At 42.2% G+C, this 144,179-nt stretch overlaps 2 protein-coding genes across 2 annotated transcripts; one reads left to right on the forward strand and one right to left on the reverse strand.

Moving 5' to 3' along the window:
* Positions 1-4,003: 4,003 nt before the first annotated feature.
* LOC126182179 (deoxyhypusine hydroxylase) lies at positions 4,004-44,245 on the reverse strand. Its single transcript, XM_049924829.1, has 3 exons — positions 43,861-44,245; positions 4,643-4,963; positions 4,004-4,549 (listed from the first exon to the last, which is right to left on the reverse strand). Exons 1-3 carry the CDS (start codon positions 44,144-44,146, stop codon positions 4,242-4,244), a joined length of 915 nt encoding a protein of 304 aa, XP_049780786.1. The 5' UTR covers positions 44,147-44,245; the 3' UTR covers positions 4,004-4,241.
* Positions 44,246-44,400: 155 nt separating this feature from the next.
* Positions 44,401-61,323, forward strand: LOC126182196 (probable 28S ribosomal protein S23, mitochondrial). Its single transcript, XM_049924830.1, has 3 exons — positions 44,401-44,715; positions 44,822-44,983; positions 60,838-61,323. The coding sequence occupies exons 1-3, from the start codon at positions 44,672-44,674 to the stop codon at positions 61,157-61,159; spliced, it is 528 nt and encodes a 175-aa protein (XP_049780787.1). The 5' UTR covers positions 44,401-44,671; the 3' UTR covers positions 61,160-61,323.
* The last annotated feature ends 82,856 nt before the right edge of the window (positions 61,324-144,179 follow it).

The following is a 144,179-nucleotide window of genomic DNA, read 5'->3' on the forward strand; positions in this document are numbered from 1 at the left end:
ATCCTACAAAAATGTCTTCATATGAATATTTAATAATATTTATTAATAATACTGTCATTTTTTATTTATTTCTTTTATTAATGCAACACAACAGGACTCCTTACTGTAGATGTGGTACTATTGATGGCTATGGCAAAGAGTGAAACACTTAAAACACTGCCCTGAGGAACACTAGTCTCCTGCTCAAATCAATCAGACAGCATGTTACCAACTCAGGTCCAAAAAAACAGCTGAGACAGGAAAGACCGTATGAAGATGGGACGGTGGCCACGAAAGCCCCATCGATGCAGTTGGGCGAGAGTACAGTGTCTCCAAGTAGTGTCATATGCCATACTTATATCGCAGAATATGCCAATACAATTATGCTTACGGAGGAAAGCCTGCTGAATAGCCGCCTCTAGGTGTGTATAGGGGCGGGGGGTCAGACTGTCGACAGTGGACCGAAATCATCGGAATCCACACTGAGATCAGCTAAGGAGTTGCCTGGTCTCTTAACAAACAGGCCAGATGATGGTTAACCATTTGCTCCAGGGTCTTTCCTACACAACTCGTTAAGACAATACTCTGATAACTACTAGGACATGTGCAGTCCTTTCCTGGTTTGAGGAGAGGGATTAGAATTACCTCCCTCCACGAGTTGGGGAAGTTGCCTGAATGCCATACTAGATTAAAACATTAGAGGAGGATTTCTTTTGGTGTCGCTGGCAAATATCTAAGCATTCCGTACCAGATTTGGTCATAACCAGGTTCAGTGTCACAAATCTGTCAGTGCTGAAAGTGGAGTTGTAGGCCTCAGAACTAATGGACCTGAAGTCCAACTTTTCCCTCTCTAGAGTCACACGATAGCAATGAAATTCTGGATCCTGGATTGCATTGGCAGTAGTTTGTGCAAAATGTTCTGCCAGTGTCTGAGCAATGTCTCTGGGTGTTGTTTGGAGGCAGCCCTGTTTCAGCACTGCTGCTGTCGGTAAATGGCTGTGTTTACCAGAAATTCTCCGGATGGCTTCCCATACTTTTATAGAAGAAGTGGAACGATTGATGGAGTCCAGGAACACTTGCCATGACGTCCTCTTAACTTCCCTAATGACACGTCGTGCCTTGGCCCTCATGACTTGAAAGGCCTGAGATGGTCTGCTGTCGGTCGGCATTTAAAATATCGAAGAGCCACATGCCTTTCCCGTATCGTGGAATGGCACTCATCTGCCCACCAAGGTACTGGTTGCCTCCTAAGATGACCTGAGGCCTGTGGGATGGAGAAGTCAGTGGCGCGAATGATCACTCATGTGATGCGGTCCACCTATCCTTGGATGCTATCCCACTGATCGAACACAGCCAGCTGGCTCAAACATGCCCAATTAGCCCTGCTGATCATCCACTTTCAGGGCTTAACTTCAGGTGGTGAGCTATTTAGTAGGTGAAGGCGAATTGGGAAGTGGTCACTGGAATGAATGTCGTCAATGACCTCCCACTGAAGAGAGTCAGCAAGGACGGGAGAACAGAGGACGATGGCTGAGAATGACACAGTAGCAGTAGAGAAATGTGTGTGAGTACCCATGTTGAGGATGCACAGCTCATGAGACATCATGAGGCCCTTCAAAACCCGACCCTGAGGGCAAGTACTGGTCAAGCCCCACAGGACATGATGGGCACTGAAGTCTCCCAGGAGGAGGAATGGTTGCAGGAGTTACGTGATAAGATCTGTGAGTGCCTCAGAGTCTAGTGCATCTTGCAGAGGTAAATACAGTGAACAAACAGTGATCCTTCGACACGAATTTGAGCTGCAACTGCTTGCAGGTCAGTAGCCAAGGGGAGAGCAGAGAAGTGGTGGGCATTGGTGACAAACACTGCAACACTTCCCTTGGCCCTTTCCCCTGATTCGTCATCCTTGCGGTATACTGTATATCCTTGTAGCACAGGGACATCTACGTCTTTAAAATTCATTTCTTGTAAACAAAAGCACAAGGGACATTCCTGTGCTAGGAGTTTCCAGGTCCTCCAAATGAGTCTTGAACCCATTGATGTTCCACTGTAGTATGGAAGCCATGTCATCGACGCAGATTTAATTTACCCCTATCTTTGCACCGGGGAGGTGAGGTATTTTAAGAGCAAGGGGGAGTGGAGGGGCTGCCTGGATCCAATGCATCTTACTCTATGATATGTTCCTCATCAGTTAGACAGGGAAGAATGATGTCTGATGGCACTCGGGACAGCTTTTGACCTGAACGTCGTGACCCTTTCCCTGCACCCTGTCCCTCTGAGAGGGGGGGAGGGTTGGGTGGGGGTGATGTGTGTTGAGTGGCACTTTGCTTTTCTTGTACCTTTTGGATACTCGCTGTGGAACTGTCCTGGAGGAATATTAGGTGTCAAAGACAGGGGGCTTCATCACCTTATATTCTTTTTTGGCTTCGGCACATGGCATCTGCTTGGTCACTTATCTCCTGTATTTTGCATTCTTCAGCAAAAACAGGGCAGTCACGACTCCAGCCTGGGTGGTTCCAGAGCTGTTGATGCACATCGCCGGAGATGGGCAGTCAGTCCCAGCGTCATAGCGGGTTTTCCATAGTTCGCGAAAATCACTTCACCTCCACAACTCCTGGTTGTATGACTGAAATGCTCGCATTTATAGCACCACATAGGGTTTGGAATGTAAGGCTGAACATTAAGTTGAAGGAACCCCATCATAAGATGTTCAGGCAGTGTCGGAGAATTGAATGTGACAATGAAAGTGGCAGTCTTTCAGTTGCTTCATTATTCTTCTGAGTTTGTTGCTCCACACTAACTACTCCCTGGGATGCCCATGCTTGCTTCAGTTCTGCTATGTCCACGTCCATGACATCTCAGCATGTGACAATGACCTTACTGGAGCTGAGAGAGGTGTGAACCTCAACAATGATATCATAGTCACCCAGTTTCTACCATTTCTTAAGAAGGTCTACCGGCTTTGACCTGTAAGTTTCGACCAACAATGTGCCACTACACAATCATGTTATAGATTTTGATGCTCCAGGAATGCCTTCCAAACCCTTATGGATATAAAAGGGGGACACTTTCTCTAACGTCCCCTGCTTCCTCTTCATCACCACAAACACATTGTTATTCATGACTCCATCATCCCTGTTACTGCAGTCCAAAGTATTCTTATCATCTGGAGGACTAGCCTCTCATTCTTTTGGATGGATGGGTGTAAATACTCCCAGGCAGTACACCCTACCCGCTGGGAGGAGAGAATATTCAAGGATTCCATTTCAGTCCCATGAGCAGCTAGGGAAACAAGGGTCTCCTCAGACAAAGTCCCGCATGCCTGAGTAACCCTTATACAATGGAGGTGCAGCAGGATCCCCACACGTTGCCCAATAACGACTGTTCCACCTCAACAGCCATGCATACCATCAGCGCACAGCAGAAAAAACCAAAAAGATACACTTTGGTAGCGCATACGCCTCTGCTTTTCTAAGGGTCTCATTTGAGGTGCTACAGGTCCTGGCTCAACAGCAAGGTGATAAACAACAGAAAAGCTTGTGTGACTGATTTCTTCTGCCCGGGAATGCTTTTTGATGCAGCATAATGTTCATTACAGTTAAAGAGGCTATGGGAAAAAATCCTGTACATCAGCTCATGTTACGACTATTGTGACGTGGTGGAAAGATATACTTATCAAGTAACTTATCACATCTACATGCATTGAAAAGTCCTTGACACACTAGTCTCAAATGTAAATGAAATCAGATATCAAAGTATGTCCACACCAAGAAACTCATCAAAATTACATTGAGTGCATTAGCAGACTGACTTATCGATATTATCACTTGATTATCTAACAAAACGAGTCTTAACAACAGGTTGAAAGCTATTAATATTGTAAAAAGACACAATGATTATTAATCACATTCTATATTATCAATCCTTTAGGATAGAATAAGGTTCGTGTACCTCTGCTAAAATTACATTCTTCAGGCATAAGAAGTCTCCAAGTTCACTGACTCAGTTCTATTGAAAATGCCAGTTTTTTGCATTGCAAGTGATCATTTATTTTTTGTGACCAGTGAGAGAGGTTTGTCACACAAATTTACTTGGTAATGGCAAAATTTTACAGAAATTTTCACACTATTCAAGCTCTTTCACATTTACATATGTTACAATAGTTCCATCACATTACCTTTATCAATATATAGGTAATTTGGTACATATATAGAGAGTTACATAGATGGATCTGTAATACATTGCTGATGACAATCATATATTCAATGGACTTTCAGCAATGTATCAGCATATTGGAACTCAGTACTTGTTTCATATTCACACATATCAAGGGCGATCTCACAGCTCTCCTTCACAACACGTTTTGGGTCCTGCAGGTAATCCTTAAGTATTTCAAAGCATTCTGGAGATGCAATAGCACCCAGAGCTTCTGCACATTCATGGCGCACCATTTCATTTTCAGAAGCATCTTTCAAGGATGCCTCCAGAAACGGAACAGATACCGCACTTTGTATTTGTCCTAATACAAAAGCAATCTCGTGACGAAATAGGGCACCTCCGACTTTTAGCCCTACAAATCAAGAAATGTTTGAAGATTAGGTATTTTGTCAGAAAATTCAGTCTCAAGACAGTTTGACAATTACAGAATTTAAAAAACACTCACCTTCACATAATGCCAATATGCTTTCCTCTGTGTTAATATTTCTTAAGGAAAACATAGCCCTGTATCTATCAAACAGACTGCTATTCTCATCCAACAAGATGTTCTTCAGATGGGGTACATCATTTTCAGATGATGGTGGAGCTGGGTCCACTGAAGCATATGGACTCTTCTGCTGATCATCTGGTTCCCTGGATTTATGAAACCACTCAATCCTTGCTAAAGCTAACTGGCATGTTTCAGCTACTTCAACAGCTGGATCTTCAACATATTTCCTTAGAATGTCAGATACTTCCATTGATCCTATTGCTCCAAGCGCTTCAGCTAAAATATGAAAAAACCTTTATCTTAAGTGAATACTTTTTATCTTTTTAGAATCTAACAACAACACAACAATGGTAATCATTTCAATGTGTCAGGAATTTTTATTATATGCACACTGAATTGCAAGGTCAAAATATTTTATAATATGTGTGGTTATCCAATGGAAATAAATTTGTAGTAACCCCACGATATTCACTACCATGAATGTTGCTGCGAGTAGAAATGAGACACTCAATGGTGGTCAAGTACAAAAATCTTTTACATATTTGGGTCTACCTAACCATTGGCCAAATTTGATGCCTTGTTTGTTGTTTTATGTTCTACGAGATAATGTCAAAGTCTTTTTAACCACTAAAAATCTTTTCTTTCTGGTGATCAGTCTTCTGAATTGTTAGATGGGGCCCCACCATGTCATCCAATCCTCTGTCAATGTCTTCACCATCACAGAATAGCACATAACAGCCAGTGTCTTCAATTATTTGTTAGCTATATTCCAACATTTCTCCCCTACAGTTTTATCATCTAAATCAATCACTAAATCATGGAAATTATTCCTTGATGTCTTAACACATTATCCAACCATTCTGTCTCTTCTTGTCAATATTTTAAGCAGTCTTTTCCTCACTCATTCTGTGGAGATCCACTTCATTTCTTATTTGATCTGTTCATCTAATTTACCGATAATACTGTATAAGTCTCACTTTCAAGAAAGTCATACTTTGTAATGCATACCTGAAAATGTTGTTGTCAGGGATACACACAAAAAAATATCATAATATATTTTTGGAGATGCTTCCAAAACCTCTACATAAATTACCATGCTTTTTCACAAAGAAGATAATGCAAAGAAATGACATCCCATTGAATGGCTGGGCTTTTAAACTCCAATTTTGAAAACTGAGGACCACTTTAACATACTTCAAAAGATAACCCTGATACTAAATTTTATAGTTCCCCAACATTCTCTGTGTCCAGTAGGTTACATGGAACAGAACAAAACTACCCATTTAATATGCTTGATGGAGCTACACACTATTGTATCAAAAGTGTTTATTCTGCAGAATTAAGTGATAAGAATACTATGTAAAGCTGACAAGAAAAGGTTATGCAGCAGCCTCTTTCAGAGTTGTGGAATCACAAACAACTGCATCAGTCATGTTATCTATGTTTACTAACAAAAATTAAGTTTCAGACAAACCAAAATAATTACAACATAAAGTAAAAAAGGCTTAAAATTGGAATTTACTTGTTTGGCTTGGTGCCAAACTGAAATTCTCTGTTCTTGTCCAAAAGCTTTTTTTGCTAGTTCTCGACGTAGTAGTAACCCGTATTTACCCAAAAATTCAACAACTACTTCCACTAATTATCTATATCCTGATGCTGCAACTGTCTCGACACCACCACCAGGCACAGGCTTCCTAGTGTAATATATTCATAATTATTTTCCTCTGATAATGTACACTTGACACCAAAAGAGGTTGTAGTGGAAAGTCACAGCCAGATTCAAAGTCCAGTGCAGCACCGACACGGATGACATGCGAGGTGCCATTTATCCGAATTACATTGAGAACATGTGTAAAGGCAGTATTACTTGAAATATTATGCAAAAATATTCCTGTGTGTATTCTAGACCTATTCCAAGGACTGATACTCATTAGCTGTAGATACATTACAGAGACCCTTAACAGGGAATTTTTTGGTCAGTGTGATGTTTTCATGGCCTATCGGAGTAAACAACAGAGTTTACTACAGCCAGAGGTCTTACTCCTTTTGATTATGAGTAATGTTAATGACAACATGCAAACAGACCAATGAAATCCATTATTAGAGTTGAATTACTATACAGGTAAGGGCATCCGTACAGCAATACCATTGACAGCAGATTAGCATAAACAATCAGTCTCTAAGAACAGAAATTGTGTGGCTTACTGTGCAGCTTCCAACACATCTTTCTGGCCAGTGTCACACAATGGGAACTCCATGTTGGAATATCAACAATCTTAAGAAAAGTATAGATGACACGTTAAGCTGCAGACACGCACAACGAAAAGACTGTTCGACATTTAGCTTTCAACCAAAGCCTTCCTCAGACAACACACACACACACACACACACACACACACACACACACACACACACACACACACACACACACAATTCACGCAAGCAAGCACATCTCATGCACACACGACCAACACATGTGCTTGAGTAGTTGGCCGCTTTGATGGCAGCGTTGATTTTCCTTTTTTCATGGGAGATATCTGCAAAAGAACTGAAGTCTACAGCAGTAAACATACATTTTAATATATAAAATGGTATGCAAGCAGAAATGAAGAATCATATTTCCTGTTACTTGAACATAAATGCTTGCAAGGTTCTGACAGTATACAAGCCTGTGCAGCATGCAAAGCTTTGGACCACTATGCACAAAATGCCCTGTTACTGCTGGAGCTCTTAGCCCTTATGAAAAATTAATGTTCAAAGGCAGAATTCTCCTACACAGCCTATTTGATTAATGACTGGTCACTGCCAGAGGATGCTGATGAGTACTATTTGGGTAGATAGGCTACTCGACATCATGGTCTTCAGTACTCTGACGAAAAGTCAGCCCACAAATCTCACATGTGGGGACAAAGACTGTCCGCACATGTGAAGCAGTTTATAATATATTAAAGACTGCCACCCTTTCCCACCAATTTAGGGATGAGGTCTGACAGTTCACAAAATTTCACCACCCTTGTAACACTGTAATCGGCATCTACAAGGATGGTGGGCAGACCTCCAGTATCAGAATATAGGACACACGTAGCCACAATATGCCAAACTGAAAGTGGCATGCAACAAACTTTACAGAGTGGTGGTTCCTCCGCCGGAGGAGGAAGTCATGTGTTAATGTGCAGTCTCGTAAGCAGAATCTCCTTCCAGTGGCGAGACTGACTAGAAATTCACCATGCCTTTGTGGTCGATTTGCGTGACCGCAGTTTGTTGTCTGTCACTTGCAACCATTCAGTCTCCCGCCGACACATGAGACATCTGTCAGAAAATGAGATGATGACATGCAATAGTATGGGACATTGATGGACAGCACTATCCCAACATGCTTCCTTGGTAGCTTTGTTGGCCATGTCATTGCCCTGTATTCCAATGTGGCCAGGTACCCAGCAAAAGATCACCTCCTTGCCAAGGTGTTGGTGCCGCTATAAGGAGTCATGGATGAACTGAATCAGCTGGTCCACTGAATACATTAGATGAAGCGCTTGCGGTGTACCAAGAGAGTCGGAACAGACAAGAAACCTTTCACAGCGATGACTGTGAACCCTCTCCTCTGCCATAAGAGTGCCATATAATTCCTCATCATAATCTGTAAATTGTTGTGGAAGACACACTTTAAAAACCCCATCAGGGAAAACATCAGAAAAACCGAGAGCATTCTCTTGCTGGGCTCCACCTGTACAAACAAAGATAAAACAGTGGTATGAACTTAAATGGACAGAAACAAAGTTGTAAGAACAAAATATGGAGTACAAGTTTTCTTGTACTGTGAAAATCACTTTGTGCCTCTGAAGATGCCTAAGCGGCAATGCGTTCCATCCCTGGCTGTGTATTTTGATGCCTGAGAGATCCAGATTCTTTAGACAACTGTAGAACGTATACCAAATGGCTTGGTTGCATGGGGCCAATTCCTGAATAGTTGTTCAAAGGTGGGTTGGACCACTGAACTGAATGTCAATGGTTGAGGTGACACTGAATTTTCAGCCCCTGTCGAGCCAAAAGGATACATTGCCGAATCCAGTGTGGTGGTTCACCAGCCTCTGCACACAGACTCTGAACCGGGCTGGTCCAAAAGGCTTCAGTCGATATCTGAATGTCCTCGTGGTGGATAGCATCTAACATCCTGAGGTACGAAGGACAGCCTGATCCGTAGATCATGATGCCATAATCTAAAAATGATTGAACAAATGCCCTATAAAACTGCAGGAGGTGGGAACTGTCAGCTACCCATGTTTTCCCACTAAGCATTTCATTTCAAAATATTCAATGACTGGAACCCCTTTGTTCATAGGTCTTTCATGTGTGGGAGCCAAGTTAATTTCGAGTCAAATAAAAAACCCAAAAAGTGAACAGTGCCTTGAAAACATAAAATATTGTCCTCCAGTGTGAGCACTGGTTGGCTAAAATGCCGACGAGCATGGTTAAAATTGACACACTTAGTCTTCTCGGGTGAGGATTGAAAACCAGTTGTCTGGGTCCAGATTGTGAGAGTCTGGATATGATGGGTGCCCAATAGTGAGGTCAGCACTGTCCTTACACTAATGAAAACAAACAAATGTGGAGATGATCTAAAAGTGTTGGACACGTATGTACTCTAAATGACCGCACAGTTACTCTGTACCACATGTACTCTCATATGCACTAAAACTAATTAGGAGGGAAGAGAACTAAAAACACCCATAGGGAAAAATGTGACTGGCTGACCACTTACAAAAATCTAGGATTAGCCAGCCACCCTTTGACACATTAAGAACATCTTCCTAAAATCTTGTTAAAAATGTTGCACAATTAACAAAACTTTAAAACCCTATCAACATTAGTTTGATCATTACATAAAATAGATTGCAGATCTGCCGGCAAATCTGCCACAGTCCACTGCTCGACAAATAAAATGCAGTCCTATAAAATGTAGCGCACTGTGATCTGCACACCACACATAGGAGGGTCCTTTCGCTAGAGTAAGAAAGCATGTGTCATAGAGCTGTGGCGTCCGCCCCCGGTAGCTGAGTGGTCAGTGCGACAGACTGTCAATCCTATGGGCCCGGATTCGATTCCCGCCTGGGTAGGAGATTTTCTCTGCTCAGGGAATGGGTGTTGTGTTGTCCTAATCATAATTTCATCCTCATCGACGCGCAAATCGCCGAAATGGTGTCAAATCAAAAGACTTGCACCAGGCGAACAGTCTACCCAACGGGAGGCCCTAGTCACATGCCACATACATACACATAGAGCTGTGGCCTATGCGAAGATGGGTCAGAAGGACCTCATCCTGCTAACTTGGCTGGAAGGAAGTACTCCACAGCCGAGTTGTAGGCTTGATGACATGGAGCTTGTTATCGGTTACTGCCAGCCATTTGTCTTCCCATCAATTCATGACTTTTTTCCTCAACAGTGAAGTGTGTGGGTGAAGTTGGGGCTGCAAGGAACTTACACACCTGACTAACCGCGCTGCCACCGTGTGGTAAGTGGCAGTTCCCCTGCCTCAGCACAGATGCTAGGTATGGGACTGGTCTGATAAGCACCTGTGCCCAGCCGAATCCCCTCATAATGGACAGCATCAATGACCCGCAAGTAAGAGGGCCTCGCTGACCCATGCACCATGTAACTATAGTCCAGCCACGAACGCACAAAAGCCCAATAAAACTGAAGGAGATGTGCTCTGTCCGCTCCTCAAGACCTGTGGCTAAGACACTTGACGATGATCAATGCCTTCAGGGTTCTGGCTTTCAGGTCTCGCAGGTGTGGTAACCACGACAATTGGCAGTCAAACATGAGGGCCAGAAATGGCACTGTGTCTCTAAAATGTAGGATGATGTAGCCCATATTCAAGGCAGGCAAAATAAGATGGTGACGAGAATGATTAAAAAGAACTTACACACACTTATCTGCAGTAAACTGTAAACCAATTTTTGCAGCCTACTCCTCTAACCTACACATTGTAAGTTGCAACAGATGGCTCATTGTTGTAACACTGGAGGACGAACAGAAAACAGCAAAATCGTCTACAAATAAGGAGCACTGTATAGGAGTCCTTATCATAGATGTGATACTGTTGATGGCTATGGAAAAGAGGGTAACACTTAAAACACAGCCCTGAGGAACATCATTATCCTGTTCAAATTTATCAGACAGTGTGTTACCAACATGGGTCCAAGAAGCAGCCTCTGCAACAAGATCAAAGATTGTACTAGAATGCCACAAAGTCCTTGTGGAGCTAGTGGAAAGTGATAGGGTAAACCTATTGTGGGTCTCTGCTCACTCAGGAATTAGTGGTAATGAGCAAGCTGATAGGTTGGCCAGGATAGGAGGCAATGACACCATTTATTGGACCAGAACCCGTCCTGACAATCACCAAGCAATGATCAAAATAAAACTTCAAGACTGGACGAGGAGTCAGCATGCAGAATATTGGGCTAAGGTCAAAAATCAAAAACATGGCAAGGTATTGATGCCGAAGCTATGTTCTAAAAGACGTGTCTCAATCCTGGGCTTGAACAGGGGAGAAATGATACTCATGGTTGGACTATTGAAACGCCATGGGAACTTCAAAAAACACCTACATACAATGGGGATAATAGAAGAAGACCCCCAAATGTAGGATGAGTGGTGTGGGTGAGGAAATTGCATCACACTTGATCTTCAAATGCGAGGCATTGGAGATTAAGAGAGACAGAACATTCGGATCAACCAGACCTGAAGAAACTATGTCTAGCAAAGCACTGGTAAAGGATCTCCTTGCACAATTCAAGGGCATTGGTTGGCTTTACTAGACACAAAGGGAATGATACCACACAATAAACTCTGTTTTGGTGTGGGCACCAGCGGGCTTGACCAATGCTGTATTCGCTACCCTGATAAAATCAAATAAAATCAGGTGTCGTCTGTGTTGATGGTCCACCTTGGGAATAGGTTTCTACACCATGGAAGAATATAAGGTGGCAAAGACAGGCAGTTTTGTTGCCTTACATTCTGTTTTCAGCATAGGCATAGGAGACCCGCTTGGTCACTTTTGTTTCCTGTACTTTGCGTTCTTCAGCAAAAAAAGGGCAGTCTCGGCTCCAGACTGGGTGGTTTCCAGAGCAGTTGATGCAAATAGCCGGAGATGAGCAGTCAGTCCCAGCGTCATAGTGGCTTTTCCTCAGTTTGCGTTATCTCCACAACTCATGGTTGTATGGCTGAAACGCTGGCATTTATAGCACCGTTTAGGGTTTGGAATGTAAGGCTGAACATAAAGTCGAAGGAACCCCGCCATAAGATGTTCAGGCAGTGTCGGAGAATTGAATGTGACAATGAAAGTGGCAGTCTTTCAGTTGCTCCATTATTCTTCTGAGTTTGTTGCTCCACATTGACTATTCCCTGGGATGCCCATTCTTGCTTCAGTTCTGCTATGTCCACGTCCATGATATCTCAGCATGTGACAACACCCTTACTGGAGTTGAGAGAGGTGTGCATCTCAACAATGATATCATATCAATCAGTTTCTGTGATATCTTAAGAAGGTCTATCTGCTATGACCTGTTAGTTTCGACCAATGATGAGCCATTACGCAACTGCGTCATAGATTTTAATGTTCTGCAAGGCCTTCCATACCCTTATGGATATAAAAGCGGGACACTTTCTCAAATGTCCACTCCTTCCTCTTTATCACCAGAAACACATTGTTATTCTTGACTCCATGAGCCTTGTTACTGCAGTCCAAAGTATTCTTATTATCAGGACTAGCCACTCTCATTCTTTTGGATGAATGTGTGTAGATACTCCCAGGCGGTACACCCTTCCTGCTGGAAAGAGAAGAAGATGATTTCGAGAGGTCCATCTCAGTCCCACGAGCAGCAAGAGAAATAAGGATCCACTCAGACAGAGCCCTGTGTGCCTGAGTAAGCCTTATAAAACTGATGTGCGTCAGGTTCCCCAGAGGCTGCCAGCTAACAACTGTTCCATCTCAACAGCAATGCATCCCTTTTCTTCCCTTTTAATTCCGTCCTTGCATTCCAGGAAGTCAAGTCCAGATCCCCATTCCCTAAGCCACAACGTTCCACCGCCGTGCCACATGTTGGTCGCAGAAGCATACCCATAGCTTATGGAGACAGGGGATTGGCAGTGCTTACCAGTCCCCAGCTAAGGAACCCCAGGGTCGCCAAGCCCATACTCAGCAAATCAATGCTGAGCCCTTGAGAGCCCACAAAATGGTGGCCCAAGGTGTTGGAGATAGCAACAGAGTCCACGATTACTTTGTCTGCTACTGTCAGGCTGGAAATTGGCAAATGGATCTCGGTCCTAGAGAGCCATCGGAGATTGGCCCACATGACAGAGCAAGGGGTAGAACTGTTAAAAGTACTAGTGAATGAAACCAAGCTAGCTTTTTTGCTATCCTGAAGAATGCAATGACACTTTTCATGCATCTGTTTATAATGAATTCAGTTTTCCATTGTAGGATGACTGTTAAAAACACAGAGCATGTCTCCGCACACGAATTGCATCACAGCATGTCTCAGTCCACCAAGGGACCAGAACACAGCATGATAAAGAGCAAGTGCAAAAATGGACTGTTCTGCTGCAGTAAGGATAATGTTTGTAAGGTAGTCCACCTGGTCATCACAACTGTGGAAATCTCGTTTGTTGAAGGTCGTCAGGGAGGAGTAAAGCCGCCAGTCGGCCTTAGTAAGCCACCATTTGGATGTGCACACAGGTGGGGTAGGAGTCAGCAAATGGGTAGCACACAGGAAGTGGTCGCTCGAATAGGTGTCAGAAGGAATGGACTACTCAAGGCTATGGGCAAGCCGGGAAGTACAGGATAGGTCCAAATGGGAATACGTGTGTGAGGGATCGGAAAGGAATGTGGGTGCTCCTGTGTTAAGGCCAAAGAGGTTAAGTTGATTAAGAGGTTCAGTCAAAAGGGCACCTCTCCAACAGGACCTGGGAGAACCCCAAAGGGGATGGTGCATATTAAAGTAACTGAACAGCAGAAATAGGTGAGGAAGCTGCCCAATAAGTTGGAGGTAGTCTGCCCTCCTGACACCAAATGACGGAGGGATGTGAATGGTACAAAGGGAAAAGGTCAAGTGAGGAAAGAAACGGTGAACTGCAACAGCTTGAAGCAGCCGGGTAGTCAGGGACATCGTGCGACTATGAATGTCATCCCGGATGAGCACCGTGACTCCCACACATCAGGGAATTCAGTTCTCGGTGGGAGGAGGTGGGGGAAGGTCAAAACAAACCAGAGAGAAATGCAAGAGGTCACAGTGGTTGTGAGGATGCAGTTTTGGTTCCAGGAGACAGAGAACAAGCGGATGCTGTGAGTCTAAGAGCAGCCTCAGTTCTCTTTCTTGGATTGAAGGCCAAGAAGGAAGGAGAGTAAGGAAAAAATGAAGGGTTCTCACCTCAGTGGCTGCCGAGTGCCAGCCTTCAAAGACTCACTACTACAGGGTTGGTTGGTTGGTTTAAAAGGAGGGGGGGGGGGGGGGGGGGGGACCAAACTGCAAGGTCATCGGTCCCTTGTTTCCAGTAGAACCTTCACCCAAGGGAAAGAAGAAAACAAAGAAGATGTACGGCACAATAACAGGAGAAATTAAGAACCAGAAGAATGACAGAAGGACAACAAACACTACAATGGGCAAAACAGGACAAGAAAACCACAGAAAGATGCAAGAAACAGGGAGAAGTGATTAAAAACAAGTAAGCAGATTACCATGGCTAGCTGACCATGAGAATAAATAAGGAGAAGTCAGCCACTCTCCAACATATTAAAACCTCCACCCTAAAAGCCCTAGTGTGGAGGACACAGAGGGACAAAGGACACGCACTAAAACTCAGATCAAATGATAAAACTCACCATCACCAATAAAATGTAAAACTAAAGCTGCTGTTGAGGCACTGTCGCCCAACACCGAAGGTACAGTGCTGGGGAAAAAAGTCTGCTGCAGAGAGAATAAAAGTGGGCAGTCCAGCAAGAGGTGGATGACTGTCATTTGGGAGCCACAGCGACACTGAGGTGGGTCCTCACGACGATGGAGGTGACCATGTGTGAGCCACATATGGCCAATGCGGAGCCGACAAAGGACAACTGATTCCCTGCGAGAAGCCTGCAGGGAAGACTTCTCCTTAATGACATGCAGTTTGTTGTACATACTATTATGCCACTCTGTCTCCCAAAGCTGAAAAACCTTGCGGTGTAAGACAGAATGCAAGTCAGTTTCAGAGATGCCCATTTCCATGAGCAGTTTCTGCGTAGCCGGTTTGGCCAGCCTGTCAGCAAGTTCACTGCCTGGGACTCCGATCTGTCTTGGGGTCCACACAAACACCACTGAACGACTGGACTGTTCCTGGGCAGAGATGGACTCCTGTATGTTCACTACCAAAGGATGGCGAGGGTAGCACTGGTTGATAGCTTGCAGGCTGCTCAGGGAGTCAGAACAGAGAAGAAACGACTCACCAGAACAGGAACAGATGTACTGAAGTGCACAAGATATAGCCACAAGTTCTGCAGTGAATACGCTGCAGCCAGCGGGCATGGATTGCTGTTCAGTATAGCCTCTGCAGACATAGGCAAAGCCAACGTTACTATCAGTCATCAAGCCGTTGGTGTAAATAACTTCAGAGCCTCGGAACAAGTCAAGAATCGAGAGGAAGTGACAGTGGAGAGTGGCGGGGTTAACGGAGTCCTTAGGGCTGTGCGAAAGGTCCAGACGAAGATTCAGCCGAGGTGTACACCATGACACCATGAAGGTATACATGAATGGACTTCAAGTAGAGATGGTAAAGGGAAGGACTCCTGTACGGAGAGAAGGGATCGCAAGTGAACTGCAATCGTGACCCATGACCTGGGCCACCAATGAGGGAGATTAACTGCCACGGGTGGGAAAAGGAGATGGTAATTCGGATGCACAGGAGAACTACAAATGTGTGCAACATAACTGGTGAGCAGTTGTGCACATTGGATCCTTAATGGAGGATTCTGGCCTCCACTAGGACATTGGTCACCCAACTCGTTCTGAAAACTCTCGTCCCTAGGCAAACGCCGCAGTGGTGCACTGAGTCGAGTAAACGCAATGCTGAGGGCACTGCCACACCATAAACCAGACTCCCACAGTCAAGGCGTGATTGAACAAGGGCTCTGTAGAGCTGCAGCAGTGTAGAGCAATCTGCACCCCAGTTGGTGTTGCTCAGGCAGCAACGAGCATTGAGGTGATGTCAGCACTCCTGCTTAAGCTGACGAAGGTGAGGTAGCCAAGTCAATCAGCATCAAAAAACACTTAAGAATCAATATGTCTCCACTACAGTGAGTGGATTGTCATTAAGATAAATTTCAGGTTCCGGATGAGTGCTACGATGCTGACAGAAGTGCATGACACACGACTTTGCAGCTGAAAACTGGAAGCAGTGGACTAGAGCCCATGACTGCACCTTTTGAATGGCTCCCTGTAGGCACCGCTCAGCAACACCAGTACTGGAGGAGCAATATGAAATGCAGAAGTCATCTGCGTACAGAGAATGGGAGACTGATGGCCCTACAGCTGCTGCTAGACCATTAATGGCCACTAAAAATAGAGACACACTCAATTTGGAGCCCTGCAGAATGCCATTCTCCTGAATATGGGGGAACTATAGGAGACATCAACTTGGACACGGAAAGTACAGAGTGGCAGGAAGTTTTGGATAAAAATCAAGGGCGGGCACGGGAGACCCCACTCACACAATGTGGCAAGGATACGATGTTGCCAGGTCGTGTTGTATGCTTTACCTAAGTCAAAATAGGTGGCAACCAGGTGTTGGCATCTGGAAAAGGCTGTTCAGATTGCAGACTCAAGGGATACAAGATTATCAGTGGTAGAGCAACCCTGGTGGAAGCCGCCCTGACATGTAGCCAGTAGGCCACGAGACTCCAGGACCCGACCCGACCCGACCCAACCCAACCGCCGACACACAGTACGTCCCAGCAGCTTACAGAGAACGTTGGTGAGGCTAATGGGCCAATTGGCTATCCACATCAAGTGGATTTTTACCAGGTTTTAGCACCAGAATGATGGTGCTCTCCCGCCATTGCGATGGAAAGACACCATCGCACCAGATCCGGTTGAAGATGACAAGGAGCTATTATTGCTTGTAGTCAGACAAGAGATGTTTGATCATCTGACTGTGGATCCGATCTGGCCCAGGAGCTGTGTTGGGGCAATGTGCAAGGTTGCTGAGGAGCTCCCACTCTGTAAATGGGGTGTTACAGGGTTCACTGTGGCGTGTAGTGAACAAGAGGACTTTCCATTTGCCATTTGAGGGTGTGAAAGGCGTGGGGGGTAGGTCTCCAATGCAGAGGCTCGAGCATAGTGCTCGGCAATCGCGGTTGCATCAGCAGACAGCACATCATTGATGTTAACACCAGGGACACCTGTTGGGGTCTGGTACCCAGAAGACGTCTGATCTTCGTCCAGACTTGAGAAGGTGACGTATGGCACCCAATGGTCGACACGTACCTCTCCCAACACTCCTGTTTCCGTCATTTTATAAGCAGGCAAACACGCGCACGGAGTGGCTTGAAGGCTATTAGGTGCTCTAGAGAAGGGCGTCACTTATGTCACTGTAGAGCTCGCTGATGCTCTTTAATTGCCTCAGCAACTTCTGACGACCATCAAGGGACTGTCTTTTTGCCTGGGGCACCCTAGAGAACAAGGGATCGCGTTTTCTGCCGCAGAAATTATCATTATAGTGACCTGCTCAATCATAACATTGATGGCACCACATGGGGGAGATTCATTGGTGACAGCAGAAGCTGCCTTGTTTAAAGACCATCTTGGTAGGTGTCCGTGGGCTTGACGTTGGGTGAGTGACAGGAAAATGGCGAAGTGGTCACTACCACACAGTTCGTCATGTGTTCTTCAGTGGATAGATGGGAGAAGTCCTGGGCTGCAAATTGATAAATCAATGGCCGATTAACTACCATAAGCCACACTGAAATGTGTGGCACCTCCAGTATTTCAGAGGCAGAGGTCGAGTTGGGATAGTAAATTCTGGACATCTCCGCCATGGCCAGTAAGCACGGTGCCACACCACAAGGCGTTAAAACCTCCCAAACGTCAGAAAGGTTTAGGGAGTTGATCAATCAATGCAGCCACGACATTCAGGGGTACCAAACCATCTGGAAGGATATATATGTTGCAGACACTTATTTCCTGCGTTGTCTGTATCCTGACACCCACAGCTTCAAGTGGAGTTTGAAGGGGCACAGGTTCACTAAATACCGAGTTCAGGACAAACGCATACTCCACCTGACACACTATTATATTCGCTATGGTTCTTGTACTATCCCCTGTAGACGCAAAGGGCAGGGGGCCGCATTGCTGGGAACCGGTTTCCTGGAGGGCAATGCAGAAATCCGGTGTAAAGTTTAAGAGTTGCAGTAGCTCAGCCAGCAATTCCACTAGAGGATGACGCGATTGTGAGACTGGGAAGGCACGAAACACTCACTCAATGAGGCAGTCTATGCCTCAGGGTCACCTGCTACCACTGACTTATTTCCTGAACAGCCTATATCCATTGTGTCTGAGGGTCTGGCGAGATCTAGGTCCAGCGCAGACATCAGAGTTTTCACCTCATCCTCAGATGCAGAGCTTGTAGGCAGCAGCGGTGCAGATGCACTGCAATTCCCTTAGGCTTGGGGGTTTTCTTTCTGGATTTCTCTTGTTGATCCTTGGGTTTCTCTGGCTGGGAGGGCTTCACTTATCCAGTCTCCGGGACTAAGGACGATCATGAAGCCTTTACACTTCTCCGGTTGAGAAGTGGGGACTGGTGTCCCTGATGGTTGGGGGGACAGTGCTCCCGATGTGGGAGCATCAGGGAGGGAAGTGCCCCCCACCATCTAGGAGGCAGGTGCAGTCTTCCAGCTCCGAGAGCTGACTGGAACTCGCCGTAGTGATGGGACTACAACTGTTCTTGTAGCGGCACCATAAGAGGAGGCCATAGCCACAGGATGTATGTGCTCAAATTTCCTCTTGGCCTCAGTGTAGGTCAGTCAGTCCAGGGTCTTGTATTCTACGATTTTCCTTTCTCGCTGTAAAATCCAGCAGTCTGCTGAGCAAGGGAATGATGTTCTCCACAGTTGACACAGATGGGAGCGGGTCACATGGAGAATTGGGATGGGATGGACATCCACAATCTCGACATGTTATGCTGAAAGTACAGCAGGAAGACATATGGCCGAACTTCCAGCACTTAAAGCACCGCATTGGGTGAAGGATATATGGCTTGACATCACAGCGGTAGACCATCACCTTGACCCTCTCGGGTAATGTGTCACTCTTGAAGGCCAAGATGAAGGCACCGGTGGCAACCTGATTATACCTCAGGCCCTGATGGATGCGCTGGACAAAATGAACTCCTCGTCACTCTAAGTTGGCGCGCAGCTCGTTGTCAGACTGCAAAAGAAGGTCCCTGTGGAATATAATACCCTGGACCATATTTAAGCTCTTATGAGGCGTGATGGTAATGGAAACATCACCCAACTTGTCACAAGCGAGTAATGCCCGTTACTGGGCAGAGGATGCTGTTTTTATCAAGACTGACCCCGACTGCATTTTGGACAAGCTCTCCACCTCCCCAAACTTGTCCACTAAATGCTCTACAAAAAACTGAGGCTTCATTGAGACAAAGGAGTCCCCATCAGCTCTTGTACATATGAGGTACTGGGGTGAACAAGGTTCACTGCCATCCTTAGCCTGCCATTCCTCCCATGGTGTGACCAGGGAGGGGAACGATTTAGGATCGTACTTCCTTCCATTGTACTGAGACTTGGAATTTTTAGAGACTGCTGGCGTTTGATCACCAGCAAGTGATCAAGGCGTGTCATCTGCCCTGATGCCACCCACTCCGACCAGAGGCCATCCCCGGGGGCATCACCCAGCCTCAGTAAAGACCACCTGGCAGGATGGCCATTGACGCGAGTCCTGATGCGCCAAAGAGATGGGCATCTACTCCATGGCATACATGGGGAGTTAACTGTGCAGGCATCAGCAGAATGATCCTTGTCTAGTCAGGGGTTACAATCAACAGGGTACATGGCAGCCTCATCACAATGGACTGGCTACCGTGCTGGATGTGAGGTGCAGAGAATTCCATGGTCATCGTTGGCGCAGAAAATTATATTGTATAATGGGTGGAGGAAAACGCACCCAGGAAGGTGTCCTCGCTCAAGAGATGGAGGGTGAGCAGGACTGCAATGCCACGACGAGAAAGTGGGTTAAAGATCTACATGCATGATGGACACAGTGCACCATGTAAGATGGGAGATGATGCATCATGTAAGGTGCCCTTCCCCAATCGGCTCTCTCTTCAGCAAAATTTTGAAAAATGGAGGTCAAACCCTACGTGGGACCATCACATGAAGGACGAAATGTGTGAGACTCCTTTTAGTCACTTCTTACGACAGGCAGGAATACCTCGGGCCTATTCTAACCCCCAGGCCCACAGGGGGACTACTACAGGGCACAGTGGCTGGGAGACCCTGCTCTGCGAGATCTACAGAGGCACTGCCATTCTCCTTTTGTCAGGCTGCGGAGTCCAGGGCAGAAAAACTGTTGGTGGTATGCACCAGCAACATGGACAACAGCTGGGTGAGGGTACCACATGGCGACACTACTGAAGAGGAACTTCAAGTCGGCGAAGGATATGACTGTTTGCCTTTGCTTGACGCCTTGGAGCCTTTCCGGTTGGCAAAGGGGGGCTCAGATGTTGGTTGGCTGGAGGGACATATTAAGTCTTCATGGGAGTATTCCTTCCATTCTTTCCAGACTGCTGGTTGTGTAGCAGGTGACTTCACCCAAAGTTTCGTGGCTTGCTGCACAGCTGGAGGAGGAGACTGGGCTGCTACCATAACACTGAGCGATTTTACAACTGCAATGCTGTATTTGAGGTCATTTGTCTGCAGAACCATGACGTTCATGGAGTGAGAAGCAGCAAGAACAATACTTTAAGTGCTGGGTGGTAGAATGCAGGGTTTCCGACTAGCCAACAACTTGTGAGCGAGCAGAGAAGGCACTTTTTCCTTCACCCAGATCTCCTGGTCAGCCCACTCGTCGAGATACATGGAACAATCTCTGGAGACTGCGGCATGGTAGCCAGTGCAGTCGATACACCGGGAAGGAGGAGGTGGACAATTGCTCTTGTGAGCATCCCTACCACAGATGACACATTGGCCAGTTGTCGACCGGAGACTCTAGAGTGGTGGTAACAATGACACAGGTAGCAGCGCATTGGGTTCAGAACGTACAGACTGAGAGTGATAACTTCATAACCTGGTTTGATATTTGATGGAAACACCAGAGAAAAGTCAGAAAATGAGTGCTTTTGTCATTAAAGAAGCATTCCCCTTTATCATCGCCTGACGGACTGCAATGACACCCTGAGCAGAGAGGTATATTTGGATTTCTGTCTCGGTGAGACCATCGAGCAGCCTAATGTAAATAACATTACAGTAAGAATTCATCATTCAATGGGCCTCGACACAAACAGGATAGCCGTGGAGGAGCAGAGCTGCGACCAGTTGTTATGCTTGAGAATCACAAGTAGTCTTCAAAAACAAAGTGCCATTGCGTAAACAAGAACAGGATTTCACAGGGCCAGCAATTGCATCAACAACTTTCTGAATAATAAAAGGATTTACCAATGCAAAGGACTGCATCTTCAGTACATGAAACCTTGAGGTACCGTGGTGCCACTGGAAGGGTCTTTGAATTGTTTAACTACGTCCATTTACATTTTGTAGACTTTGACTGTAAAGAAGATAATTGGCTCATTGCAAGAAAATCCACCATGATTGCCAGTGTGTCTGGTGGTGTGATCCTTCCAACTAGGGGGCCCCCTTCAGAAGGGGGCACACCCACCTTAGGTGATTGTTCACACCTCATGCCACACCTCCCGGGAAGGTAGTAGCTCAGGCAATCACCCTTCCCTGGGCCTGGCCTGTACCAGGCGGTATGTGGAAACCCTACCTGTCAACCCAGGGATGGGAATTACGTGTTACCTACACCTGTTACATATCAGATGTGTGAGCTGGCCTTCAGGAGTGCACAGGGAGGAAGAAGAAAAAGAGGAACCTCAAATGCTGAAGTGGCGGAAGTATAGGAGAAAGTGAATGAAGAAAGAAGAAAAAGGAATGAAAAAACAGTGGTGAGACTGTTCTGATGTCAGTCACTGAAAATGCAGAGTACATTACGAAAAATACCCCAGGCATGTTCCCAAGGGAGGGGAAAAAGAACAGCAAGAGGACAGACTTGCAGCACGGAAGGGAAAAGATGTTGCAAAGGCTGGGGACACATTGTAGTCAAGCACAAACCTGCCAAAGATCGGTGAGCCCCCGAGGGGGGGTTTCAGGGTATGCCCATACCAGCCATTTCCACTTGTGGAATCACAGTACTCTTTCCCAAAATGAATACCACAACCATAAATGCACTGCAGCTGATTATACTAATAAAGTCTGAGTTTAAATTTCTGGTGTGCACTATTAATAACAAACTGTAATATTTTTGTTGTGTGTCCTAGGGTCATACCAACATGGTCCTCGAGTGCTGATCAATGCTTAGCCCATTATAGTGACCTACTTTATAACACCTGGTTAGCTCCTGCATTACAGTTTTAGACCTAGAAACAGTATAACTGAATACATTATGGTTATTATTGGACACACTGTTTGCTCTTGGTATTCTCATCTGTGACATCTTGTGTTACGGTCACATCCTAAAGATTACAAATAAATTAAATGCTCATGAAACCAACATCTTTTAGAGAAGTATACCTACAAGAATGCCCTTTATTTCGAAATTTATTTGTACTCATCACAGAACCCCTGCTAATATATCTTTACCATACTACTGATTATCAATCCACATGGCCTCAAAACAGTTGTTCAAACCCTCAATACTCCATGGTGGCAAGGCATCCAGCTCACTCGACTTTCTAAGAATCTACTAAAAGTACAGTGGTTTATTCCTGGATATATGCCAATCTTCAGTCTCCACATAGGCTGGAATCCACGTGAACTGTGACATCCTTGGTTGCCACAGACAGACATCCAGAAAAATCTGAAGACATTCTGCAATGTTTGCTCAAATGAAATTATATTCAAATGATATAATCAAATGATGCATTAAGACGCAAAACAACAAAGCCACCCTATGTAGAAGATGTCTGTGGTAATCTATTGCCTCAAATATGTCTGCAATCAATAAAGTTTTACTTGACTGCAGAATATAATGGCAGTGCTGTCCTTGTCAGCTGCAAAGAATGTGGTGGCCCCAAAAACTTGGCCTCTCTGTTCACACAATCTATTCCGAGCCTTTTTAAAAGCACTGATACACTCAACATTTTTTGCAAACTTTGACTTCAAAACCAAGGAACCAACTGCACGGCAATTCTCCTCAAAAGAGAGTACAAATCCTCAATGATATTAATGACAGTAACTAAACAACTCTATTAATCCCTCCACCAGGAGCTCATTCCAATACTATCTCAAGACATCGCTGCTAATGTTGTACTGGAATATGCTGACCTCTATTCCCGAGCCCTGAACCAATCAGGGGATAGAGTACTTTTCTGCTACACATCATTCATATGCAATACATTGCATCATCCTGTTCCATTGCACACTCTATCAACTAAGTTCCTGTAGCTCAATTGGCCCACGATGTTAATTGAATGAAACCCAATGCTGTGCAAGTTATGCGATATGAAGTGATCAAAATGTGTGTACGGATGAGAAGGTGAACAAAGTCAAACTTGTACAAAGCCCACTCTGCACTATTGTTGAATTCCTGATACCAATTAACATTGATTCTTGTATGTACAAAACACTATTCTGTAGAACAATGAGTGTTATTTGTAATGGCAAAATACGATAAAACTGGGGCCAATGTTTGCTGCTAGCTCATGTGTATGGGATGGCTCTGAAAACTATGCAAAAAACTATAATACTAATAATACATTAATTCTGTAAGTCTACCATCAGCAGCTGAGTATTCTGTCTACACAACAGCAGCATATTATCTTACAATTATATTACGGAATTCTGTCACACACAACTAACCAAGGATTCTGATGCGCTTTGACACATTGATAGTGGACCATTCAAACGTAACTCTTGTTAAACAATTTAGGTGACTAGGTCTTAGCTATATAGGTAAAAATATAGGTAACTGTAATGTTTATTGTTTCATATTACTGTTCAGGCAGCCTCTTGCTGAACTTTGTCTTTATGTGTCTAATGATAAATGTCAAAGGCACTCAAAACACAAAAATTTTCTGCACCACACTTACTAGCAAGATAGTTCTTTTTTCCAGATGACACTAGTATTATAATCAATCCAAGCAAACATACAGCAACCATAGAAATGGTAAATGAGGTTCCTAAAAGCATCATTGACAGATTTTCTGCAAATGGTCTCACCTTCAATTTTAAAAAGACAACATATTCAGTTCTGTGCACCTAGGGGTATTACAGCAATGATACATGTAACAAATGGTGAGGAAATAATAAATAGAGCCAAAACTTCAAAATACATAGGTTTCCATATTGATTAGAGTTTTTTGGAACTCCTAACACAACTTAGTCCATCAACATTTGCACCTAGAATCACTGCAAATCTTGAGGACACACAAAGCAGTAGGTTCACATATTTTGCATGTTTTCATTCAATAATGTCACACAGAATAATGTTCTGGGATAACTCATATTTAGGAAAGGTAATCTTCTTCACTAAAAATCATGCTGTAAGAACAATATATGGTTCTCACCCACGATCATCTTTTAGATGCATGTTTAAGGAGTTGGGAGTTTTGACTATTGCTTCAGCCATTTAGCCTCTCATGAAATTTGTTGTAAATAATCAAATGTACTTTAAAAGGAACAATGATGTATATAATTATGATGGCAGAAGGAAAAATAATATTCACTACTCCACATTATGCTATTCTTTAGACTCCACATTATGCTATTCTTTAGCACAAAAAGGGGTGCACATGACAACTAAAATTATCTATAACTTGCCCAGTGATATAAAATGTCTGACACAGCAAAGTAAAATTTGAAAATGAATTGAGGAGAAACCCTTTGGCAACTCCTATTCCATAGAGGAATTTCTCTTATTGTAGTGTGTAAAAGGCTGTGGGCAGGAATTGCTAACTCATGCCTGTATATTTAATAATAATAAACACAACAAAAATGTTCAGCACATCTACAAATTAATTTGTGATGTGAATGTAAAATGATTCATTTCACATCATTACCATTCATCATGCAAATGATCCATGGAACATGGAACTAACTGTAGCTGTACATTGTATTATTTTTACCTGCATTATTAGATTTTCCCGTAATTATCACACAAAGTACAGTTTTACTAAACACTTCTAATTATTCATGTGACAAACAAAAACTGTTAAGTTTAGGGATTTGAACCCACAATGTCCAGGTGAGCAAGTAATCCACCTAATGCCCCATCAACTCTCCAGTCCTAACTAGTCATCAAAAGTGATGACTGTAGACCATGTTTCTTTCATTAACCAAGGCTTAGTGATCTAAACTGTGTACAGGGCTAAACATTTTAGCAGCATCATACCTGAAGGGGAACATCATTCTGGTGTAATATATAGCATTGGATATTACCCCTGCTTGTGGTGGCATAATCTACTACATTGACCGACATTTTAACATGGCAAGTTATATTGGTCACCACATATTAGGTTGCTAACTATTTCAATTGCACAATATGGCAGAAAAAAACACTATAACTGATCAACATGTAGGCACATTTACAAAGTACTTTACGATGTGAATATAAAATGATTCATTCCAAATCATTGCGATTTATTGTGGACATCATCAATGGAACACTGACTGACTGACTGACTGACTGACTGACTGACTAACCAGCCACATGTCTGTGGCAATTTGGACGTGGATGTCTTCATGTGGAGTTGGGATGTTTCACAGGACATATGACTGGCTTGATGCTGCCCAGCATACTCTCACCAAGAATTTACACCAGACCTCAGCCCCAATGACAACATATTGACAGAGATAAAATGGACCACGTGAAACGCTGTGTAAGTTTTAAGGCTAAAAATATCTTAATAAGGAATGTTAACTGTTTGTTACATTAATTTTGTGTTCTATGGATTAAACAAGTTAAATTAAAACAGAAAAAATTGCCAGAGGTGGGGTATGATTCAAATCCTGCGATCATATAATTACTTGGAAGTCTGCTGACTATGCTACTGAACTGTGAAGTCACTATACCCTAATCATGTAAGAGTAAATGGAGTCAATTCCATGCCAAGTGGTCTACAGGTTCCCACATGACCATAATGGAGTTTGATAAAATTTTGTATGAACAACCATACATGTCCGCAATGACACTGGTAAATTCTCATAATTATTAATTCAATACTTCCGGTTGTATAGTAATTTGTTTGACACCACAACTCAGCTTTTGGAAATCAGTAGGAGAATGAAATTTTATTTTCTAAGGCATTGTATTGGTCAGCTACAGGCACAAAGTTTCAGGTTTATCCCGCAGTTAGCTTTGGAGATATAAAAGCCTAAATTTAAAATTTTTTCTTTCAAGTGTAGGTTTTCAGGTGACTTTCCTTCAAATTACACATATACAAATCATTTCAGTAACATTTTTTAATTATTTCACTCAGGAGAATGCAAGAAGTTGTACAAGGTGGCCTATTTCTGTTTCTTTCAAGAAAATATTTCCGGAGATACTATGTCGCGGTTTTGCCGAAAACTCACTGCTGCACTACAGGATCAAACAAATGACTACGGGTATATCTCTGCAAGTATTAAACTACTGGAAGTAAAAACTCCCAATGTTCACTGGGAACATGTGCAACTGTTCACACAAAATTTCAGAAAAACCTGTGAAGGTCATGCTGGAATTTATTCTGAAGTTTTTTTCTGAAATTAGACCACTTGACATGGAATGGCCCTATTACATGATCTGGGACTATACTAAATTCTGTGATATTCAGATATTTCTTAGTGCCATTCCACCCCGACTCCACCTCAAGACTTCACATGAGTTTTTCATGTGTGGAATCCTAGGAATGACACTGAGGATATTTTCTTGTGTGTTTTTAGAGAGAGTGTGCTTTGTGCCAAGAGCCAACAGGACATAATTAGTCACAGTTACAAGTAACCTTTACTTTTATGAGTAGTAAGCCAACTGCACATCTGATGTGAGGGTCATTTCATGTCAAATCAACACACTGATTCAGACTTGATGTCTCAGATTTCCATGATTTTTGGTATGCGGCGATATATCATAGACTTAAGGAAAAATACCAAATTTCAGTTATGAAGCACAATTATTTTTGAAGTTATTAATTTTCAAAGATTTAAATTTTTATGAAGAAATTTCAAGATGGCCGCCGAGTGAGATCACAGGTATTTTCTTTGTCCGCTAAAAGAACTTATTTAAGAGGAAATAGAGTCAACTTTAAATTTTCTTTGCTTTGTATACTTGCTGTAGTGTCCGTTCTTGTCACACAACTGAATATTAGCATCCCAGCTGCGCTTGTTCTTGAACAAACTTGTACTTTAGCTGAAGTCAGGATAATTGCGACATACCCTGAAATTTTGTGTGACAAACAAAAAATTCTATGCAAGTTTTCTTGACAGTGCAAAATTTGTTTACAAAAGGCTGCTACTAGTTTCATCAGTGTCTATTGTTACAATAAAAGTGTAATGTTTCTAAATCGTACTTAACTGACACACTTCGTATTGCTTACCAGTTAGATAGACGCGATCTTGGCCTAAATTTTCCGAGTTATAAACTTTAAAAAAACTGGCCAAACAAACTTGATAATGTATATTCTCTAAAAGCAAATTAATTACAAATTCAGTCTTCTGTCATTTTATCTCTAGATCAGTACAAAAAAAACAACCACTGCACATAAGACCTTTGTGTCTTTTTTGTTTACACACAACCAATCTCACGTCCTTGGCAAATTTAAAACATTCTATAAACTCAATTATTCTTTCGAAACTGACTGACAGTGAGAAATGTGGGAGCTGTTATAGGGTAGCGAGTACAGGGATTTGTTGCCAATCTTGTAGGAAATATTTTTACTGGGGGGGGGGGGGGGGGCGATGCAGTGGGGAGAATGTTGGGAGAACAGAGAGGCTCTCCCCTGGAACTGCAGAGTATGCAGTAGGAACATTTTGATTGGGGAACAGGAAAGGAAAATCTGTGCCCTTCAGACACAGTTGGAGGAAGCAAGGAAGGAACTCATAGGGATCAAGGGAGATAGGAGGGGAGGAGGGTGGCTGGGAACTGGCAGCTGGTAGGAGGATAGGAAGAAAGAACGCGATCCGACAGTTTTATCAACATCAAAAATGGGTATCTACCACTGCCAGAGTTTAGTGGAAAAGAGCCTCAGGTAGAACGAGGAGCAGGAAATCTGCAGCACACTTCAACCAAGGCCAAGAAGCCTAGGAATGTACAAAGTGTTAGGAAGAAGAAAGTGCTGCTGCTAGGTAGTAGCCATGGGCAAGGTGTAGGCCCTCAGCTACAGGACAGTTTAAGGGCAGCGTACCAGGCCACCAGTATCTTCAAGCCAAATGCAGGGTTGTCATGTGATGGAGGAAGTAGGGTCTTTATGTAAGAACTTTACAAAAGACGACCATGTAGTGATAATGGGTGGGGCGGGAAACAGTTTGGACAGGGATGGGGTACATGACATAGTTGGTGATCTGGACAAGAAAGCTTCCCTGACTCATGGCATCAACGCACACTTTGTTGAGCTGTTCCGGCATCATGATCGACCACACCTTGATGGAGCTGTGAGGCGAATCAATGTGGGGTTAGGGATGGCTCTGAGGACAGCCAACTTTGCTCATGTTTCTCTGGTGCCCGTCGGAACTATCAACAGATGGGGTTTCACTAGGCATGGCCTACACCTAAACATGACTGGGAAGGGAAGATTGGTACAGCTGATTCATGAAAGTATAGGGTGTGGATCTCTGGCCACAAATGGTCAAATACCTGTTGTCATAGGTAGGAAAAGTAGGTCTTTTTTAGGATAAATCCAGACAACTGGTTCCCCTGCCTAAAGAGTATCTCCAGCATTTAAAAAAATACTGAAACAATCACTCACAAGACAGATTTTAACAGCTAAAATATCACATATACCAGATTTCACAAAGAAAAACAAACCATTGGAAAGAGTAACATGGGGCATTTCACAGACTTAACAATCATCCATCAAAACATGCAATCAATAAAAAATAAAATACAACTATTAGAAGTTGAGCTCCAGTCTTTGAACTGGTGTAGACACATAGAAATCCAACATGTAGTATTATCTTTGTATGGAAGGGCAATTCAAGGAGTGGAGGATCATGCATTTATATCAGAAAAGGAACACAGTTCAAATCAAGACATGACCTCAGTACTGTATGTGAAGACAAACACTTTGAAATATCAGCTATTGAATTAACAGGGCTTGATATCACCAACAAATTAATCATTTTGTTTATGTATAGATCTCCCAGTGGTAGTATGAACACTTTTTTCAGTAACCTAACAGAAGTTCTAGATAAAGTCTCAAGTAAAAAAGGTCAACATAATTCTGTGTGGGGACATTAACATCAACACTAACAACATAAATGAATCCTTCATAAACATCCTTCAAAGTTTTAGCATGTCCCTATTGGTCAATAGTGCAACAACGGTTACCACAACAACTTCATCAGTAATTGACCATGTAGCCACAAATATGGACAGGGAAAAATGTGATGTAGCTGTAAAAGAACTCTATCAGCCCATCTCTGTCAAAAAACAACAGTAAAATCGGGCATCGAATCATTCCCTAAACTACAAGCCTACAAACGACATCTATCAGAAATCAAAATAAAAGATTTTTCAAAAGAACTAGAAAAACAAAGCGGGGATGAAGTGTATAAGGAAACCAATTTGAATATGAAATTCTCTAAGTTCTCCACAGCATTTAAATTGAACTTTGAAAAGGCATTTCCAAAAGTATGCATGACTGTATCAACATCCCACAAAAACAGATGGATAACAGCAGGTATTAAGAAGTCCTCCCAAACAAACACCTCAGTTCCATGAAAAAGATTTGCAATTATCCAGAATTCTTAAATTTCTATCATAGATACAAAAAGATCTATAGGAAGGTGCTGATTGCTGCAAAAAAGTCATTTAATGACAAAATAATATATAATGCAGAGAATAAAAGCAAAGCAGTTTCGGATGTTATAAAAAAGGAAACAGGGAGGGGCAAACAAACAGAATAACATACTGCTAAGGGAGGGGGATAAAGTAATAAATGATCCACAGCACTTGGCAAACTATGTAAATGAGCATTTTTCAAGTATTGCAGAGAAGGTACAGAATAAATTCACCCAAACAAATGTAACACCTGTAAATAATGTTGCCCTAAATACAATGATGTTATTTCCAACCACAGAGAATGAATTCAGTAAAACAATTCAAAAACTAAAAAATAAAAAGTCAGTAGGCTTAGATGAAGTACCAATCTGTGTACAGAAACAATGCATAGGGATTATACAAGACCCCTTAACAAATGTAATAAATGAATCCTTCACATCACGGACATTTCCAGAGCAGTTAAAACAGGCAAGAGTTGTACCTTTGCTTAAGAAAGGTAATGCAGAAGACATAGAAAATTACCGGCCCATTTCCCTGCTGTCAGCATTCTCAAAAATAATAGAAGCAATTATGAAAGACAGATAAATGAATTACCTGAATAAATACAATCTTTTAAGTGAATCACAGTTCGGTTTCCGAAGTGGCAAAAATATGGAGTCAGCCATAGTAGAATTCACAAAAATTTTACTTGATGCTCCTGGCAAAGATGAGTGTGCCACAGGCATATTTTTGGATCTTTCTAAGGTGTTTGATACAGTTGACCACAAGATACTATTAAATAAATTAGAAGCATTAGGAATAAGAGGAGTAACTAATGACTCGTTTCAATCATACCTAATACATAGGGTACAAAGAGTAGAGGTAACACATACTTCAAATAGATCTAAACATTTACTAAAACACTTATCAGAACCAAAATACAGGGTGATTCAAAAAGAATACCACAACTTTAAAAATGTGTATTTAATGAAAGAAACATAATATAACCTTCTGTTATACATCATTACAAAGAGTATTTAAAAAGGTTTTTTTTCACTCAAAAACAAGTTCAGGGATGTTCAATATGGCCCCCTCCAGACACTCGAGCAATATCAACCCGATACTCCAACTCGTTCCACACTCTCTGTAGCATTATCAGGCGTAACAGTTTGGATAGCTGCTGTTATTTCTCGTTTCAAATCATCAATGGTGGCTGGGAGAGGTGGCCGAAACACCATATCCTTAACATACCCCCATAAGAAAAAATCACAGGGGGTAAGATCAGGGCTTCTTGGAGGCCAGTGATGAAGTGCTCTGTCACGGGCTGCCTGGCGGCCGATCCATCGCCTCGGGTAGTTGACGTTAAGGTTTCATAACTAACCTTTTTCGTAGGACTCAACTAACCTTTTTCGTAGGACTCTCCATACAGTTGATCGTGGAATTTGCAGCTCTCTGCTAGCTCTGCGAGTCGATTTTCCTGGGCTGCGAACAAACGCTTGCTGGATGCGTGCTACATTTTCATCACTCATTCTCGGCCGTCCAGAACTTTTCCCTTTGCATAAACACCCATTCTCTGTAAACTGTTTATACCAACGTTTAATACACCACCTATCAGGAGGTTTAACACCATACTTCGTTCGAAATGCACGCTGAACAACTGTCGTCGATTCACTTCTGCCGTACTCAATAACACAAAAAGCTTTCTGTTGAGCGGTCGCCATCTTAGCATCAACTGACGCTGACGCCTAGTCAACAGTGCCTCAAGCGAACAAATGTACAACTAAATGAAACTTTACAGCTCCCTTAATTCGCCGACAGATAGTGCTTAGCTCTGCCTTTTGTCGTTGCAGAGTTTTAAATTCCTAAAGTTGTGGTATTCTTTTTGAATCACCCTGTATATTAATATAGGGGTTTACAAGGTAGCATATTAGGACCAATACTGTTACTGACTTTCTCAGTAGTGTTACTCATGGCGAAAAAATCCTCTTTGCTGATGACAGCAATATTATAGTCACTGAGAAAACAAGAGAACTCCTTGCTGTGAAAGCAAATGAAACTCTCAAGGAAGTTTATGATTGGTCAATAAGTAATGAAGTGACATTGAACCTAAAGAAAACTACGGTAATGCCATGAATTTCAGTTTGAAGAGGAAAAATGACAATGTTAAATTAGATGTAGCTGGCACCTCTACAGACTGTAATAAATGGAAAATTTCTAGGATGAATTTCAGTTGAAGTGGTGTGAACACACAAAGGTACTTGCAAACAGAAGTCATCAGCATGTTATGCCCTTAGAATCCTATCATCAGTGTGTAACATGCAGTGTCTTTTAGTTACATACTATTCATATGTACGCTCAGTTATTAGCTATGGCATTCTTTTTTGGGGAAAAAATGCACAAAATATGAACACAATTTTCAAACTCCAGAAAAGAGCCGTAAAAATAATAACCAAAAATACAAGTCGAGCTCATTGTAAAGATCTGTTCAGAACACTGGGGACTGCTCCATGTGAATACATTTACCAGTCAGTTGTACACATCAAAAATAACATTGGTAATTACTGCACAAACAGCTCTGTCCATGACCATGCAATGAGAGAGAGACTCAACTTCCATTTACCAAGAAAAATACACATGAAACTCAAAACAGCATTTTCTACCAAGGAATAAAACTACAATAAAATACCACACAAAAGATTAAAGAAATTGCAAAAACACACTTATTTAAAAAGACAGCTAAAAAGTAGCAGTTATGCAACACATTTTATACATTGAAGGATTACTTAGCTAACACAGTAGGGTTTGGATAAAAATGTTATACAAATAATAATAATAATAATAATAATAATAATAATAATAATAATAATGATTATAAAATATCCAACATTCTACATAACACTTTCCACTTTATATGTTTTTCCCCTTATTTTTTTTCCTTTCTAGAAATACTTAACCCCAAGCTATGCATGGCACAATACTAAAACCTCTTCATCTTTCTGAGCTCAACATCTCACTCATTATGGAGGGATGCTGACTCAGTTTTTCAGGATAGCAAATGGGAAGTTGCAGTGCAGAAAATGGCCCAGAGATCACCAGATTTAATATGTTATTTGTAAAAAAAGTATTGTATACCAGGAGTAAATGTAATGATTGTCTCTTAACTAGAAGTCAGTAAATATATGTGTATACAAATTAGCATATTTTAAATTGATCTAAATTTGTAAATAATGATATGAATATTATAGAGGGAAACATTCCACGTGGGAAAAATATATTTAACAAGAAAGATGATGAGACTTACCATACAAAAGCGCTGGCACGTCGATAGACACACAAACAAACACAAACATACACACAAAATTCTATCTTTCGCAACCAACGGCTGCCTCGTCAGGAAAGAGGGAAGGAGAGGGAAAGACAAAAGGATATGGGTCTGCATGTTTCTGTGTATATGCGGATGGATTTGTGTGTGTGTGCGAGTGTATACCTGTCCTTTTTTCCCCCCTAAGGTAAGTCTTTCCGCTCCCGGGATTGGAATGACTCCTTACCCTCTCCCTTAAAACCCATATCCTTTTGTCTTTCCCTCTCCTTCCCTCTTTCCTGACGAGGCAGCCGTTGGTTGTGAAAGCTAGAATTTTGTGTGTATGTGTGTTTGTGTGTCTATCGACCTGCCAGCGCTTTTGTTTGGTAAGTCTCATCATCTTTCTTGTTAAATATAAATTTGTAAATACTTTGACATGTCCTATATCCTAGTAAAAAGATATCTACAATAAATAAAGCTGCTGCTGCTGCTGCTACTACTACTAGTACATGTTTTGGCACCTTTGGATGCCTATAGGCTGGCAACCAGTGATAATGTAATCCTGGGAGTGGTCTCATTTTAAAGCTGTTGAATGGTGCTTTAATATGATATGCCAAAAGATAGTGATTACAATTTTTAAAAAAAATTGTAAATTTTAAAATCTAAATTTCTCAAAAGTAGCAATTTCAAAAATTATTAAATACAGTTTGTAAGGCCTTAATACATATAGCAAAATTCTATCATGGGTTCAGAAGATATAGGACTTCAGAAAGACATGTTTTGTGAAAAATACCAGAATTAGTATCACTTCAGAAAATTTTGAATAGTTCATTGAATGAAACAAGCAACACATTACAATGAAACAAGCAGTAGCAATTACTTTTACATTTTTTAATGGAAAAAGGTCACATATACGCATAAGTGTAACATCAAACATCCAATATTATGAGTAAAGTTAAGGGTTAACAAATTAATTCATTGAGACTTCAATCAGTGGAAGATACCCACACATTTGTTCACTTCACTGTCTGGTAAACTGTATTTCAGACAGTCTGTGTGACGGGGCTCACTCTGCACATCACATCTGCAAAAGGGATCCACGATGTATCATGTGGTATGGGATATATAAATGTGGGTGATGGACCTGAGGGATGGAGGAATGTAACTTGCACTTTACTGCAATCTTCATCTTTATCCAGAACATAACTCAACCACCAAATGTCACCACAGATTAATGTTACATACCCACTAATATCTGCTGTATGTCCTTTACAACAGGAAATATGTTTGAAACAACTGCAGAAGAAAATAATTTCACATTTACTTTGGTTCCACATTTCAAAGGTATGAAGGCATGAAATTTCTCGGTGTGTGATATAGTTCCAGCTGTATTGTACCAGTTGGCCAGTTCTTCAGTTTTAATGTATTCTTCAAGGGTCACAAATACAAAGTCTATGTTAGATATGTTCTGATGTGACCATTCATACAGTTGCCTTGCATCCATAATTTGGTCCTTATACGGTCTTTGTAGGCTTGCTCTGGCTGCTAGTCTTTTTACTGTGGCCCCCAACCTATCACATGGTCCTTTGCCATGTGCCGTTGCTGAAAAATGCCATTCAGCCTCAGCTCCAAAATCTTGCTTGTGATTACACAAGTTAATAAAGTTTTATTTTTGTATAGATAGACGGCTGTATTGTTGTGGTTGAGGCAATCTGATATTATTACAAAATTTAAATGTCTGGCTTCTTTCTCTTTAAAATACACCACAACAGGGTGAATGGTTGCCTGACTATTTGACCAATGATAGGATTGTGCCTCATCTTGAAAAATGATCGAATAATTCTAAGGAAAGTCACAAATGACAGCCACTTCACATTCCAGAAGATTTTCCTCGGTATGTCTCAAAAATGCACTTTGTTCCTTTGCTGTGAAGTTGTGACGAAGTAGGACAGGAAGTTTTTCACAAAATACATCAACAAATTCACTTACTGGTTTTTTAATTATTTCCAAGTTACATCACTCCACTGTCTGTATGCGACAGTCTCAATTGCATTGTCTTTATATGCTTTTTCCAAAATTTCTCTAATCCTTTTGGTACCTGGACATGAAACAATTTGAAAAGAAGCAGTCAGTTGATGGTGGGCTGCAAATCATCATTTGCAGGCAGTCCTTGTATGTTTTAATTCTGCCATCCATCATTGAACTCATTCTTGCATTTTCAAACATAAGCTTCACATTCCGTTGAGTGGTGCACACACAGACTGAGTGTGTTCCACTCTGGCCCGCTAGCACACAATTTTTAGGCCTAAGTTCTGCAAACTTAGAAAATCTCACTTTTACAGGTAGGAATTTTTCTTTGAAAACTATGTATATAGTGTATGCTTCTTTTAAATTAAATTATTAAGCATCAATCTTTTTGAAACATATTCTTTACCACCTGTGCTGTTGTCTTCTTTCACTGATATAAAGTCCTTCATCCCTGGTATCACTCTACTCATTTCATAACTTGTAAAAAATCCTTTAACAATATGAATGGTATGATTTGATAGACCTTTTCCTGATTTCAGATCAGGACCAGACAAGGCGCCCTTTTCTTCTACGTCTTGATTTATTGAACTAAGTAGTTAGAGGCCGAAAATTCCTTCATTACTTTTCTTCACACTCCAGCTGTCAGGCATAAGAGTCAGCAGTTGAAGCTTCTTCTTCCTACTAGTGAAGCTGTTGTACACCTACTTTACATGTGTTAAGAACTCATCTTGTGAACCATCATTCTCATGATTGCTAGATGCATTCACTAGCAGCTTTCTCTTGCCAGGCACATTGATTCTATTGCCCTTCTCAGTAGAGTATATTTTGGATTGCATCCTCTTTGTCTACAGGCGATGATGATGATGATGATGATGATGTGTGGTTTGTGGGGCGCTCAACTGCGTGGTTATCAGCGCCCGTACAATTTTCCAACCTTTGCTCAGTCCAATTTCGCCACTTTCCTGGATGATGATGAAATGATGAGGACAACACAAACACCCAGTCATCTCGAGGCAGGCGAAAATCCCTGACCCCGCCGGGAATCGAACCCGGGACCCCGTGCTCGGGAAGCGAGAACGCTACCGCGAGACCACGAGCGGCGGACAGTCTGTCTACAGGCGACTCTCCCATCTCTAAAAGAGAGCTGTTAGAGCTTCACATTCATTTGAAAATGGCATATCAATAGCTTCTTCAATTTCAGTATCAGACTGACTTTCTTCATGTATGTTGCTAGTTCCAGTGGAAATTTCTCTATGTTTTTCATTTTTCAACTTCATCAGCTGCTTCCTACAATGGTCACAGACCTTGGATGACTCAGGTGTTCCTGGAATCAAGTCAAACATCCATGAAGTAACACGTCTGAAACCTTTTCTTGCATGGGAGTGATTAGGCTTATTAAAAGGGTTAAAACAATCTATTCTCACTATCTTGTCAGTGGTATTCATCCTGCAAGGGAAAAACAGTGAGAAATTAACAAGGAAAAGTATAGTTGCCAAGAAATGGGTTGTGTTCTAAATATACAATAACACAGGAAACATCAAATGAACTTCATACAAGCAACTCTGATGCTACACTGGCTATAAATGTGGTCTTATCTGCTTGACCAATCAGCTTCCACCTTGTGAAAGGGGATTTCCCACAAGGGAAATCCCCTTTTTATCCGAGTAAAAGGGGATTTCCCTCTATTCGTAGGGCAATCAGCTCCAGTTTTCTTTTAAAGAGAAGTTTCCAAATATGGTACACTATAAAGTAATCAGTGTGTTTTATTAATTTAATAGTGTCCTGCACACTGCATAGCAAAATTAGTAATTCAAAAGTAAAATTTTACTAATTTGGTACTTTTTTTTACAAAACGTGTGTGTATCTGAAGCCCTGCATATCCTGATCCCATTGAGATCCCATGATAGAATTTTGCTATATGTATTAAGACATTACAAACTATATTTGATATTTTTTGAAATTTTTAAAATCACCACTTTTAGAGAAATTTAAATTTTATAATTTTCAATTTTTTTAAAAATTGTAACGCCTATCTTGTGGCACATCATATTAAAGCCCCATTCAACAGCTTTAAAATGACACCACTTCCAGGTTTATACCCTCACTGGTTGCCAGCCTATGGGCATCTAAAGGTGCCAAAATACGAATTTTTTTTTTATTTGTAATCTTTAAAAATTAATAACTTAAAAAATAATTGTGCAGTATAACTGAAATTTGGTATTTTTTCATATGTCTATGATATATTGCTGCATACCAAAAATCATGAAAATCTGAGACATCAATTCTGAAAATCTCCCAAAATTGTGTTGATTTGACATGGCATGACCTGTGACTGGTTTCAGTGTAAAGGGTGGGCAACTCAACTTTCAGCAACTACCACTTTCTGCTGTCAAAGTACATAGTGAACAATGAAGTATGCAATATAGTGGGTTTGCAGTGGGTTAGCAGTTTGAGATTTTGAAGTGAAGATATAGTACAGCAAGTGCCATCTATTAATTTTGCACTTATTAATCACAAAATGGAAAATTCAGGCTTGAATGTAACAATCTTATGAAAAGGATAACTGCTATTCATGATAGAGTAGAGTGGAGATGCTGAGTCGCAGATAGGCAGAATGAAAAGACTGTCAGAAAGTGAGCTTTTGGCGAGCAAGGTCTTTGTCAAAAACAGATCCCCCCCCACACATACACAGAGACGACAACAGTTTCTTCTGGCAGCTGAAGCCAGACTATGAGCAGAAGTGCATGGTGGGAGAGGCAACTGGATGGTGGGGGTGAGGTGGAGGCTGGGATGGGATAGCAGGGTAGGGGTGGAGAACAGCGAAGTGCTGCTTGTGGGAGTGCGCAGGGATGAAGTGTAGAGAGGGCATGCAACTAGTTGCTGTCAGGAGGTTAGATGGAGGGCAGGGGAGAGTGCAGGTGATGGAAAAGGAGAGGAGTAAAGAGACTGGGTGCATTGGGGGAAAAGAGGGCCATGTAGTGCTGGAATGGGGACAGGGAAGGGGCTAGATGGGTAAGGTCAATGACTAACGAAGATTTACACCAGGAGAGTTACAGGAACATAGGATATATTACAGGACAGTTCCCATCTGTGCAATTCAGAAACATCACGTTGAGTGGAGCACTCAGCAACAGGGTGGACAAGCTGTTTCTTGGCCACTTTCCCGTCGGTGGCCATTTGTGCAGACAGGGAGCTTGTTGGTTGTCATGTCCACATAAAATGCAGCACAGTGGTTGCAGCTTAGCTTGTAGATCACATGACTGGTTTCACAGGTAGCCATGCCTTTTATGGGATAGGTGATGCTTGTGACAAGACTGGAGTAGGTGGTGGTGTATTACAGGGACATAGGCCATGAAGCAAAGAGGTGGGAGCAGGAGTTGTGTAGGGATGGACAAGGATATTGTGTAGGTTCAGTGGGTGGCAGAATACCACTGTGGGAGGGGTGGGAAGGATAGTGAGTAGGACATTTCTCATTTCAGCGCACAAGAGGTAATCTACACCCTGATGTATGTAACTCAGTTACTCCACTCTGGATGGTACTGAGTGGCCAGACGGTGGGACTTTGGGAGGTGGTGGGTGACTGGAAAGGTAAGGCACAAGATATCTGTTTTTGTACAAGGGTGGGAGGGTAATTACGGTCTGTGAAGGCCTCGGTGAGAGATTCAATATATTTTGAGAGGGACTACTCGTCACTACACAACCCATGCTCTCAACCCCTTGCCTCATGGCTCATATCCCCGTAACAGACCTAAATGCAAGACCTGTCCCATACGTCCTCACACTACCACCTACTCCAGTCCAGTCACAATCCTCATCTACCCCATCAAAGGCAGGACTACCTGTGAAACCAGACATGCGATCTACAAGCCAAGCTGCAACCATCGTGCTGCATTCCATAAGGGCATGACAACCAACAAGCTTATCTCCACATAAAAGGCCACCAATGAACTGTGGCCAAGAAACAGTTGGACCACCCTGCTGTTAGGCACGCCATGCAACATGACACTCTTATTTCAATGACTACTTCACAACCTGTGTCATCTGGATCCTTCCCACCAACAACAGCTTTTCTGAATTGTGCAGGTGGAAACTCTCCCTGCAGTATATCCTACGTTCCCGTAACACTTCTGGCCTCAATCTCCATTAGCCATTGTCCTTATCCAACTAGCCCCTTCCCTGCTCCCATTCTAGCACTGCACAGCTCTCTATTCCACAAACACATCCAATCTTTTTACTTCTCTCCTTTTCTGCTACCCCCACTCTCCCCTGCCCTCCACCTAACTCCTGACTGCATTTAGTTGCACGCCCTCTCTCCACTTCATTCCTGCACGCTACCACAAGCAGCACTTTACTGTCCTCCAATCCTACCCTGCTATCCCTATCCGCACCCCAGCCTCCTCATTCCCACCACCCAGTTGCCTCTCCCATCACACACTGCTGCTCGCAGTCTGGCTTCAGTTGCCAGATGAGACTGTAGTCGCGCACATGTGTGTGTGTGTGTGTGTGTGTGTGTGTGTGTGTGTGTGTGTGGGAGGGGGGGGGGCTGTCCATTTTCAACGAAGGCCTTGTTGGCCAAAAACTCACTTTCTGACAGTCTTTTTGTTCTGCCTATCTGTGACTCAGCATCTCCACTCTTTGGTTAGTAGCAACTATCCTTTTCATAATATTGTTACCTTCAAGCATGGATTTTCCATTTTTGATTAATATGTGTGACACTAATAATGGGCACTTGCTGAACTATATATTATCTGTCTATATCTGTACAGCACTGTATGAAGGACTGACTCTGCATATAGGAAAGTAACAACAATGTTTGGTGAAATTACACGCAAGGGCAGTAACATAAACACTGTAATGGGAATTCCACTGTTAAACGCAGAAGAGAGGGCAGTTAGGTGGAAAGAGTGCAATGGAGGCCTCTACGAGTTGTTTGATAATGTGATAGAAGAAGAAACAGAAGTCAACAGGACAGAGATATGTAATACAGTATTAGATGGAACTTATGGGTACTTAAAAACAAGGGGATCAGTGTCCAGTATTATACTCAGAATTTAAGAGCTTTGGATGACTTAATACCAAATAAAGCAGAAGGGATAAATAGCATTCCATAGGAATTTCTAAAATCATTGGGGGAAGTGGCCACAAAACCACTATTCACACTGGTCTGTAGAATGTATGGACGGATGATGATGTACCAAGCATTGGCAAATGCGAGTGTTATAGCACAATGAGCGTAACAGCTCGTGAAGCCAAGTAGCTGACAAAAATAATATACAGAAGAATGGAAAAGAAAATTGAGGAGCTGTTGGATGATAATTTGGCTTTAGGAAAGGTAAAGGCACCAGAGAAGCACTTTTGATGCTGTGTTGATAAGGAATGAAGACTGAAGAAAAGTCAAGGCACATTCACAGGATATGGCGACTCTGAAAAGCTTTCAACAGTGTAAATTGGTGCAAGATGTTCAAAATTCTGAGAAAAATAGGGGTAAATCACAGCAAAAGACAGGTAATATACAATATGTACATGACCCAACAGGGAACAATAACACTGGAAAACCAAGAACGAAGTGCTCACATTAAAAAAGATGTAAGACAGTGATGTAGTCTTCTGCTCCCATACATTGAAGAAGTAATGGTGGAAATAAAAGAAAGGTTCCAGGGTGGGTTTACAATTCAAGATGAAAGGTATCAGTGATAAGATTTGCTGATGACATTGATATCTTTAGTGAAAGTGAAGCAGAGTTATAGGATTTTTTGAATGAACAGTATAATGGGCACAAAATATGGACAGAGTAAATCGAAGAAAGATGGAAGTAATGAGAAGCAGCAGAAATGAGAAAAGCGAGAAACTTATCACAATTGGGGATCACAAACCAGATAAACTTAGGGAATTCTGGTACCTAGACAACAAAATAAGCCATGGCAGATGGAGCAAGTAGGATGTAAAAAGCAGACTAGTTCTTGAGGCAAAACAAGCACTGTATGATTGTAAGAGGTACAGAAGCGTGCGAGTGCGCTGGGGCTTACCCCCATTCACTACTACCAGCGCCACATCATCAGAACATATCTGTGCTCAACAGTCAAAGAATTGCACCATAATCTAAGGGAGAAATTGAAAAATTAAAATAACTTTCCAAACTTTGTCAGTGTATTCTTCAGTATGTTAATGTTAACATCATAAGGACTCGGCATAATATATGATCCAAAGAATAAAATAAGTGGCACCAAATAATAAGACTAAGAGGCTGAAAACTTATCAGAATATGCAAATGTATGTCACAATTGAAACATTCTTATTCATAATAGATTAAGTATCGTTTGTATTTGTAATAGAAAGTTCTAATTATAGCACTTCATTATATTCATAATATAATATAATAAAGCTGTACAAAATTTCAAGAATGTACTGTAAATAACTCTTAATACAAGGAATCTTAAAGAGGCAGTTCAAAGGCCATGTTCTACTATCAGATCCATACTAAAATTTTAGCCAGCAAAGTTTAAACACAGTAGAGCAAAAACTTTTTCAGTAACTGAAGAAAAAATAACTGTCTTTATATAAAAATTAAGAAGATTGTAAATTGTTAAACAGAGCTATTAATTAATACATGTCCAAGAAAGGGCCATTTAGATGCTGCTACCTGTGCCTAGGTTGGTAGATAGCACACATTCCTTTTGGACATCTGCTGTGCATAAATACAGCCAGCGATGCAGTTAGAAGAGAGACTTTGCACCAAGATACCAGTCTGTCCATGTCAATCAAATGCCTGTGTGTGCTGTGGGTCGCTAAGATTTCACGGACGTAACTGTTTGTGTGTTGCCCGTCATGTTGACAAAACCACAAAGCAAGAGGAGAGATCATTTCTACTTTTCAGACAAGCAATTAACTTTTGGTTAGAAGTCAGGGCAATAGATCATTTAACTTTGAACTTACTGCAGAGGTCACCTCTGAACTGTTAATATTGCTGTTTCTGATAGGGATATCATTATATTTTGTGTATGTCAACCTTTAAAGAATGTATCAATCAGTTAAAACTCAGAACTTTTAATTACAGTCACCGTTCCTGATTCAACTGGGTAAACAGCAAGTAGGAATTTTTTTCTTTCAATGAGTTCAAAGAGTTATGTGGACTGGCAGACTGGAAATTATGTTCAATATGTTCTCCACCACTTTCTCACTGACTGCAATTATCATTTTCAGGCTTTTGTAAATGGCGAAGGTAGATTTAAAGCACGCAGGTACACAATTTAAGTGTCTTTTCATGGTGACATAACAAAGGTAACGACCATTTTGATTATTTACCTGCTGTCCGCCACACTGGCAAAAAGGGCATTCCTGACAAAGAGAAGTCTGCTAGTAACAAATATAGTCTTTGAGGAAGAAATGTCTGAGAATGTATGTTTGGAGCACAGGACTGTATGGTTGTGAAACAAGGACTGTGGGAAAACTGAAGCAGAAGAGAATCTAAGCATTTGAGCTGTGGTGCTACAAAAAAAATTTGTAAGTTAGGTGGACTGGGTAAGGAATGAGAAAGTTCTCAGCAGAGTTGGTGAGGAAAGGAATATACGGAATACTTGGACAATGAGGGACAGGATGATTGGACATCTATTAAGACATCAGGGAGTAACTTGCATAGTATGAGAGGGAGCAGCACATGGTAAAAACTGTAGAGGAAGACAGACTGGAACACATCCAGCAAATAATTGAGGACATAGGTTGCAACTGCTACTCTGAGATGAAGAGGCCTAAAAAAATGCATGATGAGGTGGAAATCACTTGCTTCCAAGTGTAGGCTGTAGGACAGGTGTTGAAATATGTACAATTTCAACTGATTCAACAGTTATTCTTGGTATGTTGCACTTCTTGGCAAATAATTAGTGTGTCAATTCAAAGTGTTCACTTTGTAAGACTGCTCATGTAGCTTGGACTTTGCTACAAGTAATTTTTCACTATTTAATGCATCCAAAGTGCCTTGGGTTCCAGCACTGACAAAAAAATTTCAAGATGTTATCACTGGCTAAGTGAGATCTAACATGCAGAAACTTCGAAAGGCTTTATCAACTAGTAGAGATAATCTTTAAGCCCAAAAGATTTGCATATAGTAGTACAAAGAAGTGTAATCAAAATCTTTCTAATAAATTTTCTTTTCCCCTTCTACCAGTATTGTACTTACATACGACTAGGCCCTACTACTCATACAGCCCATGTAAAAAAAAAGAAAAAGGTCCCATATACACCAGGCATCATAGGTACTATTTAGTCTACTAGCAAATATAAATAAACAAAGAAAACTTTCAGTAATGAAGTAGATCTGACTTGGGCTACTTCAACTGCGTTAAGTATAGGCACTACTCTATGTTACGCACTACTCTACGAGAACATACCACTTCAAATGTAAGAAAATATCATACAAAATTGTGTGAAACCGCTGACGTGCATATTCTTGAAACAAAAGAAATATCTTTACTAATGCTTTCCGTATCGATAACGATTTGAGATAATATTGCTGTTACACTATCAAATATCACATAGTCTAATGTTAATTTCTCTACGGTATAGGGCCTTCAGTGAAAATTCTATAGTTCTCAACAAAATTAACTGATATGTCATTGAAAGTTCCAGGACTAATGTAACCTGACCTGCTTCATGTCTGACCATGGGCTCCTGATTACGGTCTCTCAAAATATCTATCAGAATAGGATTTGCGATGGGATCCTGCATCTGCCCAAGGCAGTATGCCAGTTCATGTTTCAGTAACGCTGAAGGATCATTAAAACATTGCTTAATACATTCAACAGCAACAGGTCCGCCTATGTTTTTCAATGTGAATAATGCTCTAAATCTTTCTTTCAGCGGCCTTTCCTGGTCGTTCAACACTGATCCAATAGCTCGTATTCTCTCTTCAGGAATCAGACTCAAACTCATCTTGCTGCAATATTATAACGAACTTAATTCACAACATACACAGTTACACACTTCGTTTCAACGTCACAACACCAGTCACCAAGACATGTGACAATCACAACCAACGCATATCGCTGAAAGCTGTTAGGTTGTCACATGTTTTGTTTTTATAATTTTTCCCTCTAATTTCCCTTTAACACAAAGTAAACTATTCCTGCATATTTTCTACTTATTTGACTAATTTGCTACTTCTATTTGGAATGGTTTTCTATTCATTTTCAAGCTGTGTCACTGCCGCCTATATTACGGGCAGCCGCGACTTCGTTCAATGTTATGTGTAAACATCGAGTGTAGCGTGGTACAGAGCCTTTAAAAGTTCGTGTGTTTACAAACACTAGACAACTACGACCGCAGCAGCGTAGCACTATATTTTTGTTATGGACAATGTTAGTGATGTATAGATATTTTATTGGTCTATAGGAGAAAACCATCTCTTCTTCGTAGTGTAACAGAAGTGGTGTTAGAAATATTTCGTCCTTCTGAGACATGGCAAGTAGCAGATTAGAAAAAGTTGGAACTATATATTCAAGGTAAATTTTAGTAGTTTTGCTACTACCTCAAATCGTGTGGGCTTAAGTTGCATATGATGACGATAGTGTAGTTCACATAAACTATGTCCGTGTTTCTCGTTCGCAGGGTTACCGGTCTTCTGAAGTCTGGTGCCATGAAGAATGAAGATAGACCAATTTGGTACGATGTGTACAAATCCTTTCCACCGAAGTACGAGCCAACCTTTTCCAGACCTGCTCCAAATGTACCCATAAGGAATATCTTTTACCCCGAGGATAATTTGCGAGCGTAAGAATTTCAATTAACTCAAATACTCTGCGCTCTGGGCATGCTTCGGCGATCTCAGTGAGCACTGCAAAACGGTAGAGTGTTATATACCACGGCAGATCTTGGCGCTATCATGTGAATCGTAAAGATGTTAGAAAACTACATTAAAAAAACGGCCTCAAGGTGTGCTAATGACATGCTGATTTGGTGCGTGACTGTAAATGTGGTACAGATGTTTGTGGACAAACTCTGGGGCAATGAGATGAAATGATCGTATGACATTTATTGGCCGAGATATCCCCTTCAGGGTTCGGCCGCCGTATTGCAAGTTTTTTTAGTTGATGCCTCTTCGGTGACTTGCGTGTCAATGATGGTGAAAATGGTGATGAAGTACACGCAACACCCAGTCCTCTGCAGCAGCTGCATGTCGCTTGCTTTCCAGTGTGCTGATGCTGTCCGCTTGAAATCTTTATTGGGATGATTCACTGATCTCGTAAAGTGGTCTGGGGTCTCGGTTATGTTGGAAGAGGACAGTTTGGCTGTGAGTTGATGAAGCCAATGTATGTGAAGACGACATAAATACTATAGTAACAAATTCCTCTGTAGAGTACCCAGAGGTGTACATTTGCTTCATACATAACGCAGTTTAGTTAAATTTAAAATAGCATGACAAAAGTTTTGAAAAATCTTCATAATTTTTATATTCAGTGTGTTTTTTCAAGATTCACTGGAAATTTGAAATCAGTGGAAAGTTTCAAAAATGGGTCATCTCCAACAGAGACCACCTTCTCCAATCAGCCTTCATTGGTGTTGAATGTTAAAACACTTTTGGAAGTGTAACTATTTTGGCATCCTGTTGGAATCATTTCCTTGGTGTCCCAGCTCTCCCGGTCATTTTGTTGTTCCTGCCCCCCCCCCTCCTCCCCCTCTTCCCCTTCCCCCATTCCCTACACCAGAAAGAGTGAGAAATAGAGATAAGAGTAACAACAAATAACAAAATGTGCAAATTTAGGATCTCAAGAAATAACAACAATACTATAAGTGTGTTGTGTTGTTGTTTTCAGACCTGAGACAATTTTGATTCATTTATTCATGTTAGTCCAACCTAAACAAGTTCCTTCATCTCTGTTCACCAACTGCAACCCATTGTCATTTCACGCCTACTTAATTTATTCAACCTTGGCCCCTCTGCAATTTTTACTTTTTGGTCATTCGATGTCAAGGTGACCAGAGGTCCCCACTTGACCATCTCCAAATCTAATGAAATTTTGTGGAAAGGTTCTATATGGTCTTTGATGGTTATATAACAAATTTCAGTTCAGTACCTTCAGTGGTTGAATTCTTAGGAGCTTTTAAAGAGAGGCTATTCATCTTCGCATCGTGTACAAAGGCACAAATGTGCTAAGTTTGGTAGGCTTTTTTAAAATTTCTAGCAAACATTTGGTCATGTACATTAATATACACAGACAACTTTCTATGCTGAATCACACCATGACAAAAATGTGAGATTTAGCCACTCCTAAACGTAGATACAAGCCTCTAAAGTGGCTAAAAAATTTGTCGCACTATTTTAAGAGCCAAGGTTTGACCAACCCTTGCTTCTCTTCATATGGACCAATCACACCAAAACTTCAGAGGATTATTCCTACCTATGATGTCTGTATATGTATCAAATTTAATTAACATTGGATGCCTAGATGAGAAGGTATGCATCTGCAAGTTTGGCCAAAATTTTCTAAATGCAAATTGTAGCGTATTTTTGGGGGGCAGTATCTCAACTGTGTCTTGTTCAATCCATTTTTTCTTGCCACAGCTGGAAAGAGCATGCTTAAGCTTTCAAAGCTATATTGTTTAATTTCTGGAGCTTACATACTGATTAGTAAGAATACATTTCAGAAGTTATTATTTTAGTACTTCCCGGAGATCGAAAAGTGAGATATTTTACTCATTAAGTCCTCTAATAAATTTTTTATTTAGTATATAAATCAGTTTCAAACATTAATTTAACTAATGCCATACACAACACAAGCAAATTTGCAAAACAAAAACACTAAAGAGTCAGCTCCATTTTTGGTTAAATAGTTCTACAATTTTGTCAATGACAGACAGAGGAAAACTGTATTGTCTTCCTGATGATGATGGTGCTTCTAAAGTCATGAAAATATGCTGCTCAGAAATCCAGCAGGTGTCTTTAGCAGTTGGCCAGTGCAAGGAACGAGCAGAACCATGTGGGTTCATAAAGCTGATGAGGACATCATCTTGTTCATATGAAACTTTTCCTACCCACCAAAAATTGTCTTACACCCATGCAACACACTGTCCTGGTTGTAAACTTGCAGTTGAGATTGTTGGAATTTCTTCATCTACTTCAGAGGCATTAACTGTGATTGCTGTAGCATCATTGGAAACTCTTCTTGTTGCTTGATCAGGCTGAACTTTTTCAAATTTTTTTTATACGCAAAAAAACTATGCCTGGAATACTGTCACCATAGAATTTGAAAAAAGTCATATGGCGTCAATATTTGGTTATCGAAGGGCCTCTGCAAACTAGCACAGGTTGCTAGTCTTTCTGTTGTTCCCACAGTGCCAGTACAAGGCGATTTACTGTGGCTTGTTCCAGAAAAATTCCATTCGACATTGATGGCAAAATTTTTTCATGCATACATAAATTGATGAAATTTTTGAAATTCTTTTATTGAGCTGATGAACCATCACTAAAGAAATAAATGTTCTTAATGTTTTCATTCTTTATCTTTAAATATGCTATTAACATTATTTGAAACGGGTGGACAGCAATGGCATCGTAATGAAGACAGTCGCTGATAATACAAATGCTAATACTCTGACATTATTTGCCACCAAAATAGATAACAAACAGATGTAATGTGGTCCGACTATTCTCCCAATGAAATCCTTGCACAGCATCTTGTACAACAAATGAACAAGTTTCAGCAAAATCCATTAATACAATTAATTCATTTCCTGCAAGATTTCTTTTTAGCTGCTTAAGGTATAAACTTCAGTGTTATGTCACAAAGTGATGGCTTCTTAAACCAGTAAGTTTCAAAATCAGTGCCTCCATGAAACCTTCAACAGTTCTCTGGCATGTCTCTAACATGCCTCTGTCAGTATGGACACATTGCTTGTATTACATTGTTTCTTCAAGGTCATAATCTTTAAAAGCATCTTTAAGAAAAGCCTCTAGTTGTATTTTTCCTGGACATTTGTCACAACGTTGCAGTATATAATCTTTTGATTCCAAGCTGCATATAGTTTCTTCTCAAAACCTTGTAGTCGTCTCGGATGGATGTTTCTGAAGCCAACATTAATTTGACATTTTGATAAATTGCACATACACATACCGAATGTGATCTAGAAGCACCAACTGTAGTGCACCATTTCAGCCTGAGCTCACAAAATTTTGAGAAGCTCAGTTCATTTCCATATTGCTTACAATAAGCAGTGAACATTTCTTACAGGTTACAAAGGAGCAGTGGTTCCTGCTTGTGAATCTTTTTCCCAGTTACTCTTACTGCATCATAATCCTTTTAGCTGGGCATAAATGAGAAAACTCATCATCTCCAAACAAGTGAGGACATTTTGTTTTACTTCATCATTGAGCTTTTTCCCATTTTGGTTTGCAGTTGTTGCCAAAATCCAATCTTCCATCTTTAGTTTCCTAGACTTTTTCACCATTTAGTTGAAACAGCAAATTCTTTAGCCATTTTTTCAATAGTCCAGCTATTTGTGGCCAGGATCAAAATTTGAACTTTACTGCAATTTCTTGAAGCCTGAAGCTTAATCTTAAGTTCTTCAATTAAGGTGTCCTTATCTTTATGTTTTTGGCACTCTTCCATTTTTATTTGAACAATATCTACTTGGCTCACACCAGCAGCTGTGGCAATTACCTTAGTAATGCTGCCTTGGGCCTTCAGAACTTTGTGCTTTATGTATCCCATTGAATACCTTTTGCTGATCCATTGAAGTTCTAATGGTGACTCTTCAATTGGTGATAATGAAGTATTAACAGTAAAGCAAGCATCAATGACGCCCATGTCTTCAGTGGATAGGCTTATCTTGGTGAGATGCTGTAAAATATACAAATTAGGCCATCAATACATACTGTTTTAGTGCTTACCTTTAGCTACAACAATGATTATTGATTATTCAAACACTCAGTACTCAACACTAAGATTGTACAGTGTCAACACCAAACATCACTCTGCACAGAAAATTAACTCTGTGAAAATTGCTAATAATGAAAGCAATAATTGAAACTGGTGATTCAGCAATGTATCACTGCTGCGTGGATAGAGCCTTAAAAAACTATTGCTGCTTTATAATGCCGATGGAAACTGATTTACAGTGCATATATGCACCACCATGCAGTGTAGGATTACAACATTCCAAAGCAACATAACATTCCATTACGATATACTGTAAAATAATGTATAAACACTTCTTATTAGCATAGTTACATTCCCTAAACTACAAGCAAATCTTATACTATTAAAAGACACTACAATTACATTTTTTGATTTACAGCTTCATATTGTATTAATTTTTTGTATTTATTGATAATCCATTTTCTCCACTTTTGATAGGTATTCTTACTATCAATATGTGAGATCCAAAAATGGGAATAGCTTCTCATTCTTCTTACCAAAGTTAAATATTTGCTATTGGCTGCTCTTCTTTTTACTTTTTTTGTACACTTTCATGTAGGACTGTTTACCTGCCTCTCAACTAAAGAGATTAATGGTGCTTGGCTATTGATATTTGTATCTTGATCCAGTAAATCGTAAAACTGTATTTCTTTGTCACCAGCGTTACTCTCTCTTGGGTGGATTGTGTAACCATCATCTCTGGATGCCTTTGGAAAATACATTTGGTTCAGTGTGTTACGCAACATTGTCCATGCTACCCATTCTCATTTTAAAAGTGTGCTTCTTCCAGTATGTGGCTGGCTGGTACTATCAATAGCCTATATCATCACCAGTAAATTGAAGTGCAATATTTTGTAACCTTCAGTGGTGCATCTTACCTCTGTAGTACTTACTGTGGGCACCCGATGGGAACATAGGATTACGGTGTAGTTTTGCTCCAACTTTGAAGGTAATCTTCACCAAGATTATCATATGTTCATACTCTTTGTAATTATTTAATTAAACATAACTCAGTTTTGTATGGCAATAGTTACTTTGCTAGTACTTGTCTGTCCAGCCAATTTAACAATATTTCTTCCATTCAGAAATTAAGAATGTTCTCATACATATTAATGTCTGGTTACAGCCACCTATCTGTACCAAGTATTATGTTTGCATTTATGGTTGATGAGTAAGAGAAATTCTGAGCTGCTTCCCTGAATGCGTTTGCAGTTAACTAATGTTATGTAACATTTTCTTTTTCCTGACCTGCAAGACTGTATATTACTCCCACCCCCCACCCCTTTCTTCCCCCCCCCCCCCCCCACACACACACTAAATACAGATAACTCATTATTTTGTCTATAGAGCTTCATACTTATTCCTTATTGGCCCTACAGAGGGTTTCTCTAACTTAAGATGTGTTCATGTACATGCCACACATTCTCTGCTATCGAGTAGCTGCTTTCTAGGTGTAGTGCATGACTGACATCTTCAGGAAGACCCAAGAATTTCTGCCTTAGTGTGCAGGTCTAGCTATATGAAAGCACAATAATCACAGATTTGATAATTTTCAAGTTCTATAGTTAGTGGTTTAAATGTCTTCAGTTAAGCTGATTACCTGAATCCAAGTCATTTCCTGAAGACATACATTTAATTTCAGTCGCATGAAACATACATACACACATTTCATCTTCAGCAGTGAGTAATGTTTTAGCTTATACTTATGATTTTGGATGATTCATATTTATCGCTAGGACTGGAGTAATGTTGCAGATTTAGAGACATAAAGGACATCAGTTCTTATGTTTGGCACGGTGTAGCATATGTCTATATTAACAAATGGTGAGGAAATAATACTGTTATAACTTCCTTGCTCACTGTGTGGTTCTTTAGTGGGTGCAGGTGTGAGGAACAGACACTGTTCATGAACAGAGAATTCAGATATTAATTTATTCTACATGTTTTTGTTGTGGTCTTCAGTCCTGAGACTGGTTTGATGCAGCTTTCTATGCTACTCTATCCTGTGCAAGCCTCTTCATCTCCCAGTACCTGCTGCAGCCTACATCCTTCTGAATCTGCTTAGTGTATTCATCTCTTGGTCTCCCTCTACGATTTTTACCCTCCATGCTGCCCTCCAGTACTAAATTGATGATCTCTTGATTCCTCAGAACATGTCCTACCAACCGGTCCCTTCTTCTAGTCAAGTTGTGCTACAAACTCCTCTACTCTCCAATTGTATTCAATACCTCCTCATTGGTTATGTGATCGACCCATCTAATCTTCAGCATTCTTCTGTAGCACCACATTTCAAAAGCTTCTCTTCTCTTCTTGTCTAAACTATTTATCGTCCATGTTTCACTTCCATTCATGGCTACACTCCATACAAATACTTTCAGAAACGACTTCCTGACACTTAAATCTATACTCGATGTTAACAATATTAAGCTATCTGTGTAACCAGTCGTTTATCAGTGGAATATTTCCTGAGTGGCTGAAATATGCTGAAGTTATGCCACTGTTTAAGAAGGGAGATAAAGAAATAGCATCAAATTTCCGTCCAATTTCACTGTTGCCAGCATTCTCAAAAATTTTCGAAAAAGTAATGTACAGTCATCTTTATAACCATCTTATCTCAAATAACATACTGTCAAAGTCACAGTTTGGATTTCTAAAAGGTTCTGATATTGAGAAGGCTATCTACACTTACAGTGAAAATGTGCTTAATTCATTAGAAAAAAAATTGCAGGCAACTGGTATATTTTGTGATCTGTCAAAGGCATTTGACTGTGTAAATCACAATATCCTTTTAAGTAAACTAGAATATTATAGTGTAACGGGAAATGCTGCAAAATGGTTCAAATCTTATATCTCTGGCAGGAAAAAAAGGGTGTTATTAGGAAAGAAACACGTATCACGCTATCAGGCATCATCCAACTGGGAACTAATTACATGTGGGGTCCCACAAGGTTCCATTTTGGGGCCCTTACTTTTTCTTGTGTATATCAATGACCTTTCATCAGTAACATTACCAGATGCCAAGTTTGTTTTGTTTGCCGATGATACAAACATTGCAATAAATAGCAAATCAAGTGTAGTCTTAGAAAGATCAGCCAATAAAATATTTGTGGACATTAATCACTGGTTCCTAGCCAATTCTTTGTCACTAAACTTTGAAAAAACACACTACATGCAGTTCAGAACTTGTAAGGGGTGTCCCAAGAATATATGTCTAACATATGATGACAAGAAGATAGAAGAAGTGGACAGTGTTAAATTCTTGGGATTACAGCTTGATAATAAATTCAACTGGGAGGAGCACACCACAGAACTGCTGAAGCGTCTTAACAAATCTCTGTTTGCAATGCGAATTTTGTCAGACATAGGGGATATAAAAATGAAAAAGTTGGCATACTATGCTTACTTTCATTCCATAATGTCATATGGGATTATTTTTTGGGGTAATTCATCAAGCCAAGCTAAAGTTTTCCGGGCACAAAAACGTGCAGTAAGAGTTATATGTGGTGTGAACTCAAGAACATCCTGCAGAAGCCTGTTTAGGGAACTCGGGATACTAACTACTGCTTCCCAATATATTTATTCCTTAATGAAATTTGTCATTAAAAATATATCACTTTTTCAAACCAACAGCTCAATTCATGGAATCAATACTAGAAATAAGAATAATCTTCACAAGGATTTAAAGTCACTTAGTCTTGTACAAAAAGGTGTGCATTATTCAGGAACACACATTTTCAATAACTTGCCAGCAGCCATAAAGAGCTTAACAACCAATGAAATTCAGTTTAAGAGAAGCCTTGTGTGTGTGTGTGTGTGTGTGTGTGTGTAAGTTTAATCTAACTTCTGCACCATTTCAGTGCAGTAATGTGTTCATTGTAAATAAGTATTATAGTAGTTGTATTACATGTTTATTACCTTATAAATCAATAAAAAAACTTTATTTTAAATTCAGTGCATTAGTATTTGTAAAATGACTCTTAGTGTTCATTAAAAAAAATGACGATCATTCCACTTGGGACCTGTGGAATGGTACATTAGCTTACTTGTTTTAGTTGTAAATATTTGTCGTGTATTGTTGTTTTTCTGACATGTTCCACATCCTGGAGGACCTCCTCACTACGGATCAATTGGAATGAAAGTAAATCTAATCTAATCTAAAAACAAATTTCTCTTCTTCAGAAACGCTTTCCTTGCCATTGCCAGTCTACATTTTATATCCTCTCTACTTCAACCATCGTCAGTTATTTTGCTCCCCAAATAGCCAAACTGCTTTACTACTTTAAGTGTCTCATTTCCTAATCTAATTCCTGCAGCATCACCCAACTTAATTCGACTACATTCCATTATCCTCATTTTGCTTTTGTTGATGTTCATCTTATACTCTCCTTTCAAGACACTGTCCACTCCGTTCAACTGCTCTTCCAAGTCCTTTGCTGTCTCTGACAGAATTACAATGTTGTCGACGAACCTCAAAGTTTTTATTTCTTCTCCATGGATTTTAATACCTACTCCGAACTTTTCTTTTCTTCCCTTTACTGCTTGCTCAATATACAGATTGAATAGCATCGGGGAGAGGCTACAACCCTGTCTCACTCCCTTCCCAACCACTGCTTCCCTTTCATGTCCCTCGACTCTTATAACTGCCATCCGGTTTCTGTACAAATTGTAAATAGCCTTTCGATCCCTGTATTTTACCCCTCCCCCTTCAGAATTTGAAAGAGAGTATTCCAGTCATCATTGTCAAAAGCTTTCTCTAAGTCTACAAATGCTAGAAACGTAGGTTTGCCTTTCCTTAATCTTTCTTCTAAGATAAGTCATAGTGTCAGTATTGCCTCACGTGTTCCAACATTTCTCTGGAATCCAAACTGATCTTCCCCGAGGTCGGCTTCTACCAGTTTTTCCATTTGTCTGTAAAGAATTCGTGTTAGTATTTTGCAGCTGTGACTTATTAAACCGATAGTTCGGTAATTTTCACATCTGTCAACACCTGCTTTCTTTGGGATTGGAATTATTATATTCTTCTTGAAGTCTCAGGGTATTTCGCCTGTCTCATACATCCTGCTCACCAGATGGTAGAGTTTTGTCAGGACGGCTCTCCCAAGGCTGTCAGTAGTTCTAATGGAATGTTGTCTACTCCCGGGGCCTTGTTTCAACTTAGGTCTTTCAGTGCTCTGTCAAACTCTTCACGCAGTATCATATCTCCCATTTCATCTTCATTTACCTCCTCTTCCATTTCCATAATATTGTCCTCAAGAACATCGTCCCTGTATAGACCCTCTATATACTCCTTCCACCTTTCTGCTTTCCCTTCTTTGCTTAGAGCTGAGTTTCCATCTGAGCTCTTGATATTCACGCAAGTGGTTCTCTTTTCTCCAAAGGTCTCTCTAATTTTCCTGTAGGCAGTACTATCTTACCCCTAGTGAGATAAGCCTCTATATCCTTACATTTGTCCTCTAGCCATCCCTGCTTAGCCATTTTGCACTTCCTGTCGATCTCATTTTTGAGACGTTTGTATTCCTTTTTGCCTGCTTCACTTGCTGCACTTTTGTATTTTCTCCTTTCATCAATTAAATTCAGTATCTCTTCTGTTACCCAAGGATTTCTACTAGCCCTCATCTTTTTGCCTACTTGATCCTCTGCTGCCTTCACTATTTCATTCCTCAAAGCTACCCATTCTTCTTCTACTGTATTTCTTTCCCCCATTCCTGTCAATTGTTCCCTTATGCTCTCCCTGAAACTCTGTACAACTTCTGGTTCTTTCAGTTTATCCAGGTCTCATCTCCTTAAATTCCCACCTTTTTGCAGTTTCTTCAGTTTTAATCTACAGTTCATAACCAATAGATTGTGGTCAGAGTCCACATCTGCCCCTGGAAATGTCTTACAACTTAAAATCTGGTTCCTAAATCTCTGTCTTACCATTATATAATCTATCTGAAACCTTTTAGTATCTCCAGGGTTCTTCCATGTATACAACCTTCTTTCATGATTCTTGAACCAAGTGTTAGCTACACTTAAGTTATTCTCTGTGCAAAATTCTACCAGACGTCTTCCTCATTCATTTCTTAGCCCCAGTTCATATTCACTTACTACGTTTCCTTCTCTTCCTTTTCCTACTGTTGAATTCCAGTCACCCATGACTATTAAATTTTCATCTCCCTTCACTACCTGAATAATTTCTTTTATCTCATCATACATTTCATCAATTTCTTCACCATCTGCAGAGCTAGTTGGCATATAAACTTGTACTACTGTAGTAGACATGGGCTTCGTGTCTATCTTGGCCACAATAATGCGTTCACTATGCTGTTTGTAGTAGCTTACCTGCACTCCTAGTTTTTTTTATTCATTATTAAACCTACTCCTGCATTACCCCTATTTGATTTTGTGTTTATAACCCTGTAGTCACCTGACCAAAAGTCTTGTTCCTCCTGCCACCGAACTTCACTAATTCCCACTATATCTAACTTTATCCTATCCATTTCCCTTTTTAAATTTTCTAACTTACCTGCCCAATTAAGGGATCTGACATTCCACGCTCCGATCCGTAGAACGCCAGTTTTCTTTCTTCTGATAACAATGTCCTCTTGAGTAGTCGCCGCCCAGAGATCCGAATGGGGGACTATTTTACCTCCGGAATATTTTACCCAAGAGGACGCCATCATCATTTAATTATACAGTAAAGCTGCATGCCCTTGGGAAAAATGATGGCTGTAGTTTCCCCTTGCTTTCAGCCGTTCGCAGTACCAAAACAGCAGGGCCGTTTTGGTTAGTGTTACAGGGCCAGATCAGTCAATCATCCATACTGTTGCCCCTGCAACTACTGAAAATGCTGCTGCCCCTCTTCAGGAACCACATGTTTGTCTGGCCTCTCAACAGATACCCCTCCGTTGTGGTTGCACCTATGGTACGGCTATCTGTATCGTTGAGGCACATAAGCCTCCCCACCAACGGCAAGGTCCATGGTTCATGGGGGGGGTTATTCTACATCTAAGATCAAATAGTAAAAATAATAAGTAAGTTTGTTGCTGTAGTTGGAATGTCAGTTGCTAATAGTAGCTTTGAATGTTTAAATACATACAGGTACAGCAGATTTATAAATCAGTCAGTCTTCAGTTCAATAACTATTCAGTAGAGCATGAGCCCTGGCCACTATGGAAGTCTGTAAATGTTACTCAACTGGCAAACATACAAAATGGAGTCAGTGCAAGTATGTTTGAACTTAAGTACACCCGCTGCTGGAGCTCCAGAGAGGGGATGCTTGCATCTCATTGGCAGTGGTGTAATCATTCATGGTAGTGCGCTTGTGCTGCCGTGCTTGCTGTAGGAAAGGTGGCAGCGTAACTGGCGTTGCTCGAATTTGGATATGTGGCTGACCAGATAGTGGCCGATACTGCCTCTCTCCCTGACTAACTTGGAGGGTGTGGGTGAAGGCGTGTGCTGTGTATAATGATGAGGCTGGGTATGTGTCTGGGGGCAGAGCAGACCGAACCGTATCCAGACACTGCAGCTTGCAAGCACCAGGGAAACTGCCTTGGAAAGCCAGGCGCATGATGCGTCCGACGACTTGGAGGGTGCTGCAGAGGGTGGCCGCAACTAGCTGATGGTGACAGCATTGATATCCTTGGGAGAGGTGACCTGCAACGTTGGCAGCAATGGCAATGCAGGTGGGCAGGCAGAGACTTCCATCACTGACTTGGCCATGGGTTGAGACACCCACTCGGTTAGCTACATAGGAGGATGCATTTGCATCAGACAGAAGTGGCTGCATCACAGTGGCCGGATGTCATGCTGTGAAGAAATCTAAAACAGTTTGATCTACTGCAGGATCACTGAATTCGTGGAGCCGCAGCTGATTTTGATGGTGCTGATGCATACCTGCACTGCCACGAATAGTTTACTGTGCTCTGTCAGCTGATCTGAGAACAATGCTGGATCTCCATAGTTGTGGCTTGTTGTACACTTGATATTGATCTCTGACGTTTGGGTACAACTTCATGCTGAAGTCTGAAGCTGGATCAGAGCAAATGCAGCAAAGTTCTGTGGCATCTCCCATGCAAACATTCTGTCAGAAAACTGTTGGGAGCTAGCAAAGTGTTATATAAACTCGGAAACATCTTCATGTGAATGTGAAACTCGAAGTTTTGACATTTGTGTCGTTAACATTTGAACAAAAGTTTGGTCATGCCAGTAGACTGTGGCAAAAACATTGCTGTCCTGACATGCTGTATTCCATTGCGCGTGTAAAATCGTGCAAATTCCTTGGAAGGAAAACAAGGCCCATTGCCAGAAATAATTGTTTAGTGGGATAACAAAAGGATATTTGTAGTTGGCATCGACAATAACTGACCAACCTGTTTACCAAGAGGGGCGAGCAGAGTCTATATGGAGGCATCGCCATGCAGTATCAGAATGCGGCTAGGAGAAAAATTCCTGGCGCAGAGCAGCCTGATTGTCGTCCACGCAAGCATGACATTTTGCTGTCACGAATTCTATTTCCTTATTTAAACCAAGCCACGTACAATGTTGGTGCACCAGCTGCTTAGTGCGAACTGTTCCTGAATGAACTCTGTGTAGATGACTTAAAACTTGCTGTTGCAATGAGGTGAGGATTAACACTTGTCTGGTCATTGGGCATGAGAAGCAGAATCACATCATTCAGAAGAGATAAACTGTTGCAGTACACAAAGTATTTTCACACTAAGGAGTCAGGAATACATTTCTGAAAGCATGGCCGACCTTTGTGAATGTAACTTGCTAGCAATGGTAGTGATTGGTCATGCTCCGTGGCTTGCACTATCTGCTGTGAATCACCAGGAAAAGAATCCAGTGATTGCAAAAGAATCCAGTGATTGCAAACCACTAGAATCAGTAAGTACAAAAGGAGATTCCAGTGCATCAAATGCTGCATCTGTGCTGACAGGTAAACGAGACAGTGTTTCAGCGTGTGTGTGTTGCACTGTTGGGCGATACAGAATTTCATACTGATATTTTGACAGTAATTGCAAACTACAATGAAGCTTTTGTGCTGCGTGGTTGGCAACTTGTTTTGATGGATGAAACCTTGCAGTCATAAGCTTGTGGTCCGTGACAAGGAATAATTTTCTGTCAACACATAATGATGTAATTGGGTGACACCATATATTATAGCCAGGGCTTCCTTCTCCAGCTGACTAATTAATCTGAGCACTGTTCAAATTTTGAAGCAAATGCGATGGGGTGTTCTGTTTTGCCAATTTTATGGGACAAAACCACACCAACACCATGGGATGAGGCATTGACCACAAGCACAAGTGGTCTGATAAAGCAATGTTGACAAAGTAGAGCATTTTTCAGTCTTTGAAAAGCTTAGTCATAGTCTTTTGACCACTGGAACAGAACATTTTTACATCTGAGGTGGTTCAGAGGCATGGCAATTTGCGCTTCATTAGGAATGAACTCCAAGTAGTGAGTCAGTTTTCCAAGAATAGCTTGCAGTTCATGTAAATTCTTAAGAGATGGCAGTTACTGAATTGCTTGCAAATGTTTCATCATAGGACGAGCATAATTGGCATCGATGATATGCCCTAAGTATTCAATGATTGTGTTAAAAAAAGAACATTTCTGCAAGGTATGTTTGAGGCCCACAAACTTGAAAAAGACAGTCCAAATTTTTAAGGTGTTCTGCTGTTCATCCAGATGTCATCAAAATAATTAAAGCTAGAAGACATGTTACTTGTTAAAGGAATTTTTGGAACAACACAGGTACAGAAGCCTTTCAGGAAGATAGGCATTGATATTCAAACATGCCGACATCAATATTCATAACAAAAATATTCTTTGTCTCTTCATCCAGTGGTAATTGATGATAGGTTTCAGTAAGATCAATTTTTGAGAAGAACTGTCTTCCCTGTAGGTGATCCAAAAATTTTGTCTACACATAGGAGCAGTAGGAATCAATGATTGTCTGTCAAACAAATGTTGATACATGTCACAGAGTTGTTGAATTGTGGCATGGGAAACTTGTGTGTCAGTGACATGCACATTGTCCTGCACATCCTATCGGTAGGAATCAAACACAGCCATGCTGAAAATATTTGGACTTGCCCATGAGCAAACTACAGTGAAAGGAACTTCCTTAGTCATGTTTTTGTATTTTGCAGGTAAGCAGTGTGTTGCAAGCACTAAAACACTATCATTTTATATGTGGTGAGATGCAGACTTGATTTTTGCAAAGGTGGTTGGCCAAATTTCTTATGTGTTAAGCAGTAGTTTTTTCATAGGTTAAGCGACGTGACATAAGCTCCAGTATCTAGTTGAAAAGGCACTGACTGATTACAAATTTGCAGTTTAATCCACATCGTGTGATGTGTTTTCTGAATACTGTTGTCCATTCTGTGTTTTGGAAAACTCTCCTCTGTTTTGCTTGCATCTCATTGGCAGTGGTGTAATCATTCATTGCAGTGCCCTCGTGTTGTGTTGGTGGCTGCAGATAACGTGGTGGGCTAACTGGCAGCACACGCATTTGACTGTGCGGCCGACAAGATAGCAGCCGGTACTGCAGATACATAGGATGGAAACTTCAAAATTTAAACTGGTATAAACACATTTTGGAACTCCTAAAAAATTGTAGTCAGCCACATTTGCACTTAAAATCATTGCAAATTGTGAGAAGAGACAAATCAGTAAATTAAAATATTTTGCATATTGTCATTCAACAATGTCATATGGAATGATGTTTAGGGTAATTCATCTTTAAGAAAGAAAGTCTTCATAGCGCAATAACGTGCTGTAAGAATAATCTGTGGTGATTATCCCTGATCATCTTGTAGACATCTGTTTAAGAAACATTGTGTGTTCAGCATGTAGCCATGTTTACCATTTAATTTATTATGTGATTGTAAAATTATTCATTCCACAACATTAAGATTTTGTGTGCAAAACAATCTATGGAACATGAAAATAATTAACTTTGATTATAAAAGTAACATATACTTTGTCCATTGCACAGGGAATGACTAAATACTGTTAATAACTGCATAAATGTGATCAACTTGAAATCAGTATCAAGCATGCAAGACACATGTATCCTCTTGGAAAGCAACTTTGAGCCACTTACAAGTTAGTCAGATGGTTATGCTACTTTCTAGATACTTTGAAAAAGAATAGTACAAAAACATGGCAAGCCAACTTTTATCCTACATGATAATTGTATTTATTCTGAGTCCATACATAAAATAACTTTATAAACATATACAGATAGTGATCAAAACACAGCTCCTCTCTTGTACACTAACTAATATCCTCATTGGAAAATGGACCTAAAAACACCACATTAATAAAACACTGTTGCTATGGGTTGTTAATATATTCAGTATTCTGTCACCTGGAGAAAATATGTTACTTTTCTACAGGCAAGAACCAAAAATTTACAGTGAAAGGTCCTGGCTGTAGAGGGAGTGCATAGGAAGTCCCGGAAAAGTTGTTTGGACACTGGGACAAGTGTTGCAATATAAAAATTCCATATATCTGATAGCTGTATGTGTATTTGTCTGTGTATGCATTTTTCCATGTTTACTGTAATATGTACTTGCTTTTTCCTAGAACAGCCAGTTGATTTGAAGAATTTTGGTCATTTTTGTTATTTTCTTTTTCTTAAGATTTCCCTTTTGATGGTATTTTGTCTCAAAATAAATTGACATCTTGATATCATAGCTTAAATTCTTTTTTCAGACGGTTCCACAAGGAATATTCCAATCTCATGACAACAGTTAACATCGCTGATGAGAGCAGAAGTTCAATGACACAGAAGTTTCTGTCATTGTATAAAAAACTAGAAGAGGAAGGAAATACTGCTGAGGAGGATTTGTTTTTGTCAGCTGTTGAGTTGCTGGAAGCTGAGAGAGAAAGCAGAGTGAAGCAAGAAGAGAAGAATTTTGGAGAAGATCATGGAGAGGAAAAAAGTGATTTGGTTTCATCATTCAAAGCAGCTCAAAGAGAAATGGATAGAAGTGGCAGTGAAAAATTAAAACTTTCTGAAATTTTGAAAGAATAGTGTTTATTGCCATGTAATGTACAAACCTGTTGTAAAAATGACTAGACTCAAATGTAGTGTTAAGATGTTTTATTGGTATTATTGCTTGAAAACCCTGACTCATTGAAATATGCCCGTTATGTTGAATGAACATTACAGTGAACAATATTCACATGGAACAGTAACGAAGACTGGCTATATTTACTTGTGAAGCTCCTTGGGGTTGATTGATGGACACTTTGTGAAGGATTTGTTTACACATGTTTATTAGCAAACAACAACCATGAAGGAACCATCAGAATATTTTAAATTCTGCTGCAATCCTTTACAAATAATGAGGATGTGGTTCTCATTGCAGTTTTATTTATTATTGTGTCTTGTAAAATCCAGTTCCAAACTTTAATCTGACACTTGCAAACAAAAATGTGGGTTTTGGATGTGATCATTTCACATTTTTTGCGAAGAGGGGTGGGTTATAGTTTTATCATTTGTAATTGTTCCCCATTTGGGATTGTTTGCATGGGAACTTACTATTCCCATGCATGTTGGTAATATTGAATTGTGTTTGAGTTGGACTACCTCTGTTTGGATGCTTTAGTTACATCTGGTTTAAGGCCAAATGCCTTGTGTGTGGCTAGTAAATTCACACACCTTGTGCTTTCAGTCAAGCATCTTTTACATAAGTGATTTCTAAAAAGTAAATAATTTGGAAGTAGAGGAGTTGATTCACCAAACAGTAGAGGTGTTGGGCCGTTGACAGGCACACGCAAAAGAGTGAAAACTTGCTAGTTACAGAAAAATTATTTCGCAAGGTAAATTACACACAAACACACTGCATCATCCCTGTATGTATCTGTATAGTCTCAGATTTGAGTTCCTTGATTTCCCATTGTTTTAACTTTATGCACTTGAAATTTCTTGCATATCATTGTAGCAGAGCAGGTTGGTTGATGCTGCAGACTTGTTTAATGCTGGAATTGAACTACTTGAAGATGTGGAAATTTTATCAATAAATACAAAGAGCTTCTTCTGGAATGATTTCTTTATATTGTTCTGTAAAATACAACTTCTTCCATTCAGAACTTTACAACGCAGGAAACAACACAGTGAAGGTGACTTGTCAAGCTCTGACATAAAAATGTAGCATGAATAAATATTGTGTGTTCTTGTCTTGATCTCACACAGTGTTGTTATGCTGCACCCATTTTCTATGAGATTACATTTTACTCCAGCATGAGATGACAATGCCACGCAGATACTTCATCTAATGGAGATACTGCGGTCACAGCCCTCTGTATACTCATTACTTGCAAAAATAGATAACAAAACCTTTCACTTTCACATTCATAATTAATAAATTGCTTTATTGCTTAAAGGTCTTGATGAATCGTTCATCAGCTAGGTAGACGTATGGTTCCACATCACTCTACTGGAGAGATATGTAACACACATTCCTCTACTCGGATGAATGATGTCAGAACAACTACATAAACCTAAGTAGTTAAATGTTCAACACTGTATACAGCTGAATCCTATAGTAATTGTTTCTAATATCATATGGAGTCACACTGAAAAGTAATGCCTTTAATTTCTTTTAAACATGCTCAATATTGGTTGGGTAATTATAAGTCATACATTTTACTTGGCTGACTTTCCCACTTCCCTGATGCAAGTTGCAACCATCTACCTCTAGAGGAGTCCAAATTGTAGTGTGTAATATGGCAGTGTGTAACGTAACTATGTCGCTTCATGAGAAGAACTGGAAGCACAAATTTGAAGAGATCATCTGCAATGGAGCACTCTCTCCTGCAGCATGACAACGGTATGTCACACATGAGCACTGTGACATGTACAATAATCTGACAGCTGTCATCAGTCATCCTCCGTCAGTCCCAACTTGTCCTCACTGGCTCTGTCAACAAACTCAAACATTCTATAGTGACAATATCAACGAGAAATGTGTTTGTCACCAGGGTGACTATTATGAGAAGTAAATATATAAATATGAAAAATAAAGATGTAGAATGTTAATAAAGTTAATTTTATTTAGAAAGTTGTATGAGCTTTTACATAAAAGATTGAGAGGCATTACTTTTCAGCACACCCTCAACATAATATCTCTGTCTAACTCTAGAGAATGTGTCAGTAGGTTTATGTTGATTTTTCTATTCAAAACCCTTTTAATCTTGTTCTTAACATCACATTGCCAGGTTTTAATGGTTTATAATGATAATATGAATATACCTGCAACTCACAGATTTTCACCCTAAATTAAATTTATCATTTACCCATACTCTAATGTTGTTTGGTTTTCTTGGTTCATAATGTTTCGTCTCTTTCTTATCCATGGTGCAGATACACAGATATATCGATATGAAAAGTTGTCCTGTTTGTTGATTTATTTATTATTCTTCTGTATGCATTAAAGAAACACTTTATTTCACTATTGCCCACAGCATGTATCTTCGATCTACTTTTGTTGGGTCTCCCTTTTTGACTCTAAATATACCTCAAAGAAACTTTCCCCTGCTGAAATCTTGGAATTCATTAACCTCTTGGAACTGCCATTGAAAAATAATTGCTTTTCTTTCAATGGAAAAATCTACAAATTAAGAAATTGGGTAGCTATGGGTGCCAGCATAACAGGAATTATAGCTGAAATTTTTCTCAAGCACCTAGAGCACAAACTTTCCACAAGGAAAGTCAGCATCCACTCCAAAAGATCAGTTCTGCAGAAGATACATAGAGGATACATTTCTAGTCACTGACGGGATAAACAAAGATGACATCCAAGACACCTTCCAGACCTTTAACAAAATGCACAGTAAATGGGAAACAAATAATATCATTAGCTTCCTTAATCTAACCACCTGAAAGCAAGATGACAGATATGTCTTCCAAATCTATGGGAAGCCAACCATCACTGACATAAACATACATGTTTCTTCCTGCCACCCCAACATGCACAAACTAGCGGCATACCACTTGGTGATTCATAGAGCACTAAAACCCCACGGAGTAATGAGAACCTCTGGGATGAAATGAGAATCATAAAACAAATAGCTACATCTAACAGGTATAAACCCACACTAATAGACAATTTAGCTAAAAAAGTAAAAAAAGGAAAATAACCATCAAGAAACAGGAATATACAACATAAATCCCCTTCCTTGGTAATATCTCCCAGAAAGTTGCCAATATCTTCAAATGACACAAAATAAGAAATGCATTTCAAACAAAAAATAAAATTTGCCACCAGCCAAGATAAATTTTCATCCTCTGGCATATACAGGGTGTTTCAAAACTGAATGGCAGAACTTCAGGAATTGATTCCTTATATAAGAAGTAGAAGAAAGAAAAGGATGTGTCAACATGGGTCCAGAAACGGATAGTTGCCAAGTTATTCGAATTTGTTACTGTTACACAGTGCATATTATCAAGTGTTGTTTGCCAGTGGAAAATGTATAATTCTGGTTTTCAATAAAATTATGGATCAATGTGATATGGGCCTGAATATCCTTCAGAACGTGCAGATGAAGTACAGTGGTCACCAGTTAAATATTTACGTGAATAGTAATTGTGATACGCAGTCTGCTCTGAAGTGAATCGGAAAGTTAAATGTATGAGTAGCCATTAGCAAAGGTATGTTATGGGGTGGTTTAATTCCCTGTGCTGATGGCTTGCAGTCTGGAAATATACACCAAGCAGGAGCTCGCAACCATGCATTACATGTATGATTTGGCAGGTGGCAGTGCATTGGAGGCACGTCACGTGTACCAGGAATGCTACTCAATGTGCAGATTACCAGACCAAAAGACATATGAAGGAATTCATTGCCACCTCTGTGATTACGGAAGTTTCACACATCTACCAGGCAGCGGTAGTTGGGCAAAATGTATAGCACCAAAGGATGAGGAAGGTCTACTCAATGTTGTGGAGGAAAATGCTGGAGCTGTTGTTTTATTCACATGGAATCCAAAACTTGTATAACCAGCGCCTGTGGGCGGGCACAAATCCCCATCCAACTTTTCGATTGTCTCACCAACAGAGGTTCTCCCTTAACTGGGTAGCCATTGTTGGTGACTGCTTCTGGGCCCTTACATCCTTCCAGGGAGACTTACTGTGCAGAACTACGCAGAGTTCCTGCATACCACATTGCCTGAAGACTTACCGTGTGCATCTCATCAACAACTACATTCTATATATGGTGGTACTCTTGCACAATTCAGTCTGACTGCCTGGAGGCATACGAGTGCACAATTTCATGAGTGCTGGATAGGCAGAAGTAGAACGATTGCTTAACTGCCCTGTTTGCCTGACGTAAATCCTGTGAACTTTCATGTAAAGTCTCTCCTGTATTTGGCTGCTGTTGTGGGTGAACCTACTCTCCATGCATGCATTGTGACAGCCTTTCAGACAGTGTGAACTACACCAGGCAATAATGTATGATATATTTCAATGCACAGCAATTTATTTACTCACATACTCCGATAAGTTTTCTGTTTCTTTAGAAGTTTCTTTACAGTGACACTGTACCATTGAGGGTCCCCACCTGTATGAACTGTTCTGTTGGGTACTTATGTATCCTGTCCATGCTCAACTGTTCTTTTAAACTTTGTATATACCTGCAATGTATATGTATGATCTTTTTTTAATCAGCCTTGTCATACAAGAAAGCGCCTAAAATACAGACATCTAACACTGCATTAAAGAAAAATGTGGCACCTGCAACATTAAATTGCTAATTGTTTAATTTTTTCCTTTAAATCCATAATACATTTATAATTAGCAATAAATCTAAATTCAGTAATAACTCACTAAATTACCTTTCTTTTGTACTTACGCCCATGTCCCTATTCTGTTACAGCCCAATCATACTTTTAAAAAAAGTTGGAACATATTTATGTACACATTTAATATAATAACTGAATTCATTCTGCAGCATTTCTTCATCTTCAAGCTTCCTCTTGCCATTCCTTTTAGCACTTCTTGCTTCTTTGGTAACTTGAAGAGCGAATCTTTCAGCTTCATGCCCCCATTGTCTGTCACATGCAAGCAATTGATCTTCCACATTAGAGCCACATTTTATGCCTAAATTTCTCAGGACTTCCAACCTTCCTATAACTACACCACTGAAACATATCACTGCATCTATTACACCAACTTTTAATGTATTTAGTTCTACAATAACATTCTTGGGTAATCTTTCCTATATGCAATTGCTGAAACATTCAATTATATTGTGAGTTCCCCATGAAGACATTACTAAGCAAAACAGGGTCACTCAGGGGTCTAAAAATTGGTTTTATTTCATTCATAACAGGCTCAGACAGAGATTGCTTATGATGGTATATTTGACCACTTTCTTTTGCTTTTTGGTAACCACACCAAAATTCTGCTCCTTTAGGGCAAAGTCCGTGAACAGGGTGATCATCTGTGGACAACTTATGAAAGTAGGTGACCCCTACAGCCTTTTCTCATTGCTGTAAAATCATTCAGAGGTGCAGTTCGTCTAATGGCCAGTCCATAATAACTCTGAAGAAGGTCTATTTCAGTTTCTGCCAATCTGCCTCGGTCAGACAGAGATTTTCCATCAAATAGCAACTTTCCTTTCATTTCTATTCGTAGCTTCCTCAATCTAGCACCCATCCTCTTTTTCACATGTCCGCCACACTCTAGTTTTGTTACCAAGGTATCACCATAAACACTGAGCTCATTAATTCTATTGAAAGCCTTAGAGTCCCCATTGCCTAGGTACTTCGTATATCTAACGTTATAAATGAGCACCGACCTCTGAAATAGTTTTAGAGCTCCATCACACTCCATACCTCCAATGTAACCATCATAATTCTTAAAACAGTGATGTACAATATGTCCTTCAGTGTTATTGTGGCAGTACTTAATGAACATGGTGATAAACTCACTGCCCTCTATGACAAACATGCACCTGTGCGCACAATCCGTGTAAGAAAATCTCCTGCTCCATGGCTGACAGCTGAATTATGTCAAATGATGACTAATAGGGATGCTGCCCACAGGTGTTTCAAGGCAGATCTGAAACCCGAGCGTTTTGAAGAATATAGTAAGCTACGGAACAGAGTGAAACAATGCATTCGCAATGCTAAAATCAGGCACGCTCGCTCCCTTGTATGCAGCGATCTGACGCCCACGACTCTATGGAAGAATCTCCATAGCTTGGGGGTCGGAAAGGCAAAATCGGAAACTACTTTTCATGTGTCAGCTAACGAATTAAATGAATTCTTCTCTGCACCTCTGAATACCAGGACGGCTGATAATTACCGTCCACAAGAATCCCCAAACAGGATAACTAACAATGATACCTTCCATCTAAAACACGTAACAACAAATACGGCAAGAAAAGCGATAATGAGAATCTCTTCTGATGCAATAGGCAACGACAGTATTGGTATAACCATGATTAAGAATGTTGCCAATATCTTAGTACATGTCTTAACTGACATATTTAATTTTTCCCTCGTGAACGGAATATACCCCACTGCATGGAAAAGAAGCATAATTCGACCCATCCCTAAGATCGAAAACCCGCAACTGCCTAGTGATTACTGACCAATTAGCATACTGCCTGTTGTTTCCAAAGCACATGAATATATTGTTCATGACCAAATCACTGAACACTTGCATGAATTCAACCTATATGACAAATTTCAATCCGGTTTCCGTAAACATCACAGCACAAACACTGCTCTAATTAAAGTAACTGATGACCTGAAATATGCCATCGACAATCGAAAGGCAACAATATTGACGCTACTGGACTTCAGCAAAGCTTTTGACACTGTTAACTTTGACATATTGCTCAGAAAAATGCAACAGCTTAATTTCTCTGATAGTGCAATGAGATGGTTTGAAAGCTACTTAAAAGACAGACAGCAATGTGTTGTCTGCGTAAATGAAAAATCTTCCTGGAAACATGTTTCCTCGGGAGTGCCACAAGGATCAGTCTTAGGACCACTTTTGTTTTCTTTATATGTCAACGATATTTCGTCGGTTCTGTCCTCCAGTAAATATCATTTCTATGCCGATGACCTCCAGCTCTCCCTAAGCGTCAGACCTGAAGATGTAAACACTGCAATCGCTCAGATGAATGATGATCTGTTTTCAGTAGTGACGTGGGCGAAAAACCTGGGGCTTAAAATAAATGCAAAAAAGACGCAAGTAATCTTAATAGCCCATCAGAAATTAATAAGTTCAGATTTCCGCGAACAGCTACCTCCTATTCTGCTCGACGGTACTCCAATACCATGTCAGAAAACAGTGAAGAACTTGGGTGTAACTTTGGATGAGCATCTCAACTGGGCGGAGAATACAGTCGCAGTGTGCCGAAAGACGTCTGCTTGTCTCTATGCTCTCAAAAAGTTTCGGAACATATTTCCACAGGACTCGAAACGCCAGCTTGTGCAAGCACTCCTTCTACCGAACCTCCACTATTGTGATGTGATTCAACAAGGCATGAGTGGTGAAAACAAAAGACGGTTAGAGCTAACCATGAATGCCTGTGTGCGTTACACCTGAAACATACGCCGATATGATCATGTTAGTGCTTCATACTCCGAGCTAGGGTGGCTGCGGCCGGACAAATTGCGTGACTACCACACTCTATGTCTACTTCACCGACTCCTTGTCATGCAAGCACCCCAGTACCTTTCTTCAGAGATTAAAAACCTGTCATGCCATCATAATTGAAACATGAGGTCACTCTTATTTGGTATCCTAACTGTGCCCACTCACAAAACAAAAACTTTTGCAAACTCCTTCTCAGTTGCCGCTGTCCGCCTCTGGAACAAATTGCCCCTTACCTTGCGCAAAATTCAATCTCCTGCTGCTTTTAAGAAGAAGTTGAAGCATTTCCTACTATCATCCTCATAAAGTTCTCCACAAAATTAATGTACAAGGCCAATCCTCTCATCTGTCAAATAGCAAAGCTAGCGTCTCCTATCTTGCTCCTGAGATGCCTTCCTCTTCATCTATCTCTATTAGCTACGCAATCTTCTTTTCCTTTATATTTCCTTAATTATGTTTCATCATGTCTCTCTATTCTTCTCCTCCTTCACCATGAGTCTCCCTCATACTCCCTGCTGCCAGCACTCCTATCTAAAATCTGTCTCTTCATTAATGTCAAATTATAACAGTGCTTATGATCTACGAATATAAACTCTATATGTATGTATTTTTCCAGGTGTACCTTTCTAATTGTTTATTTCACTTTTTGTACTAGATGTAGTTTAACATGCCTACTAAAACATATGAATGTAAAATAAGTAGAATGCCTGGTTAGATGTAAGAGAGGGCCTGATGGCCCTAATCTTGCCAGGTTAAATAAATCAATAAATAAATAAAAAAATAAATAAATTCTTAGGTAATCACTCAACATCAACATGTTTTCATTCTCCAGAGGACATGGCATTGTCCTCGACATTGCCATGTCATATCAAGTACAACAGCAATGTCCCTGGTTACACTAATATTTACTGTTTCTTCTACTGCATGTTTCATAGATGCTTTAGACACAACTGTCAAGGCACCTAAAAGTATTTTTATATACTTTCTGAACCTACTGGGAGGACAAGGAAGGTCCATCAAACCACAAAACGTTTGAGCCGCCTTTTTTCCTTTTCCTATTGCATACACTAACTTCAAATTCACATCATATGAATTATGCACAATGTTTCGAAGTCATTTTCGAGGTAGATTTATTGCAGGATTTACAAAGAACAACTAATTTTGATGCAAAACCCTTCCTGCTACTTTGTTGTTCAGTTATTTCCAGACAGACTACACCATCACATTGTTTACATTTCGCCGCTTCCTTTATCAAAGAAGATAAGGTGCCCACATCAACAACACATCCACTACCAATGGCGTCATTGTTAACACAAAAATCTGAATTACCAGTAGGCGTGCCACGTGGGACTTTCTTCCCTGAAGAACTGATACAGAGGTTACTTTCAACAGTGTGGCTGGCTTTGTTTGTGAACCGGTTACCACGGAATTTCCTTTTATTGAATTTGTTGATGTGTGGCATAGTTTGTATTTATTACACACTAAGGGATATGCACCCCTCCCTCCCCCACATGAATTATGGACCTTGCTGTTGGTGGGGAGGCTTGCGTGCCTCAGTGACACAGATAGCCATACCATAGGTGCAACCACAACGGAGGGGTATCTGTTGAGATGCCAGACAATTGTGTGGTTCCTGAAGAGGGGCAGCAGCCTTTTCAGTAGTTGCAGGGCAACAGTCTGGATGATTGACTGATCTGGCCTTGTAACACTAACCAAAACGGCCTTGCTGTGCTGGTACTGCAAATGGCTGAAAGCAAGGGGAAACTACAGTCATAACTGTATGGTTAAATGATGATGGTGTCCTCTTGGGTAAAATATTCCGGATGTAAAATAGTCTCCCATTCGGAACTCCAGGCGGGGACTTCTCAGGACGACGTCATTATCAGGAGAAAGAAAACTGGTGTTCTACAGATCGGAGCATTAAATGTCAGATCCCTTAATCGGGTGGGTAGGTTAGAAAATTTAAAATGGGAAATGGATATGTTAAAGTTATATATAGTGGGAATTAGTGAAGTTCGGTGGCAGGAGGAACAAGACTTCTGGTCAGATGAATACAGGATTATAAATACAAAATCAAAAGGGGGTAATGATGGAGTAGGTTTAATAATGAATAAAAAAATAGGAGTGCAGGTAAGCTACCACAAACAGCATAGTGAACCCATTATTGTGGGCAAGATAGACACGGAGCCCACATCTACCACAGTAGTACATGTTTATATGCCACCTAGCTCTGCAAATGACAAAGAGATTGATGAAATGTGTGATGAGATGAAAGAAATTACTCAGATAGTGAAGGGAGATGAAAATTTAATAGTCATGGGTGACTGGATTTTGATAGTAGGAAAAGGAAGAGAAGGAAACGTAGTAGGTGAATATGGATTGGGGGTAAGAAATGAAAGAGGAAGCCGCCTTGTAGAATTTTGCACAGAGCATAACTTAAGCGTAGCTAACACTTGGTTCAAGAATCATGAAAGAAGGTTGTATACATGGAAGAACCCTGGAGATAGTAAAAGGTTTCAGATAGATTATATAATGGTAAGACAGAGATTTAGGAACCAGGTTTTAAATTATACACTATTTCCAGGGGCAGATGTAGACTCTGACCACAATCTATTGGTTATGAACTGTAGATTAAAACTGAAGAAACTACAAAAAGTTGGGAATTTAAGGAGATGGGACCTGGACAAACTGACAGAACCAGAGACAGTAGAGAGTTTCATGGAGAGCCTAAGGGAACGATTGACAGAAATGGGGGAATGAAATATGGTAGAAGAAGAATGGTAGCTTTGAGGGATGAAATGGAGAAGGCAGCAGAGGATCAAGTAGGTGAAAAGACGAGGGCTAGTAGAAGTCCCTTGGTGACAGAAGAAATATTGAATTTAATTGATGAAAGGAGAAAATATAAAAATGCAGTAAATGAAGCAGGCAAAAAGGAATACAAATGTCTCAAAAATGAGATCGACAGGAAGTGCAAAATGGCTAGGCAGGGATGGCTAGAGGGCAAATATAATGGTGCAGAGGCATATCTCACTAGGGGTAAGACAGATACTGCCTACAGGAAAATTAAAGAGACCTTTGGAAAATAGAGAACCACTTGCATGAAAATCAAGAGCTCAGATGGAAACCCAGTTCTAAGCAAAGAAGGGAAAGCAGAAAGGTGGAAGGAGTATATAGAGGGTCTATACAAGGGTGATGTATTTGAGGACAATATTATGGAAATGGAAGAGGATGTAGATGAAGATGAAATGGGAGATATGATACTGCGTGATGAGTTTGACAGAGCACTAAAGACCTGAGTCGAAACAAGGCTCTGGGAGTAGACGACATGCCATTAGCACTGACAGACTTGGGAGAGGACAAAACTCTACCATCTGGTGAGCAAGATGCATGAGACAGGCGATATAACCTCAGACTTCAAGAAGAATATAATAATTCCAATCCCAAAGAGAGCAGGTGTTGACAGGTCTGAAAATTACTGAACTATCAGTTTAATAAATGACAGCTGTAAAATACTAACATGAATTCTTTACAGACGAATGGAAAAACTGGTAGAAGCCGACCTCGGGGAAGATCAGTTTGGATTCCAGAGAAATGTTGGAGCACGTGAGGCAATACTGACCCTACGACTTATCTTAGAAGAAAGATTAAGGAAAGGCAAACCTACGTTTCTAGCATTTGTAGACTTAGAGAAAGCTATTGACAATGATGATTAGAATACTCTCCTTCAAATTCTGAAGGTGGCAGGGGTAAAATACAGGGAGCGAAAGGCTATTTACAATTTGTACAGAAAGCAGATGGCAGTTGTAAAAGTTGAGGGACATGAAAGGGAAGCAGTGGTTGGGAAGGGAGTGAGACAGGGTTGTAGCCTCTCCCCAGTGTTATTCAATCTGTATATTGAGCAAGCAAAAATGGAAACAAAAGAAAAATTCGGAGTGGGTGTTAAAATCCATGGAGAAGAAATAAAAACTTTGAGGTTTGCTGATGACATTGTAATTCTGTCAGAGACAACAAAGAACTTGGAATAGCAGTTGAATGGAATGAACAGTGTCTTCAAAGGAGGATATAAAATGAACATCAACAAAAGCAAAACGAGGATAATAGAATGTAGTTGAATTAAGTCGGGTGATGCTGAGGGAATTAGATTAGGAAATGTGACACTGAAAGTAGTAAAGGAGTTTTGCTATTTGGAGAGCGAAATAACTGATGATAGTCGAAGTAGAGAGGATATAAAATGTAGACTGGCAATGGCAAGGAAAGCGTTCTGAAGAAGAGAAATTTGTTAACATCAAGAATAGATTTAAGTGTCAGGAAGTCGTTTCTGAAAGTATTTGTATGGAGTGTAGACATGTATGGAAGTGAAACATGGACGATAAATAGTTTGGACAAGAAGAGAACAGAAGCTTTCAAAATGTGGTGCTACAGAAGAATGCTGAAGATTAGATGGATAGATCACATAACTAATGAGGAGGTATTGAATAGAATTGGGGAGAAGAGAAATTTGTGGCACAACTTGAATAGAGGAAGGGATCGGTTGGTACAACATGTTCTGAGGCATCAAGGGATCACCAATTGAGTATTGGAGGGCAGCGTGGAGGGTAAAAATTGTAGAGGGAGACCAAGGGATGAATACACTATGCAGATTCAGAAGGATGTAGTTGCAGTAGGTACTGGGAGATAAAGAAGCTTGCACAGGATAGAGTAGCATGGAGAGCTGCATCAAACCAGCCTCTGGACTGAAGACCACAACAACAACAACAAGGGATATGTACTTCCACAAATATATGTAGCACTTGGGTAACAAACATTCAGTAACACATGAATAAACTGCTTCAGCAAAACAAAAGTAAATACTAGCAAAGATAATAATTTACAGACACTAGAAACCTGCACTGTTACCAATGTATACAATGTATCATACATATAAGTGCTGGAAACAGAAAGTTCACAGTTTTTTTCTAAATAGTACCGGTTTCTATAACAGAAATAAAGGGTGCATGGCAGTATACACGATCATAACTTTAAAATTTGGTATATATAGGTCATTCTCATTTAAAACCCTATAATGTATATATCAATGTAATGAGGAAAGACTATAGAATTTAATAAAGTCCTAAAATATTTCGACTTTTTAACCATTTATAAGTGCCCTGTATCATTCACAACACCTTCACTTAAGTAAAATTATCAAATAGAAAACAGGCAGGCTTTCAAGCATAACAGTTTGAGTTATGTAAGATTACCAAACAGAGAACTGGCAGGTCTTCATGAATAACTGTTTTAGTTACGTTACCAAGAGTTTGAATTACCTCCTCAAAGTAGAAGACTTATACACAATGAACACATGAGTACACCAGATAGGAAGGCCAAAAAAGGTTATAACGAGAGGACCGGCTTTCCAAGCGCACTTTCGTTGGGGACAGACTGGCGAAGGAAATATTAATGCAGGAAGCCTCTACAACGATGATGAAACCCCCAAAAGAAAACTAAGCTGCCTAATCCAATCACACAGTCTGAGCAATTGCAAATTTTGAGAGCAGGCACCTCCTAAGCCACTATAATTAACAGAGTGGTGACGTCTGCAATGTGCAAAGATGTCTTGCAACTGGCACCCGGCCACATTATGTGACAAAAGTTCTTACCTGGTGTTCGAAGATGTTTGCCAGGACCGTCGGCTAAAACGCAATCATCTACGTACTGCTTGACGATGGAGGGTCTGGCCACAGCATAGAAGAAACACATTATCGCTCCAGGTCAGGAAACACCACCGGCTCACCCAGTTTAAGATATCCTGTTAACCAGTATCGACTCAGGAAAAGCAAACAGCTACAATTCATGGAACCAACTGGTGGTGAAGTAGATCATCTAAGAAATCTCAATGATCGCACAGACCTATAGGTATCAATGAGAAAATAACAGTGAAGACCTCAAAATCGAAAACTTAACTGAAGTTCAGAAATCGAAGCTGAAGCTTGCTGGTTCCATAGAGGACCCAGAATTCAGCACAGCAAAACTGGTTTCAACCCTGTCTCATCAGTGTGCCATGTTCCAGAGCTGGCTGGCCAGGCTTCGCATGAAGATGGCACTCAAAGTCAGCCACGGATTCAAATCGGCCCACAAATATGTGCAGTAACCACTCACCGGAATCTCTGTCTTGCTTCTGCAAGTGTTCGCCTTAGTTACTGGGTGAACCTCCCACACCATCATCTTCGCTCTGTTACCACTCCCCAACTCGCCACGCCACAACACTCCTGTCCCCATCAACAACCTCGAACAAAGATCTTAGTGGCCTCAAACCAGAGGGACATCACATGACAGATCGAGTTAGTGGTGCCAGGAATTGGAAAGGCGACGCCAACAACCCCACCATGGCTCAACCTCCCCCCTTAAACCAACAGGCACTGGTCCAGCCTACAGAAGAAGAAGGGGAACGCTAATTAATGGGCGTAGGTCGATTCAGGTGCACTTTGAGAACCTTATCAGTGGCCAAATGCCTGAGAAGTACTACAAAGTCGTCTATCTGCATTCACAATCTAGTATATGGTACTTGAAAAGTAGTGGAGGGATGATTCAGCGATGATACAGACATTGGGATGCATTCCACTATGTCACTGGCTGGCGTTGAAATTATGGAGCAATTGGTATACTTTGATGTACGGTATATGGCTGGATGTACATACTGCGTAGTCATCTATTTGCACTCACAATCTAGTACATGGTACTTGCAAAGTAGTGGTGGGGTGATTCAGGAATGATGCAGAAACTGGGAAGCAATCTGCTGTGTCATTAGCTGGCATTGAAATTACGTAACAAATGTATTACAGTACATTATTCCATGTCAACAGTGTATTTCCCATTCCTTCCATCCACTGGTGCGTTGTTGATTACCACTTAATAATTGACTGAACCTCTTGATTGAGATGGAGGGAGCCTTGGCAGAACACTCGATATCTGCTACTTGTCACGGATATCTGCTACTTGTCCGTTTGGAGCACAGCATTAATGTAGAGCTCATCATCTTCAGATAGTAGTTCCTTGGTGCTGTGGTCTCGTTCTATTTCCGTATGCTGCGTTGCCCTCCACACGTTTTTTCCTTTTCGTTAATAAGATAACAGTACCTCTTTTGGTTTCTATTACGTCACGCATGTTGTGAACAGGATCTTCTGGCGATGATCAACACTGGAACAGTAATCATGTGCATGACTGCAAAATGAGGAACCAATGTTCTTTGAAATGGAGCATCGAGAAATCCGCTACCCCATCGCTGTGGAAGATGAGATTGACTGTAAAGGTCATCACCTTCAGATAGCTGTTGGAATTGCTCTGCTATGCTGGGATAGGGTTTGAAGGTGGATCCACCATGCATTGTATCCGGAGCAGTGTTTGGATGCAGATTCATAATATACCACATTCGAGTTAGAATTCTAGTGTGGATCTGCTGCGCACTATGTACACTCCTGGAAATGGAAAAAAGAACACATTGACACCGGTGTGTCAGACCCACCATACTTGCTCCGGACAATGCGAGAGGGCTGTACAAGCAATGATCACACGCACGGCACAGCGGACACACCAGGAACCGCGGTGTTGGCCGTCGAATGGCGCTAGCTGCGCAGCATTTGTGCACCGCCGCCGTCAGTGTCAGCCAGTTTGCCGTGGCATACGGAGCTCCATCGCAGTCTTTAACACTGGTAGCATGCCGCGACAGCGTGGACGTGAACCGTATGTGCAGTTGACGGACTTTGAGCGAGGGCGTATAGTGGGCATGCGGGAGGCCGGGTGGACGTACCGCCGAATTGCTCAACACGTGGGGCGTGAGGTCTCCACAGTACATCGATGTTGTCGCCAGTGGTCGGCGGAAGGTGCACGTGCCCGTCGACCTGGGACCGGACCGCAGCGACGCACGGATGCACGCCAAGACCGTAGGATCCTACGCAGTGCCGTAGGGGACCGCACCGCCACTTCCCAGCAAATAAGGGACACTGTTGCTCCTGGGGTATCGGCGAGGACCATTCGCAACCGTCTCCATGAAGCTGGGCTACGGTCCCGCACACCGTTAGGCCGTCTTCCGCTCACGCCCCAACATCGTGCAGCCCGCCTCCAGTGGTGTCGCGACAGGCGTGAATGGAGGGACGAATGGAGACGTGTCGTCTTCAGCGATGAGAGTCGCTTCTGCCTTGGTGCCAATGATGGTCGTATGCGTGTTTGGCGCCGTGCAGGTGAGCGCCACAATCAGGACTGCATACGACCGAGGCACACAGGGCCAACATCCGGCATCATGGTGTGGGGAGTGTAGTGGGACGCGAAATTGAAGCGTCACCCATCCACCAGTGTCAGCCCAGTTTGCAGGTGACTATAAGTTTAATTTAGTTTGTTTATATATTTTTCTTATTATTGGTAATAGATGTGAATTATCTAAAAGTTTTGTATTTTTTTATGTGTTTCATGTACGGAGAGGGCGGCGCAACGAACGGAGACAGCATCTTCGTTGCCGCGACCAGAGAGGAAATTGCTGGCCGCTATACGTCGCGGGTCGACAGCCGAGGAGCAACAGAAGATCCTGGAACCGAGTTGTTGCGTCGTGCTTCTAAAAATTAAAAATGAATTTGTATACTCTTTTTGTACAACAATGACGTCATATAGAGCTTAATCTTGTTGAAAAGTCAGTCCCATTCTGTTAAGCCTCAGGTTCAGAACGTCTGTATGTAGGAAGTTAATAAAATAGTGGATACTACTAAAGTTGAAACACGTGTTCTGAGGATTTATTTATGGAGAACTATGTGAACTGACTAATAGTATATTTGACAAGATTATTGAATTTTGACAGTGGTCATCGCAACTTTGAATCTAAAAGGTTTGGTCAATGTGTGATTCTGATATCGATTAAGTCAAGATAAAGTGTGTCAATGTAAGTTCTGAGGAGAAACAAACGAAATTTAAATTGCAAGAGTTTACGCAAACCAATTGGCCCAAGTGACAAAATTCTTTGCTTACGACTCAACTGATGTTTTACAGTTTCGTTCAAGAACCATTCTGTGACAATTTAAAAAGAATATAAATCATTTTGAAGTGGGTTGTAACTGACGTAGGTGACGAAGTCTGCACATGGTCATATGTCGAAAGAAAACCATTTATAAACAAACCTATACGTCGTTACACTACACCGTGGCGACCTTATAAACAGGACTTGTGTGCAATTAAGGCACACAGGTACGAAACAAAACATCAAGAGTCCTTCGGGAGAGCAACGCGAGTTTTCGTGGAGCCTTCACCAGCCAGCGGCGACTTCGCGGGTGTGGGCATCTGACGGAGCGCAGCCAAGCAGTACGGTCACGCAGTTATTCCACGAGAAGGCGCATCTGTTGGGCAGCAGCTGAACGCTGCAAACCCCGACAACCCTTTTTCTCCCTAAACTAACAGGCCCAGTACGTCAGCTGCGGGGCGTTCCTCCGGCTGGTATTAGAGGTGTTGCTGAGGGCTTCGCCTGTCTACGGCGGTGCCGGGCCTGGTTGCAGCCAGTGACGTCTCCGGTGTTCGACTCAGCGTCTTGCCGGTTGCGGAAGCGGGGTCGCAGCATCTCAGCGGCTGCATCGACGGCTGTTATTCTGCAGCCCATAGCAGCACACTGATCACCGAGAACTACAAACTACAATATTAGTGTACGGTGAGTTTGTTTCAAGTTGGAAGTGCAGTGTTGTACATAGGGAGTGTGCTTTTACGGGATTGTTGATTACAAGTCTGCGTGTGTAACTAGTTAATATCTTACAATAACGTCGGGAAGTGAAATGTCAGACGAAGAGCAGTCTATGTCCGATAGGAGCATGAGATCCCTTTTTAGGGCGATCGCTAAATTAAAACGGTCTAACGAAGAATCTACTGCTAGATTAAAAGAGGAACTAAAACAGGAATTAAAACAGTCTAACGAAGAATCTATGGCTAGATTAAAACAGTCTAACGAAGAATCTACTGCTAGATTAAAAGAGGAACTAAAACAGGAATTAAAACAGTCTAACGAAGAATCTATGGCTAGATTAAAACAATCTAACGAAGAATCTATGGCTAGATTAAAACAGTCTAACGAAGAATCTATGGCTAGATTAAAACAGTCTAACGAGGAATCTACTGCTAGATTGAAAGAGGAACTAAAACAGGAGTTAAAACAGTCTAACGAGGAATCTACTGCTAGACTTAAAGGGGAGCTAACAAAATCTACGGACAGGTTACAGGAATATCTTAATGAAATCAGCCGAGAATTAAGTGATAAAATAGAGGCTTCTAAAGTTGAAATGCAGGAAAAACTAGTAGGACTTAGTAATAAGATTGCTGATAATTGTAAAAGGTTAGAAGAACGTATCCAGGAATCACGAGAGGAAAAAGCTCGTATGCGAAACGATATTACTGACTTAACCGAGAGACTAGATAGTGTCAATATCTTAGTTGTAAATGAAATACAGAAAAATAACGATATGTTACGAGATGAATTTTCTATGCAAACGGAAACTGTTCATAGAGAATTATTGGGATCTATTAAAGAGGTCTCTACCAAACCTGTAGAGATTTCTTCAATAGATCATGTAGAATTAGAGACATTAACTCATCAGGTAGAAAAGGACCATACTGAAATCGAAAACATGAAATTTTTAATTACTGAAATATGCAGTAACCTTGAGACTGCCAAAGATAATAACATTGACGAAGGTACAGAGCGTTCACATCGTGAACACGTGGAGAATCGATATTAGCTAATCGCGTTTCCAATACAGAAATGCGAATACAGGAAATTACTAAACGGTTATCGGAATTAGATAATAACGAAAACATTTCAGATAGCAGAGGTAATAACATAATCAGAGACAACAGTCGCATCGAATTTGCTAGCTCGGGCGACAACAATATGAATAAAGAAATCACGGCAAGCCAATCCGATGCAACTCCGTCTCCGCAATCTAAACAAAATCCGACTATTTCTCTCGCAGAATGTCTGGATGATATAACGACAAATTCAAATGTAGCAAGTCGTTTTCCTGTATTCAAACCAGGAGGCGAACTTCACCCTATAATCTTTATAAAAGCTTTTGAAACATCATTATCTCCCAAATGGAGTAATGAAAAACGCTCTCGCTTCCCGAGCACGGGGTCCCGGGTTCGATTCCCGGCGGGGTCAGGGATTTTCACCTGCCTCGAGATGACTGGGTGTTTGTGTTGTCCTCATCATTTCATCATCATCCAGAAAAGTGCCGAAATTGGACTGAGCAAAGGTTGGGAAATTGTACGGGCGCTGATAACCACGCAGTTGAGCGCCCCACAAACCAAACATCATCATCATCATGAAAAACGCATTCAATTTGTAATAGGACATTTAGAAGCAGAAGCTGTGGAGTGGGCAGTACTGCATACAAATGAATTTAGGGACTGGGATGATTTTGTTAAGCAGTTTAAACAACATTATTGGTCAAGAGGAAAACAACAACACTTAACTTTAGAGTTGCTAGACCCTCCTCCATATTCTAAACGGTGGGGAGGTTATAGGAATTATTTCAAATGGCATTTAAACCGTGCTAAATTAATTGAAGAACCAATTATTGAAAGTCATCCAATACGAGTCCTAATTAGTGGATTACCGTATTATGTAAAGGAAAGAAAAATGTTACTCTATGAATTATAGGTGAGCCTTTACTAGCTGCTCTACCTTGGCCACCAGTAAATGAGATCCAACAATGCATCCCAGACGAAAAAGTTTGCGAACAGATTATTAAAAATGCCGAACGGAGAACTAAAAATTATAATCAACATGCTATAGAACCCTCATTTCAGGTAGGAGATCTTGTGCTAGTACGATCGCATCCTAAAAGTTCTAAGATCGGTGAGGAATGTAGAAAATTCTTCTTTATCTTTGAAGGTCCATATGTTGTACATAAGATTGTACATCCCAAAGCGTTACTTCTTATGGAACCTTCATCAGGTGTAATTAAAGGATTATATAGTGTTGACCAAATGAAACCCTTCATTCCTAAATAAGTTAATATTTAGTATATGTTACATACGGAAGAGCGTTCATAGTTTATTCATGTGAAGTTTTTCGTGATAGTTACGTGTTATTTAAAGAAATAACAGAAAGCTTAGACAAGTGTTCTACAATAATCTACTGGTACTTCAAAAGGAGAAAGATAACCAAAAGGGGGATTTATATGAAAGAAATTTTGCTATTAGGTCAAAAGGAATTTTGTATATTTTCATGTTTACTCGGATAGTAGGAACCAAAGGGGATGGTCAATAATTTTAGGGACCATGGGCGTCCAGAGCTATATGGCTCACGAGAACATAGCAGAGTGCCTTTAATAGAGGTTTGTAATAGTGTTAATATAGAACACACCAAACGGGGCTCTCTCGCATGTTTCTCCTAAATAAATTGCCATTACCCAACAAGGTGTCCGAAGGCAAAGAAAGCCGTGCCGAGATTCTAAAGAAAGTTTTGCTTGATTTCTTCTTGACCTCAGGCATAAATAAGGTATTAGGGAAAAGAATGAAGCAAAGTAAGTAGTACTATTAGTTATTGTGAGAAACTTATTAGTAATGTACATTTTGGAAAGAGTAACTCTAGTAAATGAATAAAACTGAAACTAATTTATCACAGTTTGAACGCTCTGTCCTAATGTAACAACGTTAAAGAACGTACTAAATTAGTATTTACTAGCAACTATTAAATGAAGAGGAGTAATCTCCATATATTCGGTTATGAATTACCACAATGGCACAATTAAGAGTAAATGACAAATAGTCACAACAATATCGTATTAAAAGGATTAAATCTATCTGATAACAAGGACTCTAGATTACGTAAAATGTGAGGAAAATGTATTAACAGTTAAATATGGTATATAGAAAAGGTCTTATTTTCGGTTAAAAACCTGACAAACTGAGCTTGTGGGTGGGGTATGTAGTGGGACGCGAAATTGAAGCGTCACCCATCCACCAGTGTCAGCCCAGTTTGCAGGTGACTATAAGTTTAATTTAGTTTGTTTATATATTTTTCTTATTATTGGTAATAGATGTGAATTATCTAAAAGTTTTGTATTTTTTTATGTGTTTCATGTACGGAGAGGGCGGCGCAACGAACGGAGACAGCATCTTCGTTGCCGCGACCAGAGAGGAAATTGCTGGCCGCTATACGTCGCGGGTCGACAGCCGAGGAGCAACAGAAGATCCTGGAACCGAGTTGTTGCGTCGTGCTTCTAAAAATTAAAAATAAATTTGTATACTCTTTTTGTACAACAATGACGTCATATAGAGCTTAATCTTGTTGAAAAGTCAGTCCTATTCTGTTAAGCCTCAGGTTCAGAACGTCTGTATGTAGGAAGTTAATAAAATAGTGGATACTACTAAAGTTGAAACACGTGTTCTGAGGATTTATTTATGGAGAATTATGTGAACTGACTAATAGTATATTTGACAAGATTATTGAATTTTGACAGTGGTCATCGCAACTTTGAATCTAAAAGGTTTGGTCAATGTGTGATTCTGATATCGATTAAGTCAAGATAAAGTGTGTCAATGTAAGTTCTGAGGAGAAACAAACGAAATTTAAATTGCAAGAGTTTAAGCAAACCAATTGGCCCAAGTGACGAAATTCTTTGCTTACGACTCAACTGATGTTTTACAGTTTCGTTCAAGAACCATTCTGTGACAATTTAAAAAGAATATGAATCATTTTGAAGTGGGTTGTAACTGACGTAGGTGACGAAGTCTGCACATGGTCATATGTCGAAATAAAACCATTTATAAACAAACCTATACGTCGTTACACTACAGGGAGCGATCTCCTACACTGGCCGTACACCACTGGTGATCGTCGAGGGGACACTGAATAGTGCACGGTACATCCAAACCATCATCGAACCCATCGTTCTACCATTCCTAGACCGGCAAGGGAACTTGCTGTTCCAACAGGACAATGCACGTCCGCATGTATCCCGTGCCATCCAACGTGCTCTAGAAGGTGTAAGTCAACTACCCTGGCCAGCAAGATCTCCGGATCTGTCCCCCATTGAGCATGTTTGGGACTGGATGAAGCGTCGTCTCACGCGGTCTGCACGTCCAGCACGAACGCTGGTCCAACTGAGGCGCCAGGTGGAAATGGCATGGCAAGCCTTTCCACAGGACTACATCCAGCATCTCTACGATCGTCTCCATGGGAGAATAGCAGCCTGCATTGCTGCGAAAGGTGGATATACACTGTACTAGTGCCGACATTGTGCATGCTCTGTTGCCTGTGTCTATGTGCCTGTGGTTCTGTCAGTGTGATCATGTGATGTATCTGACCCCAGGAATGTGTCAATAAAGTTTCCCCTTCCTGGGACAATGAATTCACGGTGTTCTTATTTCAATTTCCAGGAGTGTATATTCGGACCAATGTTCAGAGGTGGATTCATCACATGTCACATCTGTGATAGGGCTATCAGGTGGAGCAATCACACGTTACGTCTGAACAAGTGCTCTATGTTCGAAGTTTGGTCCACCAGCGGGGGGGAGAGGGTCCTGGGAGCCTTCTGTGACACATGCATATATACAGTCACACAGAAAACAGAGCAAACGCTCTCCAAATGTGGAGGTGATTGGATACAATCGAGTACAGTGCTATTCTACGCCTCCCGACCAGTGCATTTGGGCTAGCTGTTTCCAGATGTACTACATTTACAAGCAATTTTAGAACACAGAACGAGAGGTTACGTCATGATCGCTTGGATGAAACTGACATAAAATTTGATACAGCTGCAAAAAATGATGGTGGGATAGGTATAAATTGACCGAATATACACAAAAATGCGGGGAAATTGAGGAAGTACTTGAGTATCTTCTGGTTGGCACAGAGAAATTTGTACATGGGGACAAGTATGCAGCACCAAGAGGAATTCGAGAAAACGTCGACATGTAATCAAACTGAATCAGGGAAGCAGCCAATTTTTTTTCCGCCAAGACAGCTTTATACTGTGTGTATATTGAGGTACCAGCGATACACGCGAGTTGACTACTGTATTTGATGCTTTTCAGGAAGACAGAGAACCATCTGCCTCTAAACTTACATGCATCTGCGTTCAAGGATGACAGAGAGTGGACGTGGTGATCGATTGAGATGGAGCTATAACAAAATACGATTTAATGGTAGACTGATGATGCGTTCTAGAGAGGGAGAATTTGCTGTAGGTCAATTTTTCCACTGTTCCGTCAGGATGCATCAGTTGTGTGACATAGCCTCTGTTTGACTCTTATACAGCCATGTGTTCTGTATGTGATTTAAAGCACTGTCTACTTGGACCGTTAACGGTAAATTTGTCGGTCATCAGAGGACTTCCATCTCATGTGTGATGAAACGTGACACATTCCTCTAAACGAACTACACTCCTGGAAATTGAAATAAGAACACCGTGAATTCATTGTCCCAGGAAGGGGAAACTTTATTGACACATTCCTGGGGTCAGACACATCACATGATCACACTGACAGAACCACAGGCACATAGACACAGGCAACAGACCATGCACAATGTCGGCACTAGTACAGTGTATATCCACCTTTCGCAGCAATGCAGGCTGCTATTCTCCCATGGAGACGATCGTAGAGATGCTGGATGTAGTCCTGTGGAACGGCTTGCCATGCCATTTCCACCTGGCGCCTCAGTTGGACCAGCGTTCGTGCTGGACGTGCAGACCGCGTGAGACGACGCTTCATCCAGTCCCAAACATGCTCAATGGGGGACAGATCCGGAGATCTTGCTGGCCAGGGTAGTTGACTTACACCTTCTAGAGCACGTAGGGTGGCACGGGATACATGCGGACGTGCATTGTCCTGTTGGAACAGCAAGTTCCCTTGCCGGTCTAGGAATGGTAGAACGATGGGTTCGATGACGGTTTGGATGTACCGTGCACTATTCAGTGTCCCCTCGACGATCACCAGTGGTGTACGGCCAGTGTAGGAGATCGCTCCCCACACCATGATGCCGGGTGTTGGCCCTATGTGCCTCGGTCGTATGCAGTCTTGATTGTGGCGCTCACCTGCACGGCGCCAAACACGCATACGACCATCATTGGCACCAAGGCAGAAGCGACTCTCATCGCTGAAGACGACACGTCTCCATTCGTCCCTCCATTCACGCCTGTCGCGACACCACTGGAGGCGGGCTGCACGATGTTGGGGCGTGAGCGGAAGACGGCCTAACGGTGTGCGGGACCGTAGCCCAGCTTCATGGAGACGGTTGCGAATGGTCCTCGCCGATACCCCAGGAGCAACAGTGTCCCTAATTTGCTGGGAAGTGGCGGTGCGGTCCCCTACGGCACTGCTTAGGATCCTACGGTCTTGGCGTGCATCCGTGCGTCGCTGCGGTCCGGTCCCAGGTCGACGGGCACGTGCACCTTCCGCCGACCACTGGCGACAACATCGATGTACTGTGGAGACCTCACGCCCCACGTGTTGAGCAATTCGGCGGTACGTCCACCCGGCCTCCCGCATGCCAACTATACGCTCTCGCTCAAAGTCCGTCAACTGCACATACGGTTCACGTCCACGCTGTCGCGGCATGCTACCAGTGTTAAAGACTGCGATGGAGCTCCGTATGCCACGGCAAACTGGCTGACACTGACGGCGGCGGTGCACAAATGCTGCGCAGCTAGCGCCATTCGACGGCCAACACCGCGGTTCCTGGTGTGTCCGCTGTGCCGTGCGTGTGATCATTGCTTGTACAGCCCTCTCGCAGTGTCCGGAGCAAGTATGGTGGGTCTGACACACCGGTGTCAATGTGTTCTTTTTCCATTTCCAGGAGTGTATAATTTAGGCGGTGTACTCCATCCCCCGGTCGCAGTTTGGGTGTAAAATCGAGGCTTCAGCTTCATAAATAAGTTAGCGATAGGTGCTTGTGAAGCACTGCAATCCCTGTGTATACATTTCCCTGACAGATGTGCTGTTTACAGAGTTAGTGGTGGAATGACTTGTAATTTTCACATGTCGGATGCTGCTGCTATGCGTTTATCTGTATCCTTGTAAGAGGTATTCCCCATTACTAAAGATAATTTTATATAGGTATGACGCAGGCAAAGTATAATTTCTGAAGCGTGATCAGATGTGAACAGTGGACGCTGTACATCTGTGGAAAGCTATATTGTGATCGTATCACACTGAGCCAATGTTTTAAGGAAGTAGTTTTTTTCGTTTTACAGTTCGATAACATAGTTTATCGTAGAGAAACCAGGAAAAAGGATGTATGTCTTGCGCTTCAAATATATTTCTTACATTGGAATATTAACAGCGCTACATTCCATATGACTGATAGGTCGGAAACGCAAGCGATCTAACATTACAGCCCGTTTTAAGTGCAGAACGTTGTAGCCTAAGGAGTGCGTGGGTATATGTTCTCTCTTACCAGTAACTTCTAGGTACTGATCCTGGACTCTGTAATAATACTTTAAAATTGATAGCTTGGTTGATTTACACAAAAATGATTCGAACTCCATCCATCTGGAGCTCCATCGCGCATAAAAATCATCCGTTTCTTGCTCTTCTTCACCGTATGCTATTACATCACAACACTCAAATCTTTTACTATACATCGATAAGGAATGCTAACCTCCTCGACATACCGCATCTCGAGAAATCTTGTGCACTTGGATGGGCGAGGACTCGGCAAGCTCCATTCATTCAAGAAGAGTGGACTGTAGCGGTCTACTTGTGGTCGATTGCAGATTAAATCGGTAATAGTGCTGCAGGATGGGTTGGTCAATGAAAGTGTGAGGGGGGTGTTTCAGTCTCTAATTTTTACCCTAAGACTGCGAGAATGCTCTGTGACTTTCATCAGCATTGAGGCAAATCGTAAATTAAGCACTATGCTCGAAGTGTTAGAAATATGTAGAGCGCTATCTGATACACTTTGATGACGGATGTGTTCGAGAATTAAGGATGAATGAACGTACTGCACATTCATCTGTCCACATTCGCAATGATACTCGCAAAGTGGGGAGGGAGTGGTTTAGCTATGATACCGAAATTGGGAAACATTTTGTCACATCATTGATCGGCGTTTCAGTACATTGGGAGTGTCATTTCCATCCCATACGTCCACTGGCATGCTGTTGGTTATCCATATAATCGTGGGTGGTGTCATTTCCATCCTATCCGTCCACTGGCATGCTGTTGGTTACCATATAATGATTGACTGACAACACTTGTTTGAGTCGGAGAAAGAGTCTTGTGGTGGGGTGACACCTTCTGGTGATGGCTAGCACCAAAACAATGATTGCGTACATGACTGCAGTATGAGGAATCAGTAGAAATGGAACGCAGAGGAATCTGCTTTTCCATCAGTGTCACAGATGAGTTTAAATGTAGTCTCTAAACCAACGCCAACGTCGCAAATCTTCCAATTTCCTCATGTTGTAAATGACTTTTGTTTAAAATCATCCCGTGTGTGCTGTGTGTTATGGTAACAGCTGTAACAATATGATTTACACAGTGCGACAAAATTCAAACTTCCCGCCAGGAGGGCTTGGCAGTGGCAGTGTGGCACTTCATAACCATCTTGGGTAACGGTACTCGCGTCATCAGCTGACGTCACAAAAGCCATCGTGAATTACGTAAATCGCTTCACAGTGCAACGTCTTGGATAATGGTAATTTGGGGTGATGTCCTTGTTGACTGCGAGAGGCCATGGATCAGAACGTCTTAATGTCAGTTTGGAACCTGACACAGACCTCAAAGTCGTGGCAGAAAAACAAAATGTTTGGTAGTATACAAAGCGTGTTAGAGCAGAGAAAAAACAATGTTTCAAACATTGAAGAGACAGGGCCACAGGGACGTCTCTTGCAACTTACAGTATAGTCCGTGGCATACGATCATCCTCGTACAGAACAGGTGATGAAACTTTAAACTGGTCCGTGCAATTCATCATTACCTGTATTTAAAAGGATCGTCACATGTGCTCGAAGCCTGCACGCATGCGGTATTTGTTTTCGAGACATGGGAGGTGAAAGCTGCAGTAACAGTCTCATCTAGTTATCTATCGGATGAATTTAGTTGAGCTTTTATAGTTCATAATTTTTCTCTGATGGATGGTACAGAATAACGAAGATAGCATGTTGGGGAGATAGATGTGAATGGACGTGGATCTGTAGTACTTGTATGTAGTTTGGGAGTGCACCACAGTACAGTAGTAAAAATCTTCAGCCTTCTCTCAGTTCCCGTTTCCATCAGATGGTCAAAACACAGTCCTGCCACAGTAATGCAGCTTAGCCTCTTCCCTGCGGTATGCAGAAGGTAGTAGATATAGTTTCCTCTGACTTCTACTCAGTTCTGACTTGCATTGAAATGATCACATGCAGAAAGCTGCAGGGCTGGTAGCGCAGAGTCTGAGAGGGCTGTTGCATGATGGCTAGGGACTACCTAAAATGTGGCTGGAATTTTACTGTAGCAGATAGGTTCGAGAGAGGTGACTCGATTCGAGATATGAGAGTGTCAGAAATACGATTCACTAGTGGCTGTAATCATTAAAGCACTTCTTCACGGGATCCAATGCAGGTATGTGCTTGAATGGAGGGACTTAATTCCAAATCGTAGAAATCATTTCTAGCAGACAGCGTGACACTAGAGATCTGAAAAGATAGTGTACATTTCTTACGACATCAACCAGCCCAACATCTACTACTGCTTGTGATCCTCTTTAATCAGTCATCAGCTATAGCTCAGTGGATATATCACTTAACCTCTGACATGGTATCGAGACAGAATATGTCACAAATACTGGAGAAATATCTAGCGGCGTGAGGGAGTTCCAAATACCGGTTTCAAACCACGTTCCTTAGCCGAATCACTTTCAAAATTCAGCGATTTTATCTTGAGGTTGCATCATGGGCTATGTGTAACGAGACTACTGGACTGATAATATACACTCCTACGATCACCGTCTTGGTATCTATCTGGAAAAACCAATTCATTCGAAGGTAATTCCATACCTCGATTTATAAAGCCAGTATAGCTTTTAACATGGATACTTGTGTGCACCTGTAGAGCCAAGACTGCTTGTGACGGTAATATGGTTGTGTTTTTTAACATCTGGCGGTTTGTAAGACGATTACACCTCTCTTTCTGAGACACAGCGGTACCAGTCACAAGAAAAACTTATGAGACATATCCTCTAATGGTTGATTTTCGGTCAGTATTATTTTGTACCACTGGCAATCAGTTATTGACGAGGTATTATACTTAGTAGTAGGGGACGTTTGATAGGTTTGCCTTGGGCATCAGGCATAGTATGTGTTTGTGTTCAGAAATGTGCAAATGAAGGTATGGATTTGACGTGGAATACTGTGACAGCAAAGGGAAGAGTATGTCAGGTCATAAGAATGGTACAGATATTTCTATTTCCAGAGCCACAGCCGTCAGCAGGATGTATTTCAGATACTTCGCTCATTGTCGAATGTCGTTCAATTGAGACTGCGACTGTAAAATTTAATTGTAAGTACAATGATAAAACATACATGTGACCGTTTTCTAGGATGATTGTGCCTTTGCACGCTTGGCATGCGGAGCCGGTGATGGTTTCATGTCTTTAGTTTACATTCATTACTGCCTGGGAATGCACTGCTTGTTCTGCAAAGTCAATAATTTTGATTTTTTGTTTCTCTAAGTAGTAGGGCAACAGGGCTATGGCCCCAAGTTGCATTGATGCCAGATTTATTTCAATATGGAGGATCCAAGATGGTGGCCATAGATGTGGCAATGTCACAATGACATCATGGTGGGAAGTTCAAATTTTGTCAGGAAAACAGGTCAATTGGGCTACCTCCACTATCCTCACCCACTCCACTCCCCTCCCCTCTCTCTTCCCCCATTTGGATATTGGTGAGAAAAGGATTCAGGCTGTGCTGAGCTGCTGGATAGGATGGACATGAGTCTTTACTTTGTATGCATTGCTCCCCTCCCCTCCCATCCCTCATCTGCAAATTGGTAGGAAAAGGACTCAGTCTGTGTTGGGCTGCTGGATAGGTTGGATGTAAGTCTTGCATGCATTGTTTATGTAAACAATTTGAGTTGTCACAGGTACTAGCTCCATCCAGTGTGTTCACCAGTGTGGTCCAGAGTCCAACTGTCCTAGTTCACAGTACCACCACCAGAGGGTGCTGTCATCACTTTCCCTCTCCCCTCCAGTTCCCACTGTCACACCTACCATGGTAACACTGAAAAACACATTGTACATCAGTGTTATAAGAATTATGATGGTTACAGTGGAGGTATGGAATGTGATGGAGCTCTGAAAATATTTCAGAGGTCGGTGCCCGAATGTTAGATATATGAAGTATGTAGGCAATTGGTGATGCCTCGGTAACAAAACTGGAGTGTTGTGGACATGTGCAAAAGAGGATGGGTGCTAGATTGAGGAAGCTATGAAGAGAAATGAAAGGAAAGTTGCTATCTGATGGAAAATCTCTGTCTGGCCGTGGCAGATCGACAGAAACTGAAGTAGACCTTCTTGAGAGTTATTATTGACTGGCCATTAGACGAATTGCACCTCTGAATCATGTTACAGCAATGAGAAAAGGCTGTATGGGCCACCTACCTTCATAAGTTGTCCACAGATGATCACCCTGTTCACGGAGAAGATTGTTGGTGTTGTTGACAAAGAGCAATAAAAAGTGGTCAAATATACCATAATAAGCATTCTCTTCCTGAGTGTGTTATGAGTGAAATAAAAGCAGTTTTTAGAGACCTGAGTGACCCTGTTTTGCTTAGTAAATGTCTTCATGGGGTGGGGGGGGCACTCACAATACAAATGAAAGTTTCAGCCTTTGCAAGATTACCCAGGAATGTTTTTGTAGGACTAAATACATTAAAAGTTGGTGTACCAGATGCAGTGATATGTTTCAATGATGGAGTGATAGGAAGGTTGGATGTCCTGAGACATTTAGGCATAAAATGTGGCTCTAAAATAGAAGATCAATTGCTTGCGTGTGACAGACAGTGGGTGCATGAACCTGAAAGATCCGCTCTTCAGGTTACCAAGGAAGCAAGAAGTGCTAAAAGGAATGGCAAGAGGAAGCTTGAAGATGAAGAAATGCTACAGGATGAAGACTATGCTTCAGGAATGTTCTGAGGCACAGTTTAATTGGACTCATATCTTCATTCACAATTTCCCTGCAAGTTGTATTTTTCAGAATTCAGGTACAAATATTTCCTACCCTTTATAAAGCAAAGATCTAATTTTTTCTGTAACTTGCAATAGTCCATACTTATGTAGTAAATGTAAGCTTTATTGCAGACTCGACTAAATTGTGAGTAAACAACATTTTTATTGGGAAAAAATTATAAAAATTAACAAGTAAGATGTGATATTTTTTATCCTTGTAATATACATAATAGGTGGAATTAAATAAGTGTAGTACCTCAGCCATCAAGTCACACATATCTGGTAAAAAATTGGTCTCCTTAAAATGTATAACATTGGATTAAGTGGTACCTCAATTTGAGGAAGCATTTTGGAAAAAAATTGCTCCAATTTCTTTGTAATTTTTTAATAACCCTAAGCAGGTTGAAAAATATTAAAAATACTTCTAATTTGTTTAGAAAGTGTGCTGCATTACCTGATATCAACAAAAAATCTGTAAACCATAACATTATAAACAGTGGCTGGAAGAAATAGGTGTTGATTTTTATGTAATATTGAGCCAGAAAAGCACCCTGTATCCTTAAATAAACAATGCATGCACAATAAAGACTTACATCCATCCTATCCAGCAGACCAACACAGACTGAGTCCTTTTCCCGCCAATTTGCCGATGGAGGGGGAGGGGGAGGGGGAGGAGAGCTATGTATACAAAGTAAAGACTCACTTTCATCCTATCTGGCAGCTCAGCTCAGACTGAGTACTTTTCCCGCCAATTTCCAGATGGGTTAGAGGAGGGGAGGGGGGAGGGGAGGGGGGAGTGGAGGTGTTAGGTTAGTGGAGGTCGTTCAACTAACCTTTTTCCCAATAAAATTTGAACTTTTCGCCATGACGTCATTGTGGCATTGCCGCATGTGTGATCGCCATTTTGGATCCGCCATCTTGAATAAATTTGCAAACAATGCAATGTGGGGCCATAGCTTTGTTTCCTTACTACTTCTTTATTGTGTTGAATAAAAATCTGTGAGGCTACTATTCGCAGCAACTTTTTGTGATTTGAATAAATGAACAGTCAATATTAGTCTTTCGGTTGCAGCCCACATTATTATTCAATGGATCACAGTCTTAAATGTTTTCCCTTTAATGTTTTCAATTGACATATCATTTTTTTTATATTCACTGATATATCTGAGCGAAATCAATGTGACTCATGATAGATTCATGCTTTTAGAAGTGCTTAAAACAACAGTGCATGATCGACACATTCTTGTTCAGATGAACCATGTACAAATTTAAAGTCATGTTTGCCCTCTAGTCGTTAGGTAGCAACGAATTACTGTTGACTGGCAGTTAATTTCTCATCTTAAATTGTTACCAAATCCGCAGTAGCGTTGCAATCCGAACAAGCCAAAATATGGTCAAACATTTGACGTGTTTTTCCGAGTTTACGTTATGTTCGCTCAAAATTGAACTCACACAAACGACTTATGGGTAATGGGCCTACATCTGTCAGAGTGTGTCGTTTGCTCATGATGCATGTTGTTGAATGAAATGTAGTTTCATTCGTGATTGAAGGTATTTCTTAACATTTAAGAAGCAAACATATTCTTGTACGTCAGTCTCGAACAGTTCCAAAATTTATGATTATTAGGAATTAGAATTCCAACGATGAAAATTTATGATATGAAAATATCAAAGTAAGAGTGAAGGACGAATAGAGATATGAGAATTGGGAAAGTGTAACCACAGTCGACTTCTTGATAGTAAGACTTCATCTCTTTTCGTCCAGAGTAATGTAGTAAAAAACGTGCGTTTGGAACTTCCGATCCACAGAACTCAAATTCTTGACTGGATCAAAACAAAGAGCTATCGGAAATAGCTGAACTGATTTCACCATGCGACGTAACTGTTTTTCTTGGCGTAATACTGTGGAACTTTGCAGTCACGTAGTGAAACTCAAAATTTGTGTCACAAGTGCTCAGTGTGTTACTCCTTGGTAATTCTGCAGGTACTCTGTTCCTTCCATATTCTACGGAAAGTATTCACTCTGCTCGAAGGCACTTCCCCCTCTTCCCCCCCCCCCATCCCTCCCCCCACCTTTTATACAGAAAAAAAAAATGAATTTCAAAGATCGGACTCGCATCCTACTCTGCCATACAGATAGACATACCAATTCAGTATCAACTGAATATAGGGGGAATTTGTAATGGATACTCACTAGTGGCATGTGTACCCAGAATCATTTGTCATGAAGTCTCATTACTGTTTCACCATTCAGCACAATTCTAATGATTTGAATCCCGCTCCCTTCTCCCACCAATCCCTAGCTTACATCTTGCCAAAATTCCAGTATAAAGTGCTGGAAAACCCATCTCGTGAAATGTCAAATAACGCTTACGTTTCCATATGTGCGAACATTGTCTGTGAGGTCATGTAAACTTTTGGTGAAAAATAACGGTGCTAACATACTTACTTGAGATATCCTAGATGCTACATTTGCTTCTAAAGCTGTTTCCTGTTAAAATAATGCACTGACTTCTGTTTTCTATGAAGGCGCCTACACAGGGTACTTCAATTCTACAGGACAGACGCTTTTTCTCGGAAACGGCGCATCCGATCATTTACGGGTGAAATGTGTTGTAGCCAAACGAATAAGCGAATCGGATATTGGACTTTATATTGACTGGACACTGCCGAAAAATGGAGAAAATTAATTCATTTTAAGAATTTCAGATGGAATACGGGAGAAATTTTACCACTGAAATGTGCTTTCAAAACCAAACATTTTTGTCCAAAGTCTTCACATTTTACGCATTTTCGATGATTCCGTCAAAATATGATTCCTGAGGCTGACGATTTGGATAGATCAAAGGAAATAAAAAGAAAGTTTGAAGGATAATTAATGAGCTTTTTAATATTGTAGAGAGAAGAAAACAATGTCTTACAGCACTCACTTATAATAAATTTGATCTGCAATTTTAACTTATAACAATATATTAAAAATATCACATTTTTGTGTATCAGTTTAAGGTGACAGGTGTTCAAACTGCTTTCCGTCTTGATCTATCGCAGCAGTGTCCGTCATTGCGCACTTCGAGAATTGCGAAGTATCTTTGTATCTGGGACGACCGCCATGTCTCGCGTATTGTATGTTTCGTCTCATTTCGTAATGTAGGACGCTGTGTCTTCCATGAATGAACATAGTGGACATATCACTGACTTTCATCTTCCATTTCATCGACAGTTAAAGTTTGCTTTACAGTACGCCTGGCTACCAAGGGAATCAGGATGGGACAGTACAAAACGCAAAGAAGAAGACTTTATTTAGGGGATGTGATACTATCAGGCGATCTTTACGGGATGTTCCAATTGTATCATTACTTGCTTACTGTATCTATGAAAACCAATTAACTTCTCATGAAATAAAGTGCATAATAAATAATCACAATAAATTAATGGAAGGATTATCATACAAATGTTAACCAAATGTAAATACGGAGAACATTCTTTGTAGAATAATATACAACAGAACAGTAGTAATAAACATAGAACTCAATGTAAGACACCGAAATCATATTAGCATCAAAAATAATGGAAATAATGAAATAATGGTGTAATAATGAAGTATTAATTGAGGTAGTCAATGTATATTTAATGAAATTTCAATGTAAAAAGAGAGTTATTTCGACAAGCTATTTACGTCAGACATATTATCACGATGTGTAAAGCTCCTATCGTAATTAGATTTAGGAAAGCACGTAAATTTCGGTTGTAAGTGTAATTATACTATATGATCAAAAGTATCCGGACACCCCCAAAACATACGTTTTTCATGTTAGGTGCATTGTGCTGTCAAGTACTGCCAGGTTCTCCATATCAGCGACCTCAGTAGGCAGTAGACATCGTGAGAGAGCAGAATGGGGTGCTCCGCGGAACTCACGGACTTCGAACGTGGTCAGCTGATTGGGTGTCACTTGTGTCATACGCCTGTACGCGAGATTTTCACACTCCTAAATATCCCTAGGTCCACTGTTTCCGATGTGACGGTGAAGTGAAAACGTGAAGAGACACGCACAGCGCAAAAGGGTACAGGCCGACCTCGTCTGTTGACTGACACAGACCGCCGACAGTTGACGAGGGTCGTAATTTGTAATCGGCAGACATCCATCCAGACCATCACACAGGAATTCCAAAGTGCATCACGATCCACTGCAAGTACTTCGAAAGTTAGGCGAGAGGTGAAAAACTTGGATTTCATCTACATCCACATCTACATCTACATCCATACTCCGCAAGCCACCTGACGGTGTGTGACGGAGGGTACCCTGAGTACCTCTATCGGTTCTCCCTTCTGTTCCAGTCTCGTATTGTTCGTGGAAAGGATTGTCGGTATGCTTCTGTGTGGGCTCTGATCTCTCTGATTTTATCCACATGGTCTCTTCGCGAGATATACGTAGGAGAGAGCAATATACTGCTTCACTCTTCGGTGAAGGTATGTTCTCGAAACTTTAACAAAAGCCCGTAGCGAGCTGCTCATAAGCCACATAAGCCACACATCACGCCGGTAGAAGCCAAACGACACCTCGCTTTGTGTAGGGAGAGTAAACGTTGGACGACTGATCAGTGGAAAAACGTTTTGCGGAATGACGAATCACGGTACACAGTGTAGCGATCCGATGGCAGGGTGTGGGTATGGCGAATGCCCGGTGAGCGTCGTCTGTCAGCGTCTGTGGTGCCAACAGTAGAATTCGGAGGCAATGGTGTTATGGTGTGGTCGTGTTTTTCATGGAGGAGGCTTGCACTCCTTGTTGTTTTGCGTGTCACTATCACAGCACAGGATACATTTATGTTTTAAGCTTCCCACTGTTGAAGAGCAATTCGTGGACGACGATTGCATCTTTCTACACGATCGAGTACCTGTTCATAATGCACAACCTATGTAAGTAGGCTGTTTATGTTTTCTTTATGTAAGTAGGCTGTTTATATTTTTTTATTGGCAACGTTACGTAGCGCTCTATATGAAAATCACTGGCTGTGCTGTGTGCAGTCTGTGGCTAGTTTGCATTGTTGTCTGCCATTGTAGTGTTAGGCAGCGGCAGCTGCATGTGAACAGCGCGTAGCGTTGCGCAGTTGGAGGTGAGCCGCCAGCAGTGGTGGATGTGGGGAGAGAGATGGCGGAGTTTTGTAATTTGTCATGAACTGATATATATATATTATGACTATTAAGGTAAATACATTGTTTGTTCTCTATTAATATCTTTCATTTGCTAAGTATCCCTATCAGTAGTTAGTGCCTTCCGTAGTTTGAATCTTTTATTTAGCTGGCTGTAGTGGCGCTCGCTGTATTGCAGTAGTTCGAGTAATGAAGATTTTTGTGAGGTAAGTTATTTGTGAAAGGTATAGTTTAATGTTAGTCAGGGCCATTCTTTTGTAGGGATTTTTGAAAGTCAGATTGCGTTGCGCTAAATAATATTGTGTGTCAGGTTAAGCATAGTCTTGTACAATTGTTATAAGGGGACGTTTCACCTGTGGTGGAATGGTTGCACGACAATAACATCCCTGTAATGGACTGGCCTGCACAGAGTCTTGACCCGAATCCTATAGAACACCTTTGGGATGTTTTGGATCGCCGACTTCGTGCCAGACCTCACCTATCGGCGTAGATTCCTCTCCTCAGTGCAGCACCCCTTGAAGAATTCCCCAAGCACCTGATTGAACGTATGCCTGCGAGAGAAGAAGCTATCCTCAAGACTAAGGGTGGGCCAGCACCATATTGAATTCCAGCATTATCGATGGTGGGCGCCGCGAACTTGTAAGTCATTTTCAGTCAGGCGTCCGGATGCTTTTGATCACATATTGTATGTTCAGTTTACACAACACTTAGAAAGATTGTGTAATTGCTGGATCTTATATAAGGACCAGTGGCGGCAGCGATGTTTCGCCAGTTATTAGTGTGTTAGTTTCACTTGTGTACTGTGCCAGTATTACCTCAGCTTTAGCTCAGCACTGGGCCAGTATTGTGTTAGTCCTGGGTGAGATTTTGGTGTATGTCTTTGTAGAAATATAAGGGGCGATCAAAATGTATCCGTTTGAGAGCGTTGCTGCAGCGTACAAGCAACGTAGCACGACTCAGATTCGGGTATATAAGCACCTACATGTAGGCAAGAGATCAGTGTGGCATTCGTGTCTTTTCGGCGTGCGTGTGGCAAATGGGGAAACGTGAACTATGGTGACGTTATCACCAAATGCTTCCAAACAAGAGCAACGTGCTGTTATTCTCTTCTTGGTTGCCGAACGACAAACTGCGGTAGACATTCATCGAAGAATGAAAAATGTTTCTGGGGCAGCATGTCTATCGAAAACCACCGTTGCAGAACGATGCGCCAAGCGGTGCTGCTGCTTCATGATCACACACGTCCCCATATCGCAAATGTCGTATCGCAGAAGTTACGCCAACTCAAGTGAGAGACACTTCTAAAAATGTTCAAATGTGTGTGAAATCTTGTGGAACTTAACTGCTAAGGCCATCAGTCCCTAAGCTGACACACTACTTAATCTAAATTATCCTAAGGGCAAACACACACACCCATGCCCGAGGGAGGACTCGATGATGATGATGATGTTTGGTTTGTGGGGCGCTCAACTGCGTGGTTATCAGCGCCCGTACAATTACCCAATCTTTGCTCAGTCCAATTTCGCCACTTTCCTGGATGATGATGAAATGATGAGGACAACACAAACACCCAGTCATCTCGAGGCAGGTGAAAATCCCTGACCCCGCCGGGAATCGAACCCGGGACCCCGTACTCGGGAAGCGAGAACGCTACCGCGAGAGGGAGGACTCGAACCTCCGCCGGAACCAGCCGCACAGTCCATGACTGCAGCGCCCGAGACCGCTAGGCTAATCCCGCGCAGCAGAGACACTTCTCCCTATGCGATTATCAAACCGTCGGTCTCTTAAAAATGGTTCAAATGGCTCGTAGCACTATGGGACTCAAGATCTGAGGTCATCAGTCCCCTAGAACTTAGAACTACTTAAACCTAACTAAACTAAGGACATCACACACATCCATCCCCGAGACAGGATTCGAACCTGCGACCGTAGCGGTCGCGCGGTTCCAGACTGTAGCGCCTAGAACCGCTCGGCTACATCGGCCGGCGTCGGTATCTTAAAAAGGCCTTCAAATTTCGAAGATTCCTGTCGGACGAGGATGTGCAGCAGGCACCTACAGACTTCCTCACGCAGCAGGACACGGTGTTTTACGAAACGAAAATCTACAGCATGGTGCGTCGGTGGAATGACGGCCTGATTGCTCATGGCGATTTTGCCTGATTGGCATACCACTTATGGAGCGTACGGCCTTCGAACGGAAACTCTTTCATCGCCCCCTATAAATTGGCGAAAGATTAACTTCAAGGTGTCGACTACATCATTTTAATAATTAATCTACCGAAAGAACTGTCTTGATACGCAAAATATGGGTACCTGGCATGCTTTATAAAGGATGGATTATTCATTTTATGGACAGTTACACCACCGGTTCGACGGAAAGCAGATACGAAACTTTAGGTTGGCTATTCGAGTTTATTCCCAGAAGCAGCGGAAAATTATAAAATGTGCTGCACATCCATTATGCCGCGACCACAATAACAAGCGTTTTACTAGTAATCTGTCTTCTAGCAGCCCTGTCAGTGTATGTTGGAGAAATTCAGGGCATAATTCACCGGTAAAATAAGGTCCGATAACTTTGTAAGACACGGAGATTTGGGTTTAACGTTTCGTCGACGCCGAGGTCGTCAGTGACGGAGCACAACGGATAGAGGAAAGCAATCATCCGTATCCTTTCAAAGAAGCCATCTGAACTTCACCTTAAGTGATTTATGAAAAGCATGGAAAACCCAAATCAGGACGGCTGTACTGGGATCCGAATCACCATCCTCCCGGACATGATTCACCTCGCTCGCTGCGATAACTTCTTTATGGATGAGTTTACAACAGACGTTTACGCTCCGCAACTGCTGGCTGTTTGCTGCGCTAACCACTGAGGGCTTTATCTTCACCATTAGTGAGGACTGTAGGTGTTTGCATGGGCGTTAGAGCTGAAAATGGCGTTATCAGTCCACAATGAGACAATTCTGATTTGTAGAGCAGGTGCAGAATGCGATTCTTGTCTTAAAGTCATCTTTGCTTAATGCTCGATGAACATAGAGGACGTGAACAGCCACTATGTAGAATTCTCACCCGAAAAGGAACAGATGCCCCGTTTCCGAGAAAAAAGGGCCAGTGCGGGTAATCTAAAGTACCCTATATACGCGACTGGGCTGAAGACTTCCTAGAAAACAAAATTCAGTACACAGAAATTAACGGGCAACGGCGTTAGAAGTGAAAGCAGCAACCAGTATACCCCAAGGAAATGTGTCAGAACAGTTACTTTTTACGACACATTTAAACACCTACCACACAATGTTAATAGCTCTGTGAAGCTACTCGCTGACGACGCAGCTATACTCGTATATATGTGGAGCTCACCTACTTGAAAACTGTTGGGTACTGTGGAAAGACTTGCAGATTGTGAGTAGATCGTGCGAAAACAGGCGTCTGGCCCTCAGCACAATGAAATGATGAAAATTATTGTGAGAAAGTAGACGAAGACGCTGTAAAATAATTGATCTGTCATTAGAGCCAGTCATAATCGCCAAATGTTTTGGTGTTATCTTTCCAAAGCGAATTAAGTTAGACTGTATTAGAGCTTTAAAGTCACATCATAACATATAACATTCCCACTCTAAAAATTCTTTGTGTACAACCATTCTATATTTGATTTCCGATTCAGCATTGCAGCCGGAATAATTTAACCTGCACTTGAAGGACTTACGCTGCAGACTTTTAGAGGATTATGCACCGTTCTGAGGCCTTCGTCGTTGCTGTCAGCTGCTGTCTTTGTCGTCATGCTATTGCTTTTGTGAACGAATCTTACTCGGCGGTGTAATATTTATCCTTCTATCTTGGCTAGAAATGCCGTTCTCTTTAGGTCCGTATAGCAGCTGGCAGGACGGGCGTATCATGTGGATATGCGACGACAGCGGTCATTCACTCTTATCGGTCCCTTCTAACAGCATCTCGATCATTTGCTCCTGGAAGACATTGGCCTTTAACGCTTCTCGACAGGCATCTTTCAACGATCCTTACTTTGTTTGTCAAGTAATACTTTAATATTACATCGTAGCAGGACTTTTTCAAGAACTGTGGAGGCATTTGTGCACTTTTAGCTTCCTACGTTTGATCTCACTAGTGACATCACGAGAACATACTTATACAGCACAAACTTGCTTGTACTGGAGTTAAACTGGAGTCAGATCCTAAGTGAGGAGAACTGGTATGTTAAACGAGTTAGGGTGGGTATGAATTTAATCGGCTGTTCAGACCTTTAGGCAAATACCAAGCTGGTTTGCCATATCCGTTTCGCATCTGGTACGCTGCCGGCATATAAACAAAGTTTGATCCTCGGTGAGCGCAAACTTATCAGACCTGGGCCCTGCTAAACCAGAAAACACGACGAAAGAAAGGATCTTTCGAATATGGGGGGCAGTCAAATAAAAACGTGACAGATGGAAAGAAGTTAGTAAACTGTTTATTATTTCAAAAGTAATCGCATAACTATTAGTACATTTATCCCCTTGTGAGACAAGACGATCAGTGCCTTTAATAGAAAAGTACACTCCTGGAAATGGAAAAAAGAACACATTGACACCGGTGTGTTCGACCCACCATACTTGCTCCGGACACTGCGAGAGGGCTGTACAAGCAATGATCACACGCACGGCACAGCGGACACACCAGGAACCGCGGTGTTGGCCGTCGAATGGCGCTAGCTGCGCAGCATTTGTGCACCGCCACCGTCAGTGTCAGCCAGTTTGCCGTGGCATACGGAGCTCCATCGCAGTCTTTAACACTGGTGGCATGCCGCGACAGCGTGGACGTGAACCGTATGTGCAGTTGACGGACTTTGAGCGAGGGCGTATAGTGGGCATGCGGGAGGCCAGGTGGACGTACCGCCGAATTGCTCAACACGTGGGGCGTGAGGTCTCCACAGTACATCGATGTTGTCGCCAGTGGTCGGCGGAAGGTGCACGTGCCCGTCGACCTGGGACCGGACCGCAGCGACGCACGGATGCACGCCAAGACCGTAGGATCCTACGCAGTGCCGTAGGGGACCGCACCGCCACTTCCCAGCAAATTAGGGACACTGTTGCTCCTGGGGTATCGGCGAGGACCATTCGCAACCGTCTCCATGAAGCTGGGCTACGGTCCCGCACACCGTTAGGCCGTCTTCCGCTCACGCCCCAACATCGTGCAGCCCGCCTCCAGTGGTGTCGCGACAGGCGTGAATGGAGGGACGAATGGAGACGTGTCGTCTTGAGCGATGAGAGTCGCTTCTGCCTTGTTGCCAATGATGGTCGTATGCGTGTTTGGCGCTGTGCAGGTGAGCGCCACAATCAGGACTGCATACGACCGAGGCACACAGGGCCAAAACCCGGCATCATGGTGTGGGGAGCGATCTCCTACACTGGCCGTACACCACTGGTGATCGTCGAGGGGACACTGAATAGTGCACGGTACATCCAAACCGTCATCGAACCCATCGTTCTACCATTCCTAGACCGGCAAGGGAACTTGCTGTTCCAACAGGACAATGCACGTCCGCATGTATCCCGTGCCACCCAACGTGCTCTAGAAGGTGTAAGTCAACTACCCTGGCCAGCAAGATCTCCGGATCTGTCCCCCATTGAGCATGTTTGGGACTGGATGAAGCGTCGTCTCACGCGGTCTGCACGTCCAGCACGAACGCTGGTCCAACTGAGGCGCCAGGTGGAAATGGCATGGCAAGCCGTTCCACAGGACTACATCCAGCATCTCTACGATCGTCTCCATGGGAGAATAGCAGCCTGCATTGCTGCGAAAGGTGGATATACACTGTACTAGTGCCGACATTGTGCATGCTCTGTTGCCTGTGTCTATGTGCCTGTGGTTCTGTCAGTGTGATCATGTGATGTATCTGACCCCAGGAATGTGTCAATAAAGTTTCCCCTTCCTGGGACAATGAATTCACGGTGTTCTTATTTCAATTTCCAGGAGTGTATTTGCGGTTGCCTACGGAACCATGACTGTACTACTCTGGCGCGCACCCCTTTTTTCGAAGCAAATAGACGCCACGAATGTCTTTATTCAGGGCTCCAAAAATATGACAGTCGCGTGGATAGAAATCAGGACTGTATGGGGGACGTATAAGTGAAACTTTTGCAGCGTAGTTGGGGCAACCTTGGCAACATGTGAATAAGAAGGCACTGACCGTCTTGTCTCACAGCTGGATAAATATATTAACAGTTATGGCGATTGCGTTTGAAATAATAAACAGTTTACTTACTTTTTCTCCATCTGCCTCGATTTCGTTTGATTACTTTTATACTTGACTGAAGTTCTGCACTATAGCACGAATTAAAAGAACTTTGATCGCACGGCAGCTTCATTTATGCGACGTCCATTGGTTTTTACTTTAGCACAGAGTATTCATTTATCTATTTTACGTGTGTAAGTAACCTTGTACACATCATAAAGCAAACAGAGTTAGTTGTTTTTGTAGATGACTTAAATGCTTTAATTAATCCTGTTATAGAAAAAGGCATAGAGTAATTTGTTAATACTGTTTTTCAGAAAGCTGCTAAGTGATTGTCTGCAAATGGGCTAACCATTACACTCGAAAAAAGAACAGTATACTCAGACTCATACAAAAAATAGAATAACACCAACAATTAATTCAATATGAGCAGTGAAGGTATTGAATAGGCTAAATGTTTCAAATTTTTGAGTGTAAACGGTGATCTAAGTTAGAAATGGAAGGAATGTGTTACTAAAAAAGGCCAACTTTGGGAACTTCTGTTCTTGGCATAACTGCTAGCTTCGGAAACACATGAATGGACATCTGTATATTTCTACTTATTCATGTTTTAAGATATGATTTTCTGGACTAGCCCATTAGTTACAAAGACAATATCGATTCCACAAAAGCGACTACTGAGATGTAATAAGTAGTTTCCAGGAGCAGTCATTTTGTAGGGCACTTCTTCAAGTAGTCATTCCATCGCGCTAACAGACACACACACACACACACACACACACACACACACACACACAGAGGATCTCAGTTACTTATTACTAAATTAGTTACAGGCGTTCAACATAGCGTCACAAAAATCGTTGATCATGTGCCCGTGACATTACATATCTGAGGGCTAATAGAGTAAATTGTAAATATAAAGTGCACTAATTTCTTCTGATCAACTTATTATATTCAGTACTCTAATTTTTGGTCAACAAACAATAGTATACATAGTACAAAAGGCAAGGTTTTTTTCTTTTGTCATTAAATTTAAATATGTTTTATTAGCAACACGAGTGGTGCCGCATGATACTCTAATATGTTCACTAAAACAAATCATCTTTATGTTGCCTGTGAGCTGACGCTCAACGTTATTTCGATAGTAGTGGTGTTATTGTTCTAGGAACAGGAACTACACTCCTGGAAATGGAAAAAAGAACACATTGACACCGGTGTGTCAGACCCACCATACTTGCTCCGGACACTGCGAGAGGGCTGTACAAGCAATGATCACACGCACGGCACAGCGGACACACCAGGAACCGCGGTGTTGGCCGTCGAATGGCGCTAGCTGCGCAGCATTTGTGCACCGCCGCCGTCAGTGTCAGCCAGTTTGCCGTGGCATACGGAGCTCCATCGCAGTCTTTAACACTGGTAGCATGCCGCGACAGCGTGGACGTGAACCGTATGTGCAGTTGACGGACTTTGAGCGAGGGCGTATAGTGGGCATGCGGGAGGCCGGGTGGACGTACCGCCGAATTGCTCAACACGTGGGGCGTGAGGTCTCCACAGTACATCGATGTTGTCGCCAGTGGTCGGCGGAAGGTGCACGTGCCCGTCGACCTGGGACCAGACCGCAGCGACGCACGGATGCACGCCAAGACCGTAGGATCCTACGCAGTGCCGTAGGGGACCGCACCGCCACTTCCCAGCAAATTAGGGACACTGTTGCTCCTGGGGTATCGGCGAGGACCATTCGCAACCGTCTCCATGAAGCTGGGCTACGGTCCCGCACACCGTTAGGCCGTCTTCCGCTCACGCCCCAACATCGTGCAGCCCGCCTCCAGTGGTGTCGCGACAGGCGTGAATGGAGGGACGAATGGAGACGTGTCGTCTTGAGCGATGAGAGTCGCTTCTGCCTTGTTGCCAATGATGGTCGTATGCGTGTTTGGCGCTGTGCAGGTGAGCGCCACAATCAGGACTGCATACGACCGAGGCACACAGGGCCAACACCCGGCATCATGGTGTGGGGAGCGATCTCCTACACTGGCCGTACACCACTGGTGATCGTCGAGGGGACACTGAATAGTGCACGGTACATCCAAACCGTCATCGAACCCATCGTTCTACCATTCCTAGACCGGCAAGGGAACTTGCTGTTCCAACAGGACAATGCACGTCCGCATGTATCCCGTGCCACCCAACGTGCTCTAGAAGGTGTAAGTCAACTACCCTGGCCAGCAAGATCTCCGGATCTGTCCCCCATTGAGCATGTTTGGGACTGGATGAAGCGTCGTCTCACGCGGTCTGCACGTCCAGCACGAACGCTGGTCCAACTGAGGCGCCAGGTGGAAATGGCATGGCAAGCCGTTCCACAGGACTACATCCAGCATCTGTACGATCGTCTCCATGGGAGAATAGCAGCCTGCATTGCTGCGAAAGGTGGATATACACTGTACTAGTGCCGACATTGTGCATGCTCTGTTGCCTGTGTCTATGTGCCTGTGGTTCTGTCAGTGTAATCATGTGATGTATCTGACCCCAGGAATGTGTCAATAAAGTTTCTCCTTCCTGGGACAATGAATTCACGGTGTTCTTATTTCAATTTCCAGGAGTGTAATTATACACTCTTCTCACGGCAAACGTTTCGCAATGGTGCAGCCTATCGGGTTAGGACGCCCACACAACGAGAGCTACAGACATGTTGCATGCAGCGAAGGCGTACTCCAGCATGTAGACAGCCTGAAGCTGTAACAGGCAGTACGCATAGCAGACTATAGTTGTACATACATTGAGATGACAAAATTCATGGAATGCCTCCTAATATCGTGTGGGACCTCCTTTGGCGCGGTGTGCAGCAGCATCTCGACGTGGCACGGACTCAGCAAGTCGTTGGAAGTCCCCTGCAGAAATACTGAGCCATGCCGCCCCTGTAGCCGTCCTCAATTATTGCAGAAGTGTTGTCGGTGCAGGATTTTGTGCACGAACTGACCCTCGAGATGCCCCATAAATGTTTCAGTGGGATTCATGTCAGGCGATCTGGGTGCCCAGTTCATTCGCTCGAATTGTACAAATGTTCTTCAAACCAATTGCGAACAATTTTGGCCTGGTGACATGGCGCATTATCACCCACAAAAATTCCACCGTTGTTTGGGAACAACACTAATGGCTGAAAATGGGTTTCAAGTAGCCTAACATAACCATTTGCAGTTAATGATCGGATTAGTTGGACCAGGGCTCCCAATTCATTCCACGTAAACGCAGCCGACACCACTATGGAACTACCACCAGCTCGCACAGTGCCTTGTTGACAACTTGGATCCACGGCTTCGTGGGATCTGCGCCACACTCGAAATCTCTAGCATCAGCTCTTACCAACTGATAGCGGGACTCATCTGACCAGGCCACGGTATTCCAGGCGTCTAGGTTCCAAATGATGTGGTCGCGAGCCCGAGAGAGGCGCTGCAGGCGATGTTGCGCTATTAACAAAGGCATTCGCGTCGGTCGTCGGCTTTAACATTTCTGAAATTGCAATGTTTCCTGCAGCTTATAAATCTTGATCTTACGTTGCCACGCATTAGTGAGAGACTGGTGAGAATTGTGGTAAACCCAAGAACGTCGATAAGAAGGGCAGAGGTTACCACAGAAAACGTTGACACTGGTGCATCTCTACTTTTTCAGTAACGTTTCTTTTCTAAACACATATTATATTTTGTGTATTACCTTTTACTACGCTCCCACTATACTTAATTTTAACTGTAGTGGTTGTTGCAGTGTCAACAGGTAAATAAAAAAATAGTAAACAACATTCCAGCATCGAAATCAAAAGAAATATTTTCTATCTGTCTGAGGCACAAGCGAATTTAATTAACTGTAGCGGAAGCAGAAGGCTATCAAAGTGCTCTTTTTGGCACCATCAATCGCTCATTGGTCTGTATTGATGTAAGTAATGTGAATACGAGAACATGGTTGCTTGATTTTGGGAACGCTTGTTATGTGTACCCAACCGAAAATCAGGAAAATTAGATAAAATTTCTATCAAAGAAATGCCTTGTCAAGAGTAATACAAATTTCTATAGGTCTATGGCGACTGATTTAACAAAGAATACCGAAAAACCTTTGTCTTATATTACATGCACCAGGTATCTGAAATTTATTATGTCTTTCTTGCATGTCGGATATTTGAACAACAAACTGATAGCTAAAATGTTTGTTTTCTAGAAGCCAATAATAAAAACATAAACAACAAAATCTAAGTCTCTATCATGGATCAGGAATATCATGGAGCGTACTGTGCATGTTGCCAACATCAGTCAGGAATAGTCGCCCGACGTCAGTATATCGCTGATCATTTACATTTTGCGCCAAGACCTAATTGATATTACTCTTGTTTGCCTGATGTTTACTCATTTAGTAACACCATTGGTGAATAATTTTCGCTACTTCTAATGCGAATCTAAATACGTCGGACGAGGAGAAGTTAGTGTTCATTGGTAGCAATGAAGTTATCTTACTAGTAAGAGGAAATCTGTGTATTACAAATAATGAGACGTAATATAACATAGAGTTAATGCTACAGTGCTAATTTATGTGACTATGCTGTCGTACATAGGGTGTCTTTTAACTTGATACCACTAAATATCATGAAAACGACGCATCGTTAAAACAAAAGTCCTAGGCGAAAAGTCATTATTAGTAAAAGGGACATCTCTCTGTATTACAACTGGCCACCCCTCCAGTGTGGATTGTGTCAACTTTGTTTTTCAAATGAGAAGCCTCTATTTTTATTACATACACGGAGTCTACGCCAAAAATACGTACGGTTTACTGAAACCATTCTTTTCCATTTGTTATAGTTGGCGCTATAACTGATGAATATCAAGTGTGCCTGTTTTTGCAATCAAGAACCGACACATTTGATTCTACTTTTCATTTACGACGTGAATGTAATACTCTGTGTTATAGCGGTTGGTGTTTATGTTTGAAATTTTGTTTGGTGTTGAAAATGTGATTCTGCAATACAAATAATACGGCTAGACAATGGCATATCTGGCAATAAGCTGCTTGCATGGTAACGTTGCTTTCTGTTCCATAGGTTAATTGTGTTAAGTCCCCAAACCACTGGAATGCTTGATCTCGGTGGCCGCCCTCGAACCCCGTCATCAGGTTGACTGAGTTTAGTGTGTGTTTCCATCCAACTGCCGTAACTTTCGAGCTGGCCGCTACGCGGCTATCGGGTGAGTATAAATCACAACCATAGTAATAAGGTATAACGTCTGCGAAGTGACAATGACAGAAGTACCTACCATGAATAAACATATACTATGCAAACACTCACAGGCCCGTCCCATCGCTCAGCGCTCCACCACGCGGCGTGCTCCACCACAGTCGGAGCCTTTATAAGCACGAATATCTCGGCACAGATGTCGGGCTGGAATCCTGACAGTGTTTACTTGTCAGTACGTGCGCGTCGTTCCTAACGGTCACGAGTTGTGCTCATTGTTGCTGGTCGTAGTGGCTCAGTTGACGTTGACTTGACAGTGGTTACCGGTGACTTGTGGTGGGGGCCACGATACGCTCGGACCTTAGCCCGTTGGGTAGTGTCGCTATGGCGCCTGATGAGTAGTGTCGTTATCGGCGCCTCCGACATCATACCGGGATGGACGTCGATCTGCAGGTGCTACATTGACACGTGGAGAGACGGCGGAAGATTCGCCAAGTCACGGAATCTTGTTGGCCTTTCTCATGTTAAGCCGCGCCTGACTGACTTAGCTAGGGCCCCGGCTGACAAATACGCTAACTCCTGTCGCCTATAAATCCCAAGATGACCGGAACACTTACAAAAAACAGAAGAATACAAATCATAGTGAAAGACCTTCCCTCCAAAGTTATGGAAACTGACGTCAGGTGTGAATTACTCCATTTCCAGTTCTGGACCCTTTGGTCCACCAATATTACAGGAGGGACGCTGAGAACTGGAAGTTAATCCCTATGCCAACCCATGTCTCCCTTATGAGGAGAGATGAGGAGAGAAAACGTCGAACATATCGACCATATGAGGTATCGCCTGTGAACCAAGGTGCATATTGAATCATCGGAATACCGTAATGGTCCATCCATCTGATGTAGGTGTCAACATTTGCGACACACCAGTAATTACTGCTCATGGCATTTCTGGTGTGCAAAGTGTGCCAGCCCGCATGCTTTGGAGGACTGCGAACTCTTAGCCTCAGACAAACCCATATGCACTTGAAGTTTGTGCACCTCTCACGACCCCACCATCTTGCCTCCTGGCAGGGTCATCCTATATAGCAGAAGGCGAGGAAGTATTCCCACCCTCCAAGAAGGAAACCAAGGGCGAATCGGCCGCCACCGTCACTACAGGACCGCACCAAATTCCGCGTTTTGTGGGGTAAACTGGACGACCGTCAAACGGCAGATGCTCAGGCATCTTGAAAGGTGGACATATATACGTGGAATGGACATTTATTACCACATAGTTCGAGAATGAGTGTAAATTTCGTGTTATGAGAGCGAAACAGTCAACTTATGGCAGTGACAGTAGTATTTCCGAACTTGTATATTTTTGGCTCAGCTGTAGAGCGAAGAGTATTCGAGCTTTGGACATGGAGTAAGCTGGCAGAACTTTAAGCGTAGTGCGTATTGGAGGAGAATTTTGTTGAAGAAAATTGTTAGGAATTATTAACATGGTGGAGGAACGGAACAAGAGAATGGATTTGCACTATAGATATGTTTTCAAGGTAATGATTTTTGCTGGCACGTGCTGATAATGTTAGCGATTATTGCAGCAGATCAGTCCATCTCCCCACCTCAGTTTAGGTCATTTCAAGTTAATTCATTTCAATTTGCATACTCGTAAAAGACTTTTGTAAAGAAAATAAACTTTTTGGTTTTCTGTGAGTTTTATGTTCTTGAGAAATAAGATTTAAAATGCCGCATTGTCATTATAATGAACGGATTAGCATTTTCATTTCAACTGAGAAGTTTTTGTTTGGTATACGAAAATCATACCAATCTTTCTCCCAGTAGCTTAGTTTTACTTTAGCAAATTTTAGGTGGCGCGATCTCTTCATGCTGTGCTGTTGCTGCTGCTGATTATGCTGCAATTTTCAGGTGAGATTCTTTTCCTTTTTTTTTTTTTTTGGTTCTATCGTTTCTCAATTCACGTTTCCGTTGAGTGAATTCTAAGCATTTTGTATGTAATTCAGATTTTTAAGGGGCCAGTGAACAGTGTGTGTTTCGTAGTGTTACTACGTAATTGCAATGTTACAATTATTTTGGGTAGTGCACAGTTTGATTTTGTTAATGGTTTTTGAGTAACAGTTTTGATTTAATTCCTGTACAGTGAACGCCAGTTACTTCTGTCTTCATATAAAGGTATGCACTGAGACACGCTGTTCGCAATAGTAATTTTAGTTCAACCTTTTTATATCAAAGGACAGTGCATTCAATTTTGAGTAAAAAGCAGACAAACATTTTAATGCTCTTGAACGAACGAACGACGAAAGTCAGAGCAAATAACTTTCACTTGTCTAGCGCTGCTTCGGATTGACCGTTGGCACTTTCGAAAAGCAGTCAGGTAATTTTATTTTCTACAACACATAACACAGAGAATGTTTATTGTACTAATAATTTCATGCTTCTTTCCTTACAGTTATTTTTTTGTATAGCTGTTACGTGTGAAATTTTCTATGTTTTCATGTACGAATATTCATTAAGTGTGACAAGTATTCAGCACGGGTGGCGAAGTTCCATCACGCGTAAAAATTTGACTATTGGGATACGCTGTTACACGACGGTTACGTCATATTTTCAGTTACTGCAGTTTTTAGAAATTTATTCTGAGCGATAAACCATATTAAATTTTAGCATTTTTTTGGTAACGGTTGAAGTCTCATTTCGTTACAACACTCCATACCAGACGCGATCAGCGCAGTGACGAACAATAACACAACCTGGCGCAACACAGCGAAAGCATGTCATTTAACTCAGTTAATAATGAACAATTACCGTTAAGCATCAATACTGTAACCGACACGGAACGTAATCTAATTACGCAAGTACAGGGAAACGTGCCTACACCTGAAGTAGAACAAAATTTCGAAACGAGCGACAGTTGTCAAACCGAAGAAGAATCGCTAGGTGATAAGACGCCAGTTTATAATATGCAAACCGGCAAATAATGAATAACAATGTTACAGATATGCAGCTGAATAACACAGATTCAGGTTTTGCATGTTTTGTTTCCGGTAGATCGGAACAGTGAGAATTCAGATCAAAACGTAACACTGATGTTTCGAACACTGCTTGAACAGATTAAATAGTCGCAACTGCGACAAGAACGAACAAGCGTACAGACAAAAAAATAAAAAAAATAAAAAATAAAAATAAAAAAGACCGCGAGAACAAACTAATGTGGGGTTTAAACAGACGAAAGAAAAAGTACATAGCTTATCAGACGAACTCAGGGAAGAAACAAAAAGATTTTTAATCAGTGTTTAACGGTGTTGCTAACCGATTACAAGTTTTAGAAACCGACATTGAGAAAATTAAAAACACAAGAAAAGCCGACCGCGCAGAAATAATGGCGAAAATTAGCGAGGTCGTCACCAACGAAATAGTTGCCGAGTTAAAAGAGTACACCGTATTGTTATAAGAGAATGTCAAAGATATTACCGAAAAATTAGGAATCTAACACTCACAAGTACAGAAAGAACGAATAAGTAACTTCTCCGAGCCAATAGATGAACTCTGCACAAAAGTGATAAATTTGTCTGCCAACAATGATCGAGATTCCGATGACAAAGTACCTGTGCACTTCGTGAACGCAACCGAATACCAATGTTTGAAACATTTCAAGAAAAATCAGATAAAAACCAATAAACAACAGAAGAATGACAGTGCAACCGTACGGTCACAAATTTCGCATGTTTTCATCGATCCTCTTCCTCTTCTTCCCGCATCCTTTTGCTTCAGAGCGTTTTTAGCTGCATTCACCGCTGTCAAGATAAAGCTCTTCAAAAACATTTGCTTTCCACTCTTCTTCTTCCTCTTCTTTAGTGCATAACGTGGAACATTCATCACTCCTAAACCCAACTTAATTTTTCCATGCATGGTTTTATCAACTGCAAATGCTGCAGTGTGTTGACCCATACCAATATCCTTTCTTCTATGTATCGTCTTAGCCATATCAGCTAAAATCCTGTATGCAATGTGTCAGCTTGGGAGATCTTTATTTGCAGCGTATGCAATGTCATGTTCCTTACACGCTCCATCGGGCAGATTAATCCCCTTGTCACCTTTTCGAATCCTTTTTTAAGCTTTGTTCCAGGTCCACAGTAGTTATATCCCAGTATGTGTAATTCCACTGACAGTTTGTCTAGAATACCACCACACCCTCTAATGCGTTTCCTAGCACACATGTTATACTACAGTGGTGGTTGTGGACCGCTCACCCCATTATATAGTAAATCGTTAGCATCAATCCAACTGTTTTGTGCTGCAGGAAAACCAAGCAATTTGACTAGTGCTCTAGGTCCCTGACGCCATATTACTCTCTCCACGAGAAACACATCCGGTTCTAAACTTTTCTGCAAGTTTTCGGTGTAGAAGCAACCTGCAGTTTCTTCACCTTTACTATGTTTCAAGATAGGATTCGTTCTCTGCACCTTTGAAACTGTAAATATCTTTGTTGACCAGTTTGGCAGGTATGATTTCCCGAATGCTGTCTTGTGTTTTGAGATACATACCAAATCACCTACATTAAATTTCTGTTTGCGTTGATCCAGCATTTTAATGTGATGAGTTCATTATCATGGACATCGATTGGTCCCATTTTTATTGTGCTAAGTTTGGTTCTATTATACTTAGCAATTATTTCTGGGAGGATATCTGTCCATTTCTATGAGCCACTAAACTTAAAACGCTTCCACATTTGACCTTTAATTGTTCTATTCATACGTTCCACGAAAGTCGCCTTCAGGTGTTTGACTGCTGAGTAGTGACGTATTCTACACAACTGCATCACCGTCTAGAAATACCTATTGTAAAATTCTGTACTGTGATACGTTTGGAGGTTTTTCGGGTATCGACTCGTCCCTGTCTGTAACAAAGGCTCAAACACATCCTCAACATTCCACCCCCCCCCCCTTTTTGTTTTAACGGCAATGCCCAAGCAAATTTAAATATATTTGAATCCATTAATCTCTTGTGAATGTTCCCTCATATCAACAAGATCAGCCTGCCATAACTCATCCAAATCTTCAGTCATAACATGCCTACAAGGGTATGTTTTGCGTACTGGTTTGTGCAGTTCTCGAACTACCGTCTCCATACTTACTTGAGGATACTTCTCTCTATAAGCTTAGAGAATACCGAAACAGTCTCATTCGAATGAGCTGTATTGCCTGCAGCAGCTGATGCCATGGGCAGACGTAGTCGATCTATGAGCTCGTTGGGGTTGTCATGATACACTGAAGCGCCAACAAACCTGGTACAGACATATGTATTCCAATAAAGAGATATGCAAACAGGTAGAATAAGGCGCTGAGGTCTGCAACCCCTGCAAGAGACAACAAGTGTCTCGCGCAGATTTTAGATCGGTTACTGCTGCTACAATGGCAGTTATCAGCATTTCAGTGAGTCTCAACGTGGTGTTATAGTCGGCCCACGAGCGATGGGACACAGCATCTCCGAGGTAGCGAGGTAGTGGGAATTTTCCCATAAGAAAATTTCACAAATGTACCATGGATATCAGGAATCCGGTAAAACAACAAATATCCGACGTCACTGAGACCGGAAAAAGATCCTGCTAGAACGGGACCAACGACGACTGCAGAGTATAGTTCAAAGTGACAGAAGGGCAATCCTTTCGCAAATTGCTGCAGATTTCAATGCTCGGCCATCAACAACTATCAACGCGCGAACCATTCAACGAAACATCATCGATATGGGCTTTCGGAGCCAAAGGCCCACTCGTGTACCCTCGATGACTGCACGACTCAACGCTTTACCCTTCGCCTGGGCCTGTCAGCACCGACATTGGACTGTTGATGACTGGAAACATGTTACCTGGTCGGACGAGTCTCGTTTTAAATTGCATCGAGCGGATGTACGAGTACGGGTATGGAGACAACCTCATGAATTCATGGACCCTGCATGTCAGCAGGGGACTGTTCAAGCTGGTGGAGGCTCTTGGACGGTGTGGGGCGTGTGCAGTTGGTGTCTTATGGGACCCCTGGTATGTCTAGATACGACTGTGGCAGGTGACACGTACGTAAGCATCCTGTCTGATCACCTGCATCCATTCATGCACATTCTGCATTCCGACGGACTTCGGAAATTCCAGCAGTACTGCACTCCACACGTCCAGAACTGCTACAGAGTGGCTACAGGAACACTCTTCTGAGTTTAAACAGTTCTGCTGGCCACAAAACTCCATAGACATGAATATTATTGCGCATATCTAGGATGCCTCGCGACGTGCTGTTCAGAAGAGATCTCCATCCCCTCGTACTCTTTCGGATTTATGGACAGCCCTGCAGGATTCATGGTGTCAATTCCCTCCAGCACTGCTTCAGACATTAGTCGAGTCCATGCTACGTCGTGTTGGGGCAATTTTGCGTGCTCGTGGGGACCCTACACGATATTAGACAGGTGTACCGGTTTCTTTGGCTACTCAGTGTATAATCATGCAGCAGCAGACAATTGCTTCAAACACCTCCTCACCAGTCCTTGTCAAACTGAGTGATGAAGTTACTTTTCATGGATTTATGTATATAAATTCACTGTGTAACCAATATAGTTCAGATGGTTAAGTGATGGAGCTATAGTGGCTACACGTATTGTTACCATCCTCACAAGTATGACTTTCTATATATGTCCACTACTTGTCGGTCCTTTTGTAGTCGGTATCATGGCATGGTGGGCGAAACATCCTCGTCACAACGATTTTGCTGTTGATGACAGGTCCTGTGAAGATGCAAAAGAAGTCCTGAAAAAGAAGAAGAATGGAATAATCCTTCCTGATAATATATAATGTTCATGTCTGTGGAGTTTGGTGGCCACCAGAAAACTGTTTAAATTCAGAAGAGTGTTCCTGAAGCCACTCTGTAGCAATTCTGGACGTGTGGGGTGTTGTACTGTCGTGCTGGAATTGCCCATGTCCGTCGGACATGGGCATGAATGGATGCAGGTGATCAGACAGGGTGCTAATGTACGTGTCACCTGCTACAGTCGTATATAGACTTATCAGGGGTCCCATATGACTCCAACTGCGCACATCCCACACCATTAAAGAGCCTCCACCAGCTTGAACAGTCCTCTACTGACACGCAGGATCCAAGGATTCATAAGGTTGTCTCCATACCCGTATACATCGATCTGCTCAACACAATTTGAAACGAGACTCGCCCGACCAGGCAGTATGTTCCCAGTCGTAAACAGTCCAATGTCAGTGTTGACGGGCACAGGCGAGATGTAAAGCTTTGTGTTGTGCAGTCATCAACGGTACACAAGTCAGTCTTTGGCTCCGAAAGCCCATATCGATGATGTTTCGTTTAGCATGCTGACACTTGCTGATGGCCCAGAATTGAAATATGCAGCAATTTGCGTTGAACGATTCTCTTCAGTCGTCGTTGGCCCTGTTCTTGCAGGATCTTTTTCCAGCTGCAGTGATGTCGGAGATTTGATATTTACCGGATTCTTGATATTCATGGTACACTCATGAAATGGTCATACGGAAGACTCCTACTTCAACGCTACCTCACAGATGCTGTGTCCCATCGCTCATGCACCGACTATAACACCACGCTGAAACTCACTGAAATGTTGATAACCATCCATTGTAGCAGCAGCAACCGATCTAAGAGCTGCACCAGTCACTTGTCTTACATAGACGTTGCCGACCACAGTGCCGTATTCCGCCTGCTTACATATCTCTGTATTTGAATACATGTGCCTATACATTTTCTTTGGCGCTTGAGTACAGCATTGAAAATACTGATATTAATAAATGTAATACATGTACTATAATGAGAGAGGTATGAAATAAAATACAAACAAGTTTGAGACTTTTGTATATCATATGTCAGATGCAGTATTTAAGAATAATAATCAGAGTCTTTCTTTATCTTATTTGCACCTGTACAATGTTTCCTAAACAAAGCTTTTTGACATGCAATAAATTCCATTTGTATCTGTCTCAGACCGATGGGTACCTCACAATACTTTGGTTTTTCACATGCATATTTAACCTGTTTCTCTTTCGGCTCTGCGTTTATGCAGAAACAAAGGTACTGCATCCAATCATCAACATGTACACTATTCACACATAGAACGTTTACATCATTACTAACGACTCATTCTCTACAATGCAAGGTGTAGCGCCATATACACATTGCGTAAGTTCATAACTGAGGCATGCCATAGATAAACACATTCGTCACCTCATTTCAACACAGGGCAGAGTCATCACACACTATTGTAATAAATAGTGTCACACCAGTAAGGCAAATGTCTGGGATGGTACGAGTTGGATAACACTCTGTGGTCATTGGCGACTGATTTGGTGCTCTGCATGACATATTTCGTCCCATTAGAACTTAGATATAAGAACTTTAACACCATTCGATACATTTTAGAGTTCTACCCTCACATGCAAGCCCCAGTCATGATGTGCTTCTATATCCACATTTAAATGTTCCGTTCCATTAGGAGTTAAACTGTATGTAGAACCGACCGAGCGAGGTGGCGCAGTGGTTAGCACACTGGACTCGTATTCGGGAGGACGACGGTTCAATCCCGTCTCCGGCCATCCTGATTTAGGTTTTCCGTGATTTCCCTAAATCGCTTCAGGCAAATGCCGGGATGGTTCCTTTGAAAGGGCACGGCCAATTTCCTTCCCCATCCTTCCCTCACCCGAGCTTGCGCTCCGTCTCTAATGACCTCGTTGTCGACGGGACGTTAAACACTAATATCCTTCTCCTCCCCCCCTGTATGTAGAACCGAAAATAGGGGTACACTTGATACCTTCTTATTCACAATATCTGCATTCTGTCCCTGTACTAACAGAAGGGCGTTCTTCTGAGATGGGTCATATGTCAGTGACCGGTATTGTATTCTATCTTGTTGTTTAGGACCACCAGCAACAATCGAGGCATTGGGAGCAGACTACACATTCTTATCACACAATTCAATGAGTGGGACAGGCAATAACAGCTCCTTGTCCTGCTCCAGTGTGTGGGCATGTGTAGAACCTTCTTATCCACAGCATCTGGACTCTGCCCCTGCATGTTCTGATAGGACAGGTCATATGTCAGTGACCAGTACTAACCTGCATTTTGCTGTTGTTTAGGACCATCAGCAGCTTTCGAGACATCCTAATCACACAAATCAGTAAGTGGGACAGACAATAAAAGATTCCTGTCCTGATCCACCAAGTGGGCTATGTGTGCTACAGGATACCACTAGGTCGCTGCAGGTTCAGATACGCTGTAAGTAGCTGCTGCTGCAGGTTCAGAGGTCAGTACAGGTGTCAACAATCGACAAAATGGCAGCTGAGGTTGCTGTGGGTCCAGATGTGGCAGAGGTCGATATGTTGGTGCTCACTCCTGCAGGCCTCGACATGTCGATGGCTTCTGCTCAACAAGGAGGAGGAAGTGTTACACACAGACCAAGACAGAAAAACAAACAATAATAGTGCAAAATACAGACAAAGATGTGAGATGGAATACCTACTTTTCCCCTTCTTCCTGTTTTGCATTGCTGTGTTGGATCTCGACTGCTGCTACTGACCCTTCATGGTTCTTTCTCCTCTTCATCTTCTGCAGCTGCGTCTGCTGGATGACTGGTGAGACTGAGCCTGCCCTATACTTCCTCTGATAATGTTACCACATGCTACCATTGTATTGGCTGAAGCCTATCACGTGACCAGATTCAGCATTCCTGTTGGTTCCCACCCTTTTCTCGACTGCCATCTTGGATTATATTGTTGGAGGGGAAGGGAAGGGGGAGGGGGAGAGCCAATAGCACCCTCTTGTTGCGTTATTGTGAACTAGGCTAGATGGTCTCCAAACCTCAAGGTGAACACTTGTGGTTCATTGTGGAATAGGAGGAAGTTGTGTGGGGTATCATACAATTTCAAAAAAGGTAGGCAGTTCCAGCAGGAGCATATATCTGCATGAATTCTGAAATGTATCTTCAGGCCATCCTGCTGTATTGTCATTATTTGTTCAAAAGTATTCACCACATGCTCGCCTATTATCTTTACCTTCCACTCATTGTGTAGGAGGCTGTGGATAGTCCTCAGCTGTGTGCTTGCATGCAGTACATTTATTAAATCAATTTCTGCTTGTCACCAGCATTTCCTCAATTGAACACATGGATGCTCGCACCAGCGTGGGTGAACATCTTGCCTCTTGCACTTCAGAAGACTGATTGGACTTTTATCAAATGATCTATTGTTACAGCACACACATTTATCCGCATGAGTTGCGAAGTGTAACTTACCACCATCCTGCTGCATCTTCATTATTTGATGAAGTGTACTCATCTTCCTCATACATTCAACAGGCTACTTGGTTACAGCTAATATACCCTTTAAACTCCTCCTTCTCCAGCACAGACATCTCACCCATTGAACACACAGTACACAGAAAACAATTATGTCTGGCCTCTCAGGAAGCTCAATGCAGACCGAGTGAATTCCTTTTTTTCTCTAGGTCACTGTCTCTCAGACTATGACACGGGCAGGGAGAGGGAAGGGGGGGAAGTAGAGGAGAGAGAGCCAAGAGTGTTATGAACTAGGTCAGTTGAACTCGGAACCTCAAGACAAATGTACTGATTGGAGATACTGTCTAATGCTTGATCAATGACAACTCAAACTGTTTAAATGAACTGTATACCACACTGCATACAAAACAAAGATTTATGTCTATCCTATCTGGCAGCCCAGCACAAACTGAGTCCTTTCCCCACCAATTTCCAGATAGGGGAAGGGAGGGGAGGAAAAGGGAGTGGAACAGGGAGGGGGGAGGGGAGAGTGAGGGTGGAATTAGGTTAGTGGAGGTAGCCCAATTGACCTATTTTCCCACCAAAATCTGCACTTCCCCCCAAGATGTCAATGCGATGTTGCCACATCCATGGCCGCCATCTTGGATCTGGCATCTTGAATAAATTTGGCAACAATGCAGAGAGGAGTGGTGTGTCCTTTGCCCCACTACTCACTCGACCTTGAGTCACAGGTTTTTTCTTGTGCAGTTATCTAAAGAACAAAGTGTACACGGAAGTACCAACTACTAGACAGAACTTGACTGAATATTCATAAATGCTTGCATAAACGTTGCACCAGACAATCTTTTAAGTTGTGTACATACATTCCACAGATTAGTAAATGTAGCGAAATGGAAGGTCATCAGTTTGAGCATTTGTTGTGAATTGCAGATATGGTGAGAGGCAAAGGGACTCACCGAAATCAACCACAGCAATGCAGAGAGGCAACGGGCTCACTGATATCAAGCATCCTGATGGGAACAGAAAACTATTCCATCCACGTCATTGTTCCTGGATAATGCTAAATGTAGTTTCTAAGCAGACGTTGAAACAGCTAATCATATTGTGTGGTATAATCAAATTTACAACATTAAAGTAAATTTCGAACATAATTATCAGCCATTAGAAAACAAAGGTTTACATTCACAGCATAAATGAAATGGAGAATCAAATGCGTCGCTTCTTAATTGCAAAAACGGGCACACTTGACATTTGACGAAGAATCCGACTATGCAATAAAAATGGAGGTTCTTTTATAAAGAGACAAAGTTGACCCCATCCACACAGGAGGGGTGCTTGGGAGGTAGCCAGTTGTGGCGCAGACAGGTGTCCCCTTTACTAATAATGATTGTTTACGTAGAACTTTTTTTTCGCGCGAAGCATCGTTTTAGAGACATTTAGTTGTCTCAAGTTAAAACAAACACTCCGTATTTGAGAGACAAGTGAAGGTAAAGACGATAGCGTGTGAATGTTCCGCCACTCAGTCCATTGAATGAGTACACATTATGAGTAATTTTTACCTACGGATATGACCGATTTAGCTGTTACATCCAGGTTATACGGATCTCCTAACTATTGTTAAAGTAGTAACAATTGGAAAAATGTACTACTTGTACCTACGGGAAGTGGACGAAAAGCACAACACATTACCAATGCTAATACGGAGTAGGAAGAGCGTTGGCATCGAAAACGTCTCCAGTCGTCCCAGAACGAATAAATACAGGCCATGTGTGGTTTTAAAGGCAAGCTTATACCATTCTTCCTGCAAAATAGTCGCAATTTCAGGTGACAATGATGGATGTGGGTAGCGATCACGCACCCTTCTCTCCAAAGTGGACTTAATAATATTGAGTCTGATGGCTGTGGTGGCCAATGGAGATGTGACAACTCATCCTCATGCTCACAAAGCCAGCTCTGGTCGATGCGAGATGCCCCATCATCCTGGAACACAGCATCACCATTTTGGGACAAACATAGTATCATGTGGTGGACATGACCAGCCAAAATAGTCACATAATCCTTGGTGGTAATGTGCGCTTATAGAGTACAAGGGTATAGCTACCCAAATCATCACTGAACCCTCCGCCATGTTTCATTCTTGGGACATAAATAGTGTGCAAGAAGACTCATCCGGCCAAATGACATTCTTCCATTGCTCCATAGTCCAGGTGTTATGGCTTCAGCACGACGTTTTGGTCGCAGGTATTTGCATCACTGGTGAGTAGTTTTGGAATTCCAGCTCTCTCCGAAATTCCCTACTTCTGGAGCAGCCATCGTGTTTTTCTGGTGGTGACAAGGTTTCGAGTGCGACATTCAGTTCTGCAGTGACTTTTACAACTGTCGTCCTTTTATTTTTCATTACATATCTCTTTAATGACCGTCGATCAGAAACATTCAACACACACTCGTATCGCATTGTGACTTAGAGGATGTTTTCCGTTTTCCCTGTTGCGATCTAAACCTTCGATACGATGCCTCTTGAAACACCAAACACTTCAGCTTCCGTGGTGATGGAAGTACCCACCATAGGAGCACCAAAAATTCTCCCACGTTCGAATTCACTTAGCTCCGACGTAATTCACTGACAACTACACAGAATACAGTTCTGACCACACCCGTCTCTTGAAACGTATTGGGGATAATGTACAGGCGCCGATCGGCGCCAAATGCAACAGCGCAATTTGCTGGTTTGCCTAGCATCTGTATTTATGTTCAAGGCTACGTTTCTCACGGTGTTTCCTTATTTTTGTACAGCCCCTGTATGAAGTGGAGAAATAGTACACTGAGGTGATAAAAGTCATGGAACACCTCCCAATATCGTGTCGGATCTCCCGTATCCCGGCGCAGTGCAGCAACTAGACGTGTCATTGATTCCACAAGTCATTGGAAGTCCCTGCAGAAATATTGGGCCATAATGGCTTTATAGCTGTCTTTAATTGTGAAAGTGTTTCAAGTGCAGGATGCCGTGCACGAACTGACTTCTTGATCATGTTCTATAAATGTTCGATGCGATTCATGTCGGGCGTTCTGGGTGGCCAAATCTTTCGTTTTAGATATCCACAATGTTCTTCAAACCAATCGTGAACTACTATGACCTAATGGCATGACGCATTGTCATCCACAAAAATTCCATTGTTGTTTGCCAACGTGAACTCAACGAATCGCTGCAAATGGTCTCCAAGTAGCCGAATATAACCATTTCCAGTCAATGATCGGCTCAGTTGGACGACAGGAAACCGTCAATTCCGTGTCAACACATCCCATAGCATTATGGAACCACCACCAGCTTGCAGAGTGCCCTGTTTGACAACTTGGGTCCTTGGCTTCTTAAGGTCTGTGCCACACTCGAACCCTACCATCAGCACTTACCAACTGAAATTTGGACTTATTAGACCAGGTCACTGTTTTCCAGTCATCTAGGGTCCAACCGAGATGATCACTAACCCAATAGAGGCGCTTCAGGCGTTGTCTTGCTGTTAGCAAAGGCACAGACGTTGGTCGTCACCTTTCGCCGCACTGTCCTAACGGACACGTTCGTTTCTGATTTCTGCGGTTATTTCATTCAATGTTGATTGTCTGTTAGCGCTGTTAAGTGAATGCTTTTGCTCACTCCGTTCACTGTGGTGAGATGTAATGCCTAAAATTTGGTATTCTCGGCACATTCCTGACACTGTGGTGCTCGGAATTCTGAATTCCCTAACCATTTTCCGGATGGATGCCCCGCACGTCTAGCTCCAGCTACCATTCCGCGTTCAGAGTCTGTTAATTTCCATCATTCTGCCATAATCAGGCTGGAAATCGTTTCACGAGACTCAGCTGTGTACAAATGACACCTCCGCCAGTGCACAGCCCTTATATACATTGTGATCTCTGGGAGGACACTGCCAATGGGGAGGTGGACATGAGATAAAGATTGAATAACCAATGAATGAATAATATTCTACGAGTTGGGGCGTGAAATGTCAGAAGCTTGAATGTGGTAGGAAGCTAGAAAATCTGAAAAGGAAAATGCAAAGGCTCAGTGTAGATATAGTACGGGTCAATGAAGTGAAATGGAAAGAAGACAAGGTTTCTGGTCATATGAGTAAAGGGTAATAACAAGAGTAGCAGAAAATGGTATAACGGGAGTAGAATTCGTTATGAATAGGACGGTAAAGCAGAGAATGTGTTAATGAGAACAGCTCAGTGATATGATTGTTCTTATTAGAGTCGACAGCAAACCAACACGGACAACGATAGTTCAGGTGTGGATGCCGACGTCGCAAGCTGAAGATGGAGAGAGAGAAAGTATATGAGCATATGTTTGTTGTTGTGGTCTTCAGTCCAGAGACTGGTTTGATGCAGCTCTCCATGCTACTCTATCCTGTGTAAGCTTCTTCATCTCCAAATACCTACTGCAACCTACATCCTTCTGAATCTGTTTAATGTATTCATCTCTTGGGTCTCCCTCTGCGATTTTTACCCTCCGCGCTGACCTCCAATATTAAATTAGTGATCCCTTGATGCCTCAAAATATGTCATACCAACCGATCCCTTCTTCTAGTCAAGTTGTGCCACAAATTTCTCTTCTCCCCAATTCTATTCAGTACCCCCTCATTAGTTATGTGATCTACCCATCTAACCTTCAGCATTCTTCTGTAGCACCACATTTCGAAAACTTCTATTCTCTTTTTGTCTAAGCTATTTATCGTCCACGTTTCACTTCCATACATGGCTACATTCCATACAAATACTTTCAGAAAAGACTTCCTGATACTTAAATCTATACTAGATGTTAACAAATTTCTCTTCTTCAGAAACGCTTTCCTTGCCGTTTCCAGTCTACATTTTATATCCATATGAGGATACTGAAAGGGTAATACAGTATGTAAAGGGGGATGAAAATCTAATAGTCGTGGGAAACTGGAATGCAGTTGTAGGGGAAGGAATAAAAGAGTAGGTTACAGGAGAAAATGGGCTTGGGGCAAGGGATGAGAAAGGAAAAAACTAATTGAGTTCTGAAGTAAATTTCGGCTAGTAAAAGCGAATACTCTGTTCAAGACTCACAAGAGTAGGACGTAAATTTGGAAAAGGCCGGGTGATAGTGAGTGGTGTCAGTTAGATTACATCACTGCCAGACGGACCGGCCGGAGTGGCCGAGCGGTTCTAGGCGCTTCAGTCGAACCACGCGACCGCTACGGTAGCAAGTTCGAATCCTGCGTTGGGCATGGATGTGTGTGATGTCCTTAGGTTAGTTAGGTTCTGAGTAGTTCTAAGTTCTAGGGGACTGACGACGTCAGATGTTAAGTCCCATAGTGCTCAGAGCCATTTGAACCATTTTAACTGCCAGACTGAGATTCCGAAATCAGATACTGGATTGTAAGGCGTACCTAGGAACAGATATAGACGGATCACAATGTAGTAGTGGTGAAGAGTAGGCTGAACTTTAAGATTAGTCAGGAAGAATCAATAGGCAAAGAAGTGGGATACGGAAGTACTAAGGAATGACGAGGTACGCTTGAAGTTCTCTAAGGCTATAATACAGCAATAAAGAGTAGCGAGTGGGCAGTAAAGTTGAAGAGGAATGGACAACTCTAAAAAGGGCAGTCAGAGAAGTTGGAAAGAGAAACGTAGGTACAAAGAAGGTAACTGTGAAGAAACCATGGATAACAGAAGAAATACTTCAGTCAATCGATGAAAGAAGGAAGTATGTTCGACAATTTATTGATTTTACATTTTATTTGTTTATTTATTTCATTGTCAGTACAGAGTAACCCACCGCCTTGGAATATAAGGTGGGTCGGATGCTTCTGAATCTAGCAGCAAAGACTTCTCAATGTTGCAATCTGATTGGTATACAGTTGTTAGTGCTTTTGTTTATAAATAATATAAGGAACATTATACATAAAAATTTCTCTGAGGTTACAGCGAATTGAATGCTTAACAGTTGTTAAAATGGCTCCATATAATTTGTTTCTACGTAGTTGATGACAATATAATTTATATAATGCAAATGTCAAAGAAAAAGAAAAAAAAGAAAATGTAATACAATTAGTGTAGTGAAAACAATTTGCAGTATGTAGAGGGAAGTGATATGCTGTATTTGGATGTGTAATACAGTCTAAGTAGCATGTTGGTTGATAATGGCCTATTTCTACCTATTTCAGCTGAGAAGGTGTCGGTACAACCTCGAGCTATTCTCATCTGAAATGGTTTGCGTTTATGTATGTTTACACAGATTACATAGATTAAATACTGATTGGGCACTTCAGACGTGGAATAGATGAATTTTAGCTTTACATGAGAAATACACTTATGTTTGTAATTTGTTAGTAGAAATAGAACGTAGTTCATTGCTACTTGAATGCATTATTCCTTAAATAACTTAATACATTACATTTTTAGTGTTATACATACTTTATACAGAAAATACATTTGAAATGTAAAATTTGTTGACTGTAGCTTTGAACAAGGAAGAGAATAACTTCTGTCTGCACACAATACATTACTGCTTGTGTGCAGTATTCTTTAAACACTACGCCGTATGTCATTGGGCAGGGGGAGCGTCAGAATAAAAGTTCTTCGAGCCTTCTCCTCCCAAGCGACATTACCTTATTGCTACAATCTTAGTACGTGGTGTCAGAGTTTGTTTGTTTTATGATTGTTGTGTCGTTTGTGACTGTATTGTGGCTTGCAGTGTTATACATTGTTGGTTTAGGTTCTTTACATGTTGGTCCCTTCTGAGTCATGTTCACTTTGTGTTCCTTCCTTGGTTTCGGAATCTGTGGTCGTGCTTGCGTCCTCCCATGTGGTTTGTTGTTTTGTTTGTGCTTGTCTACGCCTCCTACCACATGGGTTTTGGCGCTGGTTTTCTTTCTGCAGAGTGTTCGATACAATATCGGCTACGCTATTTAATGTGTTCCAATCATCGGGATTACGTATTATTCTGGCGATGTCAGTGTCGTTCTGTATAGGTCTAACTTGTGATGAGTGTTGCACAGCAGTGTGACATGTTCTGATGTCCCAGTTTCTCCACAGACTCATACTTCATCGTTAGTTAATCCCATGCGGTTTAAGTGTATCGGATACGGCCCGTGGCCTGTCAGCAAATGGACCATCCCCCGGCTTGGGTCGACATGTTTCAGTTGTAGTCTTTCGTGTACATCAGGAAAGAAGGAGTGTACTCGGCGACCCTTGTCGGATGCATCCCACAGTCTCTTCCATGTTTGAATTCGCCATTGTTTCATTTGTGTTTTGTTCATAATGTTCGTTTCCGTAGTTTTGGTGACTTTACCGATGATGTTCGTTTCCGTAGTTTTGGTGACTTTACCGAGCCTGTCCCTCTTAAGCCAGTAAAGTGCAGCTCTATAACGTATTGTTATGTCTATAGGGCAGGTCCCCATCACAACACAAAGTGCCTCTAGTGACGCAGCGTTGAAGGCTCCGCTCATTCTCAGGAGTACACTACGTTGACCTCGTCTTGCAATTGGCTTGTTAGTCTGTGTGTTCAGTCTGTGAGCCCAAGCACTTGCGGCGAAGCATGCGATGGATTGAAATATCGTTTGACAATGTAAAATAGTGCAAGATATTTGAAATATTGAGAAAGACAGGGTTAAGCTGTAGGGAGAAACGGGTAATATACAATATGTACAAGAGCCGAGAGGGAATAGTAAGAGTGGACAACCAAGAACGAAATGCCCGGATTAAAAAGGGTGTAAGACAGGGATGTAGTCTTTCGCTCCTACTGTACAAACTGGACATCGAAGAAGCAATGATGGAAATAGAAGAAAGGTACAGGACTGGAACTAAAATTCAAGACGAAAGGATATCAGTGATAGGATTCGCTGATGATATTGTTATCCTGACTGAAAGTGAAGGAGAATTAAATGTTCTGCTGAATGGAATGAACGGTCTGAAGAATATAGAATATGGATTGAGAGTAAATCGAAGAAAGACGACGGCAATGAAAAGTAGCAGAAATGATAATAGCGAGGAACTTAACATCAGGACAGAGGGTCACGTAGCAGATGAAGTTAAGGACTTCTACTACCTAGGCAGCAAGATAACGAGTGACAGACGGAGCAGGAAGAACATCAAAAGCAGACTAGCACTGGCAAAACACGTATTCCTGGCCAAGAGAAGTCTACTAGTATCAAACATAGGCCTTAATTTGAGGGAGAAATGTCGGAGAATGTACGTTTGGAGCACAGCGTTATATGGTAGTGAAACATGAACTGCGGGAAACTGGAACTGAAGAGAATCGAAGCATTTGAGATATGGTGTTACAGACGAATGTTGAAAATCAGGTCTACTGACAAGATAAGAAATGAGGGATTCTGTGCAGAATCGAAGAGGAAAGGAGTATGTGGGAAACACTGACAAGGAGAAGGGACTGGATGATAGGACATCTGTTAAGACATCAGAGAATGACTTCCATGGTACTAGAGGAAGCTGTAGAGGGCAAAAACTGTAGAGGAAGACAGAGATTGGACTACATCCAGCAAATAATGGAGAACATAGGTTGCAAGTACTACTCTGAGATGAAGAGACTGTAACATGAGAGGAATTCGTAGCGGGCCGCATAAAAAAAAAATAAATAAAAACCGATACCGCCCCTATTAGTACGCTTGCCTAGCGCTATCCCATGACTTTTAGCCTTAGTGTATGTGCGATTAATATTTTAGTTTCAAATGGTTCAAATGGCTCTGAGCACTATGGGACTTAACATCTGTGGTCATCAGTCCCCTAGAACTTAGAACTACTTAAACCTAACTAACCTAAGGACATCACACACATCCAAGCCCGAGGCAGGATTCGAACCGTAGCGCCTAGAACCGCACGGCCACACCGGCCGGCCAATATTTTAGTTTAATTGAGACTGAACGAAGAGTGCAAATATGGTAGCAGAAGTAAAACTGGGAAACAGGAGGAACTTTTTCCCTAAAAATATTTTAATTTGTTACAATTTATTAATCTGCTGCATGTCATAGCTCCAAACTGGGAATTTTTCCGGGCACTTGTACTTTGGGTCTTTAGGAAGCCAACTCGGAAAGCGTCACAGCATAATTTATTATAACAGAGACACATTAATATGATTAAGTGCTCTAGAAACCTAAAAAAATCCTCTTTGCCTATAACAAAAGAATTGGTGACATCTGAGCTATCATACTTGTCACAAACAAGCGAAAGCCCTTGCATTCGTCTCTTCGAATGTATCGAATACAAATTACATTGCTGGCCCTTAAAATTGAAACATTATGGAACCAACAAGTAACGAACGTCAAATTAGCTTGAGGTGTACCGCGTGTTTAGGCATGCAAGTGACTGGCGGTGCAGTGCACCCGCACAGCGTATGTAGGAGAAACGCCGCCTACAATCTTATGGATAGATAGATATCCAGCGATCACGGGCCCTGCAGACCATGCGTTGCTTCCACAAACTGCCTCCCTTCCTTCCTGTTTTGCGCCAGGTTCCACCAGGTGTCTTCAATTCCCAGGGCTGCTAGGTCCTTCGCCAGGTCGTCCATCCAGCACTGCCTTGGTCGTCCAGTGGGGCGTTTGGTATTTGGTTTCCCCGCTAGTGCCATCTTTGCCTGTCTTCCGACTGGCATACGGGCTACATGGCCCACCCATTGTATTCTTTTTCTCTTTATCTTCTGTAGGATAGTTGGTTGTCGCATCAGAAGGTAGATTTCCTCGGTTTTCCTCCTCCTCCATTCTCCATTATCTAAAACTGGTCCCCATATCTTCCTCATTACTCTTCTTTCAAATATTAGTAGTTTTTCCCTTTCTCGCTTAGTCATGCTCCATATTTCTGAACCGTACGTTACTGCTGGGCATATCACTGTGTTGTACATTTTCATCTTCGTGTTCACTGAGATCAATTTAGAGCCAAGCGTCTCTCTGGGGGTAAGCATGCATTTCATTCCACTGCTATTCTTTCCTTGATGTCCATTTTTATGTTGTTGTCTGTGGTAAACCATGATCCCAAGTATTTGAACTGGTCTACTCTCTTGAACCTCTTGCCATCTATCTCAAGAAATTCTATCTGCTCTTGTCTTCTTCCTAATTGCATGAACTCTGTTTTGTCTCGATTCACTTTGAGCCCTACCTACTGTGCGTAATTGTCCGTTTTCTGGTACATTTCTTTCAACTCGTGCTTTGATTCACTTAATAGTAGTACTATGTCATCTGCATATGCGAGACAATTGAACTTACCGTCCACCTCTACTCCAGTCCACTCCTGTTGCCTACTCTCTTTTATTACTTTCTCTAAGATGACATTGAACAGAACACATGAGAGAGCATCCCCTTGTCTGAGGCCTGTCTCAGTCTCTAATGTTTCTGATGTGGCTCCTCGGAAACATACAAACTGTATACAAGAAAAAATTAAGCAGTGGATTTATCATTCAGAAATTGCATTTGAATGTTGTTTGTCTGCTAGAAGGCCCTCTTTTATGAGAAGAAGAAACATCTAGCAGCACATGTCGGAATTCGACACCGGCAGGATCGTAGCCTGTCGAGGGTGGGTTTTAGCGTTATGTGATATAGCCACTTGCGTTGATCGCGATCCCACTCCAATTATGTGGATATGGAATCGATGGCTCCGTGAAGACCATATTTAACGCTATGCAGCATCTCACCGGCCCTGCACGTCGAGCAGTCCGATAGGACAGCATGCGTGGCCATGCAGGAGTGTACAGCCACGACATGTGCTGCTAGATGTTTCTTCTTCTTAGAAGACGGCGTAACATGATCTTCTAGCAAACCTCGAGTGATGAAATAGCCTTGCTTGCAGCAATACTAGTGACCACACTCATACTACGACGACGTTTTGAGCAGCCCGAGTTTTCAGAACGACTACCATTGTTCCCTTAAGGCGACAACAGCAAAGCGCCCCACGACAACACGAACAGATGTTTTCGAAATGTGAGAGATCTGAATAATATATAGGCGTACACTCCAGTACGGAAGCATACTGTCGCAATGCCAGTTGTCAAACGATAATGGATCTTAGGAATACTATCCTGCAGCAGTAATCACTCCTCACCGAGTTCTGTATCCTGCACCTTCGCATTAGCTTGCTCCTTCTAGCAGCAACAGCGAACCATCTCCCGAGGATGGTCATATGGCTCTGAGCACTATGGGACTCAATTTCTGAGGTCATTAGTCCCCTAGAACATAGAACTAGTTAAATCCAACTAACCTAAGGACATCACACACATCCATGCCCGAGGCAGGATTCGAACCTGCGACCGTAGCGGTCTCGCGGTTCCAGACTGCAGCACCTAGAACGGCACGGCCACTTCGGCCGGCGAGGATGGTCAGTGAGTACTTATCCTCTGTGGGGGTATACAGGATCTGTAACACTAGTTATAATTATTATTACCTGTTGTTTATGTATATACTGTAAGTGCTGTCGTAAGTGTGGGCAAGAGCTGTGCACATTGAGTGGAAGGTGTTGTGCAAATATTTGCATAACAAACACTATTAATAATAGGAGCCCAGACCAGGAGGTTATAAGATATAAGCACACACGCGCATCCAAACCTGACCCGGACGCAGAAGACGAATTAACCACTATTAGTTTCATAGACTCACCTAAAGCAAGGTAAGGAAAGACACAGTCACCGACCTTATCCATAATGTCAAGGGTTCCCACCCCCATGGTAGAATCCCCAGGAATGCGAACAGATAAAAGATAATTTTAATTGTAAAAATAAAAGGTGTTATGTAAAAGAAAAATCCATGGAAAAAGTATGAAGAAATATTTAATTGATATGTATTTAAAAAGAGTAATTCCTGTATTATATAAAAAGTGATGAATGTAAAAGGCAAATTACAATTTTCAGTGCTGTAAAAAGAATGTTACCTCCGAGGACGGAGCTTATAAAATTTCCCCTGGGCGAGGGAGGTGTTGCGAATCTCAATCAGCGACGAGTACAAATTAAACGTATAAGGACTTATTCAGCGGGAGAGGCAGCTAGGCGTACAATCCGGTACGGATTTGTCGATGGGCCAGCGCCGACGAAGCGGTGCCAGGAGACAAATAGCGTTACGTGACTAGCTGGACGCTCTAGCTGAATGCATAACAGGGAACAAAGTAGCTTTCTCACACCACATGATGATGGAAATATACCAGGTACGTGGTCAGCCTCCAGGGAGGAGGTATAGAACATTCTAGAAGCTTTCTGTAACGCACGAGGGTAGTATAAACAGGGGGTGAGGAGGACCATATAGTCAGTCGAGATCTGCCGAGTATAACGACGCAAGCTCCGTGTCGTTCTACGCCAGAAGTGGGTTCAAATGGCTCTGAGCCCTATGGGACATAGCTTCTAAGGTCATCAGTCCCCTAGAACTTAGAACTACTTAAACCTAACTATCCTAAGGGCATCACACACATCCAGGCCCGAGGCAGCACTCGAACCTGCGACTGTAGCGGTCGCGCGGTTCCAGACTGTAGCGCCTAGAACCGCTCGGCCATCCCGGCCGGCACAGAAGAGGCAATTTAGTACGATTCGCTAGCCTCAACTCCGCAACAACCAGGTAGATAGAGTCCAAAGTAAGAGATTCAACTGACAGAAAGTAGTGCAAGATAGTGCCAGTAGGGATTCTCAGTTGTCAAACGATAATGGATCTTAGGAATACTACCCTGCAGCAGTAATCACTCCTCACCGAGTTCCGTATCCTTCACCTTAGCAATAGCTTGCTTCTTCTAGCTGTCGGAGTTGCAGAAGCTCCCCACGCCTCCTTCTACTCTTCGAGAAGGTCGATTGAGGTAAGGAAGACCCCTGAATCCAATTCGCGTCAATCTCACTCCCTCTCGGGACACGACAAGGCTAGCACAGAGCTGAAGCAGCACTGAATGATGTACCCATATATATTACCTAATCTCAATTTGAATAGAGGTCTAGACAGATTAGAGCAGTTATTTCTACCAGAGAGGGCAGCTCTATGTTCCAAATATCGCACCCTTTGTATCCTTAAATCACACACAAATTTAATTTGTATACTTCCAACTTTGCTATATCGCACAGTAAGTTAGATTTCGTTATTTGCTGTTGTTCCTGATGTTGCAGTTTTAGTGCCACGAAATGAATCTTGGATTCCAATCCAGAACATTTTTTTCGTGGTAGTTTATCCCAAGGATCTTAGTAATTCTGAAGGTATATCGCCTATTCCAGGTGCTGTTGTGCCGCAGAAAGATATCCTGGGCGAATGAAAAATTTTTGGACTCTCTTCCTGGTCATCACCGAGCCAAGCCGAGTGTGGCTCGCTCACAATGTCTGCAGTGGAATGCCATACACGTAGGAGACCCAATCCTGCAAATACCGCGACACATAACTGAGGCCACTGGTGCACATTGCTGGAGCAAGATGTCTGAATTGCTAGTGCAGCAGTATTGCCCCATGTGAAGAGAGCGTAATGTCATTTTGCTAACCGTGCATAGCGGACTAAAAGCACATAAATCATATGCAAGAACGACTTTCATCCCACTGACACTGGATAATGTGACGTGCTGAAAGCCTGAAACGAAAGGTTGGGACACGGTGATGCAGCGAAGAATGGTGACTGTCACAGAAAACCAGGCCCCATTCAGCCATCCTCGCAAAGGGATAACATTATTGCCCCTGACAGACAGTTACAAACACTTGCACTTTCGAGCCCTTCTCGTATTCATTTGCCGTGAACAAGATCCAAGGCGGCACCTGTATGCACTGACTACAATTCGCCAGACGACTTCTACCTTTGAGACACCAGCCTGCTGAACTTAGCTATTGTTAGCGGCCATCCTCTTCTCCACTGATATGAAGACTCAGAGCCTTCTACTACCTGCTCACTGGAGTCCAGATTGATGATGTTTGGCTCATGTTATAGGAGGTGTGCTAGCTGCTGCTATCCACTGACCTGCATCGTGATAGGACACCAGCGTCCACTGCCTTCCTCTAGTGGAAAGGCTACAACACAACTCTGCACAGCCAGCGCCATCTCGTGCAGAGCCCTGGGATCTTAGTGGGGCCCTATCTTCGATGTCCACGAGTGTGTCCCAGTAGACGTTGTTGTCGAACTGTTGGGCGTCATTGCTGGACGAGTAACGCCTGCCACCAGCTGGGCTGGCTACTTTGCACTACGCCGCTCTTACTGTGTTCGCGGCCTTGATCATATCGACCGCCTCGAGACTGCTGAAGTGAACGCATCAGCACATTTCAACCCGCCGTGTAGCTTCTACTGTCGTCGCGATTGCCGCGGCGAAGATGATTCAATTGCAGAACTAAACAATAAATGAGTAAACCGTTAATGCTGTCTCATTAGCACTCTGGGAACCAGAACCTTCCATACTTCGTCATCCCGCATGTGTAGGGGTCACATCACCGCCGACCCTCGCAGTGCTATGTCAAATTCTTCACACAGTGTTTCGTCACACATTTTATCTTCATCCACTTCCCTTCTTTTTCCATAGTGTTATAGTCAAGTTTCTTCGATTTATATATACCCTTGTATACGCGGTGAAGTAGCAGTGTCGATTAATGTAAAGGCCAAACTTGTAATTGGACAATATGTGACAATATTTTCACTATGAAAATGCACCCGTGCATCCTGTTATAGCGAGATATCGTAAATCTTACCCACGGAACATTCAGATGCATAAACTGAAGTGAGCTATTACGAGGGCAGTTCAATAAGTAATGCAACACATTTTTTTCTCGGCCAATTTTGGTTGAAAAAACCGGAAATTTCTTGTGGAATATTTTCAAACATTCCCGCTTCGTCTCGTATAGTTTCATTGACTTCCGACAGGTGGCAGCGCTGTACGGAGCTGTTAAAATGGCGTCTGTAACGGATGTGCGTTGGAAACAACGGACAGTGATCGAGTTTCTTTTGGCGGAAAACCAGGGCATCTCAGATATTCATAGGCGCTTGCAGAATGTCTACGGTGATTTGGCAGTGGACAAAAGCACGGTGAGTCGTTGGGCAAAGCGTGTGTCATCATCGCCGCAAGGTCAAGCGAGACTGTCTGATCTCCCGCGTGCGGGCCGGCCGTGCACAGCTGTGACTCCTGCAATGGCGGAGCGTGCGAACACACTCGTTCGAGATGATCGACGGATCACCATCAAACAACTCAGTGCTCAACTTGACATCTCTGTTGGTAGTGCTGTCACAATTGTTCACCAGTTGGGATATTCAAAGGTTTGTTCCCGCTGGATCCCTCGTTGTCTAACTGAACACCATTAAGAGCAAAGGAGAACCATCTGTGCGGAATTGCTTGCTCGTCATGTGGCTGAGGGTGACAATTTCTTGTCAAAGATTGTTACAGGCGATGAAACATGGGTTCATCACTTCGAACCCGAAACAAAACGGCAATCAATGGAGTGGCGCCACACCCACTCCCCTACCAAGAAAAAGTTTAAAGCCATACCCTCAGCCGGTAAAGTCATGATTACAGTCTTCTGGGACGCTGAAGGGGTTATTCTGTTCGATGTCCTTCCCCATGGTCAAACGATAAACTCTGAAGTGTATTGTGCTACTCTTCAGAAATTGAAGAAACGACTTCAGTGTGTTCGTAGGCACAAAAATCTGAACGAACTTCTCCTTCCTCATGACAATGCAAGACCTCACACAAGTCTTCGCACCCGAGAGGAGCTCACAAAACTTCAGTGGACTGTTCTTCCTCATGCACCCTACAGCCCCGATCTCGCACCATCGGATTTCCATATGTTTGGCCCAATGAAGGACGCAATCCGTGGGAGGCACTACGCGGATGATGAAGAAGTTATTGATGTAGTACGACGTTGGCTCCGACATCGACCAGTGGAATGGTACCGTGCAGGCATACAGGCCCTCATTTCAAGGTGGGGTAAGGCCGTAGCATTGAATGGAGATTACATTGAAAAATAGTGTTGTGTAGCTAAAAGATTGGGGAATAACCTGGTGTATTTCAATGCTGAATAAAACAACCCCTGTTTCAGAAAAAAAAGTGTTGCATTACTTATTGAACTGCCCTCGTATTATTAGTAGACTCATTTGGATGAGACAGTTCACAGGCCTGAGGAAGGGAATGGTGTACCAACCCCCGTATGGTCTACCCAGTAAAATAGTACAGTGTTCAGTCTCCGGTTCCATGTTCGTTGTACTTGCTACCAGAAATAAAGAGAATCGGAGAGGTGGTGGACTGTCGCATATGTGGTCGCCGAGTAAGAAGTGAGAGGCGCTGTTTATGAGACTCGGGCGAATGGAGAGGGGTGGGAGGGATAGGGTTATTGAAAGAAGAATGTGAGAAACAAATAAGAACAGCAAGACGCAATCGCGACGGCTTAGGGTGAGGCTAGGCGTCCCGCCGGCCGTTACGATCGTATTTCCATCAACGTCAGCGCCGGCCCGACTGTAAAACGAGCGCGTGCACGGAATGGGCGCCGGGTGGAGGGGGCAGCGATGGTGAGGGGTTGGGGGCGGGGGGGAAGCTCATTAGGCGCCAGAGAGAGGCGGGGGATGGCGGGGGGCAGCGACGCGGCTGCGGCGCGCAGACGGATTTTACGACGCCCGGCCGGCCTGTGGGTGCGGCGCGGCGCGGCGTGGCGGGAATTGGGCTGCGCCGTTTTGCTCCTGTCGTGTCTGCGCCGGCCGGCAGCCGCCGCTCAATGGGGTCCGGAGCCCAGCCCTGGCCGGCCTTTTGCTATCCTAGGCCGCGACAGTCCGCGGTTCCCGGAACTGGGGGACGCTGACCGCAGTTCACTCACCGCCCAGGTGTCTCACCTTGAGAATATCACACCGTGTGTGCATTGATTGGCTGTCAGCATAACACGCTGAGAAGACGAGTATCAGATCTCTGGCTCTGCTGTGGCGAGACGTGGGCTGGAAAGAGTTCTCATTTTGCGATATCACTGCGTGTACAATCTTCTTTTACACTGAGGTGGTAAAAGTCATGGGTTAGCGATATGCACATATACATATGGCGCTAATATGGCGTACTCGAGTATAAAAGGGCAGGGCATTGGCGCAGCTGTCATTTGTACTCAAGATGATTCACGTGAAAAGGTTTCCGATGTGACTGTGGCACCACGACGGGAACTGACAGACTTTGAGCTGCCATTCCTAACAAAAAGCGACATTGCATGAAATAACCGCACAAATCAGAGTGGTACGTACGTGGTGCTTTTGACAATGTTGACTGGAATACTCTCTTTCAAATTCTAAAGGTGGCAGGGGTAAGCGAAAGGCTATTTACAATTTGTACAGAAACCAGATGGCAGTTATAAGAGCCGAGGGACATGAAAGGGAAGCAGTGGTTGGGAAGGGAGTAAGACAGGGTTGTAGCCTCTCCCCGATGTTATTCAATCTGTATATTGAGCAAGCAGTAAAGGAAACAAAAGAAAAATTCGGAGTAGGTATTAAAATCCATGGAGAAGAAATAAAAACGTTGAGGTTCGCCGATGACATTGTAATTCTGTCAGAGACAGCAAAGGACTTGGAAGAGCAGTTGAACGGAATGGATGGTGTCTTGAAGGGAGGATATAAGATGAACATCAACAAAAGCAAAACGAGGATAATGGAATGTAGTCGAATTAAGTCGGGTGATGATGAGGGTATTAGATTAGGAAATGAGACACTTAAAGTAGTGAAGGAGTTTTGCTATTTGGGGAGCAAAATAACTGATGATGGGCGAAGTAGAGAGGATATAAAATGTAGACTGGCAATGGCAAGGAAAGCGTTTCTGAAGAAGAGAAATTTGTTAACATCGAGTATAGATTTAAGTGTCAGGAAGTCATTTCTGAAAGTATTTGTATGGAGTGTAGCCATGTATGGAAGTGAAACATGGACGATAAATAGTTTGGACAAGAAGAGAATAGAAGCTTTCGAAATGTGGTGCTACAGAAGAATGCTGAAGATTAGATGGGTAGATCACATAACTAATGAGGAAGTATTGAATAGGATTGGGGAGAAGAGAAGTTTGTGGCACAACTTGACCAGAAGAAGGGATCGGTTGGTAGGACATGTTCTGAGGCATCAAGGGATCACCAATTTAGTATTGGAGGGCAGCGTGGAGGGTAAAAATCGTAGGGGGAGACCAAGAGATGAATACACTAAGCAGATTCAAAAGGATGTAGGTTGCAGTAGGTACTGGGAGATGAAGAAGCTTGCACAGGATAGAGCAGCATGGAGAGCTGCATCAAACCAGTCTCAGGACTGAAGACCACAACAACAACAACAACGTACGTTAGTGGGACATACGTTAGCGGACCATAGCAGTGGACGGCCGACACGAGTGCCGTTGCTAACAGCACATCGCCTACAGCGCCTCTCCTGGGCTCGTCACCATATCGGTTGGGGTCTCCAAACTACGGCCCGCGGGCCGAAACCGGCCCGCGAGGGCCGGCAAACCGGCCCGCGTTAGCTGGCCGGACATCCCCGGTATCCGGCCCGCCAAACATTTGAGGTGGTACCTATACTGCCAACAATTGAGTTTCGAGGCGTATCGCGACCAATACACCGCGACATTGTCGGACACAATCACGCAACAGAACTATCAAATATAATATGCTCTGGCTCTGCCACTCGCTACAAGACTACATAACTAAAGTTATTGTTGTGCCGCTTGAAATAACAATGCGTTGATATTCTCTATCTCTTCGTCTTGCAGTAATAGTGTTGCCAACAATGATTTTGAGATTTCGTTAACTTTGCAGGACGCTTTCGTGAAGAATGTGCAGTGACATACTTTTTTGTCGGTGAAATTCGTCAGAATAAAATACGCCAGAATTTCGTTCAGGTACGTCCACCAATCAAAATTATGTAATTAAATAAAAATCGTAAATCGTTTCTGTGTTAGCTGTTCCCAGAACTTTAGATTTTTGCGATTTCATCTTTTCGTTAGCCTTACATTACGGTGATCATGGAGTGCTAGGGTGCTTTAGTCCCACTAGGTAGATCATGGCCCTTATGACTTCGTGGAGGAGTCAATGTGGCCCGCGGACTAAAAAGTTTGGAGACCCCTGCTTTAGATGACTGAAAAACTGTAGCCAGGTGAGATAATCATGATTTCAGTCGGTAAGAGCTGATGGAAGGGTTCCAGTGTGGTGCAGATCCCACGAAGCCATAGACCCAAGTTGTCAACGAGGACTGTGCAAGCCGGTGGTACCTCCCTAATGGTGTTTGCCTTTCGTCCAACTGAGTCGATAATTGACTGGAAATGGTTATGTTCGGTTAGCTGGAGACCATTTTCTGCCATTCATGGACTTCATGTTCCCAAAGAACGATGTAATTTTTGTGGATGACAATGTGCGGTGTCGCCGAGCCACAGTTTTTCGCGATTGGTTTGAAGAACATTCTGGACAATTCGAACGAATGATTTGGCCATCCGAATTTCCCGACATTAAAACCATCGAACGTTTATGGACGTAATCGAGGGGTCAGTTCGTGCAGATCATCCTGTACCGGTAACACTGTCACAGTTATGGACGGCTATAGTGGCTGAATGGGTCAATAAGTCTGCAGGGGACTTTCAACGACATGGGGGAGCCCATGCGACATCGAGTTATTGTACTACGCCAGGCAAAAGTGGGGCCGACACGATATTAGGAGGTATCTCATGACTTTTGTCACTTCAGGGCATTTGTATTTGTTGTTCACGTTAATGCAAATTTGTCAAATTAACTATTTCTTTAACTAATATAGACGTTTGTCAATAGACAGAGGAGTTCAGTTCACTTGCAAAACCTAGACCTCTGCCTACTTTTGTCTTCAGTATTGTTAGTGCAGTCAGATACCCGATTCTTTTTATTTTTATTTTAATTCTTAGTCATATCACGACCCATCCGACATAAGTCTTACGCGGTATCGCGGTATAGTCGTTCATTTTTTTGTATTGTCTCCGTCAAAAACAAGTAATACATATAAGAGAGCGTACAAGGAGAAAAAGTCTACAAACTGTGCGGCAACAGCTTGGTGTTGCAAGAATATAGCCAAAGGAAGTATTAACTCGTATACCTATCACCTTTTCTTAAAATCATTTGACTGGTCTTGGGCACACATCGCCACTTTCTTTTTTTTCTTTTTCTTTCTCTTGCTCAAGTGTAAGTGTCGTGTAAGGCATTTATGTCCATAATAACGGTATTTCGATTCAAACGTGTTTAAAGGAATTCATTTAAAAATCTTTACATTAAAGATAGCCAATCTACGGGTGGCTGGCTCTGAGCACTATGGGACTTAACATCTATAGTCATCAGTCCCCTAGAACTTAGAACTACTTAAACCTAACTAACCTAAGGACACACACAACACCCAGCCATCGCGAGGCAGAGAAAATCCCTGACCCCGCCGGGAATCGAACCCGGGAACCCTGGCGTGGGAAGCGAGAACGCTACCGCACGACCACGAGATGCGGGCGCCAATCAACGTATTCGAAGTTTATCGTATGTATAAAAAACTGGGAGTGCAGTATCACTAAACATTATTATATGATTCACAAAGAACCTGTTTTCGTACTAAACGAAGTCCGATTACATCCCAATTAGCATTTGAGTGCATCAGAATGTCATTAACTTTACATGGTGAAATGGTACTAAAAATGACGTCAGCCAACATTGCACATTGGCCTGATTCGCATAAGAATTTGCCATGGGAATATTTTTTAAAAGTTATTTTGAAGTAACTTATTTACATATTTGCCTTAGTTTTCCGTCCCATTGCTTTTGAAGTGTCTGTTTTGGTGCAGCTCTCCATGGTGCTCTATCCTGTGCAAGCCTCTTCATCTCTGAATAACTACTGCAATCTACATCCTTCTGAATCTGCTTAGCATATTCATCTTTTGGTCCCTCTCTACGATTTTTACCTTCCGAACTTTCCTCCAGTAATAAATTGGTGATCCCTTGACGCCTCAGAACATGTCCTATCAACCGATCTCTTCTTCTGGCCAAGTTATGCCACAAATTCCTCTTCTCCCAAATTATGTTCAGTACCTCCTCATTTACGCGATCTACTCATCTAATCTTCAGCATTCTTCCGTAGCGCCATATTTCGAAAGCTTCTATTCTGTCCTTGTCTAAACTGTTTATCGTCCATGTTTCACTTCCATATATGGCTACGCTCCATACAAATACTTTCAGAAGAGACTATCTGACACTTAAATATATACTCAATGTTAACAAATTTCTCTTCCTCATCTTTTTGATTTGCAGATTTGCAGCTCCTTGTATTGGCCGTGTTTGCAGTTACAATTTTTGGATGTGAGGTCCGCCAACAAACAACACACACAACTTCACAATATTCAGGAAACCGACAACCATAAGCACTACCATTCACAACCTATCAAACCATCCATTGACACATAAGCATGCAAACTTCAGATTCGTGCTCCACAGATTAAGCAGAACACCCATGAACAAACAGAACTACACATAAGAACTAAACACAATAAAACAAATAGCAGTAGAAAATGGTTATACTAACCATATGGTAGACAAGTTAAATAAAAAAAATATGCAAACAGCACAAAAATGGACACATTACACACACACACACAAATCCTCACCCAGCACAGAACAACACAAAACACAAACAATGACCACACACAAGACACAACAGAGCAACAACACACACACAAAACGAAATGTCACATACTCACCTACAATAACAAGATTGTTCACAGAATAGGCAATATATTAAAGAAACTGGGACTCCAAATAGGATACAGGACGGAGAATACAACACAGAAAAAGATCAGAACACAAGAAACACCCACGGATAAATTTAACAGATCAGGAATATATGAACTCACATGCAACACTTGCCAGTCAGTGTACATAGGACAAACATGCAGAAACTTCCAGATATTCGGAACATCTCAGAGCTTTAAAAAGCAACAGCTCCCATAGCACATTTGCTGACCACCTTATAGCCAACAATCACCACCCAACCACAATAGAAACAGACTTAAGAATACTAAAAGCCATCCAGAACCTACACAGAAAACTGACCATTGAGGAAAACTTCCAGATACAGAAGGCAATAGCAGAAGGAAAACAGGTCTTAAACGAATACACTGCACTCTGCAAGGGCCCTCTACTTAACACATTAAAGGAACTTTACAAATAAAAACAGCACAAACAGATAAAGTCAACACACACGCACGCACGCACACACACACACACACACACACACACACACACACACACACACACGAAAAATAGATTCACTAAAATCTGCAAAGCCGCACCGCTTACACACAAAATAAATACCATATAAAAGACAACACACACAGCTAAGAAGCACACACACACACACACACACACACACACACACAAGGATAAAATGCAAACAAAATTAAAATTTGGCGCCGAACTCTCTCGTGAACAAATGAACACTGACTGGGCTGGGACACATGACAAACAACAATCACTCTGTGTTCTGGTGTAGTGAAAAGTGTTTTAGTACGTTATTTGTGGAAAATACTTGTTATAGTTACATATGCATCACAACATCTCAGCATGAAGCGGAGAATGGAAGTGCCTGCCACACGAAAACTTAAGTAATTACGCAAATAGGCGCGAAAACATCGCAAAAAACTAAATTACATTCTAGAAGATAGGTTAACTCCCAGCAAAAAACTTTCTCATCAACATCGTTTGTTTGCAGATGACAAGCTACCTGTTGTAATTAACACAAAAGTGATCCAGAAAATTCATGCACACCAAATGTAAAGGTATTTACAAAAAGAAACGATCTGTTGTTTGAACTAAAATGCACATAATTTTATAATCATTTAACAAAAATGTTCACATTGCAGAATAAATAAAAACGAGAACCCACTGATGATCGCACAGTGGTGCCGAAACATGTTTGGGTACTGAGAAAAGCGGTGTTTTGCATAAGTGGCGGACCTCACGTCCAGAAATTCTCTTCTTCAGAAACACATCCCTTGACATAGCCAGTCTACATTTTATATCCTTTCTACTTCGACCATCTTCAGTTATTTTGTTCTCCAAATAGCAAAACTCATTTTCTACTTTAAATGTCTCATTTAATAATCTAATACAATCAGCATCACCTGATTTAATTAGGCTAATTTCCATTATCCTCGTTTTGCTTTTGTTGATGTACTTCTTATATCCTCCTTTCAAGACACTGTCCATTCCGGTCAGCTGTATAACATCGGGGATAGGCTACGTCTCACTCCCTTCCCAACCACTGCTTCCCTTTCATGCCCCTCGACTCTTATAACTGCCATCTGGTTTCTGTGCAAATTGTATATAGCCTTTCGCTCCCTGTATTTTATCCCTGCCACCTTCAGAATTTGAAAGAGAGTATTCCAGTCAACATTGTCAAAATCTTTCTCTAAGTCTACAAATGCCAGAAATATAGGTTTGCGACGACTTACAGATACGATAATTTTAAATAAATTTTTATTCTTTGCATACTTTAGAGATTAATCTAAAGTTACTATAAAATGTGGGCGAGAAGGTACGTTTCAGAGGGACACTAAATGACCTGACTTCTGGGCACTGCTAACAGTTTGAAACATAGTATGAGGGTGAGTCAAATGACAACCTTAAATTTGTAATAACAAATTGAAATTTCGCGCCGTTATCCTGTAAGTTGGTAAGCGTGCTACAAATAGCGTGCAGAATGGCCTGTAGGTGGCAGCATAGTGCAGATGCACTCATACCGTCGCAGTATCAGTATAAAGATGGCCGCCCCACTTGCAACTTGCACCAGGGAAGAACAGCGTTCTGTTATTCGGTTTTTGGGAAGGGAAGGTGTGAAATCTATTGAAATTCATCGACGAATCAAGGTTCAGTACTGTGATGCATGTTTATCACAGCAGCAAGTCTACGAATGGAGTAGGAAGTTCGCAAATGATGTAACTTCAGTGGAAGATACTCCTCGTCCAGGTCAGGCACAACGAGTTGTGACTGCACAGAACATTGCAGCAGTTGACGCCATAGTGAATAAAAACCGCCGAGTGACACTGAATGACATTGCAGCTTGTTTACAGATTAGTCATGGGTCAACACACCACATTGTGTATGATGTGCTCCAGTTTCACAAAGTGTCTGCAAGATGAGTGCCACGGCAGGTGACTCCTGAAATGAGAGAACGACATGTTGATGCTTGTGAAGAACTTCTTTGGCGCTTTGAACGAGGTGATGGCTTCCTTGCAAGAATTGTTACTGGGGACGAAACCTGAGTTCACTTCCATTTTGAGTGTCTTCCTCATCCACCATATTCACCAGACCTTACCCCAAGTGATTTCCATAATGTTTGGACCACTCAAAGACGCAATGGAAGGAAAGAAGTTCAGTTCTGATGAAGAGGTACGCCACGCGGTGCATGAGTGGTTGCGCAGACTACCAAACGAATTTTTTTTTTTTTCTAATGCAATGTATACACTTTGTAAACGCTGAATGACTTGCATTGAGCGTGGGGGAGAGTATGTTGAAAAGTGATACAGCTTTGTACCACTTCTGCACAATAAATAATATTGAAAAAATATTTACGGTTTTCATTTGACTCACCCTCGTATGTATTCACTTCAAAAACGGTCGAATAAATGAAAGTTCGGAAAAGAATTTCTGAATGCGTCGACTATGCTAACCAAGGAAGTTAGAATGTGGTGTGGAAGTGGCACTGGTACACTCTCCACAGCATACCATAAGGTGGCTTGCTGAGTGTAGATGTACAGTAGATGTAGATGTAAGTGTAGAGGTCGCGAACAGCCAATGAACGAAAGAGATGCCTCAGCGCATCTCTGTACTGTAACTTCCGTAAATACGCAGCCTCGTGGCTTCCGCTGTTGTATTACTGCTGCGCTACTGTTTGCTGATGTGTGTTTCAACTTCTTTACCCCCTACCTCCACTCCGCCCCCCTCTCTCTCACCCTCTGATTGGCCGCGAGTTCTTTTAGTACTTTTCCATGACGGTGACCGATTTTTGTGCCCGCTAACTTGTTCGTTTCGTGCTTTCGTTAGTGGTGATGAAATTCCGTGGGAGGCAGGCGAATTGTAGGTGTGCGCACAGCGCCCGTCGTCGTACTCAGTTCACACAGTAAGGATTTTTTGTAGGTGGGTTTATGAGCCATAGATGTCAGGAAGACTACAGGAAAACCATTTTTTTTAAGATGTTGCACACTGTTCATCTGCATAGATGCACATAACAACTAATTTCATTGCTCTCTTAGAAATCAGAACGATATACGGCAATGACCTTACAACTAGTATGCTAACTTCGTTCATAATATAAGGAAATACTTATGTAATGATTGAAAATGTACTTTATTTGTTTTGGCTCTTATGTCCTTGTCCCGCCGATTTTTTATACCATCAGTTCCTAAGTCCCAGCACGTGCCGTTAGTAATGGATTCTCGTGTCTGCATACAAAATTACTGAGTATCAGGTCTGCCTGCCATGCAAATATTGTTTCTTATATGAACCCAAACATGTTTCTCCACTTTTGTGACGTTGTCAGTGACGGAAACGGAACGAGATAGCAGTTGACGCTGCCATTGCTGACATTGTCACACAGCTCGTCGTTGGACGCCGCATGACTCTCCTTCTGTCGAAGACGTCGATTATCTACAACACCCGCATGTTGTGGGATGTTGCTGATCTTTCCCTTGGGCTATGTCGGCGCACAGGAACACCCAAAAGCTCGATTCACATTCTCGATCGTATAACAGTCAACTGCATTGCCGTTTAGTGAAGTCAGAACATGGGGAAAACGAATTTGTGTATGTTGCTCAATGTGTGACACTTTGTGCGAAATATTTTTCCTCATTCACGAGTCACGCCGTATATGTGTATAAATGTAGATGAAACTGTCCAGTGCTTTTCTTTGCAGGCTGATGTCAGTCATTCAGAGGCTGACTTGCTTGCTTTTTTTGGCTTACTTGAGTTGATGTTAGTCTTCACTGTCTAGCTGTCCGGCAGGCTTTCCTGATGACGCCAGAACAAGCGACCTCATATGCCTGACGCCACCATGGGAGTCACTGCAGTGCGCAACTCTGCCTGGTTTACATTTACGATGTCGTGAGTCTCCATCCCAGCTAGACAAGCCGAAAATACTGGCTGACCATTCCATCGGGGATTGTTCTCCTTTTGCCCACTTCAGTAGCCGAGGTTACTAATGCGTACACGCCTATGTAGTGGCTCGCGATTCGGAGGTAAATCGATTCAATCCCAGTGGAGAATAAAGCACTCACCATCAAGGTTTTGGCCAGAAAGGCGAGGAGAGGTGGTCTCAGGAAGTGACGGCATTTGATACCATCGATGTTGATCCATCTGTCGGCCCCTTTGGTGCTATTTTAGAGAAATTGGCTATGTGCCAGCACATCTCCTTTTCTCATCACCGACATCATATAACACAAACACAACACTACAATATACGTG

The sequence above is a fragment of the Schistocerca cancellata genome, chromosome 1, assembly GCF_023864275.1.
Source record: "Schistocerca cancellata isolate TAMUIC-IGC-003103 chromosome 1, iqSchCanc2.1, whole genome shotgun sequence".
NCBI lineage: Eukaryota > Metazoa > Arthropoda > Insecta > Orthoptera > Acrididae > Schistocerca > Schistocerca cancellata.

Bases quoted from the DNA above. Each gene is read 5' to 3' on its own strand.
- LOC126182179 (XM_049924829.1), bottom strand. From the start codon at position 44,146: ATGAGTTTGAGTCTGATTCCTGAAGAGAGAATACGAGCTATTGGATCA. The intron at 4,964-43,860 runs GTCAGGTTACAT...TTCATATTTTAG, and splicing joins CATGGTCAGACATGAAGCAG to CTGAAGCGCTTGGAGCAATA. The intron at 4,550-4,642 runs GTGAGTGTTTTT...CTTGATTTGTAG, and splicing joins CATATTGGCATTATGTGAAG to GGCTAAAAGTCGGAGGTGCC.
- LOC126182196 (XM_049924830.1), top strand. From the start codon at position 44,672: ATGGCAAGTAGCAGATTAGAAAAAGTTGGAACTATATATTCAAG. The intron at 44,716-44,821 runs GTAAATTTTAGT...TCTCGTTCGCAG, and splicing joins GTTGGAACTATATATTCAAG to GGTTACCGGTCTTCTGAAGT. The intron at 44,984-60,837 runs GTAAGAATTTCA...TTCTTTTTTCAG, and splicing joins CCCGAGGATAATTTGCGAGC to ACGGTTCCACAAGGAATATT.